Source organism: Amaranthus tricolor, chromosome 7, assembly GCF_026212465.1.
Source record: "Amaranthus tricolor cultivar Red isolate AtriRed21 chromosome 7, ASM2621246v1, whole genome shotgun sequence".
NCBI classification, from domain to species: domain Eukaryota; kingdom Viridiplantae; phylum Streptophyta; class Magnoliopsida; order Caryophyllales; family Amaranthaceae; genus Amaranthus; species Amaranthus tricolor.
Genome location: NC_080053.1, coordinates 24,434,921 through 24,568,441, shown reverse-complemented (window position 1 = coordinate 24,568,441; position 133,521 = coordinate 24,434,921). Strand labels below are relative to the sequence as shown.

The 133,521-nt window shown below is 32.5% G+C and overlaps 6 protein-coding genes and 5 non-coding genes across 19 annotated transcripts; 4 read left to right on the top strand and 7 right to left on the bottom strand.

Annotated features, from left to right (window-relative positions):
• The first annotated feature begins 15,713 nt into the window (after positions 1-15,713).
• Positions 15,714-19,173, top strand: LOC130818065 (60S ribosomal protein L19-1-like). The gene is made up of 5 exons (XM_057684095.1): positions 15,714-15,984; positions 17,100-17,222; positions 17,613-17,926; positions 18,696-18,760; positions 18,850-19,173. The coding sequence occupies exons 1-5, from the start codon at positions 15,873-15,875 to the stop codon at positions 18,872-18,874; spliced, it is 639 nt and encodes a 212-aa protein (XP_057540078.1). The 5' UTR covers positions 15,714-15,872; the 3' UTR covers positions 18,875-19,173.
• A 2,268-nt stretch (positions 19,174-21,441) lies between these two features.
• Positions 21,442-24,551, top strand: LOC130818157 (60S ribosomal protein L19-1-like). The gene is made up of 5 exons (XM_057684216.1): positions 21,442-21,698; positions 22,791-22,913; positions 23,312-23,625; positions 24,184-24,233; positions 24,323-24,551. The coding sequence occupies exons 1-5, from the start codon at positions 21,587-21,589 to the stop codon at positions 24,354-24,356; spliced, it is 633 nt and encodes a 210-aa protein (XP_057540199.1). The 5' UTR covers positions 21,442-21,586; the 3' UTR covers positions 24,357-24,551.
• Positions 24,552-36,872: 12,321 nt separating this feature from the next.
• Positions 36,873-39,498, top strand: LOC130818111 (uncharacterized). Its single transcript, XM_057684151.1, has 8 exons — positions 36,873-37,225; positions 37,315-37,381; positions 37,858-37,897; positions 38,009-38,141; positions 38,273-38,344; positions 38,831-38,911; positions 39,008-39,069; positions 39,164-39,498. The coding sequence occupies exons 1-8, from the start codon at positions 36,947-36,949 to the stop codon at positions 39,234-39,236; spliced, it is 807 nt and encodes a 268-aa protein (XP_057540134.1). The 5' UTR covers positions 36,873-36,946; the 3' UTR covers positions 39,237-39,498.
• A 6-nt stretch (positions 39,499-39,504) lies between these two features.
• LOC130819583 (U4 spliceosomal RNA) lies at positions 39,505-39,659 on the bottom strand. The gene has a single exon (XR_009044622.1). It is a non-coding gene; the product is annotated as a U4 spliceosomal RNA (small nuclear RNA).
• Positions 39,660-42,101: 2,442 nt separating this feature from the next.
• Positions 42,102-42,253, bottom strand: LOC130819585 (U4 spliceosomal RNA). Its single transcript, XR_009044624.1, has one exon. It is a non-coding gene; the product is annotated as a U4 spliceosomal RNA (small nuclear RNA).
• A 3,769-nt stretch (positions 42,254-46,022) lies between these two features.
• LOC130818633 (uncharacterized) lies at positions 46,023-47,018 on the bottom strand. Its single transcript, XM_057684795.1, has one exon. The coding sequence runs from the start codon at positions 47,016-47,018 to the stop codon at positions 46,023-46,025; it is 996 nt and encodes a 331-aa protein (XP_057540778.1).
• A 5,471-nt stretch (positions 47,019-52,489) lies between these two features.
• Positions 52,490-62,846, bottom strand: LOC130817644 (cell division control protein 48 homolog C-like). Of its 2 annotated transcripts, none has more exons than XM_057683472.1 (11): positions 62,518-62,846; positions 59,723-60,478; positions 57,290-57,882; positions 56,791-56,943; positions 54,385-54,501; positions 54,171-54,275; positions 53,818-53,883; positions 53,672-53,736; positions 53,380-53,581; positions 53,101-53,259; positions 52,490-53,007 (listed from the first exon to the last, which is right to left on the bottom strand). In XM_057683472.1, exons 2-11 carry the CDS (start codon positions 60,438-60,440, stop codon positions 52,945-52,947), a joined length of 2,241 nt encoding a protein of 746 aa, XP_057539455.1. In that variant the 5' UTR covers positions 60,441-60,478; positions 62,518-62,846; the 3' UTR covers positions 52,490-52,944. The 2 variants fall into 2 exon arrangements, with proteins under 2 accessions (XP_057539455.1, XP_057539456.1); XM_057683473.1 differs by having other exon boundaries at positions 59,723-60,447; positions 62,518-62,829.
• Positions 62,847-71,926: 9,080 nt separating this feature from the next.
• On the bottom strand, positions 71,927-72,072 carry LOC130819584 (U4 spliceosomal RNA). Its single transcript, XR_009044623.1, has one exon. It is a non-coding gene; the product is annotated as a U4 spliceosomal RNA (small nuclear RNA).
• Positions 72,073-78,632: 6,560 nt separating this feature from the next.
• On the bottom strand, positions 78,633-78,787 carry LOC130819582 (U4 spliceosomal RNA). The gene has a single exon (XR_009044620.1). It is a non-coding gene; the product is annotated as a U4 spliceosomal RNA (small nuclear RNA).
• A 6,885-nt stretch (positions 78,788-85,672) lies between these two features.
• Positions 85,673-108,854, top strand: LOC130817351 (phospholipase D zeta 1-like). 8 transcript variants are annotated; one of them, XM_057683000.1, is made up of 21 exons: positions 86,004-86,143; positions 86,383-86,454; positions 94,121-94,268; positions 99,079-99,180; positions 99,415-99,527; positions 99,621-99,762; positions 100,324-100,488; positions 100,572-100,736; positions 101,142-101,381; positions 101,460-101,576; positions 101,956-102,095; positions 102,245-102,394; positions 102,781-102,937; positions 103,026-103,523; positions 104,204-104,314; positions 104,857-105,003; positions 105,087-105,284; positions 106,035-106,136; positions 106,651-106,782; positions 106,893-106,958; positions 108,108-108,854. In XM_057683000.1, the coding sequence occupies exons 2-21, from the start codon at positions 86,432-86,434 to the stop codon at positions 108,525-108,527; spliced, it is 3,336 nt and encodes a 1,111-aa protein (XP_057538983.1). In that variant the 5' UTR covers positions 86,004-86,143; positions 86,383-86,431; the 3' UTR covers positions 108,528-108,854. The 8 variants fall into 8 exon arrangements, with proteins under 8 accessions (XP_057538987.1, XP_057538982.1, XP_057538984.1 ...); XM_057683005.1 differs by lacking the exon at positions 86,004-86,143 and adding an exon at positions 97,507-97,660 and having other exon boundaries at positions 86,384-86,454; positions 94,108-96,954; positions 108,108-108,852; XM_057683004.1 differs by lacking the exons at positions 86,383-86,454; positions 94,121-94,268 and having other exon boundaries at positions 85,673-86,143; positions 108,108-108,169; positions 108,278-108,842.
• On the bottom strand, positions 105,471-105,625 carry LOC130819581 (U4 spliceosomal RNA). Its single transcript, XR_009044619.1, has one exon. It is a non-coding gene; the product is annotated as a U4 spliceosomal RNA (small nuclear RNA).
• Positions 108,855-133,521: the final 24,667 nt, after the last annotated feature.

Genomic DNA, 133,521 nt, shown 5'->3' with positions numbered 1-133,521 from the left:
TTTCAACTTCACTAATACTTTTAATTCAATGCAAGAGCTTTTCTTTTGATAGGTGAGCATCATAGATGGTCAACAATCAACTAGAATCGTCTTGAAAAATTTAGGGGCTCTGTGTAAAATTTTTATTCTGCATCTTATTTATAGTAAATATATTTATTTTATTAATAAACTTAACATATTTCTTTTTTTTATTAACTTTTTCATACACCGGAAAAAAAGTGCTCTATACGATCGATCACTTTTCGCAATTCACACTTTCAAACACCCCTCTACAATCAACGTATAAGAAAAATAGGTATACTTCTCAAAAGTAGATATTATAAGAACATTAAGATTCAAGATCAAACTTAAATTGTTAGGTATACTTCTCAAAAGTAGATATTATAATGATAGAATTAACTTATTTTCTATACTTAAGAGATGTTATTTAGTTTCTCATAAATGAGAAATGAACAATAGGTAGTCTCACACAGCTTATACTTTTTGACCGATCACGTAACCAGGAGGATTCGGAACACTGTTGTATCCGCTGCGCCCGTTTTGCTGGCTATAAGTATCAGTTCCAGATGGTGGAGCAGGCGGTGTTTTACGTGGAGGACACCGCCGGCATATGATCGGAGGTCCATTTTCTTCAACCTCTCCCTCCTTTTCTGCTAGGAATGTCAAATTCAACATTTTGTTAATCCATATTTGTTAATGCCATGTTTGAAAATGATGATTTCATTGGCAAATTAAAAATTTTTAAATTTGAATTCGAATCAATTCCATCATTGTTTTTAAAGTACAAAATTGAAAATTTGAAAATGACTTCACAAACCTTGTTATTTTTAAATTTTTCATTTGTGATTTCATAATTAAAATTCATAATTTGAAATGAAATACTAAATTTCAAACACAATATTAATTAATTTTCAAATTCACCATTGTTTAGGACTAATTTCATCATTATGTTTATTATATGTCGCTCATAGAAGTATGATTAAGATCTGTAAATGAATGAAAGACGGTAAATTATATCTATAAAAGAAGATGCGACAAAGTCCAAAATGAAACATATTAGAAAAAAACAAAATAAATTTGTATTTCGACGAGAAATTATAAATTAATTTTTCATGACTTTGTAACTTTAGAAACTCATATATTACTACAAATTCTAACTTCAAAATGGATTAGGGAATATAGTGTATTTTAATATTAAACTTTGATCACGGTCAACTGAAAAGATAATTAAAAATCTTAAGTTAATAAAAAATTAATTTCCCCTTTTTGGTAAGATTTATCAAGCCTACTTTTAAATAAAAAAAATGTTAAAAGATGGATCACATTACCAGTGTGGTCAGTAGATTTGGGAAGATCTCGAGCTGATGATATAACTATGAGAAATAAAAGGCAAAAACAGAGAACAACCCTTGTGTAAGCCATTTCCAAGAAGGTACTAAGGTTTGAAGTTTATTGCTGATGGATTTAAGATATTGAACTCAGCTGAGCTTCCTTCTATTTATAGAACTGCAAAGCATAATTAAGAGCTGTCTTAGAAAATGTTAGGACCTTGTGCAAAATTTTTATTTTGCGTCTTATTTATAGAAAATGTATTTATTTTATTGATAAACTTAAAATATTTTTTTATTAACTTTTTTATATACGGGAAAGAGGGGGTCCTATACGATCGATCACCTCGCACACCCTTAAAGACCCCTGATGCATATGTAGATAAAGGAGAGGATAAATTAATCATTTTTGTATGTGGTACTAATAAAATTATTAATACAAAGATAAAAGAAAAAACTCATAATCAATATAGAGTGATGACTTTTGGTGATAATTATAACAGTCGGAAAAATACCGACTCTTAGTTTAGTCGGTAATCAATTGGAAGTTCCTATCAAGTACTTGTTAGTAGGAATTTAGTCGAAAATTCTAACTGTTCGAGTATAGTCAATAAATTAGTCGGAAAATTCCGACTGTTTGAGGATAGTCGGGATACATAGTTGGTAAGTTGCGTTTCTTTTAGTGTAAGTGAAGCCAATCACGAAGAAAATAGTCGAATCACTTGCAAGAGAGGTTGAAACTTCCTTTTCAAAATAATAGTGTGTGTAGCGAAAAAAAAAATCCATCCTTTTCCCTTATTTTAAGCTTTTGGCTTACTGGTTAATCATATAGCATATTTATAATTATAGTCATTAATTCAGTATACTTCTCGAAAATAGAAAAAATAACGGACAATTTATACTTGTACTATCTTCAAAAAAAGGGTCAGAAGAACGTGATTAATTTTACCTCAAACAGTGAGATTTCTGAATAGAGAGAAAAATAAGTGACATTATTGCCTATGTCTGTGCTTGTGCTATATGCCTGTGGGGAGAATAAGGAGAGAGATTGAGGAGATAGAAGAGGGTCCGGCTATATGCCTGTGCAAGTTCTGCAACCACAGGGCCCTGGCCAATAAATAGGGCCGCAAACACGTCAATACATGTATAGTTGTACTATACTTCCTCCGTTCCATAATACTTGCTATATATTTTATTTTTGGCAATTTCATATTACTTGTTATATTTTCGTTTTTAGTAATAAAACAATCATTTAAAGTTCTATCTACCCCTATTTTTATCCTACTCTATACTCTATACTCTATAATAAAATATATACTATACTCTATAAAGTAACCTAACAACCTATTTTTCCTTTTCCTTTTTCAATTAACAATAATAAAATACGATACTCTATAAAGTAAACAATCAGCTACAGTGTAGGTTAATCACTTTTCTTAATTCCCGTGCCCATGTAAATGTAGCAACAATTATGGAACGGAGGAAGTATAATAGAAGTATTATGCAATTTATCAACAATTTGGTAGTGGCGCAGGGGTAAGCTCTTTCGTCAATCATTAAAATGGTATGCCAGGTGTAAGGATTGATTTTTGTAAGATGTTGAAAAACTTTGTTTTTCTTTTTTTTTTTTTTGTGTCACACAATAAAACTATAATTCTTATGCTTTATTAAATACTTTCACTTATAATTATAGTTCTTATTTATTAATTATTAAATAATTTCTATTTAATTATAACTCATAAATATCACTAATTGAAGTAATTAGAATGTTAAAAAAACTATAACTCTTAGTCATTATTAAATACTTTTAACTTATATAATTATATATCGCTCATAGATAGCACTAAATGAATTAATTTAATTGTCCTATGTTGTAGTTTGCTTTGTTTTATTTTTTAGACAAATTATATTTTCTCATATTCAGCTTATATGATCTAGTTATTTGGACATTATTTACTCACTACTTTTTAATTTGTCTCCAAGTAAATTATATTAATATTAGCTATTTATAATTTTTAATTATGCATAATTAAAGATACTAAGGATTTAAAAAGTGCAACAACATGGGCGAAAAGCTATATAGGAGGTCATAATTCTTAATCATCATTAAATAACTTGTAATTAATTATCGCTCATAGATAACACTAATTGAAGTAGTTGGATTGTATATAAAAATTGTAACTGGCTCAAAATTCTTAATCTTAATCTTCCGATTAATTATTCCGAATTTTCACTTCGAATCCCTAATCCTTTGGTTATCTAATTCAAATCGCCTTTATTCCTAAACCTTTTTTCCAATTTTGTAATTTCTTCCAAATATTAAACTAAAAAAAATTATTTTCTTAAAGTTTCTTTATAAGCACTAAAATATTATTTTATACTACGAAAAGTAAAATTTTAATATTATCTTTACGGTTTTGTTAAAACGTTACTATGTTTTAATTTCGTTTTCTTAAAATAACTTTACTGTATATCATTTTAACCTTACAACTTTGATTTAATTATTTTATACCAAAAACAATCAACCATATTTTTTTATTATTAACTTTAAGAATAGTTTTAACCAAAATTTTCTAAGTAAACTATCATATTTTTATAATCAAACTTACCCATTATTCTAAAACATATTCACTTGTATAAATTAGAACAAAATTTGACGAATCAAAATCCTTTCTACATTAACCCATGATGTTCATCACTTACATAAGTTATTACTATTTCTTACACAAGTTAACCTTCTTCTAGAAACTCTTACACATTCACTTAAACACTCCAAACTCTTACATATTCACTTACTCATTCCAACTCTTACACATTTACTTACTCACTCCAACTCTTATACATTTACTTACACACTCTAAATCACTTACACAAGTTAATCTTCTTCTATACTCCTAACACTCTTTTTCATACAATCTAATGAACTACAAAGTTGTTCAAACCCATTATAAATACCCCCTTATCCATGAGATCACTTGCACCCCATCATTAAATCTTTCTACCATTCTCTTTTATATCTTTATTTCATTAACATCTTACTAACTTTATACCCTTTTTATTAGTTCAAAAATCAAATGAAGATGGAGTTTGATCCTATTACTTCTTTAGCCAAGAATTATCAATTTTTAAAAAAACAAGTATTATCATTTTGAAGCTTGGATATCATTTTTTTTTTGAGTAATTGAAGATCTACTTCTTTGAAACTTTGAGACTTGAAGACTATATCTTTTGGATTTTATTTCTTTGAGTTCTTATTTTTCTATTATTATTCTCTTGCTTGGTTTAGTACCACATTTGAAGGAAAATGGTACATATATTCTTAACTCTCTCGTTATGTGATATTTATTTATAGTTACTTGATAATGTAAAAAGCACGATCAATATGATTTTATTTTTTTTCATTTAAGCTCTACATGATTATATTAAGCAATACCAAGTTTAGTGATATTTTCGTAAAAACAATTAATACTTTTGGGGTACTCTAAAATAGTTACAAATATGAAAATTTTTTATTAATATGATAATGTAGATATATATGAATTTTTTTATGTGAAATATTATTTTAAGTTTCATGTATGTTAGCTTTATGAACTTTAGCATTGAGAAAATGCTTCAAAATGATGTTTAGTGATGTTTTTGTAATAAAATCTCGGTAAATAAAATTGGTGTGAACTAAGGATTTTAAAAAGAATATTTTATAAGTACTTTATAGTAGCTAAAAGTTATGATATCATTTTAGATATGTTCCTTGAATTTTACTTCATTAAAATAACGTTTAAATTGAATTTTCGGTAAAAAAAAAAATTTGTTATAAAAGGAAGAGGTGTTAAATACCTTCTTAGTTATTAAAAGTAGCTTAGAAAATATATTACTTAAGTTTAAAATAAGTTAAACGTTATTAATAAATTTGTAAATAAAAAAAATGTTAAAAGTAAATAGGAAACAAATATTAAATGGACTCCTCTTGTAACAACCCGACTTACCGTTATCAGAGTAAACAAGGTCATCACGGGGAATACTTCCCATGAAAACTCAAATCTCAATTCCAAACTTGTGCAAATGAGTCTTTAGTTCTAAAACATAGCTAAATCAGCTAATTCTCAATCCAAGCATTTATCTAAGTCATAAGGAAATCATACAATTTACTTTAAGTCCAATATAACCAACACAACGAAGTGTAATATACATTTAACATAATCCTAATACAAAACTAAAAATTCCCACGTGTTCAGCTCAATATGACATCCTTGAAACTCTAATCAACTCTGCTAACTCATCGTTCCCGACTGGATCCAATCTGTACACAAACTAATAGATGGAAGCAATAGGAGATCAGATTAAACTGTATGAGAATTAAGACTCTGATAGTAAGGTAACGTCGAACCATAAACCGACATGTAAAATCCCGGCATCCGTGTTAGCCGGCATGTAAAATGCAGTGTCAGACAGGGGGTCCGAGAAAAACCCATCCTATGAAGTCTCGAGCATAACAGTATTGAGAGGAGTGACGACTCCCACTACAGTTAGGGTTTAGGACAACGGTCCTCACCTAACTAGACCCTTACATATATCAGTTGTCATTATTGTTGTGATCTTGTGAGGCTTAATCGAACTTGATTAAATAAGCATAAGGTTACCAAGTGTTTAGTAGCAGTAATGAACTTCTGCATGTATTTGAGAATGTAATTTAATGGCGTAATAAAGGTCAATAATGAGTAATAACCTTCTATATTGTGCTTGATGATTATTTTGTAAGCATGATTTAACTATCGCATCATAAGCTTGTTGAGGAAATTGTACTCGGCTTTATTGTTAACCGATTCAATCGGTTGTCATCCATATTATAGATGGTAGTATTTTGCACGAAAATTTAGCTCAGATTTCGATCTAGGTCGTAACTTTAAATATTTTATCGAGGACTTAGTTGTAACTTGTAATGATTTTACTTGATGACTATATTGTACTTTTTTTTTATCATGTTTAAGCAAACCTTATGTTATATTTTCTCAGTTGTAATAATTTTAACTTATGTTTTAAACAATTTTAGTTTTTAATGGTTTTTAGCAGTTCGACGTTTTACACTTCCGCATTATTAAACAATTATCGAGAGCGTCGTGCCTGCTACAAAAATAGTTTCCATCATTGAAAATTATTCTATTTTTATAATAATTTGTACTCTCAAAAGTCAAAACACAAATCTGAATTCTATATTTTCGTTTTTGTGAAATGAGATTTTTTTATAAATTAAATTTGGCGAAGTATATTGTTCATTTATCATAAGTATAAATTGATGCTCTCTAATATTTATCAACTTTGATGCTATCCTTTTATGAAATTTTGATGTGCTAATATTTTTTTTACTACAGTTTACCGATGTTGTTATCTTATAAATTATTTTTACAAAAATTAATTTAATAATTAATGAGAATTTTTTCTAAAGAACGGTATGACTTTAATAAAGTTAATAGTTTAAGATATTCAACAAATAAAAGGTGAAAAGCCCATTTTGTTATTCGTACAGGCTTTTAATTTTTTATTTATAATAACCGTAAATTATAATCATTAATCTTTATTATTATAATTTATAAATTAGAGTTGTTTTTAATAAATAATTCTTATATTCTTAAAATAGTGTGAAAGAAAAAAATAAAAAAAAGACACAAAGTTTGAAGCAACAGGGACCAGGGACTAGACTCAATAGTCAATAGTCAACACAATGCAAGCTTTTTGAGCAAACCTTGGCATACGTCCTTCCATCGTCTTTGATTGCACTTACTAACCCTCTCTCTCACTAATTTTGCCCCAACTATAATTAGTTAGAAATTAAGAAGAATAAATTAAATGATATTTTTATTGTGGTGAAAGTTATTCAGATACAACTGTAAAACAATTTAAAAAATAATTTGGATTTTTTATAAATTGGTTTAGTTTTAGGTCGAAAATTTCAAAACCAAAATATTTTGATTTGGATTAGGTTTAAGCATACTAAACACCGAAAACCGAAATTTTAAACCAAATTAAAATAGAAGCTCATTTTTTACATTAAGATAAACTACTTGTTGAGTAAATCTTGTGTAATTTGATGTGCAAATAATAAATTTTAATTGGCGATACTAAAAAATGATGTAAGTGTTCTTATAACAATAATAAACCTTAGTTCAATAATTTAAAATCTCTACAATTTTGGTAATTTATTCGACTTACAATTTAGATTTGTTTATAGTTGGAAATTTGATTTGGATTGGACTAAAAAAGTATAAACCGAATTAATAATTTGGTTTGGTTCGGTTTAGATTGCGGACCAATTTGGTTTGGATTGGAGTTAAAAAAATTAAAAATCGAAATAAATTTTGTTTGATTTGCTTTTATGAAAAAATTAAATTGCAAATTGAACTTCATCCTATTTATAAGAAAGTAAGAGAAATATATAAACAATATGTGTATGAAAATTAAAAAAAAATAAAAATTAGACGAATTTGATGGACCGACTAAAAGATAAGAAAGAAAGGGTGCATATGAAGTTGCAAAATTTAAGATGAATTGCTTTGTTAGTCAACAATGAAAAAGTAAAGTTGATGCAAATTTTCAAAAGTTGGCTTATTTTCTTAGGTGTCAAAGTTGAATAATTATGGTGATTTTTATGCAATTAATTGGCGCGATTAAGATGGTTATATTATTGGTGCTTGGATAGGTCGTTAGTAATTAGTAGAAGTATAACAATTTATTTTTCAACTTATTTACCAATTTTTTGAAAAACTTTTTATATAAATTTTTTCAAATATGAACTGTTCAACATAAAACCCAAACTACCAAATTTGAAATTATAATTATCGATCTGGCTTTTAAAGTTTGCATATTATAATCAATTTTCAAATTGATAATTGGGTCTTTTTTCTGTTAGACTTTTGGAACAAGCATTTTTTTTCCTATTTAAGATTCGTTGATCAATTAGTTCATCATATATATCCTAAACTAACTTATTGACGAAACGTCTTAACTTTTAACTTTTAACTATAATCTACTTATTTTTGTTAGACATACAAGCAAAAATATTACAAGTTTGCACATCTTTTTAAAATCACGTATATATAAAATCTCAACTAAATTAAAATCCTTTTATTTATCTTTGTACAAGAACTAAAAAACTAAAATAACAAAAATACTACAAAAATCTCTCTTATCATTTCAATTACGACTAGAATTTTACAAAATAATATTGTACAAGCATAAGATAAATAGCTAATACATCTTTTTGACTTTATCCCGTAATTTTGCTACATAATAAAAATAAAAGTGAAAACTTTTACATTGCGTTTGGAAACAAACATTTTATTTCAAATTATAGATATCAATTACAAAATAATTAATGAAAAATTTGAGAATAATAAGATTTGAGAAGTCATTCTCAAATCTTCATCTTTAACCATTTTTTAAAACAATGGTGGAGTTGACTCAAATCTAAATTTGAATTCTTGTTATTTGCTATACACTAAATTTGAGTCAAATCTATATTTGCCAACGTAATCATCATTTTCAAACATAGCATTAACATATTATCTATCTATAACTATTACTAAAACAAAACACTGTTGATATCATCACTTTTAAAAATTAGTTATGTGTCACTCTCTAATCTTAATAAAAATTTTCCCTCTGAAACTCATGATGATGTTGTTATGATAACTAATGTTTATATTTTTTGACTTTACTACTTTTTAAATATGACTATAATATTATTCATATTGATTGATTTTTTACTTTTTAAGTCACATCATTTAATGTGTTAGAAAATCATAGAAGTATATTTTATTTACTTTTTTCAATATTTTATAAAATCTTTTTAATGTTATATATTAAATAAATATAAGATATTTTGAGACGGTTAAAATATAAAAGCGTAAATTTTTAAATTTTTTATTTATACAAATATATCAGAAATTTTAATAAATCCGCACATCGCACATGCATTATCCAGTTATGTAACAAAATCAAAGGCACATATCAGGGACTAAGTAATAATAACTATAATTAAAATTAGGCCCCTTAAATTACATAATTACAATAATAATGTTTATGCAACCTTAAGAACCTGTTGGTTATTAGGATCAACAGTGATCAACTGCCCAAACATAGTTTGGCCGCCCTTGTATAGACAAGCAACCACCGTAACAGCACTAGGATGGCCGCCGGCCTCGCCTTGTTGAGGCCGCGGCCTCCACAACACCCTCCTTCCTAAGTTTGCCTCTAATGGCATTCCACACAAATATAACAAAAAAAAAAAAGCTAACTCTTTGTGATTTTGTTCCTTAAACTGATTATCAAAGTGCAAGCTTTTTTACTGCTTTTATAGGAGAAGATCCATGGGCATGGGATAGCTTGATATTTACTAAAGGAACATATAAATAAGATATTCTACTATTATAAGATTCTTAATAATCTTGTTATTTAATGTCGGGTTTAGAGATAATATTAAGTGGGTTTAAAAAGTCCTAGTCAAAATTAATAATGAAGTCAATATTGTGTAATTGAAAAATTTGGAAATTTATTGTATGTTCACCATTTAATTTGTTAAATTATGTTGAACTTAGTAACATCAAATAGTTATTGTTCGACTAATAAATTTATATTTTAGAAAAGTAATAATATGAATTTGGTTAGAGATCATAAGTTAGCCGATACAAAAAAAGTTATAGCATTTATATATTTATACTAATTCAAATTTATTGATAAATGTCGCTATAAAAGTATATTACTTTTGAAAGATATTTTTTCCAATTTATATGTCAAATAAAATCAATACAATAACCTTAATTTAATTGTTTCTTTATTAAACGTAGTACAAATTGACATAAATTTTCAAGAATCTAAAGAATTAAGTAGATTAAATGATACTATAATACATATTTTCGGTTTTGGTCCATTGCGCGTAAGGTATGGAATTTGTCCCACATTTATGTATGCAAAAAAATTCGTGTAGGGTTTATAGACAAATGGGTTCTCTCACCTACCACACTAGTCTTTTGAGTGAGCTCTCTTATTTGTTCTGTAACATTTTTCTTCGCTAGTTAAGAGGCGTTAGTTTATGGAGTAGCATAACGTTCCTTTTTAAGAGTACTTCTAATATAGAGAAGCAAAGCTTATATATGTTCATATCACTGTGGGAAAAGTCTATAGATATAGAGTTTATATTTTAATTAAAAAATATTTTAAATTTAACGTAGATGTTTTAATAAAATTAATTTGACTATTTAACTCAATTTAAAAATGTATCCATAAATCCCAAAAATTTGGATATACATGGAACATAAAATCTTGGGTTCTTTAATTCGTGTAAAAGATTTGTGGCAGCTCATTAAAAACTTATTCTTGCTTCATTTCATTACCGAATCTCTTACCAAGAGTTACACAATTCCACTCTAAGGCCAAATCTATTTAAATTGATTACTCCTTTCTTTTGAATGAAGTGTCAAATCATGATTCACACTTTATTTTCGAATCGGGAATCCCTTGGAATAAAGATAACATAAATTATTGTCGATTGACAAGAATATATTATTCCCATCATGTCATGAGTGATTTGGAAATTGGTACTACTCTTAATTACCATCATTTTTTTAAAATTTTTTAATTTTTATACATTTTATAACTTACATTTTAGAATAAAAATGGTTAAAATTTAAATTTTGAATTACTATATAAAGTAATTAAAAGGTGTATAAAAAATGTCAGAAACAAGATAAAAGACTTTAAACAAGGCAATAAAGTGCACAAAGAAGCACATAGAGTGTGCCTTGAACGAGGTACTGGGTGCAGGGGAAGTACCTTGAACAAGGTTGCCATTACAAGAAGTCAGTGATTGCAATCAACACGTGCTTGTTCGAGCACATAGAGTGGGTTAGGATTACTGGTGACTTATGTCCACCAAATAATCAAAATAATGATTAAGAAAATTAATCTAGGTGGTTAGTGAAAGTAAGAAGAGGACACAAGTACTACATTGTGATTAAATGATGGAGAATCAAGTAAGTTCACTAGTACATTGTACTAAGTGTTAGTGGGTGCTTGGTTGAAACAAATTTTGGGCACCAAGGCTCCCATTTTGAGCTACGACAATAGTACATTGAGCATTGATGAGTATGGGGACTAAGAGACATGTGCGAAACAAGAAACAAGAGCCTACCACAGGCCGCTCGATCGAGTTGCTCGCCCAAGCAGAGGTCGAGCAGGCTGCAATTTTGGCCTCTGTTCTTTTCTGTAGCTGATTTCAGTCGTGGTTGTTTGTTGTCCCATTTTGATAGCCCATGTTCTACTATGTATCCTATATATTTTAGGTTATTTTCCATGCTTAAGTCTCAGTTATATAGCTCTTTTTTTGCTTTAGTTTTTTCCTATTCTAGTTGCTCTCTTCATATACATAACTTCCATTTAGTGGTGAAACTTGAACATAATTTTAGGGGGACGAAGTTATAAAAAAAATTGAATTTTACTTAAATGTAGTTAATCAATACAATCAAAATCATAACTTAAATTTTGAATCAATGTAAAGCTCGACGCTCTTTTAGCACTTAAAAATTGTTTATAATCTCATTGACACTATATGTTGTTGATATTTGTCTCTAATGTAAATTACTAAACTATCAACAAAATAACCGTTGCCCATTTCCTTACGATATCTTGTCTTCACTATCTTAATAATTAATTGTTTTATTGTATGAGTTTTTAGTGATTCAAGTATTTACTTATTCAAACTAATTATTAAATAAAGATAAGAAAATTCAATTAAAAATATAAAATAAACCTTTATTCTTCAATTGTGTGTGGTAGGCTTATTTTTTGATTTTGACGATTTCTCCCAATCACTTTCTTCTTTTTTCGTTTTTTTTTCAGTTGTTAAATGATAATTTCATTCCTAAATTTGATATTCTATTATTAATTATAAGATTTTTTAATTTTGTTTCAGTTATTGTCTTCCTTTAATTATGTTGTTTTTATTTGTTGGGCTGAAATTATGAAAAAATAAAATGTCGATTATATACTAAAAAAAATTTGCCGAAAATCTCGGAGAGGCGAAGCACCTACCTACCCCTAACTAAGTTCCGCATAATTCCTTTCAAGTTTTTGTATTCTCCTTTAAACACATTAATATTAATCCTATGTTAGATGTTGGATGGAGCCCATTGATTGGTGAATCACTTTAGAGTTTAGATCTTTGTCTTGATTATTTCTTTATTATTGTCATTCATTATATTAACTTGTATATTTAATTCCTACATTATGACACATCATAAACATCTATCTAAATTTCATTTTGTGATCCTTGAGCATCTCTTCTTTTAGAGTGCATGTTCAAGAACCTTGATGCAGGGTCATTTTGACTTTTTTTAATTTAGTTAATTCGTGGAGGCAAGTTTAGTAATTTTGTTTTAAGATTGTTAAATTTGATTTTGGTCTCTATATAAAAGCCTAAATCATCATTGGAAATAGTGTCTATAAAGTTAATACATATAGAACTAAGATTAGAGGGTGAAAAGATTTTTTTATATTTGTTTAAAATTGTGTTATTAATAGTTGTAACACTATGTAAAATAATGTAACTTATACAAAATAAATAAAATTGTATATCATACGAGTACTATCTTGTTATTAACACGGATAAAAGTAAATTCATTTATAATTATAATTTAAGGATACTTAATAATAAATAAAATATGAAAATATATATTATAACATCATCATAGAATTTTGGGGAGAAAATTTTTTATAAGAGGGTGACACATAAACAATTTGGTAAAAATAATGTCGGTATTTTATTTTAATGATAGTTATTATAGATTATAGATATTCATTAGTTTTTGGTAAAGTTGTAGAAATTTTATATTTTCTAGCTCCTCTACTACCCTCTAATCAAAAACAATTTATATAAATCATTTAAAAAGTTGAAAAAACAAAAAAAAAAAAAAAAATTGTAAGCTGAGAATCAAATTACATATTAACTGGAAAGCAAATGTCATTTTTGCAAACTAATTAAGATCCAACGTTCAATTTTCACTTAATACTCTTTCCATTTGCTTACTATGTAATAAAAAAAGTTATAAGCTACTCCTTAAATTAAGGTGATTTAACAATAATCAGCCAACATCCAGGCTTTACACAACCACTCAAACGAGATGGTCTTACGATAATACCATCTCTATTTGATTAGTACATTATACACTTGTAGTCTTTAAGTGAACGTTTATAATCTTAAAGTAATCACTTAGAATTTTCAAGTGATTAATTATAACCTTAAAACTACCATCTTTTCATAATCTTAAATGATCACTTATAACCTTTAAATGATCTTTTATGGTCTTAAAGTAATTAATTAGAGAATTGGGCTGATTATATGTATCCGTTCCAAGGTGAAATAGTTTCATATGTATCACCATCTTTAGTGAGACTGTCGCACTTGTGAGACACATCTTATTTGGCTGACCTTTATATCTAGGGGTGGAGTAAACATTTATTAATTTTTTAAAGGTCTTGTGCAGTTTCAAAATTTATGATATTTTTCTAACAACTTTGTATTTTTAACACTTAACACATATAACGTAATTTAATATTGAGGCTGCCATTTTTTCGGGGTCTTGTGCAGTCGAACGTGTTGAACATGCTCAGAACTTTCCCTATTTATATCAATTAAAAAACTTAAATGGTCAATTTCGAGACTTAAAAGACCAATTTTAAAGTTTTGGAAGATGACATTTTAACTCATAAAATTTGGCTATTTCAAGATTTTAAAAGCCAATTCCAAGATTTAATAGACCTATTTCAAGACTTAAATTTTTTATTTCAACTTTAAGATATGATAACTCAAACATTAAAATCGATGTAAAAAACTTTTAAATCAACATTTTGTGAGACACATCTTTTTTGGCTGACCTTTATATCCAGCGGTGGAGTAAACATTTATTAATTTTTAAAGGTCCTGTGCAGTTTCAAAATTTATGATATTTTCTAACAACTTTGTATTTTTTAACACTTAACATATACAATGTAATTTAATATTGAGGCTGCCATTTTTTCGGGGCCCTGTGCAGTCGAACATGTTGAACATGCTCAGAACCTCCCCTGTTATGAATTAATAAACTTAAATGGTCAATTTCGAGACTTAAAAGACCAATTTAAAAGTTTTGAAAGATGACATTTTAACTCATAAAATTTGGCAATTTCAAGATTTAAAAAGCCAATTTCAAGATTTAATAGACCTATTTTAAGACTTAAAATTTTCATTCCAACTTTAAGATAGGATGACTCAAACATTAAAATCGATATAAAAAACTTTAAAATCGATATTTTGTGAGACACATCTTATTTGGCTGACCTTTATATCCAGGGGTGGAGTAAACATTTACTAATTTTTTAAAGGACTTGTGGAGTTTCAAAATTTATGATATTTTTCTAACAATTATGTATTTTTAACATTTAACATATAAAACGTAATTTAATATTGAGACTGCCATTTCTTGGGGCCCTGTGCAGTCGAACACGTTGAACATGCTCAGAACCTCTCCTGTTTATATCAATTACAAAACTTAAATGGTCAATTTCGAGACTTAAAAGACCAATTTTAAAGTTTTGCAAGATGACATTTTAACTCGTAAAATTTTGCAATTTCAAGATTTAAAAAGCCAATTCCAAGATTTAATAGACCTATTTCAAGACTTAAAATTTTCATTCCAACTTTAAGATAGGATGACTCAAACATTAAAATCAATATCAAAAACTTTAAAATTGACATTTTAAATCTTAAAATTGGTATTTTGAAGTCCTAAAATTATTATGCCAGACAAAAATTATTGAATTTAGGCCAATCGCACGACGTAAGCCGTCTTACAAGAGACTCATTGTTCACATGGGCGGAGTAAAAATTGACATTCTTTGAAGGCCCTGTGCAATTTCGTAAATTATAATAATTTTTATATGATGTAATTTAATATTAAGACACCTAATATGTTGGGGCCCTGTGCAGTCGAATTTGTTGACTATGGTCAAAACTTCCCCTGATTGTTCATGTTCAATCATGTATAGAACTTGCAGCTCGTCTTGTATGAGACCGTTTCACCATGAGACCGGCCCACATAATTAGCCCATTACTTTAATTAATTACTTTAAGATCGTAAGTGATCGTTTTAAGGTTATAAGTAATCATTCTAAAACTATAAAAGTAATTATTTTAAAATTATAATTAATTATTTTAACGTTATAAGTAAGCACTTTAAGACAAAAATATATAGTGGCCAGTCAAATAGAAATGATCTCACTGTAAGATCGTCTCATTTAAGAATTAGAGGAGAACTTAATGCATAATGGAGTATATTGAAACGATTAAACCGAAACCCGAAAGCCCACAATTCATTCCAAAAAGAGGGCCCAATTTACTAATCTATTGTTATTGTTACTTGTTAGGGTTTAGCATTCCCCACTAAAACTACCCACTTATCGGACTATAACCTGGCCGTTTCATTTCTCAGCAGTGAAGAAAGCAGGGTTTGATTTGCAAAAATGGTTTCGTTGAAGCTTCAGAAGCGGCTCGCCGCTAGTGTTCTTGGTTGTGGAAAGAAGAAGACCTGGCTTGATCCTAATGAAACTTCTGAGATCTCCTTGGCTAATTCTCGTAACATTTTCTTTCCTCCTTTTCTATTTAAATTTGTTAAATTGCATTGGTTGATATTGGATTAATCCGCATCTTAAATCAAAAGGAGTTGAGAATTTTTGTTATTTTACTCTATCAAATGCAGAATCCAGTTTTAAAATATGCTTATACATATTTGAAATTAGGGTTTGGATTTTCGCATACGTTTTTTCAATTAGGATTTGGATTTTCGCGTATGTTGTTTTTAAAGTAGGGTTTGATTTTAGCACATTTTGTTTTTAAACTAGGGCTTGATTTTCGCATATGATGTTTTTTCTAAATTAGGGTTTGGATTTTCGCACATAGTAGTTCTTGGAAATCGTTGTCATTTCGAGGATTTTATCTGTGCGTAAATTAAATTTGTCTGTTTTGTTTCAAGGGCGTTCTTCCCATATTGTAGTTGTGATGGAGATGTGCTCTTGCTTGCAATGGATAAGACATTATGTGCATAATTTTTTTTATTATTCATGCATGTTTGTGTTTGGTTAGCTCCTTTAGATGTGTACTATTATATTATCAGCACTCAACTATTGTTGGAAATCAATGATGAGGTTGGTTTCTGATGTGTTGTTAGTGCAAATAAGAATCTATCCTCTCTGCTTGAGCAATCTCTTGGTCAATGGAGATGTGCTCCAATGTTATTGGATTACATTTTTTGTTTGTGGAATTGTAAGTAACATGTTCATACTCAATCCGATTTGAGTTTCCTTACTTTTGAGGATGAAACTTGTTTGAATATACCTTCTTATTTGTTGAGCATTAGGGATAAATTCCATTTTATTTTATAGCATCAATATGTACATTTTAAGAATTTGATTGATATGTCTACATAAATTGTACTGTTTTTATATATTTTTAGTTTGTTCAAGTGGGATTCCATTTGTGAAGTGGTAGTTTAATAATGATAGTGTCTCCATCTAATGGAGGTTATAGGTACATGGAATATGTGTAAGGATGGTTGATAGCTTCGATATAATGTATCATGTAAAATTCTTTCTCTTGCTAATTATTGTTTATCTATTTTAAAGAGTAGTCACTTTTATCATGGACGAGTGCATACATAAGTTGTAAATAACATCATAATTGTAACTTTTCAGGACAAAACATAAGAAAATTAATCAAAGATGGATTTATCATCAGGAAGCCAGCAACTATCCATTCTCGTTCCCGTGCTCGCCGAATGAAAGAGGCAAAGAGGAAAGGGCGTCACTCTGGATATGGTAGGTTTAGTGATGACTTTTATTTCTGATATTGGTCTAATGTCCAGGATCATGCTGAATTGTTCACAAATGTTCTATTGACAACTTTATTTGCTGAACATTTTGTAAGTTCTTGTTTAATAAGGATTTTATGTCTTGTGATTGTAGGAGTTTTGTGATGTCTTAAGTCTGTTATTTCTATTATTTTCATTATTTTTTTTTCTGATGATCGTAAAGTTGAATCCTTTGAAACATCTCTGCTATTTCTTTGAACGTGATTTTAATAATTGTTCTTTTGCTGCTTTGTTTGGATGAAAAATAGCTATGATGTGTAATCCACTTGGGAGTTCATAATTGTTCTTGTGAAGAACCTTTTTGACAATCCTGCTGATTTTGTACATTGAATCATAGGTAAACGTAGGGGTACTAGAGAAGCCAGATTGCCAACAAAAGTCCTCTGGATGAGGAGGATGCGTGTGCTGAGGCGCCTTCTTCGTAAATACAGAGAATCCAAGAAAATTGACAAGCACATGTATCATGACATGTACATGAAGGTCAAAGGTAATGTCTTCAAGAACAAGCGTGTGCTGATGGAGAACATCCACAAATCAAAGGCTGAGAAGGCAAGAGAAAAGACACTCTTTGATCAATTTGAGGCTAGGCGTGCCAAGAACAAGGCCAGCAGGGAAAGAAAGATTGCTAGAAGAGATGAACGTCTGGCTCAGGTGAGATCCTAATTGTTATGGAACAAACGTCACTGCCCTCCCTCCAAGTTCCAACCCCACCCAAATATAAGGATCTCCAACCAATTTTGTTCTTTTGTTGAATACAATCTTCTTAGAGTGCAAGTGTTCTTTTAGAAGCAAGGGACTTGGTTAATAAAATCAATTTAACTGCATCTACTTCTGGGCTTGGATTATATAGAATAGTGATTTATTATATACAATACCTTAGGGAACGGCTTACTAGATTTGTTCCATTTGTGTCTCTTCTGGTAGGAGAATGGCAATTAAAGTTCAATGCTAAGATATTGTATAAATGAGATGTGACAATTGAATAGTGTAATTTATGTCAAATGTTAAAATAGAACTGATTTGCTTTGCTAGTGTCTTAGGTCCCCAGAATGATTACAAAACTTAATTAAGGTGATTTGGGTTGCATGAGAGGAGTTAGTTTATGATTTGAAAATGTGGGTCAAAAGTGAAATCAGAACTGGTTTGCTTTACTGTTTCATGACCCCATTATTGTTAACAGAAGTTGAATGAGTTATTTGGTTTGCATGAGAGGATTTACTTCAATATTGTTCTTGAGACTTAAATTTTAAGGTGTAATTAAACACTTTTCCTTTGCCTACTTGTGAGGGATCATCTTTTGGTTGTGATCACCTTCTGTGTATGATAATTGTAGTGGCAAACAATGCAAAATTAATTTTTGTGCTAGTAAGTTTAATTGGAATTCAATTGCAGTACTCTTGACTTTTTGTTCTTTATGCAGGGGCCGCAGGGCCCTATCGAGAAAGCTCCAGCTCCAGCTGCAGCCCCAGCCCCAAAGCCTGCCGTGTACGTAAACCTAATATTATTATAGTTGCTTTCTCAAATTTCAAATAATTTTTTGTTTTCTAATATATTTCTTTTGTTATACCTTACAGGCCTACCAAGAAATCCAAGAAGTAAAGCAATTGATATTGAATTAAACTTTGAGGAGGGTTCTGTACTTCTGTTTTTGTTTTAGCAACTGTGGAAAGACCTGGTGAAATACCATATTACAAATTTTTGCTGTTGAAGTTAGTTTTTAGATGACTTTATTTCTTTTCTAGACAGACATTTTTATTTGCCATGTTTGATGTAGCTGCCAAGGACCTGAACTACTGCACAGTCTCATTAATTTTGATGTCTGATTTGAAATTGTTTCAGAAAATTTATATGCATGCTGTGAATTTGATGTATGTTTTTTGCTGGTGCTTCCTTCCCAATCGCTATTAACGATTATTATGGTGCTGAAGGGTGGGGTATGTTTTTTTCTAGTTGCGTGCGAGAATTGATATTAATAGACGACCTAATGCATGCTCGTGTTAGAATCTTAATTTAGGGGCAAATAACACATCTTGAAGATTGAGTATTCTCCTTATTTTTCTCGTATACCTGTCTTGACATTTTGAAACTAAACTCAAACAAGGAGAAGCAGTTTGTCTAGGGCTTATATGTTTACAAGTTGGCGAGTGATCAATGTGTATCATTGTCGTTAATGTCATTTCTAGTCACCTAATCCAAAATAAATGGATTTGAGTTGAAATTTTTGACTAATTAATTAAATTGACCTATTCAATTTAATCTGTTTTTAAAATGGGTTAGGTTAAGGTTAATTTTTTAAATCTAAGATAAACATGTAATAGGCCTGTTTAAAAATTTGATGTGTTGAATCATTTATTTGCATCTTAAATGGTGGGTCATAAAAAGTAAAAAGTATAAATTACCGGTTGGGTCATGAGCCACAATATAATTTTAATCGGGTACTCGTTGACTAGTTTATTGCAGAGGAAAATTTTTTTAAAGGGTTTTTTTGCTTGTGTTGATGTAAAAATTGCAAGACATCAATTCTTAGTTGACAATGGTGAAATGAAAATGTGAAGATGATGATGGTGAAACGAAAGTTTGAAGATGCAATTGTTTCTTATGTGCATTTTTGCAGAATGATAATTGATGAAGGTTTCTTATTTTCTGATAAAATATTAGTCAAGTATTCCAGACTTCAGCAACAATGATTCAGATTTCAGACCTTGCTTGGCCTTCAGTGGAAGATTTTTGTTGATTGGATGAAAGCAAAGCACAGCTTTTAATACCCATCAGCAAATAAGAACATGCAAAAAATAAACGTAGGAGTATTTATGGAAGCCTTCGGGTACCCGTGTCCCGACTGATTTATCCGGGTCCTCAAATATCGGGTATCCGAATAAATCGGAATGGAACACTGACCGTTAAAATAGTTACCCGACTAATCGGGTTTTCAGTTATGAACACCCTTAACATGTATAACCCTTTTAATTAAATGAGTTAATTTTTATTTTAAACAATTAAATTAACCTGAATTTAATTTATTTTATATTTTCACATTTTTCATAATAAATACAAAACAAAAATCTTATAAAATAAAATTATAAAATTGAAACCAATAAATAATATAGAGTCCATTTAAAAACCATAAAACAAAACAAAAAACATTAGATATGTTAAGTGCATCCAAATTAAGTTGATTTGATTTTCAATTCAATTAACTAAAATAATTTAGATTCATATGAAGAGATTTTTGATTTATTTAGATAAGATCTGAACCTCAACTTCACTTGACTTAGATTTTTAACATGCTTACTAATGAGTGTTTCTTACAATTAGCAATTTCTCTAGATTTCATTAGATCATGGGTGGCATTATTGTTAGTGGCGAACCAAGGATTGATACTAAATTTTAAATATTAAGATTCCTTAAACTTGAATAAAACAATTAGATAATAAAAATAAAATTGGTAGGGTTATGATATTTTTATTTAATATATTTAATAATTTTTTAAAGAAATTCAATAAAATTTATAATTTATTATAGACCCTTGGCATAGTCAAGAGTCAGGGTAAGGATGTGCATAAATTAGATGTGCATGAATTAGGTCTGAATCAGGTCCAATCTAATCCAAATGTAAATTGATTAATTTTTGTGGACTCATACTTGGAGCCAGACCATTAAGGTTTGAAAAGTTAGAATCAAAAACCCAATTCGTTGGTTTTGATCTGTTTAGAGTTCTAAACGAATCTTAAATAGGTTTTAATTTAATTATTCATACTTAAACTTTTTTACATTTTAAAGGTTTCACTAGTATTAAAATGGGTTTATAAATTATAGTATATAAGCCTAAATTGAATCCAAATAAATATAGAAATAGATTAGAACAAACTTAAATATTTATTTTGACTTGTATAATATGTCGGGTCTAGAGCGAGTAAATCATAAATGGATCCAAAAAGACTAGACCTAGACCCAAGCACATTTATTTGTTTGAATCCAAATTGAATGGATTTCAAAAAATTTAACCCATACTCTAAACACAAATTTTCGTATAAAATTGTCTTATTAATCAGATGAATCTAACGAAAGAGCGAAAAGCATGTGATCACATTTTAACAAGTATGTTACCAATCGTTATAAATATACGACCAATTTTAAGAAGTACGTGATTACTTTTAACATGTGATCACTATTTAACCAAATTGATTACTATAAAGTATGTATGTGATTACTTAACCGTCTATCATTGGATTTTAGCTGCATTTGCCATCAAAGCTTCCCAAATACTGTCAACCTCGCCACTCATATCTCTGCACTCAGAAAGCTTCAGATATGGTGTCGCTAAAGCTTCAGAAGCGGCTCGCCGCTAGTGTCCTTGGTTGTGGAAAGAAGAAGACTTGGCTTGATCCTAATGAAACTTCTGAGATATCCATGGCTAATTCCCGTAACTTTCTATTTCATCTTTTTCGATTTGAATTTATTGAACTTCATTGATTGATTTTGGAGCATCTTGCATCTTATACGAGAGTAGATAAGAATTTTTTGTATGAAATCGTCAAAAGCAGAATTCAGTTTAATTAGTGCCTTTGCACATTTTTGAAATCAGAGTTTCGATATTCGTATATGATGTTCTTAAATTAGGGTTTGAATGCTCTCACATAGTTCTTCATGGAAATCGTTTTGATTTTCTAGTGGGTAAATTTAATTCGTCTGTTTTGTTTTGAGCGTTCTTCTCGTTTTGTAATTGTGATGGGGATGTGCTATTGCTTGTAAGAGAAAATTTTTTTGTGTTATCATGGCTGTTTGGTTTCTAGAGGTCAAAATTTGTTATCTTTTCTTTTTAGTTAGCTCCATTAGAGGTATGTTATTGTATTATGCGCACTCAACTACTCTACAAAATGCATGAGAAGTTGTGCTTTCTAAGATGTCATCGGTGGGAATAAGAATACATCCTTTCTGCTTGAGCAGTGGAAATGTATTCCAATGTTATTGGATTACATTCTTTGCATGGACCTTATTTTCATGAGAAATTATGGTTTCTAAGACCTTGCTCATAAGAATGAATTCTGTTTGCATGGACCTTATTTTCTCATCTTTAAGGACAGATTCCATTTTGTTCCAGGGCATTGTTTTGTGGATTGTTTAGGAGTTGTTTCGTCTACACTGATTAGTTTTCTAGTATGGAAATCACTTGTTAAAGTGGTTGTTTAGTATGAATGTTGTGTCTCCTTGTGATGCAAATTATAGTCTATAGGTTACATGGAATACATTAAGGATGAAAATTTGCTCGGAAACAATGTCTCGTGTAGCTGCCTGTTATGTTAGATTTCAAGAGCTTTGATTCTTCATCCTTTAACTATTTTTTGCTTGATATTGTGTCTCTTGCTAATCAATCACTTAGTCCAACTTGTGGGAGTTTTTTGAGTCATTTCTTGCAAACTCTAAGGGGTGATTGGAGTATTAGTTTATCAGTTGTAAAGCTTGCTCTCTTTTAACACCAATTCTTGTGAATAACCTTTCAAATATTTTTTTTCAGGACAAAACATAAGAAAATTGATTAAAGATGGATTTATCATCAGGAAACCAGCTAATATCCATTCTCGTTCCCGTGCTCGCCGAATGAAAGAAGCAAAGAGGAAGGGGCGCCACTCTGGATATGGTAGGTTAGATTAGTGATTCTTGTTAGCATTATTGGTTCCAATGTCTCGGCTCTTGTGAATGTTTTTGTGACAAGTAGTTCTCTGATTTTGTACTGCTATAACATAATCTGTTAATAAGGATATGTTTGCCATGTGGTTGTTGGTATTTTATGTTGTCTTGAGGTTATCATTTCTAATATGTTTGTTACCATTTAATTTCTATTGGTCAAAATGTCGAATTCTTCACACTCGCCCGCTGTTTCTTTAAACTCAAATGTACTATATGTTCCTTTGCTGTTTTGTTTTCCACTTTTCTTAACCAATACACTGGACTGTTCTGAAAAAAGTGGTAATATTTTACCCACTAAGATATGAAGAACCTTTTTGACTATCCTACTATTTTTGTGTAACATCATAGGTAAACGTAGGGGTACTAGAGAAGCAAGGTTGCCGACGAAAGTTCTTTGGATGAGGAGAATGCGTGTGCTGAGACGCCTGCTCCGCAAGTACCGGGAATCCAAGAAAATTGACAAGCACATGTATCATGACATGTACATGAAGGTCAAAGGTAATGTCTTCAAAAACAAGCGTGTGCTGATGGAGAACATCCACAAGTCAAAGGCTGAGAAGGCTAGAGAAAAGACCCTCTCTGACCAGGTTGAGGCAAGGCGTGCCAAGAACAAGGCTAGCAGGGAAAGAAAGATTGCTAGAAGGGATGAACGTCTAGCTCAGGTGAGATCCTTATTATTCTGGAATCAACTCCCCTGTATTCTAAGAGCGTAGTTGTCGTATCATTTAGTTGAATACCTTCTGATAATGTAACTGTTGTGTTAGTTTCAAACAATTAAATCTCTAGCTAATCTAGTCTTGGTCTATATGGAACATTGATTTATTTAATGCTAGACATAAGGGAAGTTCCTACTAGATTCATTCTGTTAGTGTCTCCCAGGAGAATGGCAATTGGAGCTGAATATTGTGTTGTGTGTTGTGTGTTGCGTGTTGCGTGAGATGTGTCAATCGAGTACTAAAAATTAAGTTGAATAAGGTGTGTGTTGCTTTGCATGAGATGATTTGTGGCCATTTGAGTTCTGAGACTTTAAGTCTTAAGGAATAGAGTTGCTTTGCCTTCTTTTGAGGGATCCTCATTTAGTTTTTATCACCATTGCTGTGTGACAATCACCTGTAAATGTTATTGTCCAATGTAATGGAGATATGGAATAATGACGATTATATTGCTAATAGGTTTGATTGGAATTCCGTTGTCAGAATATGACTTCATTCTCTATGCAGGGCCCTGTCGAGAAAGCTCCAGCACCAGCAGCAGCCCCTAAGCCAGCAGTGTACGTATAAACTTTATATTAATACAGTTGCTTTCTGTAATCGGATTACATTTTCGGTTTTCTAATATCGCTTGTTGGTCACCTTGCAGGCCAACCAAGAAATCCAAGAAGCAAAGCAGTTGATTTCAAAGTAAATTTCGAGAAGGGTTCTATTTTTTGTTGGAGCAACTGTGCAAGACCGCTAGATTAGTGAAACAAACTTGTACTTTCTTGTGCTTGAAATCCAATTTTTGACCCAAGATTCCAAAAGTGATGGTCATTCTTTTTTGTGTTTGACTTTTTTTAAAAATATTCTCAAATTAGATAATTTTATGACGAGTGCATTTTTTTTGGCCGCTCTAATATACGTTTATTGTTTTAAAGTGATTTTTTATAAGTTATAACCCTAATGTGATTACTCATAATTTTAATGTAATTATTTTTAATTGTTTAAAAAATGAGTTAAGACGTTAAAATGATTATTTATAATCTTAAAATGATTAATTAGAGAAATTAATTTATTATATGGATTCATTTACACTATGTTTGGATAATAGTTTTGGAGAGAGAAAAAAAAGAGAAAGGAAAGGAAGGGAAGAAAAATAGAAGGGAAATAGTTTTTGTTTGTATAGGAAGGAATGAAAGGGAAAGAAAGGAATAGAGAGATTAGAGTCTTAACAAAAAGTATTTATTAAATCCTTCCAATTCTTTCTCTTAAATCCCAACCCTCTCATTTTGCTATCCAAGCAAGGAATTTTTCCTCCCTTTAAAACTCTCCCCTTTCTTTCTCTCCATTTCCTTCCATCAAACACACCCTTAATAATGAGACGGTCTCATACTAGATAAATTGTTTTTTCACAAATTCTTGTGAGAGACGGTCTTTTTGATAGAGCATCTTTAATTTGGTCGGCCCATTATATATTTATTTTTAGATATTATAAGTAGGCATTAAAAATGGTGTAAGTAGATAGTTAAGATATTGAAAGTAGGCATTAAGAATACAGTAAGAAAGCATTAAGGATAATGTAAATAGACATTAAAAATATGGTAAGTAGGCATTAATCTTTAATGGACTGGACTTGAGATACGTCTCTCAAAATGACGATCTCTCAAGAGTTTAGCTTTTGGTTTTTTACCTCTTTTCAATTCATAAGGTATTATAAATTAATGCTACACACAATAAAAGTCTTATCAATGTAATTGTTTTCTTGTTTAAAATTAGTTTAAATGGCAATAAATGGCTACGAGTGGCTACAAACATATTCGTTGAAGTTTTCCATCAGTAACTTCTTGGTTAAAGCTTTTTTGAGTCATTACTCATATACAGGGTGTTTGGTATGGGAATATAAGATGTAATAGAAAGAGAAATGATAAAGAGAGGTAAAGATAAGAATATGGGTTGTATTTATATATTGTTTGGTATAAAAATATAACGAAAAAACTTATTTGTTTATAGAAAGGGAATTTGTTACTAGACATAAATGAGTGGTAACAAAATAAGGGTATCCACCATTATCCTCAAGAAAGGGATTAGGTTAATCTAATATCATACCAAACAAAAAATATTAAGTGATAGTAATTGGATCCTTTACTTAGTATTAAAAAGTTCATACCAAACACCCCAAACTCAAGTTGCTTTTACCATTATTTTGCAAATTCAACATATTGATCAACATTAATGGTTAACATATTGTTCAAGGGATGTGTCACTAAACATTGTCTCACTTGATCTATAGATGTATTGTTCCTTCGAAGTTTCCTCTTCGTTTTAGGGACTTGGAGCACGAATGCAATTTTCAGAATCGTAAGAAGAAACAATATTTTCTTTTGCCATCTATAAAATTTTCAGAATGAAAGAAAAAACAATATATTCTTTGGCCATATATTAAGAGAACTACACCCTCAAACTTCTTCAATTTGACAAATTTCATCAACATTTGCTTTGACTTGTCATATTTATGTAAATTAATTGAGTAGTGTTTGTTGAGACTTAAGACCATCGAAATAAAATCAGATTTAATACAAATTAAATCGAACAAAAAAATAGTCAAACTGAATTTTTTATTTGGTGTTTGGATTTTCACCAATTTACTTACTGAGCCAAGTCAACTAGGCTCAGATGAAGGAAGCTACGAAGACTCAAGGGAACCAGCAAACAGCAACAGCAAAGGGAAAAACCATATTGATGTTTCTGATGAAGTTTATGAAGATTCTGATAGTTCTGCACTTGGTCTTGTACTAAGGCCATCAACACTGAATCTTGATGACTCTATTCGGACCAAGATAGCCCAAGAGAAGGTGAACTAATTATGGAAGGCCAAACACGAAAGAACAAACAAGAGAAGCCAACAGCAAGAGCAGAACATGAGAGATCAGACATGCAGCATAGTCTGATCAAACCTAATGACCAGGCTACCTTGACAGATCAGACTAGGTGTGACCGAAGTTCAGGGGAGGACGTGGAGGGTAGAATTAGAATCTCTCTACATGGGCCTTGCTGTCATGGGCTAAGAATCCTCCTCACAGTCACCGGAAGTGCGCAGAAAACAAAGGCGAAGGTCGTGCAGTCAACAGGCAAACACTGACAGAAGGCTATCCTTGTATTCTGTTTTCTGTTTTAATTTTTAATATGCACATGTATTTCACGTGGGCAATATGACCGTTATGGGTAGTTGCTTGACGTGTATTCTCTCTTGTTTTGATCATGTAATCTAGTTCTACATATATGTGGCTCCATCATTGTAAAAGGCAAGTTTGATCAATAAAATTCAGAAAATTCACTAAGTGTTTTGTTCTTTTCAATTGTTGTGCAATTGGGTTACTAAGGGTCAGTTTTACCCTTCATTGATGTACGTGTTCTTGAGTGTTCTTTAAGACTCTACATCACCCTATCCATAGACACTGATAACTCTATCGTAGATCAACGGAGGAAGCCTTGAATCGTGTTGCATTGAAGCTTGGCAGTCCAGTTCAATCAAGACAATCCTTGGTGCCAGTTCTTGGAATATTCCCTTGTGTTTGTGACTCAAATCCAATTTTGTGCGTTGAATTCTTCATTCCCCACCAATAATTGGATCAATTGGTATCAGAGCAAGAACGTGTAGGGCCTGAACATTATCCTTATTCATCTGTGAAGACGAATTCTCAACATCATGTCTGAATGATCAGAGAAATCAAAATTCAGAGAATTAGGGCGATTTCTTTTCGTGTGCAATTGCAGTGGCGAAGCCTCTGAAAATCCGGTTGTTTTTCTTCCTTTTGTTAAATTTCTTTGTGAATTAATGTTCCTGGATATAATTTTGTGCATTTCAATTGAATTTGATTGATAAACGTGCATGCATTGATCTGATTTACACAGAAAGTAATCTGAAACCCCCAAGACCCTAGTTTTTGAAGGATTTTCTGAGCACTGCGATTAAATTCTTTGCTTCTGTGCATAATTCATTCGATTAAATAATCAATCATCATGAATATGGAAGAGAAATTTGATGCACTAGTTAATATGGTCACTCAATTGAACCTAACTGTCACTGAGTTAAAGAATGATGCACCACAACATCAACAACTTAACCCTAACACTGAGAATGCGAGGGAGGAAAAATCCATGAGAGTTGACGTGCGAGAGTTTGATGGCACCTCACATGACCCAGAGACATACATTGAGTGGGAGAAAGGGGTGGAACAATATTTCGAATACAAGGACACCCACCCAGATCACCAATACGAGATTGCAAAAGTAAAACTAACTAAACTAGCTGCAACCTGGCTCGAAGGGGTTCAGAGGCAAAGAGTGCTGAGGACAGACCTAAGATCAACTCATGGGAGAAACTTAGGAAGCATCTTAGGAGGAAATATGTCCCAACCAACTACAAAAAGCAGCTGTACACAAATTGGAGCAACCTAAGACAAGGAACCAAATCAGTATCAGATTATAATCAAGAAAGAGAGAGGTTGACCGTTCTGTGTGAAATAGATGAACCTGAAGAGCTGAAGATTGGAAGGTTCTTAGGTGGGTTGAGGGAAGACCTGAGGGAGAAAGTAGAAGTGATCCAAAACTGACCTATAAGTGGGCTTGTAACAGTGCTTTGATCTTTGAGAAGTCAGCAAAGAGGAAGGCTGCACAGCCTGCACACACATTCAGTAGAGGTAGAGAAACCAGCAGCTATAGGCAACCTGCACAGCACCTTTCTGACAGTAGGGGAACAGCAGCACAGACCTCCTGTTAGCCACCAATGGGTACTGGACCCAACCCGGATCCGTGGATCCGTATCCGTTTTCACGGATCTGGGTCCTAAAAATATAGACCCGTCGGATCCGGGTCCTTTTAAATTTCACGGGTCCGGATCCGGATCTGAGAAAAATACTCGGACCCGGACCCGCGGATCTGAAGGACCCGTTTTTTTTTTTATTTTTTTTTTTATATTTGCCTAACTGTAACCCTAGCTATTAGCTGCCCTCTCGACCTCTCCCATTCCCATTTCCCAGTTGCCATCCATCAACGCTGAAAAGTGAAAAGACTAAAAACCCAATTCCCAAACTCCCATCTCCCGAGTCCCATCTCCCGACTCCCGAGTTGCTCGCAGTCTCCCGACGGCCGACTCCCTCGCTCCCAGTCCCCTTCTGGCCTTCTCCCTCCGACCCTCCCTCGCTCCCAGTCCCCTTCTCCCTCCGACCCTTCCTCGCTCCCAATCCCCTTCTCCCTCCGACCCTTCCTCACTCCCAGACTCCCTCCCTCTGCCTCGAGACCTCGACAGTCGACTTCTCCCAGTAACCCAGTAGCGCCATTCATCACCTTCAACAGTCGACTCGTCCACTAGAGGTAATGAACCCTAATTTTTTTATTTTTTTATTTTTTTTTCTACAATACTTTTGATTTGTGTTGAATTGTTGAGTAGTTTTTAACATTAGTCTATAAATATTCGCTTTATTGCAATCTAAACACATTTTTTTAAAAAATAAAAAATAAAATAAAACTGGACCCGTTTTGGACCCGGATCCGGTACTGGATCCGCAGTATCCGCGGATCCGGATCTGGGTCTTACAAAACTGGACCCGCGGATCCGGGTCCGGATCTGGATCCTGTTCTTGAAAACGGATTTAGATCCGGGTCCACCTGGACCCGTTCCAGATCCGACCTGTTGTCATCCCTAGCCACCATAATGCACCTCTTGTTACTCACACTAAAGGCAGCCTGCTGCCAAGGAGAGGGAAGTGAACCTTAAGGACATCATGTGCTTCAAATGCCATGGACATGGCCATTACAAGAGAAATTGTTCCAATGCACAAGCCTACACACAAAGGGAATGGGCTGAAATCCATAGTAGGAACGAGCTATGTTAGTGCACACAGGAGGAAGAGAAGCGGTCAAACTACCACCCACACCTAAGGATGAATATAAGGGATCCTTTAGAGTAAATAGCTTTGGTTTCATGGAGAAAATGGAGGGAAGTGCTACTGAGGAGAGTGAGGAGGAGGGAGACATAGAGCATGTTTACCCTAAGGAGGAGCTTCACAATCTGTTGATCAGGAGAAACCTTCACACAGTCCCACATGTCAAGAATTCAGACCAAAGAGAGAACATTTTTCAAACAAAATGTAAGATCGAGAATAAACTATGTGATTTGATCATTGATGGAGGCAGTGAATCCAATTGTGTGAGCAAAGAACTAGTCAAGACCTTGGGATTAACCACTAAACCTCACCCTCGACCTTACAAACTAAGGTGGTTGGATGATAGCACAGGGAATGCAGTTAGTAAGCAATGTTTGGTAAAATTTAGCATAGGCACATACCATGACCAAGTGCTTTGTGATTTTTTAGCCATGGATGCTTGTCATGTGTTGCTTGGGAGACCATAGCAACATGATAGAAAAACTATGCACAATGGTTACACCAATGTGTATTCCCTAAGGCATGAGGGTAAGACTAAGGAGTTGATGCCACTACCCCCTCACAAAGCCATACCTCCTACTAAGACCAAACCATCACCTACACACTTAATAGGTAGAAAAGAGTGTGACAGAGAGCTGAGATCAGGGAACCTAGTGTTTATGTTGTTTACTAAGGAGCTACCTTCGACACACACACCTATTCACCCATCTGTTTAGAAACTGATGGAGGAGCACCAAGATGTTTTTTCGGATGACCTACCCCAAGGTTTACCGCCCATAAGGGGAATTGAGCATCAAATCGATTTAATACTAGGGGCACCTATACCTAATAGACCAGCTTACAGGACAAACCCTACTGAGGCTAAGGAATTACAAAGACAGGTGGAAGAGTTGTTAGCAAGAGGATATGTAAGGGAGAATCTAAGTCCATGTGCTGTACCTACACTCTTAGTTCCTAAGAAAGATGGATCATGGAGAATGTGTGTAGATAGCAGGAGTGTAAATAACATTACTATTAAGTACAAATTTTCTATGCCTAGACTAGATGACATGCTAGATGAATTAGCAGGGGCATGCTGGTTTAGCAAAATTGATCTTAGGAGTGGCTATCACCAGATTAGGATGAGAGAAGGTGATGAGTAGAAAACAACATTCAAAACCAAATATGGATAGTATGAGTGGTTGGTGATGCCTTTTGGGCTAACTGGGGCTCCAAGCACATTTATGAGACTAATGAATGAGGTGTTGAGACCCTTTCTTGGGAAATTTGTGATAGTCTACCTAGATGACATACTGATCTATAGTATAACTATGAGTGAGCACCTTGAACACCTTAGGAAATTATTTGAAGTATTGAGGAAGCAGCAACTATATGGGAAGATAGAGAAATGTGCTTTTATGTTGTCTGAAGTGAATTTCCTGGGATTCATTATTGGGAAGGAAGGAATTAAGGTAGATCATGTCAAAATAGAAGCAATTAGCACCTGGCCTACACCTATTACCATCACTCAGGTGAGATCCTTTCATGGGTTAGCATCATTCTACAGGAGATTCATTAAAAATTTTAGTTCCATCATGTCACCCTTAACAGAATGCACAAAGAAGGGAGCTTTTGAGTGGACTACTGAGGCACAAGCAGCCTTTGAGCAGATTAAGGGGTTGATGTGTAAGGCACCTATTCTTAGACTACCTAACTTCACTAAACCCTTTGAGATTGAGTGTGATGCTAGTGGGAAGGGGATTGGAGCTGTATTGATTCAGGAGGGAAGACCTATTGCCTACTTTAGTGAGAAACTAAATGAGAGTAGACTTAACTATTCTACCTATGACAGAGAGTTCTATGCTATAGTGAGGGCATTACAAACATGGTCACACTACCTGAAAGTTCAACCCTTCATCTTACACTCAGATCATGAATCACTTAAGCACATCAATAGACAGAGTAAGTTGAACTCTAGGCATGACAAGTGGCTAGAATTCCTTCAATTCACATTTTCAGCTAAGTATAAGGCAGAGAAGGCTAATATTGTAGCTGATGCTCTAAGTAGAAGATATCATTTCTTAGCTATATTAGAAGCCAAAATATTAGGCTTTGAGATGATTAAGCCTTTATACTTGAGGACCCTGACTTAGGGGACATATACACTGAGTGCACACAGGGGCCAAGGGGACCTTTCTATATACAGGATGGATTTCTATTTAAAGGTAATAGGTTGTGCATATCTAGATCACCATTAAGAAATACCTTAGTCAAAGAAGTACATGAGGGAACACTAGCAGGACACTTTGGTATTCAGAAAACATTAGATATGCTAGCACAACATTTTTTTTGGCCTAAAATGCTAGGCACAGTGGGTAAGCACATTCTAAGATGTGAAGTTTGCATGAGGGCCAAACTAACCTTTCACAAAGGTGAATATAGACCTTTACCTGTTGCTAGCCACCCATGGAAATATGTGAGTGTGGATTTCACAGTAGCCCTACCTAGGACAGCAAGAGGGAAGGATGCCATAATGGTAGTAGTGGACAGATTTTCAAAGATGGCTCATTTCATACCTTGTAATAAGACTAGTGATGCTAGACACATAGCAAAGCTATATTTTGATGAGAACATTAGGTTGCATGGTATACCTCAAAGCATTGTTAGTGATAGGGACTCTAAGTTTTTAAGCGCCTTTTGAACTAGCTTATGGACTATGTTGGGTACTAAGTTGTTGTTTAGCACTGCATATCATCCTCAAACGGATGGACAGACAAAGGTAACAAATAGGACCTTGGGAAATATATTGAGGACATTAGTTAAGAAAAACACCAAGGATTGGGATGAAAAATTAACCCATGCTGAATTTGCATATAATAGATGCCCTAGTCTGACTACTAAATATTCTCTATTTGAATGTGTGTATGGTTTTAATCCTATGACTCCTACTACTTTAGTTTGCTTACCATTGCAGGAACGAGGAACATGGAGTGCAGAAAAACAAATTGTTGAAGCACAAAGAATTCATGTCCAAGTTCAAAATAACATTATGCAAGCCAATGCCAAGTACAAGCACAAGGCAGACAGAGGATTCAAGGATGCAAAAGCTTCAAAGTGGGAGATTATGTGTGGGTGCACCTGAGAAAAGACAGATTTCCCAAGCATAGGAGCAACAAGCTCAAGCCAAGAGCAGATGGTCCTTTTCAAATCATTGCACAAGCAGGGGACAATGCATACACAGTAGATTTGCCTACCAGCTATGGTGTATCCCCTACATTCAACATTGGGGACTTAGCACCCTACTACACAGATTTGGAATTGAGGTCAATTCCTTTTTAAGAAGGGGGGATTGAGCCAAGTCAACTAGGCTCAGATGAAGGAAGCTACGAAGACTCAAGGGAACTAGCAAACAGCAACAGCAAAGGGAACAACATCAACAAAAGCAACAGAAACCATATTGATGTTTCTGATGAAGTTTATGAAGATTCTGATAGTTCTGCACTTGGTCCTGTACTGAGGCCATCAACACTGAATCTTGATGACTCTATTCGGACCAAGATAGCCCAAGAGAAGGTGAACTAATTATGGAAGGCCAAACACGAAAGAACAAACAAGAGAAGCCAACAGCAAGAGCAGAACATGAGAGATCAGACATGCAGCATAGTCTGATCAAACCTAATGACTAGGCTACCTTGACAGATCAGACCAGGTGTGACCGAAGTTCAGGGGAGGACGTGGAGGGTAGAATTGGAATCTCTCTACATGGGCCTTGCTGGCATGGGCCAAGAATCCTCCTCACAGTCACCGGAAGTGCGCAGAAAACAAAGGCGAAGGTCGTGCAGTCAACAGGCAAACACTGACAGAAGGCTATCCTTGTATTCTGTTTTCTGTTTTAATTTTTAATATGCACATGTATATCACGTGGGCAATATGACCGTTATGGGTAGTTTCTTGACGTGTATTCTCTCTTGTTTTGATCATATAATCTAGCTCTATATATATGTGGCTCCATCATTGTAAAAGGCAATTTTGATCAATAAAATTCAGAAAATTCACTAAGTGTTTTGTTCTTTTCAATTGTTGTGCAATTGGGTTACTAAGGGTCAGTTTTACCCTTCATTGATGTATGTGTTCTTGAGTGTTCTTTAAGACTCTACATCACCCTATCCATAGACACTGATAACTCCATCGTAGATCAACGGAGGAAGCCTTGAATCGTGTTGCATTGAAGCCTAGCAGTTCAGTTCAATCAAGACAATCCTTGGTGCCAGTTCTTGGAATATTCCCTTGTGTTTGTGATTCAAATCCAATTTTATGCGTTGAATTCTTCATTTCCCACCCATAATTGGATCACTTACATCCCTAATAAGTAGGTTCGTCATTTTTTTGCAGTTTATATATTGTACATTTTCAGGTAATGATCACCACTAGGGATGTGCATGGGTTAGATCAAGATTAGGTTCAACTAGACTCAAATTCATGCCTTATTTTTTTGTAGGACTCAAAACCTAGTTCTTTGGGACGGGAAAATATTTTGTATTTAGGGTCTAGGTCTAGGTCAAAATTTATTTTTTATTTTTTAAAAAAAAGGTATAAAAAATATTTTATGCAATTTTCATCCATTTGTATAAAATTATTTATACACTTTTAATTAAAAAGGATTTTCTAATACATTCTACTAATTAGGAGATCAAATATATGAATTTTTCCACCATTCAAGTTCTTAAAACGAATAACGAGTCTTTCGACTTTCAAAGTACAAATACAAGAAGTCAACAACCACATTTCAAATTACAAAAAAGATAAAATTTCATATCAAACAAATAAATACACATAATAGTTTTTATATAATTTTTTAAAAATAAATACAAAAGTAGTTTCATATCAAACAAATAAATACACATAATAGTTTTTATATAATTTTTTTAAAATAAATACAAAAGTGTCAATGAGTCGAATTTGGGTTTCAAAAGTGTGGACTCGAACCCTGATAAGTTTAAATTTAAAATTTAATGCTATTACAGTCGCTTTATCAAATTTTAGATAAAGAAACAATTTATTTGTCATTTAATTCCATAATTATCATTTGACGTACTTCAATCACATTCTTACCTCATTTAGAATACGCCTAACCCATTTACTTCTTCTTCTCATAAAAATTGACATATTTAACCGCTTAATGTGAGAGCTTTAATGACTTCTGTTCTTCATAAGACCTGTTCAATGGGTTGGATAATTGTACTGGGTCGGACTGTAAAACCAGGTCATATTCCTCAGCGCAGTTAATTTTAATATTACATAAACCAAGAGTTCAAAAGGGTACCAACTAAAGAAAGCATTTTAACTAGATAAAAACCATTAGCAGCAGCATGATTAGAGTCTACAAATTGCATGAGTTTTATAAATGCTTACATTTAGCACCAAAAAACAAAGAAATTAATGAAAACAAAATGAACTAATGAAGGACCAAAAGCTATCAAGTAGCATGATTCTTGACGATCAAAGGATCTTAAGTTGTTGATGATCGAAGTGTAAATTTGTTGAGACATTTAGCAAAATTAATTAAAAAGAGAAGAGGCATGGACATAGAAATAGATAGGCAATACTACAGTTTAGGATACAATTTTGAATTGCCTAAAGTGACCAGAAAAATTAATTCCATATAGTAATTTCGATTTTAGGTTTTTTACTTGGTTAATAAACATTTTTTAAATTTGTATTGACTCTAAACTTCTAACTTTTTCATTTGGTAGACCAAAAGAATAACGTCTTTTTTAAATTAACATTATTATTATTATCTATCATTATCACATTTTTCATAGAAACTAACACCCCGATTAAACTAAAAGGACACTATCTAAAATCTATGTGAAATGAGTACCATAAAGAACTTAACATTGAAAATATTTATCTAGTACTTGAAAAATCAAAAAACTCCCGAAATTTGACTATTGAATCCAAAAAAATGGTGGTTCAATAGATACCGAGCCATCTGAGTTGTAGTAGTGGATCTAGGAAGCACCGGCCTCTTATCCGACCACTGACAGGAGTAGGAAGTTTTCATTGCTCTGTGAAGCCAGCCTCATGCGGTTCCCCCCACTTTAGGACCCAGGAGCCCCAAGCATTCGCTCAAGGCCCATGGGTCAACTCCCAACTTGGACTGGACAGGCCAGCAAGTTACAAGCCAAGATCCAACCCAGAGACGTGGAATACGTCCCACCATCTTATTGCTCCCACTTAGGTTACAAGCCCTCGTTACAGAGCTCAGCAATTGCTATTGCTCTTCTTGTGTAATATTAAGAAAGTAGTATGTTTTTAATCTGTCGATGTGGGACAATGATACCACATTCCAGGTCTCAAATTGCACATTCTGGCTCTATATTCTGCACTTATTTCATCTCTATTAAACTACTGTCGAACAATAAAATCAATAGATTTTCAAGTTAATTAATTGTAACTAGATGCCTTATTCTTTAATTCTCTAGATATATTGAAGAAAAATGGAGGCTTTTTCTTAAAATCATTTCACATACAAGTTAAGTCATAGTTGTTAAATTAGTTGTGTTCCAAGTATGCCTTCTCGGATCGAGTAACTTTATAATATTGTTTAGAATCATAGCACTTTGAATGGAAGATTGTTTAAACTTAAGAATAAGTATTCAAGATAATTGAACCGAACTACTCAAAAGAATGTTAATCACTTGGCGTAAATTAAAGCTCTAAAAATGTTCACCTATTGTATCCTTGCAGTGTTTAGATTGTACAGGTCTCTAATCAAAATTCTTATTAGATTTTGAGTGGTAGAGTAACTCTGGAGTATACATTCAAGAAACCATGAGCAACTCTTGTTCTTTATTTATTAGCTCTCTCAATTTACAAATTGTGAAAATGGATCAAGATCTGTTATAGTATTGTGAAAGATGTCTCTTAGTGAGGCGACCTCAAAAAAAAACTCATATGGTAATAATTGTTTTATTTGGGCTATTTAGCTCACATATGAGACGTGTCTTACAATGAGACCGTTTTATATAACAATTTGTTAGTTTGTGATACTTTATAGTTCATTAAGAAGTGTTAAAAATAGACCCGATGACTCGAAATTTACCCGACTTTGTAACCGAACCTAACTTCAAAAATTATTTACAATTTTATAAAAAACAATATTGACATAAAATTCGATTTAAAACCAATACTAAACACCTGATCCAAAATCAACTCGATGACTCAAATTAACCTACTCTTAACATGGGCCCAAAACCAAGACCCCGCTAGTAAAGTGCTCTTTTAGTAAGTAACCTTATCCTTCATCCTCATTCGCTCGCTTTCCTTCTCTCTCAAACTAAAAAAAAAATATCAGCACCAAAATGGGTATTATAAGTAACCCTTTAAATCCAACAATCAAAACTCATTCAATAATCTCCAACACAACATCATCATCAAACAATTCTCGATTACCATTTCCTGTCACACTAACTTTTAGAACACCCACTAATTACTCCCAACAACAACTTTATCTCTCAAGAAGGATTTTCCTTCCTTCAGTTTCAGTTTCAGGAATCTGGGATGCATTAACTGGTGGTTCTAACAATAATGCCCGAGAAGCTGTTCTTGCTATTCGCCGTGGTATGCTCCTGTTCAGACAGGTACTTCAGTTATCCCACATCGGTATTTCATCAAATTAGATAGTCATTGATTTAAAAACTTAATTTTAATTTTTTTTATTTATGTGAAGGGTGATGTATTGGGGTCTCTTGCTGAATTTGACAAAGCCATTGAACTTGATCCTCGTCAAAAGGCATGTACGTTTCATCATCATACTACCCGAAATATCCCGCTCATAGAAAACTAAAGTCTGGGTCTGGGGAGGGAAAGACTGCGGCAACCCATACCCATAAAGAAGAACGCGGCCAAAAAAGTCTTCCGGCTTGAGAAAGATAAAAAAATAATTTTCTAAATATTACTGTTTATCAATTTAAATTTGGAAATTTTGACATTGATAATTCAATATTTTATTCATCAAATAATTGTTGGATTTTTTCTAGTGATCTAACATTTGTCGTATTTTGCCTACAACATATCATATCATGTTGCTTATAATAGTATATACTGTCAGCAAACTAAGACAAATGTTGAATTATTAGAAAATAATTTAAGAGTGTACTTATTCACGGCAGACCAACGAAAAAGTTGGATTATTAATAATAATATAATTTTTAAATTCTTGTTAATGAGAAGTTCATAACTATAATTTTTCCTATTGGTCCACGTGGCATAGATCTTTGGCAAAGAGGGCTCTCTCTTTACTATCTAGACAGGTATAATTTTTATTATTACTTGGAGTAATTAATTATTCTTATTGAATTAGCCCTATAGAAATGATAATTATCTTGAAGAAAATTTGTGTGAAATGAAATGGGTTTTGGTAGATTTGAGGAAGGGGCAGAGCAATTCAGGATAGATGTTGCACAGAATCCAAATGACACAGAAGAGTCGATTTGGTGTTTTCTTTGTGAAGCTCAGCTCTATGGAGTTAACGAAGCTCGAAATCAATTTCTCGAGGCTAGTTCTATAAATTACATGATTCTGCTTTATCATTATGGTTTTTGGTTGTTTATAATGTAGCAAAGTATTGTTTAGTAGTGGCTAGTGCTAATGAATTTTGAATGAATTGGTATGAACAAATATGTCAGGTAGGTAGAGATTCAAGACCAGTGATGCGTGACGCCTACAATATGTTCAAAAATGGTGGTGATCCTCGTAAGGTCTGAGTCACGCACAAACAATACAATTTAACACTATTTGTCTTTTTGAGTTTGCACTATTTTATATAACAAATATGCGAGTTTTTTTAATATTATAGTGCAAACTCAAAGAGACAAATAAGTTTAAATTACGCTTCATGTGCAAACACCTACTAACACTTATCTCTCAAGTCTCGACCCATAAAACTAAATGTTTTTGTACAAGCCCTAAAAAGATTATCAAACTTTTCAAGTAGTGTCTTTGAAGTAAAAAGTATCAACCAAAATCATCAAGCAAACATTTGAGCTTTATACTTTAAAGACATAGATTCTTCTTACCTGATGTGGGATAAGGCATCATTCGAAGCTTTCAATGAGACCCAGTACTTAAATTCTACATTAAACATAATTCTAGTATTTCATTTAAATAATAACTAGGGGAGAAACTGAACAGTTTGATTTTCTTTGTGTAAAACTTATTCAGTAATCAATTTTCTGTCTTAGTAGCTTGTTGATACGTTCTCAAGCAGTCGAGATGGTCAGTACTTCTATGCATCTTTATATGCTGGTCTCTATCACGAAGCACTGGTACGTCTTAAATTTGAAATCCTTCCATTATAACACCATTGATTCCACAAAATTCTTCAAAACTTTAGAACTCAGCTGAGTTTGTTGATTGTTTAGGGAGAAGAGGAAGCAGCTAAGGAATATATAGTTGCTGCTTGCCAATCCCCTTATGGCCAAAGGTTTTTTTTTATATCATTGCTCACAAGTTTATACTTCAAACGGGTTTTGTTGTTCCTATGTTGCTAAATTGTTTTGTTATCATGTCGATTTCAGAGCTGATGATTACATGGCTTCCCTCGCCAAGGTCCATTGTGACTGCAGAAACTGGAAAATAGCTGAAACATGAGATGGTCCTTAGATTTGGGCTCAAGACATATCATGGAATTTATTTTTCTTTCATGATGATTGATGGCTTTTCCTGTTTGGTGTGGGAGAACATAGTATTGAATTTGTTCTATAGTTCTTAATCAATGAAATATATTTTACATTAAATTCGAAACTCTTTTTGAGTACTTTTAATTCAGTTCATAACAAAATTAATTAACTGTAGAAAATTGAAATTATTATCAGCTATTGCGTATATAAATAAAAAAAATTTATACTAAGAATGGTAGAGCTTTACCCTAATAAAAGGGAGCCCTTTCAGAAATTCTCGACGGCCAAGGGCTAGCCTCGGCCGAGGAGGGGGTTTGGAAATAGTTTTCAACCAGCAATTGACGCGCCTCGGTTATTACCTCACTAGCTGCGTCATTGCCCCAAGCGCAAAGATGCTTACAAACAATGTCTGAGTTTGATTTTATTCTCATGCTTACTTGCAACCAATACTCATTTACCAATGTGGGACAATTTCTTTTGCAAACTTTTTCGGTGCTATGCCTTCTTTTCTTCATTGCTTGTATACGGAGTATCTAATATTTATGTCTTTATATTTGGTATTTTTGTAAACTTTTTCTCCTAAGTCCCAACATTTAGGATACTTCTGTAGTGTTATATTCTATGGACATTGTTGGTTGGCTTTTGAGTTCAGTTTATTATTTGCAAAGACAAGTATTTTCTACTGACTATAAATTGATGTATTCAAGTTCGAAATTGTAGATGCTTCTAATCTTGATGATAATTTATACTCTTTTGTCAATTTATTTTGTATCTCCTACATTTTAATTTGATCAATTCATTTTGCATTATTTTCTTTTTTGGAAATGGTCTCATTTTCATTTTTTTAATCTCAACAGCAACTTATATTCTCTATTCGTCTTAACCACTTATTTTTAATTTTTACTTGTTTTGTCAAATTACCTTCTCAGTTTTTCATTCTAATAAATTTCCCCATTTTGCATAAGGTACAAAATGACAGGACATATAAAGTAATATTTTGCTGCAAATTAGAATTAGATTTGCTTGCTTATAGTGCTTAAAAGTACTGGTTTTTGCTTGCGAAAAGAAAGTTAATACTTAGATCAATGTTCCTTTAATTCTTATAGTTATGCATCTCATATGGTTTGCTTTAAATATCTAAAGTAAATGCCTGAGAACTATAGAAAGTTTCAGCATAACCCAGTCGATAAACTTAAGTGGAATCTTTAGAGTTGGAGCAAAATATCAAAGTGCATGAAGATTCTAAGTATAAATTTATCAATGTATGAGACGGTCTCATCATAAAACATTCTTGATATATGATTGATTAGCAAAACTAATGTAATTATTAACATATGAGCTCTTTAATTGTAAAATCGTCTCACCAAGAGATAGTCTCTTACAAGAATAGCTCTAAATTTATTGTGATTCATATAAGTACGTTGGAACAAAAGAAGATACTTGGTTTATGGAAAAGATCCTTTGAAAAAGTGATTCCTCAACGAAAATGGAGCAAAGAACATAAGGGCCCTATATATTTTCAATCATTTTGAAAACTTGAAGCACTTCAACATCTATATAAAAATATTAACAATTTCATATGTCTCTCTAAATTTGCACTGTATGTCCGTATAACATCAATATGTTAGAGCTTTTTCAACATTATGGTACTAAATCAAATGGACAGGAAGTATGTATTACGCTTTATGTACTAACACTTATCTCTCAACCAAAAACACTAAGTAAGGGTGTTTTTGGTATGCATGTTTTTGAATCAAGTAAGGGAAAAGATAAGCAAATCAGTTACTTTGCGTTTGTTAAGATAATTAGGTAACCATTTCCGTTTCCTTTTGGTAATGAATTCCTCCAAATTGTTTCCACCCTCAAAGCTCCGATAACACTATTTGTAAAAATGTCTTTCCGTTACATAATTATACCAAACAATTAACAATAATAACCTTTATCATTTTCATTACCCCTCCAGCCCTCCTTAAGAGTTCCATTTCCATAAGTGGTTTTGTACAAACCCCAAAAAAATGGTCAAACTTTTCAAGCAGTGATTTTGAAGTAAAAGTATCAACCAAAATCATCTAGCAAGAATTCTATTGCATTTACTACTTTATATATTTAAAGACAAAGAGTCTTCTCGCCTGATGTGGGATAAGTCATCATTCGAAGCTTTCAATGAGACCCAGTACATTCTAGTACTAAAATTCTCCATTTAACGTAGTTCTAGTAATTTATTCAAATAACTAGGGGAGAAACTGAACATTTTGATTTTCTTTGTGTAAAACTTATTCAGTAATCTATTTTTCTGTCTTAGTAGCTTGTTATACATTCCCATACTCCCTCTTATTCTTCTTATTAGTCCTATTTACTTTTGTGTTATTATTCACTTATCACCCTAAATATGTATTTTATTATTAATCTCTAAGTTAAAACATAGTCAAGTGGAATCTTGTTTGATTTGTCTCAATGCAATGATTATTCATATCAAATTTTTATAATTGTTAATTAAGTATAATTAGAGATATTAAGAGTTAAAATATTATCTCGACAAATATAAAAAAAATAAATAGAACTAATAGGCTGAATAGAATGGAGTATTTATCAAGTAGTCGAGATGGCCCTTAGATTTGGCCTCAAGACATGTCATGGGTTTACTCTTTGATGTAGCCTTTTCCGGTTTGGTGTGGGAGCAGAATTGAATTTGTTCAATATCAATGAAGTATATATTTACAATTAATGAATGCAGAAAATTAAACACTGATGGAAATATAATTTATCGTTAAAAAAATTTCTTATCAGCAAAATGAACACATAATAAAAATTAACAAGTTTATACTAAGAATTATAGGACTTTCCCCTAATAAAAGGGAGCCCTTCCAGAAATTCTTGACGGCCAAGGGCAAACCTTGGTCGAGGAGGGGGTTTCGAAATAGCTTTCAACAGCAATTGTCGCCTCGGTTATTACCTCACTAGCTACGTCATTGCCCCAAGCGCAAAGATGACTGACAATTAAGTCTGAGTTTGGTTTTATTTTTATACTTGGTTGCAACCTGATTTCCGGTTAAACACCGAGAATTTTGTTTATTAAAGTTTCTGTATTTGTTTTCTGATTGTTATTTTTATTCAATAATGATGATAATAATATATACAAAAGGTTTCAGGTAACTGCTCCTAATTGTCCTAGTAACTGCTCCACTAATCTCCACTAATAAAATAATTGTCCTCTATGAAAACTGTTACACAATCTAACACTCCCCCTCAAGTTGGGTCGTAGGGTCACAAACACCCAACTTGCATAAAACCTCTTCAAAGAACTGAGTTCCAACGGCCTTTGTAAGAATGTCTGCTAGCTGATCCTTGGACTTAACATGCGGAAGCTTGATTACTTGGGCTTCTAATTTCTCCTTTATAAAATGTCTGTCTACTTCTACATGTTTGGTGCGATCATGTTGAACTGGATTTTCTAAAATATTGATAGCCGCTTGATTATCGCAGTACAGCTCGCAACTCCTTTTAGGAGGGAATCCTAGTTCAGTTAGTAACTTTCTCAGCCACAGGACTTCTGTGATTCCCTTTGCTACACCCCTGAACTCAGCTTCTGCACTAGACATGGCAACTACATTTTGCTTCTTGCTCCTCCACGTGACTAGATTTCCTCCCACTAAAGTAAAGTAGCCTGATGTTGACTTCCTATCATCTCTATCTCCTGCCCAATCTGCATCTATATATGCCACAAGATCAAGGTGACCATTTTTCTGATAAAGTACTCCCTTACCAGGGCACCCTTTGAGGTATTTGAGAATCCTATAAACTGCATCCATACGCTGAACCTGAGGCTTGTGCATGAACCGGCTGACTACTCCTACTGCATATGCGATATCTGGCCTTGTGTGAGCTAAGTAGATTAACTTCCCTACCATGCGTTGATACTGCATGCGATCAGCTAACTTTCCTCCTTCAATCATCTGTAGTCCATGGTTCATCATCATTGGTGTCTCGATGGGCTTGCAGTCCAGCATCCCTGTTTCAGTTAACAGGTCTAAAACATACTTCCTTTGGGATATGAAAATTCCTTTGTTTGATCTAAGAACTTCAATCCCTAGAAAGTACTTCAGCCTACCCAGATCTTTCATCTCAAATTCTTGAAACAGTTTTTCCTTCAGATTTGAAATTTCGTCTCTATCATCCCCGGTGATGATCATGTCATCAACATAAATTATCAGGCATGTTGTTCTGCCTCCCCTTCGTTTAAGGAACAAGGTGTGATCTGAATTGCTTTGCCTGTAGCCAAATTTCTTCATTGTAGAGGTAAATCTTCCAAACCACGCTCTGGGGGATTGTTTCAGCCCATACAGAGCCTTCCTCAATGCACCCCTCATTCTCCGAGAATCCTGATGTAAACCCTGGTGGAGCTTCCATGTACACTTCCTCCTAGTGGAGCATTTTTAACATCAAATTGATGAAGGGGCCAGTCTAAGTTTGCTACAATGCTGAATAGAACTCGAATTGTATCAAGCTTAGCAACTGGAGAGAAGGTTTCTGAGTAATCAACTCCATACGTCTGCGTGTACCCTATCGCCACTAGTCGAGCTTTGTACCTTTCAATCATGCCATCTGACTTGTACTTGATCGTGAATACCCATCTACATCCGACGACTTTCTTTTTATTCGGTAAGATGCACTTCTCCCATGTGCCATTCTTATTAAGAGCGTTAATTTCTTCCTCCATCGTCTTTCTCCAATGTGCAAACATTAGGGCTTCTTCGACTGTGACTGGGCTCTTGGTTGTATCTAAAGTTGCCTTAAATGCTAAGGCACTCTGTGACAAATTGCCTGATCCGGACGACTTTTCAATGGGATATGTCGATCGTTGTGCTTCATATTCAGGATCATATCTTCTTGGTGGAACCCCTCGAGTGGAACGAGGAGGTAACATATATGAAACATCATGACCCCTTGTTTCAATTATATCTGTGGCAGCTTCCTCAGTCAAAGTATCAACTAACCCATTATCACTGTTGCCTGTGTCAATTTCCTCGGTCGAAGTATCAATATCAACCATCACATTATCACTGTTAGTGCTTGCTGAAACAACTTGATCAAGAGCTGTATGACTTACCTGATGGTCAGACAGGATTGGTGGTGGTAGAAGAGTAGTGGAGAGACCATCTTGGTGAGGTGACTCTGTAGCATTGTCAACTTGATCTTTTGGGTGAAGGTTGGGCAACCATGGACTAACTAACCAACTGAGATCATCGTCATCATGATACTTCTCCCCCTGACGGTGAAGATGGTGATAGTAGTATTCCCTCTCGATGAACTCGCAATCCATCGTGGTATAGACTTTTCTAGTTGAGGGATCATAGCACCGATAACCTTTTTGATTGCGACCATATCCAATAAGAACACATTTCACTGCTTGTGGTTCAAATTTGTTTCGTACCCTTGCTGGACAATGAACGAAAACCGTGCACCCAAATATACGAGGAGGTAGAATATGTATAGAGGGAATATGGAAATGGGTTTGGAGGGTGGCTAGGGGTGTGTGGTATTGAAGACTCTTGGTGGGAAGTCTATTGCTAAGGTAATTGGCAGTAGCGATGGCTTCCGGCCAAAGATGAGTGGAAACACGAGAGTCAAGCATAATAGCACGGGTCATCTCAAGCAGTGTGCGATTTTTCCGTTCTGCCACGCCGTTTTGTTGGGGTGTGTTAGGACAAGATGTTTGATGTATAAGGCCTTTTTGTTTAAAGAATAAGTCCATGCTCGAATTGATATATTCTCTACCATTATCAGTGCGGAGCATGCGGGGCTGGGTTCGAAATTGGGTACAAATCATATTATAGAACTCAACAAACACATGAAAAACTTTAGATTTCTGTCTAAGGAAATAAATCCAACTCATGCGGGTACAATCATCAATAAATGTAACAAAGTACGAAAAACCATGTAGTCCTACGACTGGGGCAGGGCCCCACACATCGGAATGAACAAGCATAAAGGGCACATCAACTTTATTCAAGCTATTAGAATACGAATGTTTGTGACTTTTTGCAAGAATACATGTTTCACACTTAAACTCAGGTTTTAACCCTACAAAATTAGGAAAAAGTTTTTCTAAATACCCCACAGAAGGATGTCCTAGACGTCGATGCCATAGTTGTCATTCCTCTAGCCCGCGAACAAGTGCCACTTTGCCTTTTGGAGTCTCCTCTTCCAAGTAATACAGTCCATTGCTCTCAATACCACGCCCAATGATTTCTCCTGTCTGAGCATCCTGCACAATACAACAACCGGGTTTCATGAGAACCGTACAATCAAGATCTCGTAAGTTGACTCACCGATAACAATTTATGTGACAGGTCAGGTACAAAAAGGCAATTTTTTAAAGTGAGGTTTTTTGTGAAAGAAATAGTTCCGGCTCCGCTCACTTTAATCCCTTCCCCATTCGCGGTTTTAATGACGTCTTTCCTAGGTTGGTCATGAGTCAAAAAATCATTAGGGTCAAATGACATTGCATCGGTAGCACCGCAGTCAAAAATCCAACCCTCTTTAAAATAAGGCGAAGTATTGAGACAGGACGAAATGTTTAAAGGTGGGGGCAAGGGATTAGAGGCACGTGACCTCCTTCCCCTATTTAAAGGCTCTTTGAGCCGTTCTTCTTCACCCTTTGATTTAAACCCTACTGCGCCGTTCCTTTCTTTGTTTCTTCTGGTACCTTCCTCTGTTGGTTTCTTCCCTTCATCTTTATTCATGGATTCATCTTCATTCATGGAGCATGCCTCTCTGTACTCCATCCCATTGCTACTTTTTCGGTGCGGTGCTGATCGGAGAAGTGGGTTTGTCTTTTTTCCCCTTTTTTCTTCGGATCCGGCCACCATTCAGGGTAGCCAACGAGTTTGAAGCACTCATTTCGCGTGTGCCTTGTACCTCCACAGTAGGTGCATTTGAGGTGAGACTTGTCATCTTCCCGCCGGTAAGTCTTCCCTTTGGCCGTAAAGACTCCACCGGAGCCCGATGTTTCTAAATCTGATGAGGGCTCCGTTTTCATGATTCCCCGCCTTAATATCTCCCTTCTGATACTTGCATATGCTTCCTCCACTGTGCGGAGTGGATCCAACAGTAATAGATCTCGCCTATCTTTATCAAAAGTTTGATGGATTCCGGCTAAAAATTGGTATAATCTGTTTTTTTGAATTAGTTGATTATAAATAACGATATCACCTGGGTCTTTCATTGGGTTTGGTTGTCTTCTGTCGATTTCCTTCCATACCATGAGAAGCTTGCTGTAATATGTCTCGATTGTGTCTGTTCCTTGCTGGATTTTATTTGCCTTGACTGTTAAATCGAAAATTTGCAGGCCATCTCTCCCACTACTGAAGAGAGTTTCAATCCCTTGCCACAAAGCTTTGGCTGTTGGGAAATCAAGATATTGATTCACTAAGTCAGAATCTATATTCTCTAGGATCCATGAGATAACAATCGAGTCACGTTTGATCCACTGGCTGTACACTGGGTCGTTTGTGGAAGGCGGGTCGTCTATGATGTGATTGAGACGATCTCGTCCACTAATGGCGAAGTGCATCAACCTGGACCATTTTGTGTAATTTTGATTTGTTAATTTCTCTGAGATGGAGAGGGTATGGGTGTTGGTCACAGTTTCAGTGGACGGTTGATTGGAGTTTAACTGTTTGAACAGTTGCAACAATTGCCCCATTGTGACCGGTTGATCTGGTGCTATGACAGTTCTTGATTCGTCTGCCATGTTTGGGTTTTAGGTAAGTTAATGGTAAATGATGAAGCTGCAAAAACGATTCAGAATCGTTGCTGCTCTGATACCATGATTTCCGGTTAAACACCGAGAATTTTGTTTATTAAAGTTTCTGTATTTGTTTTCTAATTGTTATTTTCATTCAATAATGATGATAATAATATATACAAAAGGTTTCAGGTAACTGCTCCTAATTGTCCTAGTAACTGCTCCACTAATCTCCACTAATAAAATAACTGTCCTCTATGAATAACTATTACACAATCTAACACAACCAATGCTCATTTACTAATGTGGGACTATTTCTTATGCAAACTTTTTCTATGGTATGATATGATATGAAATATTTATTTCGCCTTCTTGGTTCAGTCTATTGTTTACAAAGCCAAGAATTTTGTACTGACTATAAATTGATGTATTCTTTGTATGAAATGGTAGATGCTTCTAATCTTTATGGTAATTTTAAATATTTTGATGTAAATTAGATCTACTTAACTACAGTTCGTTCTTATAAGTACTGGATTTTGCTGGTGCAAATCACAATACCTGTTGATATTTAGCAATGGTCTTATAGCTTGAAAATTTTGTTAACAACACTCCAAACAAAGTACTCCTTATGTCACTCTGAAATAACACTATTTGACTAGAATATTTGAGAACATTTTGAGTTAAAAAGTTTTTATTTCAGAGGAACACGTGAAGTAAATGTTTAGTGGCCTAACAAATACTCCCTTAGTTTCGTTTCAGATTTCATATTTGCTTTTGAGTTACCCATCAATCATTTTTAATTTGTATTTTATTTTTACTACGCGTTAAAACATAAACGAATGAGATATTGTTGATCGTCTCAACTAAGGTTTATTAATATCTATTGTTTATAATTTTTAATTAAATATATTGCTTTAAGTATTGAATTAGTAAGTTGACAAACGTGTTAAAAATAAATAAGACATTTAAAATGAAAAGCGAGTAAAATGATCATCTAACTAAAAGAAAGAAAGTCGATACTTAGATCATTGTTCCTTTAATTTTTTTTTTTTTTTTGAGAATGTTCCTTCAATTCTTAGGGGAAAATATTTATGCATATGGTTTGCTTTACCCTATTCCATGTAATCAAGATAGAAACTCAAAGTAAATGACAGAGGACTATTGAGAGTTTCAGCATTACCCCATTCCATGTAATCAACATGGAAACCTGTAAGTGGAAATGTGGAATTTTGGGAGTTAGAGCACAATATCAAAGTGCATGAAGATTCTAAGAATAAATTAATCACAAATTCTTAAGTGAGATAGTTAGACTGTGAGACATTTTTAATATATGAGTTAAATAGCGTAACTAATACAACTATTATCAAAATACCTGTATCTTTGATATAATTTTATATTGTCAAAATCATTTTTAATTAAGAAAAGTATATGTTATTAAATTTTAGGAAAGAGTATCTTATCTTTTGAGTTTTTGACTAATCATTCATTCAACTTCAACTATACATCATAGAGAAAACACTTCTTTAAAATAAGATTTTATTTAAAAGTTATTAAAAACATTTTATCGATTTAATCAGAAGCATTTAAGGCGTTTGACAAATAATTAAATTAAAAAATAGTGGTTCATGATTGAAAGGATTATAGAACTTTTAACAGGAGATTTTTTCATAAAAATTTAAATTAAGAAAAAATTTCACTCAATCTAAATTCGATCCGTTTTCATCCCTAATTTTGACAATATATATTAAACAATAGCCAATTCTATAATACTCCCTCCATCTCAAATAGTTTGCATTTTACACCATTTGCCTAATTTTTGTTAGGGTTTTTATAGTACAATAGTCCAAACATTTTTAGATGAAGGGAGTATATTTTTTGATCAATAAAATGTTATGCTTGTAAATTACACACATATATAGGGAAGAGATCCAATGAGAAGGGTATTGAAAATGAGATGGGTAAGAAGGACTCTACACCCTTGATTTCACTAAAATAAAAAAATCTATGGTCACGATTGAGCCAAAATACATGATTGTAAAATTAACTATGTTAAACAGAAAAGTACTATGACATAAATTTTTTGAATGTTTTTACTTTATAACATAGTATCCTTTTTTGTGTATATAATAACAAAACAAAATCAAACAAAAATCCTTCTCATTTTAAAATCCTTCTTATTTGATCATATATATATATATATATATATATATATATATATATATATATATATATATATATATATATATATATATATATATATATATATATATATATTAAAAATTATTAACACTATCACTGAGTATCGTGCATATATACGATATATACTTCTATATTTGATAAGTGTATTGAGTATTAACTAAGCAGACCTAGTAACTCAATATTAGTGCATATAAGTGTAGTAACTAAATTAACAAGGACACTAATTATATACTTCACTATTTCAATAAATAATTATATTTAATTGTAATATAGAAAGTTAGAAACTATTTCAAATATTTACATTGTTATAGAAATTACTAAAACGTCTTAAAAATTTAAGCTCAAATACTAATTATAAATTTAACTAAGTCTATTCTACAATATTGTCTTTTTACAATAAGATTCAAACCCGCAATCACCCCCCTACAACATTTCATGGACAACTTTGCTAGCATACAATCAATAAACTAATACCTTGCGTTTAGTTTTTAACTAAATCAATTTGCAACTTTGGCCCATAATTTTTCGCAGAGTCTAATTTTTTTATTAAAAATTTTTTAAATAAGGTAAACCGTCATCTTAGATGGCGGTTTACTCTTAGATTTTTTTTCCCTCAAAATTATAGTTTGGATATACTGGCATCTCATATAGTAGTTTGCTAAAAAAATATCAAAACGTTATTTTAGATAGTGGTTTGATCTAGAGAAAATACTCCTACTTAAGCGATACCATGAAATATATGTTTCTCATGAACTTAGGGTGGGAATTAAGTTCCCAAAGACTTTATTGAGGGCAAAAATTCTTTAATTCATATAGTTTCCCTTCCAATACAAATGTGACTTGTAATTTTACAACTTTTCTAAAAACATTCATGATAGTTCATTAGGCAAACCTCAATTTTAGGGTACCTTTAGGGTTTGGTTTTTTTTTTTTTTTTTTTTTTTTTCATTTCTATTAGTTTTATTGGTTGTATTGTTCTCTTATAGTTTTATAATTTTTACGTATTTTTTTTATCTATTGCGCTTTTTATCTCCCACAACGTAGGGGCTTCTCTTAATCTTTCTCGAGTCGAGGGACTCCCTTTGGTCGCGCTCTCCTTTATGAGTATGAGTTGCCGCCGTCCTTCCCTCCCCAGACCCTGTTCATAGTTTTTTATGAGCGGAATATACTGGGTAGGATGATGATGGATTGTAGTAGTGTGACTAGAGTGTTCATAGTCTTGGTCATAGTGTTATAACTAATATGATATTTACTATGTAGAAGAAATTCGGGTATATACTTTGATTGATAGTTAGATTTGATCAAGGGATGCGTTTTGATATACTTTACTGCGCATGGAAAACATGCTACAATTGTTGAGAATCACGAGAGCAAGGTAAGTGACTAAAGAAACGCGTAATTAAAAAGTACAAACAAATTAGAATTGAGTATGCAATACACTGCTCAAACGAGCACATAAAGTGCTCTAACGAGCAGTCCTATTAAAGCATTTTTTGACGGCCTTTGAGTATTGTCGCGTTCATTTGTTAATACCCTAACTTTGGCTATCAATATGAGTGCATTCCCTCTGCTATATGTAGAGCCAAGCTATTAACTAAAGCGTTTCATATCCGTCTCCTTGCCACATGTAATTTTCTACTCCATTATTAATTTCTCCCTAACACTCGAAATGCTATATTAATGTAATTCCTTTATGTTGTACTGAGCTTCAAGCTCTTCTATCCTACATTAGCATAAGATGGTGAATACAACTTTATGAATGGTGAACCACCTTAAATCTAGGTGTTATTATTTACATTAATTTTCCATGCCTAAAATCATCTTATTGCATACAAATAGTCTTATTTCATTAATACACTTTAAAGTCATGATGTCCAATCTTTCCTAGCGTATTTAGGCTTCGCTTCCCTCCGTTACGCCTTTCTAACATGGGTATGCCATTGAGCCTACATTATAAAATCTCTACAATTATTTATACAGCTGGTCTTGGACGAGACGACCTGATAATGAGACCGTCAATTTGGGTCGGCCCAATTCGTGCGTGCAACAACCCGGGTATTTTTTTTTTAAATTTTCTGGGCATTTTTCAATTTTGATCTTAAAGATATCAATTTTGACCTTAAAGGTATCAATTTTCAAAATTGATACCTTTAAAGTCAAAATTGATAAATACTCAAAAAATTAAAATGTTATTACGCGTGCGAATTGGGCCGGCCCAAATTGATGGTCTCATTATAAGACCGTCTCGTTATGAGCTGCCGTCTATCTTTCCTCCCCAGACCCTGACCATTGTTTGTCTATAAGCGGGATACACTGGGTACGATGATGATGATGATAATGAGACCGTCTCGTCCAAGTTTTTGTTTTATTTAATTCTGATTTTTGACTTATATTTTTTTATATTATTTACCCTAATTTTGTTGAGATGAAGACTTTCCATAAATTTCGTTTCATAAATTTGACTCGCCTTGTGTTCTTTAGGGTCCAAACCCTGTTGGTTGTTAATTCATAGACCTAAATTTAGTTATGTTTTTGCCGTCTGCAGAAACTTCTCTTATCGGTTTTCACTCTCCTAGGGTGAAAATGGTCAAAAGATTTGGCCGAAAACGTCCATATAAAACACCAATGTTGTCATCGGCGGTAATTGAAGAGCGTATAGAGAAGTGTAAATTAGTTCTAGGACTTTATTATTGCACCAAACTCTCATCTAAGAGCACTCTCTCTTGCTTACGTAAAATACTCCCTAAGTAGCTCCTCTCTTCCCTTACACTTATCTCCATTGTAATTCCTTTAAATTTGCATTATCTCCTTTAAACACATTAATATAAATCCTAAGCTAGAAGGAAGATATAGCCCAAGATTGATGAACCACCTTAAATCTTTGTGTTGATTATTTTCTTATTATTGTCATTCATCATTATATTGCATTCTTGATTCCTACACTAAGACACAACACAAACACACACTTAAACTTCATACTTGTGATCCTTGAGTGAGGTTTAAATACCTCTCCTTTTACAACATAATTCAAATAAAAAAAAACAATAGTACAATAAAAAATTATATTATCAAATAAACTGAACAAAAATTACCCGCTGCCTGCTGCCACCACCATAAATTGTATCGTTACCACCACTACAAAAATTTATCTTGCTCGGACCCCGATTTAAAATTTGCGGTACCATTGTTGATTCTATAACTCTCACAAAAGAGGATTTCATCAACAACTTTTTGTTCTCATTTTCTTATTACATATATATTGAAGAGAGAGAAACGAATTGTGAATTGGTCATTTTGGGTTAATGCATTGATAATTTGATAGTATTTATTTGTTCTCATTTTCTTTCAAAAACAATTTTTTGAAAGAGGAATAAGAAATGTTAATTTCAGTAGAAAAAAGAATGGTAACAGTGAAAGAAACAAAAAGGTAGAAGGGTTTCAAAAGAACATAAAAAGTAATAAACTAATGATTCTCTTCTAATTTTATGTTGGAAGAAAGAATTAGTAACAAGTTCCCAACAATAACAAAATCCTAAGCGATCGGTGCACCTTGAACCGGCCAGAACCACCACCCCTAAATTCAATAACAAATTTCCAACAATGCAATCCATCCACTGTACCTAATAAATCCCGCTTAATTGCCAGGGCTCGGGAAGGTAGGTGATTGGCAAGACGACCCATATCCGATATCTATCAAGGTCTTGTGTTGTCCAACTATCCAATGAGCCCGGGCTTACCTTGGAAAATTTGAAGTTGCTCTAAACTTCTTTGACAACATATCATAGTACTGTCTTTGCTGCTCCAGAATAAAATGGAATAACAAAAAAGTGTCTCGATCAAAAATGACTAATGTAGGGCATAACAATTTTTAATGAAGAATGAAATATACCTCTTCAGACACAGAAGGGAAAACTCTACGTCGTGCAAGTTCAAAATGAGCTTGCTTAATAGTGAAATCAGGAGATGCTAAAACACCCTTCCCTGATGTCGGCTCATCTTTGAAAGCAGTTAGCATCTCATCCCGCAAAGCCATTGCAGCTTCATTCATCTGTCAAGCATTAGCACAGACCAATTAAGCTAAACCTACTGCGAACAGATTCAGGAATACATTTACGAAAGTTATAAAACAATGCAGTACACTTGGTACATCAAAACAGAAGAAACAAACCAGTTCAACAAGGTCAGCACCACTAAAATTTTCACAAATTGAACTTCTGCCCAGATCAAACAGGTTCAAGCTCGCATCTACCGGTTTCTTCCTAGCCAGAGCGTTTAAAATCAAACCACGTTCATCAGGTTTAGGTAGTGGCACGTACAAGAGATTTCCGAATCTCCCGTTCCTCCGGAGTGCCCGATCCACCACCTCAGGTCTAGCAAAACCACATAATTTGACCCTCAATTACCAAAAACCACATGTCAAATCATTGAATCATCAAGGCTCATCAGATAGTAACTCATACCGATTTGTAGCCCCAATTACATAAACACCACGACGATCTTCTCCGCCATCTAACTCGATCAAAAGCTGCAGTAAAATGCAAACCTTGTCAGAAAATATACATACAAACTTCAATCAAAGTAAAAATGTTCGATACTTTATCAGAACCTGGGTTACAAGTCGATCTACAACGCCGCTCCCTTCTTTCCCACGCTGTGCAGTCAAAGCATCCACCTGGCAGAAAGGTAAGATTTAGCTCAATTAACATTATTATAAGTCATCATCTACTCATTATCACTTTCGGACAGTTTCATTTCTATGTCAAATGGAAGTTACTTGAAGACAAGTTTTGTTGAAAACTTGAATCACAAAAGTAGAAGAAAATCAAACACAGATAAAAGTAGATTCTAATGCAAAATAAAGCTGTTCTGTACTTCTGGTGTGAGTACTCCAGATAAGACTCTTGCATTTGAAACATACTAGAACATGTAAGTCATAGCAAAACAGCAAAAGATAAGTACCTCATCAAAGAAAAGTATGCATGGAGAACAGGTCCTAGCGCGATGAAATAACATCCTTATATGTGATTCACTTTCACCAACATACTTGTTTAAAAGTTCAGGGCCCTTCCGTGTACAAAGAACAAAAACAACAGATTCAATAACTTAAAAGTGTAGATAAAAGAGAAGGCTACACAACCAATGAGATGCCAAAATTAAAAAGGCAAGGGAAAACCTTGATATGGATAAAACTTGCTCCAGACTCATGAGCTACAGCCTTGGCAATCAGAGTCTTTCCACAACCAGGGGGCCCAAAAAGCAAGAAATCTGTCGCAGATTCCACTCCAGCTATCTGCCAAAGTCAGAAGCAGGATAATTGCAGACTGAGATTATTCATCACATAAAATACTTTGATAATAAAGTTTTTTCCTATGTTAATCAGATCTAGGTATTGGAATCAGGTATTGCTACATGTCCGGGTATCTAACGCGTCAATTTATTTGGAATATACGTTCAATTTACGCCTGAAATAACCAATGTTTGGGACTTTGAGCATCGAGGATCGGACACGGCTATGCGAATCAAAATCAAGAGTCCGAGTAACATAGGTATTTGCAGTAGAGTGAATCAAGAAGCAAGGAGAAATGTTCAAGGATAACAAAGGTAAGAGTATTTTTCTTTCATGGCTATACGCTTGTGGATAACTAACAAGTAACGACTCATAAACCTCGAACAGTAAGAATAGAAACTTTTATCGACACTACTTTCTAGCTTATATAGGGCATAGTGAAACTAACTTGCAAAAACAATAAGCAGTAGACTAGAGGAGTGAGTCAAGAAGCAAAAGAGGAACAATCAATAACAAGAAAGATATTGTTCTTTCATGTTTATAGGCTTATAGAAGGATAACTAACGGCTGAGAAATGTTAAAAAGTAAGAAAAAAATGTACCCACTCTACTTTCCAGCCTTTAAAGGCATATTAAATAAACTTAAAGAAACCCACAACAATAATGAACGGATAATGATTCAAGAAGCAGGAAAAAGAATCAAGAAAAAAAAAATGTTCTTTCATGGTTATAGGCTTCTCTAGAAATATATTAACAATTCATAAATCTTGAAAAGTAAGAGAAACTTTTATCCACTCTACTTTCTAGCTTCTAGAAGTGTTATGAATTAACTTCACAGCAACACCAAGAATGTCAATCATTGTTCTGCCTAAGTTAGCAAGCAGAAATAAATTAATAACCACAAAGTAACAACATATCCTTTTTCATCCATAGCTGACCCCTGCAAAATATATAGACAATGCATCGTTTCAAATAACCAATGTGCACTTCTGTGCTCCATTATTTCCGATATGAAAGATGGAAAAAAGAAATGAAATTCCTTCAATCATAGTACTAAACAAGAAAACATAGTACCGATGAAGGAATCCAAAACGCTAGTAAGTTGAATGAATCTATCTTTAAGGCACAACTGGATGATGCTGAGAGATTATAAATCTTGTATAGTAAGCTAATTATTGATAACAAGACAAAGTGCTTTTATAGAGGAATTAAAACTAAGAATCCTAGAGATAGTGACTAAAGAAAATTTTGTCCAATCTTATATATTTTTCATTCCTCCTTACTTCTGACATTAAAAAAACACATAAGGGTGACATCTTTCAAACATACTACACTATGGCCTCCATAACAACCAACTCAGAAAAACACCTAGTAGCACTAGCAGCAAAAGGGGCTCAAGGCAACCTCCTAGCTTCAAACAATCTTCCAAACCATAAATCTATACTTGAAAACTCTACAATATTAGATAAAAGAACTGCAACACATGCAAATCTCCAAATGTACTTTAGCCAGGGTAACATGATTCGCAATTTGCTTTGATTCGTTAAATAAATTCAGGTTTTCTATTTTAAGGTCAAACACACGTAAATTTGCAATTAAAAAGGTCAGACTCATGTTAAAGTAATAGCGGCATGTCTACTGCCAAAATCAAGGGGCAACAAATCAGAAAATGATAAATTAGTGTCACAAAGATGATTTAGAAAGTTTTCATACACTAAGAATGTTTTAAATAGAAGGGACTGAAGAAAGGAAGTATAGAATGGCTTTTTGATATCATGATAAAAAAGCGAGCAACAGAGAAGGATTCAAGTGAATTCAAAGGAAATATATATATATATATATATATATATATATCATGATTTGTGCATCTGACTCAATCCTTTTAGGATTACGGCTTTAATCTTACGGGGGATTCGGGTACAGCCAATTTTGTCTCCAGTTTAAATTGGTTGTTTTGTGGTTATACAAGCCTTAGTCAGTTTAGTAATGCGCCATATTTGACTTCTTAGATCTACTTAAGTACATATAAGACAAATGATTCTTAAAAGCCATTTAGGACACCATGTATATATCAATTAAATCAACAAATTTCAAATTCAATAACTACACAAGAAAAACATCAAGAATTGCTAACTCCGTAGAAAAAACACCGAAGTACTAAAAGTCAATCAAAAACAGTAAAATTTAGCTTTGGTCAAGAAAAATTAAATTTTAGTTGGTAGAAATAAGTTCAGTTCTGCAAAATCAAGGCAAAACAAACATTGTTTACGTGATATAGCAATCTCATTATTACCTCATCAAGCTGACGGTATTTTATGCGCCCAACAATATGGCGTTCAAACTCTCTTCTTAATTCTTTCAGTCCTCCAACATCTTCCCATGTCACCTTTGGAATGGCAGAGAAGCCTTCCCTTCGTAATGAGGGTTGCACCAATTTAGCTGCCTCCTGTATAGAGCTCAGAATGCAGGTCATTAGTCTCAACTACATTATTAAGGTCAAAGCTATGTTCCAAGAATAAAACCAAAAATTGCACAAAAAAAAATGCTTATAAACAAACTTGAAAGTTTAAAACTCTAAATGATCAGATTTAATTGCTTACAAGTTCAAAGAGTTCATCTATACTAATAAATAGAGAAGTTAAATTGAGATCTAATAAATTCAAAGATATAAAGGTGAAAACAGCAAATGTAACTCTCTAAAATAAGTCACCCCTCAAACAATTACAGTGCACAAAACACAGAGATCTTTGCTTATATATTCGTATATATTGTAAGCCAATATGTCAGTTTACCTCGAAATCAACCATCAAAATCTTGAGCTTTTCCAACTCTTCAGGAGATTCATCCAGTTGATCCTCCGCTAGTTGAACGCCTGGATCCAACCTCTGATGAATGATGAACCTTTTCATGGCAAGAATTCCAGCTTTGTTAACCAGGTGTACTAAATCAGCACCAACAAAGCCTGGAGTTGCCCTGGCTATTTTTGCCATATCAAGGTCACCATCAACTCTTTTGTTTAATGTCAATAAGGAGAGTATCTCAGCCCTTGCCTTTTCATCAGGAATTGGTAATAGGATCTCTTTGTCAAATCTCCCACACCTCTTCAATGCAGGGTCTATAGCATCAGGCCTGTTGGTAGCTCCAATAACAAGAACATAACCTAATCGTTCATCAGGTTCACAATTTGCAATCTCACCATTCCGCTTCACAGGCTTATGAGACTCATCCATGCATGTCAATAATTGATTAACAATACGACAGTCTGCCACTTTTTGCATATTGTCTCTCTTTGAAGCAATTGCATCGAACTCATCAATAAATACAATTGAAGGAGAAGTTTTATATGCTTTTGAGAATAATTCACGAATCTTCTCCTCCGATGCACCTAAGTATTAATATCATCAATCCCAAAAGGTGAGATTCAAATCAATAGTACATCATGCAAAAGCAGCATAGCGTCTCTAACTCTGTGTTAGCTAAACTTCAGGTGAAAAATTTTAATAGGGCCAGTAAAAAATTGTCATGCAGAATACTTGTTGAGATATTTTAGTCACAAAAATAGTACAGGCATGGAAAACAACAAGAAACTAGCACTAAAGTAATACTCCCTCTGAAAGTGCAAAAACCATTTTTATATTTCACACTATCCAATATACTAATTTAATCCTTAGCATTTATAATTATGCATAATTAAAAATTAAACTAAAAATTTAATATTAATAAAATTTACATTGGAAATAATCAAATAAGATCCTGTTGACTATGCTTCAACTTAAGATTAAGAATAAAATAGTACAAATTAAGAGTGACTATGGAATAGTACCCACTACAACAAATGGAGCTTGCAATAAGGAGCAAGAGAGTATTAGCTTTTTTAGCTACTCAGCATGTCCACAAATTAATTCAAAACAACCAGAACTGTTAAACTAGTGTCTTTACCAAGGGCAGGTCTAAAGGTTGATCATTCCAGGGGAAGTTTAAACATCAATTTTGGAGCACTAGAAAAAGCAGCTCAAATTTTGAGCCAAAAACAGCCCAAACGAGACGTTAAAATGCAACAGTTCAAATTACCAAAACCTTCACTAAAAACAAGAGGTTCAATGAATAAAACCAAGCTATTCAAACTTCAGTTCAGCCATTCCAAAGCATTGAAGATCCAATAGGAACTAAAAATAAAGAAATATGTACAGACCGACAAATAGACAAGCATTGACACCCAAAATGTTGTTCTAATAAAGCAAACTTCATACCAGTTATGACCTACTGCTGTGTTATATCAAAATTTATGAACATAAGAGCAATTATCAAAACCCAAAACCTAAATTTAGCAACGATAAAGAAATCAAAGCAGAAGTTGGATCATTTGAGTAATGGACAACAGGATATGCAAACGCCATCATTAAAGCTCAAACCCTTGATTTTGAGATAATATTTTTGGCAATCTGATTATTTGAAGCATCAGCGCGTAATAGCATACACATACATATGATACCCAGACCTTTTTAGGCCAACTTTAAGCTTATCATAAGACAGAAATACCAGTTATAACTAGTCTTTAAGCTCACCAATTTGGGAAATCTTGTGCATCTGATTCTCTAAATGAATTGATATGTCACATCCAAAGCTTCAATAGTCCTTATGGATGACAAATAGTTTTGTGAGCATATAAGACTGCAAATTGTTAATTTGCAACAATAAATACCGACTTTACTTTCAGATTGGCAAAATTGTTAAAATATTTAGAGCTTAGAAAAACAAATTTGTTAAGTTAATCTGACTGTCGTGCACAATTTTGTTTGGAATTGTGTTTGGTATGAACTTTCAAGTTAAGTAAAGGATTCACTTTAGCTGACTCCATTACTTAGTGTTTGTTAACTTTCATGAGGGTAATGGATACCTCCAAATTATTACTACTCATTTTTCAATATATTCTATCTCTTCTTTTCATTTCCCTTACATCTTGTTATACCAAACAAACACTTAATATTACCCTTATCTCTCTTTATGTAGTCCCTTCACATTTTCCACTTGCCGCACCAAACACTCCCTAATGACATCAACCATAATAGCCTACTCAGACTTAAGTTTAACTAACATGTCAAACAGGACAAATCATGTTTTGGATCAATCAACCTTATATATCCATAAATGCTTGAAACATTATCGAATTTCCGATTTCCATAACGCAAAAGAAAAAAAACAACACAAAGAGAGATAATAAGTACCGGAGACACCAGAGACGAGTTCAGGGGCGGATATCTGATAGAAAGGAAGACTTGTCTCGTGAGCAATGGCTTGAGCTAACCGTGTCTTACCACAACCAGGAGGACCATAAAGCAAAATCCCAGAAATCGGCTTTACATCCATAAGCCGCATTAACTTTGGGTGTCGTAAAGGCTGAATTACATCCCATTCTAAATCTTCCAGCAGCTTCTTAATCCCTCCGAAATCTCTAAAACTTGGCCCAACACCTCTTTGTAGGTCTTTCTCGTCATCACCTCTTTCTTCTTCGATTATTTTGCTACATAGTTCACCCGAATCCTTCGAATTAGCACAGTCCCTCGAATTTTCAGTAAATTTCAAATTATCTTTATATCCTTCCCTAAGCATGAATTTCAACATATCCTCACTGTCACTGTCATCATGAGATGACATCGAAAACGAATTAGTGGAAACAGAGGACCGCAACACAGAATACTTTTCATCATTTATAGCACAATCCCTCTTTCTTTTCCGCAATTGTTGTTGAAGAATTTTCCTAATTTTTGAGCGAAAAGGAATGAGCTTGTAGTGGTTGTAGTCGGGAAAAGCGGAGTACAGATGGTCGGCGATTTCGTCAGGACAAAGATGAGTTAATTTACACTTATCTATACGCTCTTCAATTACCGCCGATGACAACACTGGTGTTTTATATGAACGCTTCCGGCCAAATCTTTTGACCATTTTCACCCTAGGAGAGTGAAAACCGATAAGAGAAGTTTCTGCAGACGGCAAAAACATAACTAAATTTAGGTCTATGAATTAACAACCAACAGGGTTTGGACCCTAAAGAACACAAGGCGAGTCAAATTTATGAAACGAAATTTATGGAAAGTCTTCATCTCAACAAAATTAGGGTAAATAATATAAAAAAATATAAGTCAAAAATCAGAAATCATAAAAAATGAGTTTATTTTCAACAATTATATCAAAAATGTAAGTTTATTGAAAAATAAATATTAGTTGAGTTTATTTTGAGCGGATCGAGCAAATGTTTATTTACTTTTTACAATTTTCCCAAAAAAATTATTCAATTTCATTCTAATCAAATCTCCTATTTAATCTTGCACACTTATTGGTGCATTATTTCAATTTTTAATATCTCTAATTGCGCTTGATGAAAAACTATATAAAGTTAATATCAATAAAGTTTATATCGAAATGAATTAAACAAGATTCTACTTGAATATATTTTAATTGCAAGAATAAAATACTAACTAAAAGTGATTGGTGAACAATATCAACAAACAAACGGAACAATTGATCTGAATACGAGTGAGAAATATTTAGTGAAATTCATATTTGGATTATTTTCAAATAATCAAAACTTTGTCATATATTTGCACACAACATACCATATTACGATTATACCATATTACTATTAATAGATATAAATAAGGTATGCTACTAGCAAACTAAAATAAAGATTGGATTATTCACAGTGAACTAAGGGAAAATGTTGGATTATTGGAAAATAATCTAAAGGTGAGATTATTCACAGCTGATGAGCAAAAGGTTGGATTATTAATGTCAATTGTTCCTTAATAAAATATAATATAATTTCAGAGAATATCCTAGTACTTACTCAGTCCATAGTTATATGTAATATTCGACCATATGATCATACAATCTAATAAAAGACTGAAAAATTCTATGGGTCATTATCATGGAGCTCCACTAGATAGAAGGAATTTATTGGTTGTTATTAGCTTCAGTGACAAATAAATCATACAATCTAATAAAAAAACCGGAAAATTCCATGTCATTCTCATTGAGCTACACCAGATGGAAGGATTTTGTTGGTTGTTATTAGCTTAAGTGACAAATTAAATAAACTAACTGTTTAGCTCTTCCAAAAATTTATTAAATCAAGTAATTTACCATTTTTAAAAACAGAAAAATTCAATGATTCTGGCTTAGATTGATGTCAATAACTTAAATAAAAAATTCACATTCAGCATTATTTGATCAATACGCAATCGTTCAGTAGAGTTTTTATATTTTGAAAACAGCACATAATGTGACCATTTAAGCATTATTTTAAATATATGAATACAATGTTAATGTTTTTAACACTATTTAATCTTTGTGTATTTTCGATTATAGCAATTTCATGAGGATTGATAATAGAGTAAGAATTTAGCACTTTCGACGTAAGGATAGGATATAATTTTAAGACAAAGAGGGAACAAGTATTTCCTCAATTCAGCATACTTCAATAAAATATACTATTATGAGACCCAATACCAAATGGAAAATTCCTACAACCTGACAAAACCTTAGAAAATTACCAAATGCAATATCAAACTAATCAAATGAGAAATAATTCAACATTTATTAAGACCCAATTCTAATAAATTCAAAAAATCAACTAACCTAATTGCTAGATTCATCAAAATTTTAAAACCTAAAAAACAACACAATAAATTTAACATCCTCCCAATCTTGAAAGTGTATAGCCAAAAACCCTAATCAATCACATAAACTCTTATTTCAAGAAATTCAAACAAAGTACCTATATCAATAGTAGAATTAAATTAATAATCAATTGAAACGCTAATAAATTCCAACAAATTAAATATAAGTCCTAAATTGATTAACAAATATGATTTGAGGTATTGAATAATCATCAATCATGAATGAACAAAGTTAAAAAAATTGTTTAACAACTAACATTCAAATAAATGGAAAATCTATGACAAATTAACAATTGAAATTCAAACTTTTAGGGGAAGAAAGAAAAACAGTAAAGAGTATATACTCTGGTGGTGGTGGGCGACTAAGCGGTGGCCGCAGGCTTCCGGCTGCCCTCTGGAGGAGTAGGCTGGGCGGGCTGCTGCGGTGCTGGCGGAGGAGGCTGGATTCTGGAAGGAAGAACACAGAACAGAAATAGGGATAACTAATATAGGAAGCACCGAAGCAATGAAGACGTAATCGCGTGTTGCAAAATTTTTAGAATTGATTTTTGGAAAAAAATCAGTGTTCTTAACAACGCTTGAAAAAAGTAGTAATTAGTAAACCTATAAACCCAAAATTAGGATCATATGGAATTCTAATGCAAAGTAGTGTTTAGTTTACCTTAACCTTACGTAAATAATGAGGTTATATATATATATATATATATATATATATATATATATATATGCACTTATGAGATTCTACACAACACACAAGGGCCGGCTCAGGGCAACATGGGCTTGTGCCTTAGGCCCATCCAAAAAATTAGAAAAACAAGACTAATATTTAATAGTTAGGGTTATATAGTATATATAATAGTAAAAACAATTCTCAAATAAGAGTGAGACTATCTCAATTGGACTGACTCAATATATACTATTTGTCTTAAAGTGATCACTTATAACGTTAAAATGATCAGTTACAATCTTAAAATATTCATTTTTATAGTCTTAGAGTGATTACTTATAACCTTAAAACGATCACTAACGATCTTAAAGTAATTAATTAAAGAAATGGACTAATTATATGGGCCCGTCTCATGGTGAGACGGGCTCATAAAAAGACGAGTTGTAGGAAAAATTACCTAGAATAATCCAATATTTTCATGATTTTCCTACAATAATCTCAACTATTGATTAACCATAAATAATTCTAACTTTAAGGGGTATTTGCCTAGAGTAAACTTGGGTAACTCGATGACCTGCTATAGTAATAGTAGGTAATTCACCAAAAAAAAGTAAATTGAAAATTAATTTAAAATTAGAGAAAAATTTTGAAAATTTACATAAACAATTCTAAATAATAAAAAAAATCATTTTTTTTGAATACTTTTTGTAATATTTTTTTCAACATTTTATTTTAATTTATCTTTTTTTAAAAAAATAAAACTTGCAATAGCAAGTCATCCGATTTACTCTAAGAAAATACCCCTCAAAGTTGGGATTATTTATGGTTAATCGATGAGTCTTTTCGCTTAATATGGAAAAATAAATATTTAATTCCCAATTTGCATGAAATGGGAAACTAATTCCCACAATATCGTCCATGTAATATTGTTGGGAAAAATTTTTTTTTTTTCCTTTTTTTCTAATATAACCGCCATCTCAAGTGGCGGTTTTGTTTCAGTTTAATTTTTTAAAAAAAAATAAAATAAATGAGGTAAACCGCCATCTCAAGTTGCGGTTTTGTGCGTATACAAAACTCTTCCAGTAGCTGTAATTTCATTTCATTCCATTTCCACACAACACACAAGGGCCAGCTTCAGGGCAACATGGGCCTGTGCCCTAGGCCCATCTAAAAATTAGAAAAATAAGACTATAATATTTAATAGTTAGGGTTATATAGTATAGCCAGTCTCTTGAGAAACCGTCTCTTTTAGAGATGTTTCCCAGGTCCAACTCAAAGAAGTTTAATGCCTACTTTTACTCTACATTTTCCTTTATGGGCCGGCGTAATTAGATATGGTCTTTCAAAAAACCGTCTCTCACAAGAATTTGTGTATCATACAATGATACAATATAATAAAAGACTTCGAAAATTTCAAGTGTTAGGTTATTAGAGCTTTGATAAATAGAATAATATTATTAGTTTCTTTTGATTACATGACAATTTAATTTAGGAAATAATATTGATTCAAATAATTAAAATTTTATAATGGGCATAATCTATAGGCATATTTTAAATTTAATAATAGGCATAATTTATAGGAATGTTTTAAATTTTTATTAGAAGGCCATAATAAAAAAGAAACCTTGTTTAATGAATAAAAAGAAACTTTAATTAATAGTCGTGAGGTTGTTATAAAATTTTAATAGTGATTATTACATTTTATGTAATTGCATATTTCTTCTAAAATTTATTTATATTATATATATATATATATATATATATATATATATATATATATATATATATATATTATGTATTTTCATATTTAAAAGTTCGTGCATTGTACGAGTTTTTATACTAGTATTGTATATTTAATAGGAAAAACACTAATTCTTAAAATGATCACTTATAACGTTATAATAATCACTTACCATCTTAAAATGTTCACTTTTATAGTTTTAGAGTGATTACTTATAACCTTAAAACGATCACTTACGATCTTAAAGTTATCAATTAAAGAAATGGACTAATTATATGGGCCCGTCTCATGGTGTGACGGTCTCATAAAAGACGAGCTGTAGGAAAAATTACCTCAGGATAATCCAACATTTTCATGATTTTCCTACAATAATCACACCTATTGATTAACCATGAATAATCCCAAATTTAAGGGGTATTTGCCTAGAGTAACTTGGGTAACTCGATAACCTGCTATAGTAATAGTAGGTAATTCACCAAAAAAGTAAACTGAAAATTAATTTAAAATTAGAGAAAAATTTTGAAAATTTACATAAACAATAAATAATAAAAAAATCATAAATGTTTTGAATATTTTTTGTAACATTTTTTTCGACATTTTATTATAATTTATCTTTTTTTTGAAAAAAATAAAACTTGCAATAGCAAGTTATCTGGTTACCAGGTTTACTCTAAGAAAATAACCCTCAAAATTGGGATTATTCATGGTTAATCAATAGGTGGGATTATTATAGGAAAATCACAAATAAGTTGGATTATCTATGTAATTTTTCCTAATTAATAAAAAAAAGACTCTTATGTAATTTGCCCTGGGGCTTCTCAAATCTCAGAAACGACCCTAATCATACCGACCACAAAGTATACTGAATCTATTTTGGTCGGTCCAATTGACCAAATACTTTGGTAGCTATTTGATACGAGGTTGGTTCTGTTATAGTTAATAGTGACTTGAGTGCACTGATTAAGATGTGCATTGATATGTGTATCAAGATGGGTGAGATAAGTGTGGTGTTAAAATGCGTTTAAGTGTATATGTGTAAATGCATGAAGTTACGATTTACGAGTGCATTAAAATAATTCTTAAGCATATGATGTAATGTTGATAATTAAGCGTATGATTAATGTACTTAATAAGGGAGTTTGGAAGTGCAAAAGTCTGACTCTTTCCGAACAAAGCATCAAAAGGAAGATTGTTTCCTTGAACATGACATGAGATCAGAATGTTCCAGAAACCAAATAGCACAAATGCTCGGACGAGCAAAATACTGCTCAAATGAGCACATGGTCTACTTTAGTCCAGAAGGTTAATAAGAAGTTGCTCGAACGAGCACTCTTCGAACGAGCAGCCTAATCATTATCGAGCATTGGATCCTGTTTCGACTATTGGTGTTCTAAGAGTTGATTATTATGTCATTAACTTATGGCCTTAACTACGTAACTCATTAATGTACTTAGCTCCAATAAACAGGAGGATCATATGCTCATTGTAATCATCCACTAAATGACCCCTAAGACTAAACACATAGCCTTAATCTTTCTTATTGTCAATTGTAATACTTCATTATAAGAGTTCTTGGTACTCCATTGTTTTAGTATAAACAAGATACTACACATCTCCGAGGACATAGCCTAAATTCAATGAATTAACCTCGTTAATCTTTGTGTTTGTTGTTTGCATTTTAATTCCTTCAAACATTATAAATTTCATTGAAAGTATAATTTGTTCATTAAGGTACTTCATACCTTCGATCTTGGTGATATTAGAGTTTGTGTTTTATACATTGATTTAAAAGTCATTTTTTTGTGGAACATGTCTACAATGAAACTAGGCATAGAGAAGTTTGATAGAAGTGTTGACTTTGGCTTATGGCAAGTCAAGATGAAAGTCATTTTTGATCTAAAATGGTGTGCAAAAAGGTAATAGACAATGTAGAGCAAATACCCGAGGGCATGAGAGAAGCGAGATGGGAATAGTTTGATACAAAGGCACTTCTGGCAATTCAACTATGCCATCCAAATAGTATATACAGCTTAACTTTAAAAAATTCAAATTAAATAGAGTAGATCATGTGCTGACTTGACTAAATTAACAATAAGAAGTATTTTCTCTGTTCCACTATATTTGCTACATTTGACTTTTTACGCAATTTAATGTGTTATTTTAATCATTTTTATATTGAACTATGCACACTTAAAAATTATAAAAAGTTCAAATAATAAAAGTATGCGATTAGACAATTCAAATAAGATCGCATTTGACTAAAATTTTTTTCTTGCATAGAAGCCGCAATATGTAAAATAAACTTGAACGATGAATAGTTTCAATAACCATAAATGTAGCGAGTATTTCAGAAGAATGAAATAAGTAAAAAAAATGATAATATTTCAAATTGGTGTAATTTCTTTTAATACAACTAAAATCAATACGAGGACTATCTAAAAATTGCTTAATGATTATCTCAAAAAAATTTGCCTATTGAATGTCTAGAGTGAAACCCTTTTTGAATTTTGGGAAATTCTACATGGAAAGCACCAAGTATAAGGAAAGGCGAGTGGTAGCCAATCTTAATTTTTTTTTTTACAAAATATCACCTAACTGTTTCAAAACTAACTATAGTAACTATATTCCCCAAAAAACGTTTAATAGCCGTTAATTTTTGAAATTACAATATTGCCCTTGTTTAATTCTAATAAAAGGAAGCTTCTTCTTCCTTTCCTCTTCATTTCATCGTTTTGTCATGAGCAGCCATTAAATTATCTTCTTTCAACATCATAAACAATGTCCTCATCATCTATACATTCAAGAATATCTTCAAGACTTCCAATAATGGTGACAAACATGGATGTCAAAGAGATTCATGCTGTTAGATGCAGATGTAGCAATGGTCAACAAGGACGGATTTTGGAAATTAGGGTTTCGGATTCCAGTGCTAACCCATTGAGATTGTATTACAAATGTAAAGCCTGTTTCTTTTTTAGCTGGGTGAAGGAAGAAGATTTGACCAGATATGGAAGACAAAGGTTGATGTGTGAAGCATATGGAGGAGAAATGTCTACCCAAATCGAAACAGAATTGATGGTCCAAAGGAAGCAAATTAGGCAATTACAGAAGATGATGAAGATTATGATTACTGTTGGTCTTTTGATTCTTGTCATTATCATTAAGAATTAAGTTATGAATGGTGAACTTTGAATTTATGGTTTATTGGGTTTTTTTTGTTGTTGTTAAGGTTTTATTTTAATGCCGCAAGCGTACGGGTGTTGTAGCACAATTACGAGTCAATTTACAGGGAGGCAAGATCAATAACTAGCGTCGTCTACTCAAGAGACAATGTATTTTAAGTGTTTCTAACTCTAATATGCAAGAAAGCTTAGACAAATAATGATATCAAAATAATAAAAGGTCTAGGACAAAGGAATTCCCCACTAATAGCATATGATTATTTCGATAAAACTCAATCACTCCTTTTCGGGATGGTAACCAAATTAAATCGAATTAAATAGGTTCTCTCAATCTCAACTTTCGTATTTCGATCGATTAACGTCACAAGATAACGTACCACTAAATCTCAACTTTCGTGATTTTGATTAAGGAGAAACATTAACTTGCATTTTCATTCAAGACTAATAATATTCTCATCCCTCAACTTTCGTGATTTTGGTTTTTCGAGAAATTAAAAGACTTTAACTTGAATGACCAATTTTAACAATTTAATTCAAACCAATTCAACATTACAATAAACAATTCTCATCCAATAATCACATACATATTAGGGTTCATATCCAGTGCCCTAGCATACAAGACTACTCAATAATCATATTCATGAAAACCTTTAAATTAATTAAACGAACATAAACAACAATATTTAACATAATTAAAAGAGATTTAAAAGAGTAAAAATACCTTAATAATAGAAGACCATGAAGAATAAAACCATAAACTTGATGAATAACAAGACCATATACTCCAGATTACACGAATATACTAATAAAATTGAGAGAATTAAAGCATAGAAAAAATAAGTAACTTCAAAGCATGAAAATATATATATCTCTAAATGAAAGATACTAAGAAATTTTCTTCCGCCTAACTTTTACTAAAAATGCTAATGATCTCCCTGTACTAAAACTAATGATCTTTATATATATATATATATATATATATATATATATATATATATATATATATATATATATATATATATATATATATATATATATATATATATATATATATGCCTAACTTTTAATTTATTGAATAACTACCCACTAAAATCATGCTTAATTGATTCATAACCGCCTAACTGTTGGTAACTCCCACTAAAAGAAACTGAAATGCTATCACGTTGAGATTCGAAGAGCAGCCCGCATGAAATTGTTAGCGCAGGTATAACCGTATAAGTGTAGTCTTGACCAAATTTGCATGAAGCTTCGACCGAAATTTGACGGTGTAGTTCTGACCGAATTTAAGAGAGTCTCGACCGAAGCTTGGTATAAACCTCTTCGCATTCATAAAATATCTTCGTGAGCCACAAAATGATGTCGATACATATGATAATATATTCATGAAACTGGATAGACATGGTTAAAGACCGAGATGGCTCGAAACTTACTTGAATCAATTCTAATATCAAAAATAAAGCACAAAAAGGCAAATAATAGCAAATGAACTCAAAATAGCGAATCTCCATCACATTAAACCTCAAAAAGCTAACTAAAGCTCTTGATAAACCACAAATAAGACGCAATAAGTGCAAAATACTACACTTATTAGTTGTTTAGTTGTATAATGGATGTGTATTATTTGCTGAAATGGAAGTAACTTCCTCTTGTAATCTATTTTGTTCAAATGGAAGCAATATTATGATATTCAAACTATTTTCCAAAAGCATAAGTTCATAAGCATTCATTACTGTTATCCCAAAAGCATAGTACATTTATCATACAACATACTGATTAAAACATAGTACATAAGAACTACATCCCAAAAGCATAAGTTAACATACTGTTTTCAATAGCATACCATATATACAACATCCAAAATATTTCATACTATCATTTCTGGCCTTGTTCACATGACCTTGATCACAGGACCTTGCATTTCTAGCAGGTCTTCCAATAGTTCTCTTCAATGGTGGGGGCTTGATCACAGGACCTTGCATTTCTGGCCAGTGCTCTGTGTCTGGTATGGTCCTAATGGTGTGTGAGTAAGCCTCTTTGTACCTCTTACAACTGTACCACTCACTACAAAACTTGATTGGATCTTGGCTTTATCATACACAGTTAAATCTTGTTAAATATCCTTCCATTGAAACCTAAGTACCACTGGTTCAACCATTCTATAAGAAAAACCAAATGTCACTGAATTTAACCAAACCCTAATTCTGAAATCAAATACACTTAATTGAACCCCAAAAAATGCAAACAACGTAAACTGAAGAAGATTAATTTACTGAATTTACCAAATCCCTAATTATGCAAAAAAAAAAAAAAGAAAAAAAAACCCAAATGATCACTCGAAACAGAGGCAAGAAAAGAGGAAAGAAGTCATACCTGAGAATGGCAAGAAAACAGAAGCAAGAACAAGATGAACACTCAAAATGAGGAAGCTTTTCGTTGATGGAGACGAGCTATTCGAAGATGAAAGATGATGAAAGATGATGTGATGAAAGTGACAGGAAATTGAGAAGAGGTAATCCTTTTTATCCATATGTGATGTGAGCAACAATTGAACATTAGCCAATAAAATACTAGACTAGCTGATAAACTAATTTACAAAAAAAGAAAACTTAAAAAATATGTCACATGGCTCAAACCTTTCTTGAGGAGTGCATGATCTATCGCTATAATAGTTTATCTATGAACGCATTAAAAATAGATTTTTTAATTAGTAAATTTGTCAACTTAATTTATAAGAATGAAAGGAAAATTACTATTACTAATCCTATAAAAGAATACATGGTGGTGCGATCTTTCTCGAGCAAAAATATCAATAATAGCATTCACTCGAATATATATACCTTTTTTTAATGAAAAAATTATCTAAAATAATTCAACATTTTTATGATTTTTCTATAATAATTTTACCTATTGATTAACTATGAACAATTCCAACTTTAAGAGTTATTTGTCTAGAGTAAACTTGGGTAACCTGATGACTTGCTATAGTAGGTAATTTCCCAAAAAAATAAATTAAATATTAATTTAAAATTAGAAAAAAATTTAAAAATTTACATAAAAAATTCTAAATAATAAAAAAAAATCATAAATTTTTTATGAATATTTTTTTTTACATTTTTTTCAACATTTTATTTTAATTTATCTTTTTTTTAAAATAAAACTTGCTATAGCAAGTCATCCGGTCACCGGGTTTACTCTAGGAAAATACCCCTCAAAGTTGGGATTATTCATGGTTAATCAATAAGTGGAATTATTGTAAGAAAATCATGAATAGGTTGGATTATTCCATGTAATTTTTCTTTTTTAAAACAAGCATGTACTACATTTTGAGGGGCGTGTTTTAAAAAAAATATAAATTAGACTATATATTGTGGTTCCATGAAAATCCGCAGCATATAGTCAAAATTAATTTTTTTAAAAAAAATTAAAAATTAGACTATATGCTGCAGTTTTCAGGGAACCGCAACATATAGTCTAATTTTTATTTTTAAAAAATATAAATTAGACTATATGTTGCGGTTTCCTGAAAACCGCAACTTATAGTCTAATATTCTTTTCCCTCGTTTTTTCATTTTATTTTATACTGCGGCTGATAAGAACCACAACATATTCACGCAACAGATGAAATTTTTTCACTAGTGATGAAAAAAACAAACAAAAAAAAGAAAGTGGACTATATGTTGTGATCCCCCTAGAATCGCAACATATAGTACTCCTTTTTCATTAAAAAAAAAATAAAAAAAAAAAAAAAAAAAACAAGACTATATGTTGCGGTTTTAGGAGAACCACAACATATATTGCCTTTTATACTTCGATTTTAAATTAGAGCGACAAATCCTTCGTCCTTTTAAATTTCTCCTCTTTCATTTTTCAATTTCTCTTTATTCAAAGATTGTGTACAAAGCTCACTAAATTGCTCACTAAATTATTTCACAAGGACAAAGCCTGAAATGAGGAAGGAAAGTGTGTGTTCACGAACTAAATTTATTGACATCCACAAATGTCTACATACACATCTATCATTTACTACAAAAGTATATCATTATGGTTCCCAACTCACATCACTAATACATTAATTTAGTAGGTATGGTGTATGGCTAAGAATCTAGGATTACTAGTCTAGATTTGAAAGAGAGATAGGAAGGAAAAGATAGTGTGATGGTATCAACATAATTTCTTTACCAATTTATGTATTATAGTAACTCATGAGCTACTTATATTAAATACAAAGTTTGGAAATAGTTTTCAACCAGCAATTGACGCGCCTCGGTTATTACCTCACTAGCTGCGTCATTGCCCCAAGCGCAAAGATGCTTAATAATATTGTCTGAGTTTGGTTTTATTCTCATGCTTGCTTGCAACCAATACTCATTTACCAATGTGGGAAAATATCTTTTACAAACTTTTTCTCGGGCACGCCTTCTTTGCTTCATTGCTTGTATACTATCTAATATCTAAGTCTTTGTATTTAGTGCTTTTGCAAATTTTTTCTCTTAAGTCCCAGCATTTAGGATACCTCTGTAGTGTTATATTCTGTGGACATAACTTGATGTATTCAAGTTCGAAATTGTAGATGCTTCTAATATTGATGATAATTTATACTCTTTTGTCAATTTTATTTTGCATCACTTTTCATTTTAATTTGATTAATTGTTTTTGCATCATTTTCTTTTTTGGCAACGGTCTCATTTTCATTTTTTTTAATCAACAACAAACTTATATTCTCTCTTCATCTTAACCACTTATTCACTTGTTTTTGTCAAATTATCTTCCCAATTTCTCATTCTACTAAATTTTACCCATTTTGCATAAGGTACAAAATGACGAGACATATAAATTCATATTTTGCTGCAAATTAGAATTAGATTTGCATGCTTATAGTGCTTAAAAGTACTGGTTTTTGCTTGTGAAAAGAAAGTTAATACTTAGATCAATGTTCCTTAAATTCTCAGGGGCAAATAGTTATGCATATCATATGGTTTGCTTTAAATATCTTAAGTAAATGACACAGAACTATGAAGAGTTTCAGCATACCCCATTCCATGTAAACAAGATAGAAACTTAAGTGGAATCTTTGGAGTTGGAGCAAAATGTCAAAGTGCATGAAGATTCTAAGTATAAATTTATCAATTTGTGAGACGGTCTCATCATAAAACATTCTTGATATATGATTGATTAGCAAAACTAATGTAATTATTAACATATGAGCTCTTTAGCATCAAGTAAAATTCTTATAGTAATTTTTAGGAAAGAAAGAAAAGATGCCCTCCTTTTAGCGCCAAATTGTTCTTGTCTGATTATAGTAGAGCTGATCATAAGTGGCCCGGCCCGACCCAAAAAATTGAGGGTTTGGGTCACAAAATATGGCTCGATGGGCGGGTTTGGGATTTGCTATTGGCCCACGGGCTGGCCCGGCCCGGCCCGAAATGAGGTAAATGCCCTAGTTTTTCAGAAATCAGAAATAACTGATATATGGGCTTAGCATGTAATATGGCCCAGAAAAATTCACGCCTCATTCATATTCCATCTCACTGCTCTTATTCATCTCTTAAAAATCAAAATCAGTAAACCCTACTCACTCTCAAACTCAACATCTCACTGCTCTCAACTCTCAAAGACTCAAACTCAACATCTCACTGCTCTCAAGTCTCAACTCTCAAACACTCAAACTCAATCAAATATCTTCATCAAGGTAATTCACTAATTCTATTTAGTATTTTCAGTTTTCTCAGTCTTTCCTCTTTCTTCTCTGAAAATGGCGAAATGTAAAGAATCAAAAAATGTATTTTCAGTTTTCTGTATTTTCAGTTTTTAATGGGGAAGAAGATGGCGAAGACTCTCTCAGAAAAGTCCTTATTCCAATGCTATTAGAAATGTATTGAATATTGATGGTGATTCACTGATTTGGTGTATGTAGTTGTTGAGCTTTTAAAACTTGATTATATATAATTAGTTGTATTCCGATTAGGATTGAATTCGAAATAATGGGGAAGAAGATGGCGAAGACTCTCTCAGAAAAATCCTTATTCCAATGCTATTAGAAATGTATTGAATATTGATGGTGATTCACTGATTTGGTGTATTGAATAATTGAGTTTTTAATACTTAATTAATATAATTAGTTAATGCTATTGTTTTGAAGCATCAAGGTCAGTCTACCATTTTTAATGCTGAAGAGGAGGAAGAAGAGGTAGATCGTGAAGATGACGATTGTCAATTCATTAATTAGTTAAATATTTTGATTATTTTGTATTTGTTTATTTCAATGACTTTTAATTTGTGTTTTAAATTATGTATAACATGTAACAATTGTATTTGTGTATTTCAATTATTTGTAATTTGTGTTTTTAATTATCTATAAATAATTTAAAATATAAGCCCGCAAAAAGCCCGCAAGCCCGCATAGTACGGGTTTGGGCAGGGACTTTTCGGCCCGCGATTTGGCCCGGCCCGCAACAACGGGCTGATTTTTGCATTAGGCCCGGCCCGAACCCGACCCGACCCATTGTTTGATCAGGTCTAGATTATAGGGACAATTAATTTAGTTAAATAATCAATGATTTGTGATTTAATCAGAATGATTATGCCGGTGGGAGCTTCTTAATTTAATTCTTTGCCGGCTATGCAGCAAGATCTTTATAAGTGAAGAAGTATCTAAAAATTTGCAAAACACACCAAGGGGTGAGAATGATCCGGAGTTCTCCGGATTCCAGCTCTGACACCTAAGTTAGTATCAAGTAAAATGATGAGTTTTCCTAACAAGTCCTTCAAGATGCACAGTGGCAATTAGGTGGATTGTTGCTCTAAAAATATTCTTATTTTATCTCTTTAAATTCTTTGTATTTTTCTTTCTATTTAAAAATTAATTACCTCATTTATGGCATTGGAGTGTGTATTTATAACTAATGATTGTGAGACAAACATTCCTTTTTCCTAATCCCTAGGAACATTCTTTGCATATTGATGTGCTCGACTTAGAGCAGATTTATATCCCCATTATGGTGTCGAATCTCGTCGTTTCTCATTGGTTTTACATGTTTTACACTCGATTTTACCTTGTTCTTGTCTCCGAGGTGTTTTAAGGTCATTTCAGGTATTTTCGGAGGTTTCGAGGTAGATGATGAATTAAGTTGTCCTAAATCAAAACTTACAATCTGTCAATTAATTCATATAAAAGGGATATATTAAGTATGATAATGATGAATCTATTAGTTAACAAAATAAGTGAAACACTGCTAGACCTAAAAATAATATATATATATATATATATATATATATATATATATATATATATATATATATATATATATATATATATATATATATATATCTTTGACATAATTTATTTATCATAAAATGTTTTTTAATTAAGAAAAATATTATTAGTTAAATTTTATGGAAGTCTATCTGTATCTTATGACTTACCATTTATTCAACTATATAAGCCAAAGAGAAAAAACTTCTTCAAACTAGAATTTATTTAAAAGTTAATAAAAAAAATTTATTGATTTGATGGGAAGCATTTTAGTCGTTTGACAAACAATTTAATTAAAAACTAGTGGTTCATAATTGAAAAGATTATGCAAACTTTTAAAGAAATATTTTTTTTCATAAATTTTAAATTAAAAATAGATTTCTCCTGGTTTAGATTCAACTCGTTATCATCCCTATTTTTTACAATAGATATTGAACAATAGCCAATCCTATAGCACTCTCTCTATGCAAAGTTGTTTGCACCATTTGCCTATTTTTTGTTAGGTGTTTTTTAGTAAAATAGTGCAAACATTTTTAGACGAAGAGAGTATATTTTTTGGTCAACTAAATGTTATTACAGTTGTAAATTTTAACATATATATATATATATATATATATATATATATATAATACCTTCATTAAGTATCATGCATATATACGATAGATACTTTTATATTTGATAGTGTATTGAACATCGACTAAGCAGACCGACTAACTCCAATATTACTTGTAGTGCGTATAAGTGTAAACTAAGTGAACAAGGACTACTTATATATTATATTATTATTTAAAATAAATAATTATATTTTAATTGTAATATAGAAAGTTAGAAAGTATTTCAAATTTTTATATTGTTATAGAAAGTACTAAAATGTTTTAAAAATTTAAGCACAAAGACAATAATTATAATTATAATAATTTAATTTTGAGTTTATCCCACAATATTGTCTTTTTACAAAATAATTCTCATTTTACATAATAGAAAAACATATTTCGCTTTATACCATCCACGTTGGATATATATTTTTTGAATTTTTTTCAATAGCAACCTGCTAACTCAGATAACGATTTGTATAAAAGATAAAATTGTTATTTTTGGTTTGCTTGTAAATTTATAAAATACATATAACAAAAATTTAGGCTACCTAGCTCCACCAATAAGACTCAAACTCGCAATCACCCCCACTTGCAGCATTTCATGGACAACTTTGCTACCAACTTCATTAGCAAACATTCAATGAACTAATACCTTGCCTTTAGTTTTTAAATAAATCAATATTGCAATTTTGGCCCACAAACTCTCACGGTGTCCAAAAAGTTTTTTTTAAATTCTTTTAAAATAAGATAAACCATCATTCAAGATGACGGTTTACTATTAGATATTCATTAGCAAACATTTAATGAACTAATACCAAATCGTCATTTTATAAGATAGCAATTTAATCTAAAGAATAAATAAAAAAATATTATATGTACAATCCTACGTAGATGGTACCATGGAAAATAAGTTTCTCGTAAGCGTAAGATGAAAAATAAGTTCCCAAAAAACATTATTGAGGACAATAAACCTTTAATTTATATAGTTTTCTTTTCAATACAAATGTGAGTTGTAATTTTATAACTTTTTTAAGAACATATATAATAGTTTTTGTGTATACGGCAATTTTAAGATGGGGGTGTAGTAGTGTGACTTGAGTGTTAGTAGTCTTGGTCATAGTGTTACAACTTACATGACATTTACTATGTAGAATGAATTTGTATCCTAAAACATGGTGTATAACATTTTGGACATATACTTTGATTGGTAGTTAGATTTGATCAAGGAATGGGTTTTGAATTTTGATACTTAGTGTGCAAGGAAATTAATACGTAGAGGAACCATTAGAGCAAGGTAGGTTACTAAAGAAATGCATGAAAAGAAGTGCTCCAACGAAGTAGTCCCATCAAAGCATTTTTTTGGTAGCTTTTGGGTGTTATCGCCTGTGAGTGTTATCGCGTTCATTTGTTAATACCCTAAGTTTGCTTATAAACATGAGTGCATTTTCTTTGCTATATGTAGTAGAACCAAGTTATTAACTTAAAGCGTTGTATTAAGCTTTAAGCTCTTCTATCCTACACTGATGTTAAGCTTTAAGCTCTTCTATCTTACACTATAATAAGAGGTTGAATACAACCTTGTGAATAGTGAACCATCTTAATTGTAGGTGTTATTCTTGTGAGAGACGATCTCTTTAAGAGACTCTCTAATTTGGCCAGCTCATAAAGAAAAATGTAGAATAGTACTACAAACTTACTTAATGGGCATTGTAAACATTTAAGATATTGTAAATATTACACACTTATTCGGTGGGCATTAAGGATATTGTAAGTATACAATTAAGATATTGTAAGTAAGCATTAACGATACAGTAAATAGGCATTTAACAAGATGTAAGTAGGCATTTAAGGATAATATAAGTAGGCATTAAGGATACAGTAAATAGGTGTTAAGAAGATGTAAATAGACATTAAGGATGATGTAATTGGCATTAAAGATACTTTAAGTAGGTATCTAAAGATACCTTAAGTAGACATAAAAAATTTTGAAAGTAGACATAAAGATAAGGTAAGTAAACATTAAAAATGATGTAAATAGACATTAAGAATACAAAAAGTAGGAATTGAGCTTTAATGGGCTGGTCTTGAGAGACCTTTCTTAAAGAGACCGACGGTAGGAAAAATAAAAGCATTTGGAGGTATATATTTACTCTAGTGGCATGGATATTTCCCTCTACTTGCCTTTATTTGTATAATTTAACTTTTATTTCCTCTTAAATATTTACCCTCAATACAAGTATGCCGATAACAATAATTCAATTAGGGGCGGCGTAGAGAACATCATTATTATTGTCATTGTACCCAGTGTATCCCACCATCGAGAACCATGATCAGGATCTGAGAAGGAAAAAAAAGACAACAATTCATAGCCATAAAGGAGGATGTGGTCAAAGAGTCACTTGACTCGAGAAACATCCTCAGAATAAGAGATTCCTCAACGAAAAGGAGCAGAGAATATAAGGGCTTTTATATATTTTCAATTATTTCGAAAACTTAAGGCCCTTCAATATTATACAAAACTATTAACAATTTAATACTCCATCTGTCTCTCTAAATTTGCACCGCATAACATCAATATGTGAGAGATTTTTCAATATTATGGTACAAAATCAAATGGACAGGGAGTATGTATTATATGTACTAACACTTATCTCTCAACCAAAAACACTATAAATGTTTTTGTACAAGCCCCAAAAAGATGATAAAACTTTCCATGCAGTTGCAGTGTTTTGAAGTAAAAGTATCAACCAAAAACATCAGAATTGTGTAAAATTTATTCAGTAATCTAGATGGTCCTTAGATTTGGCCTCAAGACATGTCAAGGGATATACTCTTTGATGTAGCCTTTTCCGGTTTGGTGTGGGAATTGAATTTGTTCAATATTAATGAAATATATATTTACAATTAATGAATGCAGAAAATTGAGAACACTTATTGAAATACAACTAATAGTTAAATATTTTTCCTATCAGCGAAATGAGCACATATTAAAAATTAACAAATTTATACCAAGAATTATAGAGCTTTACCCTAATAAAAGGGAGCCCTTCCAGAAATTCTCGACGGCCAAGGGCAAACCTAGGCCGAAGAGGGGGTTTGGAAATAGTTTTCAACCAGCAATTGACGCGCCTCGGTTATTACCTCACTAGCTGCGTCATTGCCCCAAGCGCAAAGATGCTTGACAATATTGTCTGAGATTGCTTTTATTTTCATGCCTGTTTACAACCAATGCTCATTTACCGATGTGGGACTATTTGGTATGATATGAAATATTTATTTCACCTTCTTTGTTCAGTCTATTGTTTACAAAGACAAGCATTTTGTACTGACTATAAATTGATGTATTCGAGTACGGAATTGTAGATGCTTCTAATCTTGATGATAATTTTAAATATTTTGCTGCAAATTAGATCTGCTTGATATAAGTTCATTCTTAAAAGTATTGGATTTTGCTGGTGCAAATCACATTAGTTGTTGGTAGCAATAGTCTTATAGCTTGAAATTTTTTTTAACACGTGATCCGCTCCAAACAAATTACTCCTTATATCACTCTGAAATAATACTATTTGACTTGAATATTTGAGAACATTTTGAGTTAAAGAGTTTTTATTTCAGAGGAATATATGAAGTAAATGTTTAGTGGCCTAACAGATACTCTCTCAGTTTCTTTTCAAAATTCACATTTGCTTTTGAGTTACTCATTAATCACTTTTGATTTGTATTTTATTCTTACTACGCGTTAAAACATAATCAAATGAAATATTGTTGATCGTCTCAAGGTTTATTAATATCTATCTTTTATAATTTTTAATTAGATACAATTATTGCTTTAAGTATTGAATTAATAAATTGACAAACGTGTCAAAAACAAATAAGACATTTAAAATGAAAAGAGAGTAAAAAGATCATCTAACTAAAAGAAAGAAAGTTGATACTTATATCAATGTTCCTTTAATTTAGGCATGCATGGATAGAAAGTAAATATTTAAAGGGGAATAAAGTCAAACTAATGGAATGAAAGCAACAAGAGATGCATTTGAAGTAGTTGAGATAGTTGTGAAGAAGGTAAACTAAGCATGAAATAAAAATAATGAAGAAAAGAGTAGATGATTTTTTCCTATTATGGAGGTAATACTTTCCCGCACCCTCCCCTAGGATAAATATTTACCCCAAAATTTGAGAGCTCTTTTTATTTTTCATTACTTTGCAACTATTCTTCTACCTCTACAATAATCAAATTTCACTAATTTTTCATTTATCAACTTTGTTTTCTTACTTTGAATTTTTTACCCTTTAAATATTTACATCCAATTGAAGTATGTTGTTAGGGGAAAATATTTATGCATATGGTTTGCTTTACCCTATTCCATGTAATCAAGATAGAAAGTTAAAGTAAATGACAGGGCTACTGAGAGTTTCAGCATTACCCCATTCCATGTAATCAACATAGAAACTTGTAAGTGGAAATGTGGAATTTTGGGAGTTAAAGCACAATATCAAAGTGCATGAAGATTATAAGTATAAATTAATCACAAATTATTGAGTGTGATAGTTTTACTGTAAGACTTTTTGATATATGAGTCAAATAGCTTAACTAATATAACTATTAGCATATAAGTTTCTTATTTTAAAGTCGTCTCATCAAAAGAATGTATGTCACAAGATATTTATTGGGATTCATATAAGTGTGTTGGAACAAAAGAAAATACTTGGTTTAGGAAGAGGAATTAAGTAATCGAGAACTTAAGTAAATTTGTACTAAATCAAAACTTAGAATATGTGAGTAATTGATATGGACAAAATTGATCGAGAATGATGATGATAATGCGTTCAAAAAAATATCTGCATTTTTGATATAATTTTATGTTATCAAAATGATTTTCAATTAAGAAAAGTATATGTTAAATTTTAGGAAAGAGTATCTTATTTTATTTTTGACTAATCATTTATCCAACAATATTTTAGAGAGAAAAAACTTCTTAAAATTAAAATTTATTTATAAGTTATTACAAAAAATATTTTATCGCTTTTATGGGAAGCTTTACTCTTTTGATTTGAGAAACAATTAAATTAAAAAGTAGTGATTTATAATTGAACCATAGCCAATCCTATAATACTCCGTCCCTCCACCCTAAATTGTCTGCACCATTTGCCTATTTTTTGTTAGGGGTTCTTTTTTCGTAAAATAGTCAAAATATTTTTAGATAAGGGGGTATGTTTTTTGGTCAATTAAATATTATGCTTGTAAACTACATTTTCGTACATATATACCATATATACTTCTATATTTGATAAGTGTATTGAGTACTATCAACTAAGTAGACCTAGTATCTCAATATTACTTGTGGTGCATACAAGTGTAGTACTAAGACTAGGTGAACAAGAACGCCACGTTTAGGTATTACTCGTCAATATGCTTGACATCATGTTATTAAAAACTTAATTAATGTATATGTTAGAGAAGGATTCGATATTTTCAACTTAATGGTAGACTTTTTAGTAAAATTAAATATTTTCGAACTTAATTATCTTAGCTCCCTTTTATAAAATGTACATTGTAAACACGAAAAAAATAGCATTAAAAAACATGTGCAACTTTGTTACCTATTTTTAGCACCAAAGAAATACACTTATTTACTTTGTTTTCTAAATCTCAAGTACATTGCATTTTTATTAAAATTTTTATTGTATTTATATAAATTGAGAAATTTAAATTTTAAAAAATAAATTTCACATTATAATTAATAGTTAAATTTCATTTTACTTTGAGCAGTTATATATTTTACATTCATGGTATTATATTTTGCATTGTGCATGTAAGTGATTGTGAAATTTTAGTTTATGACAAATAAATCATAATAAAAGACAAACATTTTAATTATATATTTAATATAATTATATTAATACTTCTATTTTTTATTTTTAATAAAAAGTAGATGGTTTGTACCAGGAGTATACAATACAAAATTATGAGTTTTTTTAATGAAAGTAACATACCAATTTTTGCTAACAAAAATAAATATTACATTAATCTATATAAATTGTTACAACTATTAATAACACACTATAAATTCAAATATAAAAACATAAAAATATGTAAAATTATTTTATAAAAGTTTAAATGAAAAAGATTTTTTTTTTCTCATATAAAATATAAATGACTTATATAAAGACAGTCACAACCTAAATTATATTAGAATTAAACATTATATTTAAGTAACCAATAGTATAAATAACAAAAACAAATCCAATAAAACTATATTCTCAAAATATACAATACACAAAATAATACTCATTTGATAAATATAATTGAAAGATATTATAAATAATTGAAGAAATGAAATAAAATATATGGTTTTCTATCACATAAGCGGTCTGTTTGGTAATCTGTACTAATTAGTGGTAATGGTAATGAAAAATTTGTGTAATATTTATAGGAATATCTCTTGACAAATTTAATGACAATGCTTATTCTCCTCTATTAATCTCATTTTATTCACAAAATTCATTCCAACATATTACCTTTTGAATATGTGGCATTAGGTGGTAATGAAAAATTATGAAAACAAAACATTTATATGATTAAATTTTTATTACCATGGGAATAACATGATACATATCATGAAAATTTACAATACAAATCATTCTTATTTTCCTTAATTAGTATTGTTAACCAAAGGAACCATACATAATGTAATCTAAACAGTAAAATAATCAATATGAATAATATTATACTCAATAAAAGAGTTAATCCTTTTTAGTCATATGTGAGCAACAATTGAACATTAGCCAATAAAATTCTAGATCCTAGCTGATAAATTAATTTACAAAAAAAGAAAACTTAAAAAATATGCTCACATGGCTCGACCTTTCTTGAGGAGTGCATGATCTATCGCTATAATAGTTTATCTATGAACGCATAAAAATAAATTTATTTAATTAGTAAAATTGTCAAACTTAATTTATAAGTATAAAAGAAAAATTACTAATCCTATAAAAAAAATACATGGTGGGTGCGATCTTTCTCGAGCAAAAATATCAACACTAACATTCACCCGAATATATATACCTTTTTTTTAAAATAAGTATGTATTATTTTTTGAGAGGCGCATTTTAATAAAAATTATAAATTAGATTACATGCTGTAGTTCTATGAAAAATCACAACATATAGACTAAATTGTATTTTTAAAAAAAAATAAAAATTAGACTATAGACTGCAGTTTTCAAGGAGCCCATCATATAGTCCAATTTTTTTTAAAAATATATAAATTAGACTATATGTTGCGGTTTTCTAAAAACCGCAGCTTATAATCTAATATTTTTTTCCCTTATTTTTCATTCTATTTTATACTGCATCTGATAAGAACCGCAACATATTTCACGCAGCAAATAAAAAAATTTTCCACTAGTGATTGAAAAAAACAAAAAAAGTAAAAGTGGACTACATGTTGTGGTTCCCCTAGAACCGCAACATATAGTCTGTTTATTTTTTTTTTTTAAAAAAAAGGGGACTATATGCTGCAGTTTTAAGAGAACCATAACATATATTGCCTTTTATACTTTGGTTTTAAATTGGAGCAGCAAATCTTTTATCCTTCTAAATTTTTCCTTTCTTTTAAAAAAAAATTTCTCTCTATTTAAACACAGTGTAAAAATTTAATAACCATTTCACAAGGACAAAGCGTGTATGTTCACGAACTAAATTTATTGACATCCACAAATGTCTACATACACACTTAACATTTACTACAAAAGTATATCATTATGGTTCCCAACTCACATCACTAATACATTAATTTAGTAGGTATGGTGTATGGCTAGGAATCTAGGATTACTATTCTAGATTTGAAAGAGAGATAGGAAGGAAAAGATAGTGTGATGGTATCAACATAATTTCTTTACCAATTTATGTATTATAGTAACTCATGAGCTACTTATATTAAATACAAAGTTATTGTTATTGTTTGTTAGAATTAATGGGTGACTTTATTTTATCAAAGTGAAGGGCTCATAGGTAGACTTGGGATTGATCATGGTAAAGAATCTTCATGACTTGAGTAGTACACAATTAATGATTGAAAGTTGTACATCTTAAAGAGCAAACAATGAATCATACTAAGACTAGTATAGAAAAGATTTAGATTAAAGGAGAGTAAAGACTCTTATGAAAGGCAAGAAATGAACTTAAATGGAGTTGGGATGTAAGCAGTGTACATTAGTGCCTGTCTATTAGTTTTTTTGGTGCTTTGACTCTTAATTTGTGTTATATATATACATAATGTTCTAGGTTATGTTTAAAGGTTTCATCATATGTCTAATCCTTGTGTTTTAGTTATTTATGCTCTATTATTGCACTAATCATCCTCTCCCACATGTATGTACGTCTCGTTCGTCGATTGCACTATAAATTACAAATTTTAAACTGCACATCAATGTTGCGCCAAATGTTTTAGGTTGTGTTTGAAAACAATAAACAAATAATTTGAAATTATAGATTTCAATTATGAAATCATAAAGGAAGAATTTGAAGATGATAAAATTTGATAATTATACTCAAATTCTTAATTTTACTTACTTTTAAAACAGTGATGAAATTAATTTATCAAACATTAAATTTGAGTCAATTATAAATTTTCAAATATATAGTATTAGATTTTTCAACCTGTCTTGTATGAGACGGTCTCACGGTGAGACAACCTCAAAACAAGAAGACCGTAAGTTAAAAGTTTCTATTATTAGGCTATTTAACCCAATTATAAGATATATCTCACTGTGAGATCGTCTTATATAAAAATTTGGGTAGATTTTAATATCACTATATCTAAATCTAATTACTAATAATAGGATTCAAAATTTAAAAAAAGTGAAGTATTAGGATAAGTGAATTGCGGACTTGCGGCCACATCAATTATTGAACACGTAGGACTTTTAGCATATTCGTGGTTGAACAAGCATATCATTAAATGGATATTCTCAAACGATTATACCACACTTTCTTTTAATATACTCCGGTAACAACACTAGTTTTGGGCTAGTTTGGGAAGACTTTCTTAGTGGCCCTTTCTGGTCAATTGATATTGGTAAATTAAAAAAAATTAAAATTAAGATATTAATTAGGTAATTAAGAAAATAATTGTGTAATTAAATAGTAAGCATTAATGAGAATAAGTATATCTTAAAAAAATTAATGAAAATAAGTAGAGAGAATTAGAAAGAGTACAAGGAGATGATGTGGATGTGAATGTCAAATGCATCACATATATATAGCAAACGACTAATTTGGGTAGTTCAAGAGAACATACAGGTTTCGGTTCAGTTCCACTGAATCATTCGGTTTGATTTCATAAAGTCGGCTCTGGTTCGATTTTTGTAAGCGGTTGTGCGATCCTATCAGCTAAGATTTTGGAACTTTCATGAAATCACAGTCAAACTATCTCAAAACTTGTTCCAAGTGGTTTCAATTCGGGACGGTTCGAGACTAGTTTGATTTCGAATAGCCCACCCATCAATTTAAATAAAGTATTTTTTTAATAAAATTTAACATCTATGTAATAATTTTATACCTATTTTAAACCCTTTTCCTATAAAAATAATAATTTTGGAATGTCATTATATGCTGTATTTATCATTTTATATATCTCATAAATTTTAAAGTTTTAGGTGGATTTGACGATTTTAGATTCATCATTATAATTATTTATGATTTTATTATAAAAAAAGTAAATTAGTCAAATCGTGGTCGCAATTTCTTGGATAATTTTGTTTATAAATATTTGGTGTTTTGTGTATCTTAAATGTTTAAGAATTTCTCCAATGCAGTATATAAATTAATATGTGTTAATTTACTGAAAATATTTTAATACTTTATATTTTTTTTAAGTATCTCATCTTAATGCAAATAATGAAGTCAATAAACTAATTTTAATATTATTTATTAATATAATTATTATTGTAATATAAGGCTTTATAATATCTTAACACTCTCAATTAATAGATAAATTAAACGAGAAAAAATTGAGAGAAAAAAACTTAGAAAAAGAATATTCCAAATAAGTAATTCCAAATTCCAACAAATCCATCCTAAAATTCCAAAAAATAATTCAAATAATACAACAAAAATGATAATTGTGGTCCCCACCTTCAAATCCTTTCTAACTTCTTCACATTTGGCGCACAACAAACTCCTCTCGTCTTCCTCTTCTTCATCAGCATAACTCTGCAACAACATTTCATCTTCTTTTTCGACACTACTCACAAAACGTCAAAACTCAAAACCGACGCTTTATTTCTTCGAAGTATTTGCAATAATCGCTGATGTCTGTGACGGAGCATTTTCTCGGTGACAACGACCGGCGTTACTACAGAACAATGCCGTCGACGTCATTCAGACAAAGCTCAGATGATATGGCGATTAACCCTCCGATATTTGAGGAACTTCCAACGGCTACCATATTGTCTGTTTCTAGACCTGATGTTAGCGATTTTACCCCTCTACTTCTTTCTTACACCATAGAAGTTCACTACAAGCAGGTTCTTTTCTCTCTCTCTCTCTCTCTCTCTCTCTTCGATTTTATATTTTTGTTAATGTAATGTTTATTTTTGTTTTGAAAAATTGTTGATTATTGAAGTAATTTGATTGTTTTGGTATGTGATTTTTAATGTTTGTTAATTTTGTTGGAATGTGATTTTTAATAATTTTGTCTTAAATTGATTATATTAGTTGTAATTGGAATTTTAATTATACTTTATTTATTGCTGATTTTTTTTAGGAAAAAAGGCTTCATTCCACTGGCTAGAAGTCATGGTAGAATTTGGATAATGTGTTATTCAAGCTTAGCTTGGTAGGATTTAAATGCATTCACATATACCATTACATTTCTTTTCTTTTCATTTTTTTTATTACATGATTTTGTGTTATTCCAATAATGAGACAAAACCTTCTGTTAAAAATAATTAGCTAACCAAAACTAAATAAGGTAAAGAAAATATGCACAATATATACATACCTTAATATACTCCTAAATATATGAAAGGAACATTAAAAAAGAAACATTTCATTGAATCAGAAAGATGAAGATATTACATAGCACTGACTCTATATATAGCAATCACTGATCAAAGAGACTAGTACAAAAGTAGTTACTAGGACAAATAACAAACTATCAAGAGTTAGTTATAACAAACTTTTAACTAACTAAAAATACTCCTTTCTTAATAAGCCAAGAAGCAAAGCACACGAACTGCAGCACACAAACTGTTGACTTAGTACTTCAACTCCTGAGAATCAGTAAATACAAGAGCTGATGTCCTTTAATACAAGTTGATAGAATTGTAGAAATATAGAAAACAGTATAGCTATCTTAGGAAGTTAGCACCTTTTTGCTTGTATTGGTCTTATTACCTCATTTAGCTTACTTAACTTTGTATATATAGATCATGTATAACCATTTGACATTTCAATACAAACTAGTATTCCAAAACCCTAAACCCTAGCTTTAATCCTTCTTTCACGGTATTAGAGCCGCAAGGTTCAAATGATCACAAACTACCTTGCTGGTCTCATCATCTACTAGTAATGGCCGAACCTTTTGGTGTAATCACAAACACTCAAATGATCTCCATGGACCAAGTGGAGCAAATGTTTCAGCTATTCCAAAAACTAAACAAACAATCACTTTCACAGAAAACCCCACATCAATGGTCAGAATAACTGAAAAACTGACTTATAACAATTACACAAAGTGGTGCATGCTAATGCAAATTGCCATTGGTGGTAGGGGACGGCTTAGTCACATCACCGCCGCCCCTGTCGCCAATACCGGACCTGGGCCCAACAAGACTCAACAGTATTCTCTTGGATTATAGAGAATATAGATGCAGATCTAGTGAACCAGTTCTTAGATTATACCATTGCTAGGGACCTTTGGAAAGGGATTGAAACCCTCCTTAGTAGTGGCAGAGATGAACTTCAGATCTTCGATCTAAGTACAAAAGCCGCCACCCTCGTACAAGTAAAAGACTCCATCGAAGTCTTTTTTGGGAAGCTGAATATACTTTGGAAAGAGATAGATTGAAGGATGCCTAACCCTATGAAGTGTGCAGAGGATATCACCATTTTTAACACTTTTATTCAAAGGCAAGATTATATCAATTTCTGTTTAACCAGCAAGGTTTTTGTGTTTCTTGTATTATTTCTTATATTCCATTCAATCAACTGATGATGGTTATTTATACAGGTGTTAAAATAACTGCTCCTAAGAATAACTAGTAACTGCAACACTACACACCACTAATACAAGTAACTGCTACACACCACTAATACAAGTAACTGCTCCTAAGAATAACCGTAATGCATAATCTAACACTCCCCCTCAAGTTGGGTCGTAGGGTCACCAACACCCAACTTGCACAGAACCTCTTCAAAAAAATGAGTTCCAACTGCCTTTGTAAGAATGTCTGCTAGCTGATCTTTGGACTTTACATGCGGAAGCTTGATTACTTGGGCTTCTAATTTCTCCTTTATAAAATGCCTGTCCACTTCTACATGTTTGGTGCGATCATGTTGAACCGGATTTTCTGAAATATTGATAGCTGCTTGATTATCGCAGTACAGCTCGCAACTCCTTTTAGGAGGGAATCCTAGTTCAGTAAGTAACTTTCTCAGCCACAGGACTTCTGTGATTCCCTTTGCTACACCTCTGAATTCGGCTTCTGCACTCGACATGGCCACCACCTTTTGTTTCTTGCTCCTCCACGTGACTAGATTTCCTCCCAAAAAAGTAAAGTAGCCTGAAGTTGACTTTCTATCATCCCTATCACCTGCCCAATCTGCATCTGTATATGCCACAAGATCAAGATGACCATTTTTCTGATAAAATACTCCCTTACCAGGACATCCCTTAAGGTACCTTAGAATCCTATAAACGGCGTCCATATGTTGAACCTGAGGCTTGTGCATGAACCTGCTGACTATTCCTACTGCATATGCAATATCTGGTCTTGTATGAGCTAAGTAGATCAACTTCCCTACCATGCGTTGATACTGCATGCGATCAGCTAACTTTCCTCCTTCGATCATCTGTAGTCCATGGTTCATCATCATTGGTGTCTCGATAGGCTTGCAATCTAGCATCCCTGTTTCAGTTAACAGGTCTAAAACATATTTCCTTTGGGATATGAAAATTCCTCTGTTTGATCTAAGAACTTCAATCCCTAGGAAGTACTTCAGCCTACCTAGATCTTTCATCTCAAATTCTTGAAATAACTTTCCCTTCAGAATTGCAATTTCATCTCTATCATCCCCGGTAATGATCATGTCATCGACATAAATTATCAAGCACGTTGTTTTGCCTTCTCTTCGTTTAAGGAACAAGGTGTGATCTAAATTGCTTTGCCTGTAGCCAAATTTCTTCATTGCAAAGGTAAACCTTCCAAACCACGCTCTGGGAGATTGTTTCAGCCCATACAAAGCCTTTCTCAATTTGCATCCCTCATTCTCCGAGAACCCTGATGTAAACCCTGGTGGAGCTTCCATGTACACCTCTTCTTGTAGATCTCCATGTAGAAATGCGTTTTTAACATCAAATTGGTGTAGGGGCCAGTCTAAGTTTGCTGCAATGCTGAACAGAACTCGAACTGAATCAATCTTAGCAACAGGAGAGAAGGTTTCTGAGTAATCAACCCCATATGTCTGAGTGTATCCTTTCGCCACCAATCGAGCTTTGTACCTTTCAATCGTGCCATCTGATTTGTACTTGATCGTGAATACCCATCTGCACCCGACAACTTTCTTTTCCTTCGGTAGGATGCATTTCTCCCATGTGCCATTCCTGTTAAGAGCATTAATCTCTTCTTCCATCGCCTTCCTCCAATGTGCAGATACAAGGGCTTCTTCTACTGTTCTTGGGCTCTTGGTTGTATCTAAATTGACCTTAAACGCTAAGGCACTTTGTGACAAATTACCTGATTTGGAAGACTTCTCTATAGGATATCTTGAACGTTGTGCCTCATATTCAGGATCATACCTTCTTGGAGGGACCCCTCGAGTGGAGCGAGGAGGTAACATATATGATTCACCTTCAATACCTTGGCTATCATGATTCCCTGTTTCAACTGTATCTGTAACAACTTCTTCATTCACATGATCATCACTTATATTATCAGTATTAGTGTTGTCTGGAGCAATAGTACTATCGAGAACTGTATGACTTACCTGATGATCAGACAGGATTGGTAATGGTAGAGGAGTGGAGAAAACGTCTTGGTGGGGTGACTCTGTAGCATTGCCCACTTGGTCTTTTGGGTCTAAGTTGGACAGCCGTGGACTGATTAACCATCTGAGATCGTCACTGTGATTCTCCCCCTGACATCGAAGAGGGTGGTAGTAGTATTCATTCTCAATGAACTCGCAATCCATGGTGGTATAGATCTTTCTAGTCAGGGGATCATAACACCGATAACCTTTCTGATTCCTCCCATACCCAATAAGGACACATTTGACTGCTCTCGGTTCGAATTTGTTTCTTACTCTCGCTGGACAGTGAACAATAACTATACACCCAAAAACACGAGGATGTAGAGTATGTGAGGAAGGTAAGGAGAAATAGGTTTGAAGGGTGGCTAGAGGTGTGTGGTATTGGAGGCTCTTTGACGGAAGTCTATTGGTAAGGTAATTAGCAGTGGCGATGGCTTCAGGCCAAAGATAAGTTGGAGCATGAGAATCAAGAATAAGCGCACGAGTCATTTCAAGAAGTGTGCGATTTTTCCGTTCGGCTACTCCATTTTGTTGAGGTGTATTGGGACAAGTGGTCTGGTGTATAAGCCCTTTTTGTTTAAAGAACTGTTGCATGTTTGAATTAACATATTCTCCACCATTATCTGTTCTAAACATGCGGGGTTGAGTTTGAAATTGAGTACATATCATATTATAAAATTCAACAAACACATGAAATACTTCCGATTTGTGCTTGAGGAAGTAAATCCAACTCATCCGGGTGCAATCATCAATAAATGTGACAAAATATGAAAAACTATGTAACCCTATGACGGGTGCGGGACCCCACACATCAGAATGAATCAGTATAAAAGGTAAATCAGCTCTATTCAAACTAGTAGAGTATGAGTGTTTATGACTTTTTGCACGAATACAAGTTTCACACTTGAAATCAGTTTTTAGTCTTAGAAATTGAGGAAAAAGTTTTCCTAAATACCCTATTGATGGATGCCCCAAACGTCGATGCCATGTCCACAGTTGTCTTTCCTCTGACCCGCGAGCAAGAACAGCTTTGCCTTTTTGAGTCTCCCCTTCCAAGTAGTATAATCCACCTTTTTCAATACCACGCCCAATGACTTTCCCTGTCCGAGCATCCTGCACAGTACAACATCCGGGCTCAATGAGAACAGAACAACCAAGATCTTTAGTAAGTTGGCTTACTGACAATAATTTATGAGACAAGTCGGGGACAAATAAACAATTTTTTAAAGTAAGATTTTCTGTAAGAGAGATTGTTCCAGCTCCGCTCACTTTAATCCTTTCCCCATTGGCTGTTTTAATAAGGGTTTTTATAGGGGTGTCACGAGTCAAAAAATCGTTCGGGTCATACGACATTGTATCGGTGGCACCACAATCAATTATCCAACCCTTATCAAAATAAGACGAAGTATTAAATGAGGACGAAAAAACAGAAAAAATGTGGGATGAGGAAGATGATGAGCCACGTGACTCTTGGACTTCACAAAACGAGCCACGTGACCCCCCCTCCTTTACGGTTTCTGATCCATCTCCTTTAAAAGGAGGTGGGGGGTCTTCCCTTCCCTCACTCCTTTCTCTTCTTCTCACGGCGCCTCCTTTAGGGTTTCTGATACCTTCTTCCTTGCCTGTAACGTTCATGGCTTCACCTGGTTTTTCTCCTTCTTCCATGGTTGTGGATCTCTCTTGGCGCCATCCTACTGCTGCCTTTCCCATACGAGTTTGATCTGAAAAACGCGCCGCCGGTTTTCTTTCTCCCCTCTTCTTTGAATCCGGCCACCACTCTGGGTACCCCACGAGTTTGAAACATTCGTTCCTTGTATGCCTAGTACCACCACAATAGGTACACTTCAGGTGAGATCTTTCATCTTCCCTCCGGTAAGATTTCCCCTTGACTGAAAAAATCCCTCCGGTGTCTGGTGACTCAAAATCAGATGAGGGGTTTGTCTTCATGATTCCTCGTCTCAGAATCTCCCTTCTGATACTGGCATAGGCCTCCTCCACTGTGGGAAGAGGGTCTAAGAGGAGGAGATCTCTTCTATCCTTGTCGTATGTTTCATTGATGCCTCCTAAAAACTGGTATAATCTGTTTTGTTGAGTTATTTGATTATAAATGATGATGTCGCATGGATCCTTCATCGGATTTGGTTGTCTTCTGTCGATTTCTTTCCATAACACAATCAATTTGCTGTAGTATGTTTCAATGGTGTCTGGCCCTTGTTGGATCTTGTTGGTTTTGACTGTTAAGTCGAAAATTTGCAGGCCATCCCTCCCACTGCTATACAGTGTTTCAATCCCTTGCCACAGTGTTTTGGCTGTCGGGAAATCGAGATATTGATTGACTAGATCAGACTCTATATTCTCCAGAATCCATGAGATAACTATTGAATCACTTCTGATCCATTGGTTGTACGCTGGGTCATTTGTGGGTGGAGGATCGTCGATGATGTGATTGAGACGATCCCGTCCACTAATGGCTAAGTGCATCAGCCTGGACCATTTTGTGTAATTTTGATTAGTTAATTTCTCTGAGATTAGGAGGGTATGTGTACTGGTTTCAGTGGGTGGTTTGTTGGGGTTTAACTGCTTAAAGAGTTGCAACAACTGCCCCATTGTGACCGGTTGGTCTGGTGCTATGACAGTTCTTGATTCATCTTCCATTGTTGGATTTTAAGGTAGGTTAATTGGTATGTGATGAAGCTGCGAAGAACGATTCAGAATCGTTCTAGCTCTGATACCATGTTTTTCTGTTTAACCAGCAAGGTTTTTGTGTTTCTTGTATTATTTCTTATATTCCATTCAATCAACTGATGATGGTTATTTATACAGGTGTTAAAATAACTGCTCCTAAGAATAACTAGTAACTGCAACACTACACACCACTAATACAAGTAACTGCTACACACCACTAATACAAGTAACTGCTCCTAAGAATAACCGTAATGCATAATCTAACAGCCTAACCCTATGAAGTGTGCAGAGGATATCACCATTTTTAACACTTTTATTCAAAGGCAAGATTATATCAATTTTTGGCAGGTATTAATGATTCCCTAGATAAAGAAAAACGGGATATCCTTAATCAAGAACCATTACCCACCATCGATGCAGCCTATGCTACAATTCGACGGGAAATAACTCACCGAGGAACTATGGTAGGCGATTCATCATCGGGACATGGTCCCTCAGGAATTGGTAGCGGTCTGGCAGTACACCGGTCGAAAAATTCTTCATCCCGGCGTGAGGATCGAAACCATCTTAAGTGTAGTCATTGTGGAGGCTTACGACACACTAAAGATGGGTGTTTTAAATTAATCGGGTACCCGGAGTGGTGGGAGGAAGCCAAGCAAAGGAAAGCCGCCATCAAGGCCACGGCTTCCCGGGAAAGGCAAACCTCATGACCCCCTCAACAGACGTTCAATCCACACAAGTGAACCACAAAGATGATGGTAAGAGACCACTACCATGCATGGGAAGCAAGGTTACGGGCAAAAATGGTGAAAGGGACGGCCTCACAGCAGTTGAAAAAGGGGAGAAGGAAAGGCAATCAGGAAAAGGTGAAAGAACCCACTCAGAAGACAGAGAAACAAACAAATCAGAAAATAGGAAAGGAGGAGTTGAAATTTCCCCAAATAAGGCTATTTATAGCCGTTACTCTAACCTAAGCCTACTCCTCTACCCAACCGACAACCTAGCCCTACAAAACAAAAAATTACCCACAAACTCCCTTCCCATTCACCGTGTGGGCCTCTCAATTCCCGCGGCCCAAATCCAACACCCCTTCCTAATAATTCTTTTCCTACCGACAAAATACCTTCCCCTTCTCCGTGTGGGCCTTCCACTTCCCACGGCCCAAATCAAAACCCCCTTCTAAATAATTCTATTTTCCCTTCTCTTGGGCTTTTTATCTCTTACTGACCAACTCACAACCCACAAACAAAAACTTCCTTTTCACACATACGACCCACTTGAACCATACCCTCCACATCTTGGATTTTCGATTGCGGAGCCACTGATAGTATGACATATGACCCCTCCGACCTTCTCCAAACTGTTGCCTCTTCCTGCACACAAATTCAAACCGCTAATGGGGAACGGGTTGATGTGACTCAAGCTTGGACTGTTGAAATCTCTCCGAAAATTAATTTGAAAAATTGTCTCTTATTCCTAGTTTAACTCATAAACTCTTGTCTGTTAGTCAATTGACTAAAAAGCTTAATTGTACTGTTCTAATGAAATCTGATAGTTGTATTGTGCAGGATGCTCAGACCGGGACCATCATTGGACGTGGTACTGAACGAGGAGGTTTATACTATGTGGATGAGATGGTGCAACAAAGTCAAGCTATGCTTGCTCGCGGATCATCCGATCATCACCTTTGGCTTTGGCTTTGGCATTGATGTTTGGGTCATCCCTCTTTATCTTATTTGAAACATTTATTCCCTTCCTTCAGAAACACTGTTATGTCTTTAGATTGTGCATCTTGTGTTTTGGCAAAAAGCCAGAAACATTCTTATTTGCCTAGTAGCTCTCGTGCTACTCATCCTTTTGCTCTAATACATTCAGATGTTTGGGGTCCTGCCCCTGTTTTTGCCACTCATAACTACTCATTATGTTTTGTTTGTGGATGATGGTACTCGTATGAGTTGGGTGTATTTTTTGAAACATAAATCTGAAGTTTTCTCTGTGTTTGTCACCTTTTATAATATGTTGTGCACTCAATTTCATGCTAAACCACAAATATTGCACTCTAACAATGGGGGGGGGGGGGGGAGTATATCAATTTAGCCATGAAACAATTCCTCTCTGACCATGGGATGCTTCATCAAACTTCATGCCCTGGCACCCCACAACAAAATGGGATAGCAAAACGCAAGAACCGTACTTTACTAGAGATCACTCGAGCCCTTCTCATCGAGTCTCATTCCCCACCTTCCTATTGGCCTGAGGCCATTGCTATTGCTACGTACCTTACCAACCGCCTCCCATCCCGCCCTCTCAACTACAAGACTCCACTTGCCACCTTGGGTTCCTTTGTCTCCCTTCCACCTGCTCACTCCTTACCCCCTCGCATCTTTGGCTGTGTTGTCTTTGTACATCTTTCCAAACACACTAGGACCAAACTTGAAGCACGAGCAATTAAGTTTATCTTTCTTGGTTATAGGGTGAATCAGAAAGGGTATCGGTGTTTTGATCCTATACATAACAGGATGTACACTACTATGGATTGTGATTTCTTTGAGCATTCCTACTACTACACCCAGCCTGGTCCTCAGGGGGAGATGACTATGACTAGTGATGACCTAAGCTGGGTTGTTTATCCTGTTATGCCTGATCAAGTTGTGAGTGACTCTACGGATCCAAAAGAGCAGGTAGGTGAGGCTACCGACACTGTTTCTGATATCATAGTATCTCCTCTTTAACCCACTCCTGTCCTATCTGATGAGCATCCTGATCCAGAGGAGGTAAATTCTGAAGTTCCCCAAACTGTCTCTAATAACCATGATAGTGTTGTCAATGTCAATGTCAATGTCCCAGACAGATATGAGTTACCTCCTAGGAGCATAAGAGGAATCCCTCCAAGGAGATATGATCCAGAATATGAAACGCAAAGGTCGAGATACCCAGTGAATAAAGAAAGTAATGAGAATCTCTCACAGACAGTTGTTGCCTTCAATACTTCTCTCCATTCCAATGATGTGCCTCGTACGGTTGAAGAAGCTCTTCGGGATCCAAACTGGAAAAAGGCAATGGAAGAAGAAATCTCAGCTCTTGACAAAAATGAAACATGGGAGAGATGTGAGATACCAAAGGGAAAGAAGATAGTTGGATGCAAATAGGTATATACCATCAAATATCTGGCGGATGGCACTATTCATCGGTACAAAGCCAGATTAGTAGCACAAGGGTACATTCAGATTTATGGGGTGGATTACTCTGAGACTTTCTCCGCGGTGGAAAAAATTGATACAATCCGAGTTCTGTTCTTTATTGCGGCAAACAAAGACTGGCCTCTACACCAGTTTGATGTGAAGAATGCCATTCTACACGGGAAAATTGAAGAAGAAGTGTACATAAAGGCTCCTCCGAGTTTCTCACCTGACTATAATATAGGAGAAGACTGCAAGTTGAATAAAGCTCTTCATGGCCTAAAACAGTCTCCTAGAGCCTGGTTTGGGAGATTTACCGCAGCAATGACAAAGTTTGGCTACAAATAAAGCAACTCTGATCACACTTTATTCCTCAAGAGACAAAATGATCGTATTACTTGTCTGATCATCTACGTGGATGATATGATTATTACAGGGGGTGATAAGGAAGAGATCTGTACTCTAAAGGAACAACTGTCTCGCGAATTCAAAATGAAAGACTTGGGACGACTTAAGTATTTCCTTGGAATTGAAGCACTGAGGTCGAAAGGAGGTTTTTTCATCGGTCGACTGTAAACCTGCAGAGACACCCATTGTTGCGAACCATGGTCTCCAGATGATTGAAGGAGAAAAATTAGTTGACAGGGGACAATATCAGAGAATGGTTGGCAGGCTCATATACCTCTCTCACACACGCCCTGATATTGTATATGCAGTTGGAGTAGTGAGTAGGTTTATGCATCAACCACAAATACATCATATGATAGCTGTGATGAGGATTCTGAGGTATCTGAAAGATACAAGCAGCAACGGGATTCTATTTAAGAAAAATAATCACTAGATCTCCTCGCCTACACAGATGCAGACTGGGCAGGAGATAGAGATGACAGGAGATCCACTTCAGGTTACTTTACCCTAGTTGGGGGAAATTTAGTTACATGGAAAAGTAAGAAGCAGAAAATGGTGGCCTTATCAAGTGCACAAGCAGAATTTAGGGGTATTGCCAAAGGAATCACATAAATTATATGGTTAAGGAAGCTCCTGAGTGAACTACACTTTCCACAGACAAAGACATGCAACTTGTTCAGTGATAATAAAGCCGTAATCAGCATATCAGAGAATTCGATTCAACATGATCGAACCAAGCATGTAGAGATCGATAGGCATTTCATAAAGGAGAAACTCGAGAAGCAAATGATCAACTAGCAGACATCCTTACAAAGGTAGTTACTTCAGAAGCATTCGAGCAGACTTTATGCAAGTTAGGTATTGGTGACCCGAAAACCTAACTTGAGGGGGAGTGTAGAAATATAGAAAATAGTATGGCTATCTTAGGAATGTTTGTTAGCACCTTTTTACTTATAGTGGTCTTATTACCTCATTTAGCTTACTTAACTTTGTATATATAGATCATGTATAACCATTTGACATTTTAATACAAACTAGTATTCCAAAACCCTAAACCCTAGCTTTAATCCTTCTTTCAAAATAAACGAACCGATTTTTCCCGCGTTGTAAAGGTGTAAAAAAAACCGCGTTTTGAGCCGCATCAAGGGGTATCTTATGATTTCAACCGATATAGGTGAAATGATCACCGCATCACTCTCGTTACCGCAATCGCTACCGTTACTGCATTTTTACACTATTAAAATAAAACTAATGCTGAGCCCTTTGTGTACTGTTTTAAGATCTTCTGTAAGAAGCTGACCCTTCTGTTCTCTTTGTATACGTGATGGATTTCCTTCACTCCCTGATGCAAACCAATACCTTATCAGTAAATGGTAGCTGTTGAAGTGTAGATGATCAAGTTGGGGGCAGAGGAATTTTCAAAGCATGTATTTCTGATTCTAGATGATCTATGTCAACTACTTCTCTTGACTGTGTGAACTGTGGATGTATGAAAATGTATACTATATTACTATACAAACGGTAAGTTAAGTGGAAATCGGAGTCAGTTACTTGTGATTTTTTCAAAATGATATGATGATTAGAGTCAGTTGGTTGCATGTATGTCCTTAAGATTAGAGTGTCCCATTTCGAATCTATACATTTGTTTATAGGTTTTCAATGACAAAAAGTAGTGTCCGACTATGCTTAATAGATATGTGGATGCTAGCCTGCTTAGTTGGAGTCTTTGTGTTGGTGCCGGGGAAGGGGGGCTACTGCAGAAAGTACCAGCAGCAAGAGAAAATCTTGAACCAGAAAATATAGGTGCAATGATTGTAGATTGAATCAATCCCAGAAACCAAAAAAAAAAAGAAAAGAAAAAGAACAGGGCACAGGTGTTCAAAGCAAGATTCCTCTGACACCTTGATATAAATTGGCCAAGAGATCATTGAATGAGTAGTTTCTATTAATTTGATTTAACTGTGCAAGTTACAATGAGGGACTGCAGCCTCTATTATTTATAAGCTACTAATCTCAACTAAAACAATGAATGCAATGATTCAGTTACAATAAGACATTTTGTTATAACAACTCCTATCCTTTGCTGCCTAACCACTTCTACTCTTTGCTGCTACTGTCACATTGCACCATGAGCTGGTTGTTGCTGCTTTGTCTTGTGTGTGGGTGCTGGAGATTGTTGCTTTGACTTAGAGCTATTCTATATCAAAATAGATCTACTCTCATCTTAATTACATTTGTAGTTTTGTTGCTTTCCGTACACAATTAAGAAAAGGGGAAAAGATCTTGGAGTATCTAGTATCCAGGCTCATAAAGAGTACATATATACCTCAAAGTTTCATGTTGGGTGAACACAGACAGTTGGTAATGAGAATAAGGATTTGACATTTTGCTCAGAAGAGGCACTGAGGACCTGTAGAATGTAACATATAGGAAATTCCCTCCTTTTTTTCTTTCTAATGTTGTTCATTAACAAGTCATGTTGCATCCTGAATTTCTGGCACTCTGTGTAGTGGTGCGTTTGACTGTTTTCTGTTTACTGGTCATGATACCTTCTGGACTCTTTATGAGTTTTTTTTTTGTTCTTTGTGTTTTTGTTGCTTTTTTTTCATGCCAGTAGAGTGTCCTTGTCCAGGTCATTCTCAAGCCGAGAGTCTCTTTGACCGCAACCTCCTTATCTCCTTATAAGGGTATGGTTTGTTGTCTTTCATCCCTCCCTACATGAACAGGATACGTCAGGTATGATGATGATGACCTTTTGGACTTTGATTGTTCATAAAATTTATGAATTCTTAGTTATCCTCATATTTCTGGTCAAGCTATTTGCAATATATGTGATCACTTTTGACAGATCTATAAGTGTGCATAGGTGCATTTTTTCATTTTAACTTATTCTACTTCATAATAGAAAAATAATGCTTTCTAGTTACTTTTTCCACCAGTTCAAGTGGGTGTTGCAAAAGAAAGCTACACAAGTTCTCTACTTGCATATTGCCTTGAAGAAACAAATAATTGTTGACGATTTCCATGAAAAGCAAGAGCAGGTATATCTTTTAATGTGAAAATAAACGAGATTTTGACTAGTGAGTTTCTTCTATCATTGTATTTTCTCCTATTAAATATGGGCCTTTTTTAATCTGCAGAAACATTCTTGTTTGTTGTTATTGAGTTACGATGTGTCTGGAACTGATAAGCTTTTTTTTTAACTGATAAAGTTAATGACCCCTTCATTTTTTTATGAGGCTCTGACATATTTAATTTTACTGCTATTTTTAAAGGTGAAAGAATGGCTACAGAACCTCGGAATATTAGATCATGCAGCAGTTATGCATGATGACGATGATTTTGAAGATGACGTTCGCTTTCATCGAGATGGAAGTTCACGACATCAGTGAGTGACTCTTAGTTCCTTGTTCTTTGAATATTTAGATGTCAGGAACACTTGTCATTCTTAACTTTGTTTTATACATGCTCTCTCATGCAGCAACATTCCTTCTAGAGCTGCCTTTTCCATCATTACTCCATCAATTGGAAGGCAGCAGTCAATGGCAGACAATGCAAAAATCGCAATGCAAGGATATTTGAATCATTTTTTAGGCAGTTTAGATATTGTAAATTCTCGTCAGGTTAGTAGAAGCTGCAGAATGCAACTTTTAAAAACTTGAGATGATAAACATTCTTCTCCAAAATACAAACATTTTAATTCTTTTGTAATCGACAGTTGGCATACATTTCAACACGTTGATAGATTTCTCCTTAGGCAATTGCATGTTTTGAATCAGTAGCAAATATGTTTTGGAAGATTTTTTTGGTGGGCTACCAACTTTCTTCAATGCAAGCTATCTCATTATTTTGGCCATTTCAAAGTTTTGTCAGCTCCTTGTGTGAACATGGCATCTGTCTCGAAATTTTTTCACTATTATATGTGTTGTCTTGTTAAGTTGAAGCAAAAACATGTGGTTTTAGCTCTTATTTCAACCTATATCTATATGTTTTGTCACGGTAACTAAATAATTTGTTTGAAAGCTAAAGATATTGCCATTTCATGTTGTTGTACATCCCTTAGGTTCAGCTGCTTTTTTCCATTTGTTCCTCTTTCTCATGGATATCTTGTTTGTCTTTAATAAAATTTCATGCTATGCTTCTCACTTTTCATATGAATTATGATGAGTATTTTTGAATTTCAGGTGTGCAAATTTTTGGAGGTCTCCAAGCTATCATTTTTACAAGAGTATGGCCCAAAGCTAAAAGAGGATTACGTGTTGGTGAAACATCTAGTGAGAACACCGAGAAAAGATGCTGCTAGAAAGTGCTGGCCTTGTCGGCTGTTTGGTTGCTGCAGATGGCAAAAGGTGCCAAGTGCTTCACATACTAATTTATTGTTTTTTATGTTCTTTTTGAGAGCTAACATGAGCCCCACTTTACCTTCATGCAGGTCTGGGCTGTACTTAAACCAGGATTTTTGGCCTTCCTAGAAGATCCTCTTGATGTGAAACTAATGGACATAATCATTTTTGATTTTTTACCATCCTCAAATAGTGAAAAAGTATATCTGGCTCATGAGACTAAGAGCCACAAACCGCTGCAGTATGCATTTAAGGTATGTTTCCAGAGGTCAACTTGGTGCTAATAATTCCACTTGAAAGGAGGGGTGGATGAGATTCAAACTCGTGACATGGGCTTTTGATATCATATAAAGGAACTAATTCAACCAAAAGTTTAAGTTGACAATTGAGGTCCCTATATATCTTATATACTCTATCAAATTGTCACTTAGATTAATGTCTAAGTGAAGATAATGAGCATTATAGATTATACCCTTGGATTTGAAACAAGATGTTCAGAAAAAAGCAAAGTTGCTTGTCCAAACTGCTGTGCATGACTACGGTCTGCATGTTAGCTTAGATCTATGTGCTTTAGACAGTACATTTTCGATTCTTTCAATAGCACTGATGTGCTGTTATGTGTAGATATGTTATGATGATTTTTTGAAACATGTTATTAGATCTCTTGTGGCAACTGGAACCTAACCATGAGAACTTCCAGCAGTAGCAAAGTGAAAGACTGGATAGCAGCAATTAATGATGCTGTTCAAAAGCCATCCGAGGGTTGGTGCCATCCTCATCGTTTTGGTTCTTTTGCACCCCCAAGGAAATGGGTGGATGGAAGTGAGGCTCAATGGTTCATAGATGGAGAATCAGCATTTGATGCTATTGCTGCAGCCATAGAGAATGCTAACACAGAGGTTTGTTCCTTACACCAGGTAGAACTTAAGCTGATGGTCTTATATAAGTATATAACAAACGTATGGAATTCTGTGCAGATATTTATTACTGGCTGGTGGCTTTGTCCGGAGCTATATCTTAGGCGTCCATTTACAAATCATAAGACCTCCCGACTCGATATCTTACTTGAATCAAAGGCTAAGGAGGGAGTTCATGTGCGTAATAAAACTTTTCTTCTCTTAGTAAAAGAAATCAGTGGGAAGGGGAGGGATTGAAATAAAGAAAAAGCAACATTAGCCAACTGGTTAGGATAGTTCAAAATACCATGTTAAATACTTAATTTATGTTGTAACTGCATTGGGATCTGTTTACTGAGAGCGAGCACGACAAATGTTTTCAGTGTCCTATGTTACCTTTCGAAATTCTGTGCTCTTTCAACATCTTTTTAGTACTTAAGTTTATGATCTTAAAAGTTTTCAGAGGTCATTGTTATGTATAGATGTATGGAGTTTATATACCTCTTTGCAAACTTTAACCTGAATAGCTAATGCATTATGTTTGGTAACCACCTAACGTTTTAAAATTAATACGCAGATCTATATTCTTCTTTACAAGGAAGTTTCTATAGCTTTAAAAATTAACAGTATTTATAGTAAAAGAAGACTGCTTGACATTCATGAGAATGTGAGAGTGTTGCGTTACCCTGATCATATGTCAACTGGAATTTATTACTGGTATGTGCCCAAAAACACACTTGTCAGTTTTTAGAATTTCATAGAATGTACTATTGCAATTATATTTGTATTGTCTGATGTTTCTCTTGCCTTTCCAATTTTATGCACTCTCTTAATTTTTTTTCTTTTTTAATCTTGACTCGTGTCAGGTCACACCACGAAAAGATCGTTGTTGTTGATAACCAAATATGCTTTATTGGAGGCCTCGATTTATGTTTTGGCCGTTATGACACAGTTGATCACAAAGTGGGTGATCTTCCTCCCCTAAACTGGCCGGGAAAAGACTATTACAACCCCAGGTTGACTTATGTCCTTTTTCCACTTGCAACATTTGTGAGAAAAAATTTGTTTGAATATTGATTTATCTGTTGATTTATAACTGACTTTTTTAAATATATATTTTATTCTGTGTATCATCTTGTGATCAGTCATGAATTCTTTAACTAGTTTCAGTCTATGGCTTAACTAGTTTCAGTCTATTGCTTAATAATTGTGTTAATACTTGGTAGTGATTTGAAGCAAGGGACTATCATATTGCTCTAAATATAAAGTTGCTTTGAGCATTACATCAAAATCTTCAATTCCCATTTTAGCTAAGCTTCTTAGAAGCTATAAACATTAGGCGTCTGGAATCTTGTCAATCTATCAATTTGTTTGATTAAATTTTGAAATTACATTTTTAAAGGGAATCAGAACCGAATTCTTGGGAAGACATGATGAAAGATGAACTTGACCGGCAGAGATATCCTCGTATGCCGTGGCATGATGTGCAATGTGCTCTTTGGGGACCACCTTGTCGTGACATTGCCAGGCATTTTGTTCAGAGGTGGAACTATGCTAAGGTTGATTCTGTAATTATATCTCACTTTCCTGCTGCAGATATATATTTTTTTAGAGCTCCCTCAGTCTGATTCCTCATTATCATGTCAGAAAAGTAAAGCTCCACATCAGCGAACAATACCTCTACTCATTCCTCGTCATCACATGGTCCTTCCTCACTATGTAAGAAGTACAGAGATAAATGTCCCAAATAATGAGGAGAAACAACGGGGAAATGTAAAAAATGGGGATCTATATACACCTGAATCGCCAGAGCTGGATGTTCCACTGCTTTTGCCTCAAGATTCTGAAGCATTAGACACATCTAAATGTAATGATACTCTTCAAAGTAATCGGAGTAGTCTTGACAGGACAAGCAGAGACTATGAGAGTTCATCAAATTTCCAGAATGTTAAAGCTGAATCTCTAGCCCAGCATACACAGATTCATGAGATAGTAGATCAAGTTCAATATGACAACATATTTGATCACATTTTTCCCTCTTCTAATCAGAATTCAGTTGACTGGTGGGAAGCACAGGAGCAGGATGAGGTTAAATACACAAGTGAACCTTTACAAATTGGTCCTCGCACCTTCTGTCATTGCCAGGTATCTTCTGATTGCAGTATGTTGACACTGTCGTCTATAGAGAAATGCATGATGTTGTTGGGAGTTTTTTTTTTTGTGATGCCTATATGAAACATTTTAGTGTCACCACAAAATTTCTTTCTTCTACTAATTACTAACCATCTAGATTTCTATGCTCAAAAGGTAGAGTTGTTCATTTAAGCTCCGATTTACCATATCTCAAGTATGACCCAAACCTAACAAATGACTTATTCACAAAAATCAGACTCAATTGACATGCTTATTAGGCACACATAAAGACCCAAGACTGATAAACACCACTACTTAAGGGAGTTCTCACAATGGAGTGAGCTGCTTAATCAAAATGTGACTTTAGATTTCCAGATAAAGTAGGCCACCTTTCCCTTAAATCTCCTGGATCAAAACTTGATAAAGTGTATATTCTAATTTAAATTTCGTTAAAAAAATCCTTGCTATCCAATTAAACAAATCCCATTTTCCCATGTCATTACATCAATATGTAAGTCAATTATCTGTGGTAGATTTTTGTTTAACTGTTCAGTTTACCGTTCATCTTTGAATATATGGCTCGGCACTTTTGCTTTTCTTTCTGGATTTGTCGTTACTTTGGTGTTCTGGATTTGGACACATATCCAATGCTCAAACAGAAATCATTTTCTAATTGTAATTACAATGCCCAGATTATCAGAAGTGTCAGTCAGTGGTCTGCTGGAACAAGCCAAGATGAAGATAGTATTCACAGAGCTTACTGTGCCCTCATTGAGCAAGCAGAACACTTTATCTATATTGAGGTAGCTGATTGAGCTTTAAACTGAATTTTTTGTGGTAAATATGCTGAGCTTTTAACTAGAGTAAACATTGGTTTAAGATCTCAATGGTTTATAGTAAAACAGCTAATTAGATCATATGCACTTATTCATGTGAATTGTGGAGTTGCATATGTATTCTATCAAGGGCCAATGTGAAACAACCTCTTTGTTATCACAATTCTCAGGGGTAGGGTTGCTTACTTCCTTCCCCCAAACCTTGTCTAAATGGGAGCCTAGATGGAGCCACATAATGGCATTGGGAAATGAATGTTATCGTTTAAGGATCCAAATATAAGGTGCAACTGCTCTGATTGCGGGCTAGAATGCTGAGTACGTTGTATTTTATATGTCAAGCAGAACTAGTCCTATTCCTTCTAATGAATGTTTTATACTGATTCTTTTTATGTAGGTTAGTGGAAACAAATTTCAGTTGGGGAGAACAAACAAGCATGTGAACTTCCCATGCATGCTCCATTCTTTGATACTCCCTTGCTTAATATTTTTTTTACCTCGTGATGCTGCAGAACCAATTTTTCATATCAGGTCTTGAAGAAGATGCCATAATTCGGAATCGAGTCATGGAGGCTCTACGTAGGCGTATACTTCTAGCACACAAACAAAAAAAATGTTTGAGAGTTATAATAGTCATACCTCTGCTACCCGGCTTTCAGGTATTAGCAATGAATGTCATCCTGGATTGGAAGGAAATTCTAGATGTTCTTCTTACCTTTGGTTTTGATTCTCTCCAAAACAGGGCAGAATGGACGATGCTGGTGCAGCAACTGTGAGAGCCCTAATGCATTGGCAATATCGAACCATTTGCAGAGGGGATGACTCAATACTCTGCAAACTCAAGGAAGAACTTGGTTCACAGACTGATGATTACATTTCATTTTACGGCCTTAGGACTTATGGCAGGCTTTATGACGGTGGACCTTTGGTCACCAGCCAGGTGAAATAATTTTCATGTCTTATGCCTCAGATTTTACTCATACCATCACATCAGGGCTTTTAAAATTTTATTTGGGAGGTTCTTTATACAAATTGAAATATAAAGCATTGATCCCACGTCAGTTTTAAAATGAATTGTTATCATATTTGTACTTGATTTTAAAATAAATTTAACTAAGAATCGTAGGGCTTTACCCTAGTAAAAGGGAGCCCTTCCAGAAATTCTCAACGGCCGAGGACAAGCCTAGGCCGAAGAGGGGGTTTGGAAATAGTTTTCAACCAGCAATTGACGCGCCTCGGTTATTACCTCACTAGCTGCGTCATTGCCCCAAGCGCAAAGATGCCTTCAAATGTTTTCAGAGTTTGTTTTTATTCTAATGCTTGCTTGCAACCAATGTTCACCTGCTGATGTGGGATATTCTTTTCAAAACCTACCATGAGGTCCATCTCCTTCTTTCTTGTACAGAAAGTAGTTTCTCAATAGTATGGACTACGGGCTACGGAGTAGTTTTTTCTGGCTTATGGGATCAAAAGAACACAATAGCAAGTTGGTGATGTTGGGTCCATATACTACAGTGTTTATCAATTTAGTGAGAAAATTTATGTTTATTAACAAAGGTATCCTACAGACAAACTAGATGAACTATGAGAAAAAAGCATTGCTATGCTAACTATCTGCTAACTATCCTGCATAATTAGGAAGGATAATTTGATGTTTTGTTTCTGACAAGCTGATTTATGATGATTGCAGGTATATGTCCACAGTAAGGTGATGATAATTGATGATCGCATTGCTTTGGTTGGATCATCCAACATTAATGATAGGAGCTTGCTTGGATCAAGAGACTCTGAGGTACTCCATCTGATACCTCTTATTCTGCCGTACCTTGCCTCCATAACCAACTTGCAGTATTCTTTTTCAAAATGATGTGCCAAATTTATGAGAGGATATAGGACACTATGAATTTAATTCAATTCTTTTGACGCACAAACAATACAGTTTTGTCAATAACAACATCCATTACTCCATGGCTATTTTTTACAAGAAAATCAGTTTTTATAGTGGAGGAAGTTGTTTAGTTAACTCTTTGATGTTATTGAAGTTTGCTTGAGAATTAATTAATGATCTAAGAAAGAAATGCTACTTCATGACCATTATTGATCAGTAGCATTGAGTTTTATGCCCTTGATCCTCGAACCTGTAAAATTTTAAGAGCAATTGATTCGGAATGATGAATCTTCTTGAGGAAACACTGATTTGGGATATTTCTTTTGAAGTTAATTTATTCTGGGGGTATTTGTTCAGCTTCAGATTTGGTTAGTTTTGGCGTTGGCCATTAGTATCTAACTTCAACTCCTTTGTATAGATTGGAGTTGTTATTGAGGATAAAGAGTTCCTGGAGTCATCTATGAATGGACAGTTATGGATGGCTGGGAAATTTAGCTCAAGTCTCCGGCTTTCCCTATGGGCTGAGCATCTTGGTCTCTCTGCCGGAGAGGTAAGATTACCTCCCTTACTCTACTCCATTGTTCCAGTTTGTCATACTTATTTTCAACTATGAGGTGTAGATGGAATTCTTATTTTTGCATGTGGATTTTACTCATGTAGATAAATCAGATCAGAGATCCTGTGGCTGACAGTACATACAAAAGTTTATGGATGGAAACTGCCAAGGTACGTGTCAACGATATGGTTCTTTTTACAACTGTATCATTGCAAGTATAGTTCCAAAACAATAGTAATGTAATCAGGATGCATGTTGCGGTTGAATTTTCTGGAACAGAAGGGAGTGAAAAGTGCAACCCATTTGGATACTGCTATTACATAGTACATCGGCTCTGTGAATCTTGTATCTCACTCTCAATTCACTATTTAGAACATAGACATAAGGTGTGGACCTGAGAACACATGTCCTGTCTTTAAAAATCTTCGCAGTTCTTGAGATATGTTACTACTTTTTTCTAGATGGCTTATCAGTAACTAAACAAACCATAACTGAATGCAGCAACTGCAACTGTTATAGTCTTATAGATACTATTATTCTTGTTGAACTGACGAGGAAATATATTGAGGATAAGAAGTCAAGGATAAAGGAAGATGTAATTAGCAATGACCGATTCAAATTAGATGCTGAAATACACAGCTTAGTAGGCACATAAAACACATGAGGGGGCAGAAAGGAAGCCAGAAGCCTAGACTTAATTATAGTTTTCCATTATGGATTAGCTCCTTGATTAGTTTATGAGCTCACCTCCCATCAATACTTATTGTTTGCTCCTTCATATATATTGATACAATACCGATTCCTACTTTTTATTGAAGCACTGATGTAGTCAGTTGAGGTAAATGGAGATGCAGTTGTACCCCCATTTTTTGAAACAGTAGTCGATATCATAGAATACATAAATTTATATCGTTTTACTGTTTTTTCATTTTGTATTCCTATTATAATTATACATATGATTTGACCCAACATTAAAACGCTGCTCAAACTCATTGTTGAACATGCAGTTGGTTTCTACCTTATATTGGTAATTATTGTATCTAGCCATAGTGTAATAACAAGGCCGCATCCCATCACGTCGGCCACATTGTAAAGATTTTCAAAAACAACGAACCGATATTTAATTCCCTCGTTGTAATGGTGTAAAAAAATCAGGTTTTGGGCCGTATCAAAGGATACCTTATGATTTGGACTGATACATAGGCGTTACAATAACCGCATCACTCTCGTTACCGCACCAGTGTTTCGTACCACATTTTTACTCTATAGTACTAACTACTAAGTACTCTAATCATATCCTGTCTGTTCATTTTTTTCAGGCAAATACCATAGTCTATGAGACCGTCTTTGGATGTACACCTAATGATCAAATACACTCAAAGTACGCTCTCTTTTTTCTCTCCTCCCCGCCCCTCAAAAAATTATGGACTTGCAATCTTAAGTATAGCTTTCTAAATGCCCCTATTTGGTGTCATAATCCTCTGTATAGGAATGCATTTAGACAGAAAATGTCACAATTGACAGAGAATTTGGAGTACACAACCATAGATTTTGGCGTAGCGCCTCAAGTGGTGAAGTTCTATGAAGATGGCCTGCTTAGGACATCAGACCCTTCTGAGATGTTAAAATCTGTCAAGGGACACATAGTTTGCTTTCCCTTGGACTTCATGAAGGACGAAGATTTAAGACCGATGTTCCATGAAGGAGAGTTTTATACATCTCCTGAAGTATTTCATTAGATTGTTCCCATGCATTTTCATATGAAGTGTTCAACAATTCTGTGATCGTGTATGAAATATTAGGGATGCATAATTATGCATGGTAGAAAAATGATTTTTAGCGCATCAATAATCTTTGAAAAATGCGTTTTGTAAATATTTAATTACCATTTATTGTACTTTTTAGTCTTCTAGATTATTAGCTTACCAGCAAATGTAGCATATAGAAGTATGTAATATAATGTACATAACAAATCATATTAATGATTGTTAATTGTCTTGAAATGTAATTATAATAAACACATTATTTTTTATCTCTTATTTTAATTTCTATGTGAGTTTGCAGTTCATAAAGTTATTAAATTTTTGCATTTTTAGTGAAGTATTACGAAAGAAAAAAAGGAAAAGGTTTCCCTCTCTGATTCATCTGCCTAGTGCCTTTCACCGTAGTTGACAAACGAAACTTGAGTCGATGTAAAGCTATTCTTGTGAGAGATCGTATTTTGGTAGAAAGACCTCAAAATAAGAAGTCAATATGTTAATAATTGAATTAATTACGCTATTCAATCTATGTGTGAAGAGTGTCTCACAAAACAATTTGTGAAAACTCAATTATGTTTTTAAATTTTAGTCATAGATGATTTTTAATGAATTTATTAGGAGATGTGATATTATTTGGATTAAGCCATTTATTATTTACTTGACATATGCTTTTGGTTAGGACTTTGAACATGACTTATTTTATTTGGTGAATGTAGTATTGTGTTTGACAAGAAAAAAGGAGTGCCCAACTTTAGAAATGTAGTCAAGACATGAGAAGGACAAAGATGGTTTAACTATTTGTCTTGGATCATTTGGACTTTGGAAGTTGGAACATTAACTTTTGGAGTGCATAACACTCACATGAAGAAGTTGTTGCTTGGCAAGTGCTTGAACAATTTTTATGGTCGTCCAATAACAGCATGTCTTTGTTGTATATCTATGTACTTTTAAAAATTGGACATTGAATATTTTGGATATATCAAATAATAGTAAAAATGTTAATTTTGGAATATCAGATAATCGTTTCGAATTCTCCGGTTTTTAAAAATCAGATAACTATTCGATTTTTGAAATTAAATATTAAATATTTTTGATCAAATAATTCAAATCAAATATTTTGTATATTCCAACTTTAAGTACTTAAACATCTCTATGGTCACTTTGACATCAATTTGTTAATTTTTGGGTCAAGATAAGAATTAAATAAAGAATAAATTTTTTCCTTTAAGAATTTTTTAGTCTTTTACTATTCTAGATTTTGAAATCCCTTTTTTACTCCTTTTTCTAAATTATTCGAATCAAAATGAAAAGTATCTAAGGTTTGTAAAAATCAACTAAACTTTTCTATTGCCTCAAAAAAAATATGTTATGAATTTCTCATTTTATTTAAATTTGATAATCAATGATGATGTATTTAATACTCCCTTTTATTCGTTTTACTTGTTCTATGTTGTTTTCTTTTTCAACACTATTCCTCGATCACTCTTATTATCTGATTTGTTCTTAATCTATAAGTTACAACATAGTCATGTGGTATCTTGTTTAATTTGTCTTATCATAAATTTTATTAATATCAACTTTTTATAATTTTACTCAAGTACAATTAGAGATATTTAAGATTAAAAACGTGCATTGGCAAATTTGCCAAAACCAAATGGACAAGTAAAAATAATAGGAGGGAATATATCATATGAGATAGTTCTACCATGAGACAAATCATCATCATAATCGATGTATTCTGTCTATAGAAAAACTATGAGCAAAGTTTGGAAAAGAAAGAAATGCGGTAACTCATATCTATAAAGAAAAGGCGACCAAAGAGTCCCTCAACTTAAGAAAAATCAAGAGAAGTTCTTGCAATGAATAGGGCTGAGTTCATATAACCAGTCAATTTCTCTAATCGATCATTTTAAGATTTTAAAGTGGTTGTAAATTATCACTTTAAGACTCTACTTTAAGATTATAATTGATCATAAAAAAATTATAAGTGATTACTTTATGGTATAAAGTGTTCACTTTGAGATTGTAAATGTATACTAAGTCAACCTAATAGCGATGGTCACACTCTTACCATTAGATCGTGTCATTTAAGATTTTAATTCATCTCGTGCTTACAGGTACCGATCCAAATAAGAATAGTACATTTCAAAATGGGCCTAACCATGTGATGTGGGCCAGTCCCAACGGCTCACTTTTACCAGGACACTGTACCAACATTTCACTTTTCTGTACCAAATCACTGTTGATTTTTTAGACAAAACATCGATAACCTATCAATAATTTATAAAGATTGATAATGAAGAAATGAGATTGACACATGTCAAACTCTCATTCAATTATGCTGTCGTAGTGGCTGATTTTTTATTGAAAATTATTTTCTAAAATATTAGCATTTATTTAAAGTGCAGAATAAGATTTGGTCAACTTTATTATTTCTAATATGATTCCTATTTTATTTCTAAACTGAAATGTGACTAAAATGTAAATCAATATCATGTTTAAATATGATTAATTGATTTCCAAAATCAAAGAAAATAATATTTTGATATAGCAAAATTATTTTCAACTTTATTTAACAGCTATAAAATAATATTATTCCTAAATTTATAAACCAGTGTAATTTTTTGAATTTATTTACCAGCCATAAAATAATTACAATAACATCATCTTTGTGGGAAAACATATAATATAAACTTGTTGTAGCATTGTATATGGAAACATATATTTAGAATATTATACAAGTATAAAATTAACTCAAAAACATTTTTTAGATTTTCGTGCATGGCATGGGTATCTATCTAGTTCACTTAATATACTAATAGTAGGTCTCTAGAGAGACTGTCTTTTTTAAAGACAGCTCTCAAAGCCTAACCCAATTCATTAAAACACTTACTAAGCGCACGCATTTCACTAAATACATACTACAATTTTTAGTATGTATTTTGTATATTAAACTAGACATATAAACACGTGCAACACATAACATAAACTCTTAAACAAAATAACCTAAACACCTATAGCTCATAACATAAAATCCTACATCACATAACATAAATACATAAAAAAAAAAAATAACATAAACACCTACAATTGATAACAAAAATAACTAGAACACATAACAAAAACACCCTACAGCAAATAACCTAAACACCTACATCACATAACCTAAATCCGTACAATAAATAACCCGAACACCTACAACACATAACACCTACTTGACAACTTTAGCATGGTTAAAACACCTACTTGACATACTGGTGAACCCCAACTTGACATATCCTAAATGCCGACTTGAGGTATTCTAAAACCTTAGCGAGTATGCGTGTAGTTACACTACATTTTTTGTTTTTGTATTTTTAAAAAATCTAATAGCCGGCCCAATTGAGTCCGTCTCTCGGTCTTTCACAACAATTTATAATAGACTAAATATAAATGGATTAGCCCAACAATAATAGTCTCAGAAAAAAAACTTCATTTAAATATTTGCTTTTTCGACTTGATTATTTGATATACAATTTCCATGAATTTCACTATATTTTTTTAATTAATCCTATGAGTTTTGCTACAATTTCTTTTGGTAATGATTCACCCCCTTTGCGTTGTATATTGATTATAGCATTAAATAATCCAACCGTGTGAGCCAAAATGCCTATGCCTCACATCCGTAAAAGGAAGAAAATATAGCACTTTATTATTATTTTTTATATAACTAAAAAAGTAACTTTTAATACTGCCAATTCGATTTAGCTATGAAACTGCTTTCCTTTGAAATTGCATTAAGATTTCATCTTTTCTTCCTTTCTTAGGTTAAGCAGACTCATTTCTTAAAATTATATCATCATACATTATAATACTATATGAAAATATAACTTATTTTTTTCATAAACAATATATAAACAATAAAATACTCAAAATAATGTCTTAAACATATTATATTTTCCAATATTGTATACTTAAAATTCAATAATAATTAAATTCTTTCAATTTAAGCTAAGTAGCTAACAATCAAACAAATGAGTAACACAAGTTCATATATTATTAGGCCGAGTAAAAATGCACAATATATCCAGATTTACGTTTGTACAATCGAACATTTTATATATGTCTAGAGTCACATTTGACACACAACTAGAGGTGTTTTATGAGTTAGATCCCCATTTTGAGCCCTTATCCGGCCCGTTTTTAGAAGGGCTTTGTAAGGGACAGGCCGAAAACGGGCTCTACTATATTAAATGAAGCGGGCTATAAAAGGACCCGATAAGGGTCGAAAACAGGCCTTTGTAAATACTAAATAACATAATTAATGCATAATTTAAATATTATAATTGACAATGTCAAAGAGATTATTAATATTTTTTCAATATAATTATTATAAATGATAATCTAATTGTTATAAATTGATAAATGGGGATTAAAATTATTTTTAGTTATAAAAATGGGTTGGGCCGGGCTTTCAAAGTCCGGCCCATTTAAAGCCCATATTATGTTTAAAGGATCCTTATCCAACTCGACCCATATTTCCTTAAGCCCGACCTAGCCCTTATCCGACTTATTGAACACCCCTGCACACAATTAAGCCCATAATCACATTTTCTTAGTTAGAGAGGGATTAAATATCACTTTTCAAAAAAAAAAAAAATTCTATAATCAATTTTCATTAGGGGTGTCAAACAGATCGTGTTGGGTCATTTTCAGGTTCGGGTCATATGTAAATGGATCAATAGACCCTTAACCTGAACCTAACCTATTTAATTAAATGGGTCAGAAATTGAAACCCCGACCTGATCAGCAGGTTGACCATACGCATTTAACCTGCTTCTTTTTTGTTTGATTTTATTCAGTTTTTTCAGGTCATTGAACCTATATATTTCAAGTCATTTGACCCATATACTTCAGGTCAGGTGACCCATTTTTTCAAAATTTAAAATTTAAACACATAAACATTCACATTTCATAATAAACATGCTTCAAAGTTCAACTATCATTATTCATCATATTCATAACAAGATGGTAGTAAGAAGTTAAGAACTAAGAAGTAAGAAGAGAGAAGAAGGCATCGTTGTTTAGTTTTTAGGGTTTATTAAAATGGAATGAGTAAAGTGTAAACATATATATATATATTAAATGAATCCGGTTAGGGTTTTTTAATTTGGGGCTTAGGCCTTTACGTGTTGGCAATTGGCGGCCTATTTAGCTTTTTTTTTTTATATATATTTTTTATGTCAAAGTTATATGAAGTTTTAGGTTAAATATTAATGGGTTAATATCAGATAATATGGGTCGATCTGACCTGACTGACTCATTTAATAAATGGTTTAAACAAGTTTTTTTCGGGTTTAAATATTCAACTTGAACCTAATCCATTTAATAAACAGATCAGATCGCGTTGACCCATTTAATTAATTGGGTCAAAAATCTAAACCCACATCCACTAATTTCAAATTGGTTTTAGATCAGGTTAGCAGGTCGGGTCAACTTTTACGAGCCTTAGTATTCATCTAGTATTTTCATTTCCACGATCTACTCTGCGACAAAAATAATGTTATGAATTATTACACTCCACACAAGATCTTTTTACACAGCTAAGCTGAATCAATGCATTTCTATTTATAGCCAAACTGACAATTAACATAAAGTATATTTTAAAACATGTAGAATTAGTTGGATATGGACTCCTGGAAGCAAGGGAGGTGCCCCTAATTCAAAACAAGTTCTATCGTCTTGGAACTTCCAGGATGCCATTCAATTTAATAACTTAAATATAGGAATATTTGTACATTGTTCTGATCTCTATGCCAGAGAAGCAGATTCCAGATTTGGGATATGCATCTCAATATCTCATATACTTTCTCCAATTTTTCCCATTATTTTTCTTTTTAGATTGTTGTTTTTATTTTATTTTGTATCATTTTTTATTTTAGACAATAATTTACCATTTCCTTTTAATTTCATGTATATATTTTATTGTCTTTTGATTTGATTTATCCTCACTAATCACTACTACTCCCTTCAATTCACACCAACTATCTCATTTAGTTTTTGCACTTTATCCTATACACTAATTTAAATCTAAATATTTCTAATTATTTATAATTAAATATCATAAAAATTTAATATTTAATAAAATTTACATTAATATATGCTATTCGGTGCGGTCATTTTGTGGAGTCTTGTTGTTTTAGGCTTTTTGCTTGCAGGTCGATGACCTTGCGCTTTGTACAAATAAAGAGTCATCTTCTAAGATTTATGGAAATTAGTACAAGAAGGTTATGAGCAACCACCCAAAGATGACACTAAAGAGTAGGGATGATCATGGGGCGGGTCTGGCCAGATCCGGACCCAGACCCGGACCTTTTTATTTTTTATAGATCCAGACCTTAAGGGTCCAAAATTTTCAGACCCTACGGATCTGACGGGTCTAGGGTCCTTGTTGGGTCTTAAACAAAGTCTCTTTGATTGTCAAAATTGAACTTTTTTCGAGTCTTTTTGTATTTTTGTAAGCAACTTATTATCGTATTACAAACACTTGTTTAGGTCCATGAAACTCAAATACAAAATAATTACCAAAAATTTAAAAAAAAATATTTAATTGTATAGGGTCTGAGGGGCGGTACTAGGGTCTGGGTCTGGGTCCGGGTCTGCACCTTGAGACCCGGACTCGGACCCGGACTCGTCAAATATTTTCTGGATCCAGATCCAACCCGGATCCGATGAGTCTCAAAAAATAAGACCCAGACCCTTAAAAAAGGGGCGGGTCTAACAGGTTCCTGGACCTATGATCATCCCTACTAAATAGTCATCTTGGGATGAAACAAAAATAAAACAATATAAACAAAATAGGATAAGGGATAACTATGCCTTATCCTTATTATATCGTGGAGTCGACGAGGCAATACTTACAACGATCATGGCTACAAGATTACCATTGTGACCAAGCAATGATGGTTCTCTTCTCTAGTGAGCCACAAACATTTCAAGAAGCAGCACAAGAAGAAATATGGATTGAGGCTATGAACGAAGAAATCAAAATGATCGAGAAGAATCACACATGGGAACTTGTAGACAAACCACAAGACAAGGAAGTCATCAGACTCAAGTGGGTCTACAAGGTGAAACATAACGATGATGGCTCCATCAACAAGTACAAAGCAAGGCTTGTAGCAAAAGGATATGCGCAACAACCAGGAATCGACTTAAACGAAACATATGCACCAGTTGTCCGCATGGAGACAATTAAAACAGTCATGGCATTAGCATCACAACATCAGCTACCAGTCATTTAGCTCGATGTCAAATCAACATTTCTAAATGGAGAACTCGAAGAAGAAGTGTACGTCGAGCAACCGCAGGGATACGTCATCAAAGGCCAAGAAAACAAAGTATACCGCGTTCGAAAAGCTCTGTACGGACTCAAACAAGCACCCCCAACGTGGAACAGCAACATCGAAAATTATCTTCTCCAGCATGGTTTCATCAAGAGTCTGAGTGAACCTTCACTATACATCGAGACACAAGGTAACAACTTATCTCATTTTATGCCTGTACGTGGATGATCTAATCTATACAGGCACACATCCAACGATGATCGAAGAATTTAAAAAGAGATGACAGACCTTTGTACAATGAAATACTTCCTTGGCATACAAAGCAAACAAAGCCTAGGAAGAATATTTTTATCACAAGAGAAATATGCAGAAGACCTTCTCAAGAAATTCAATATGGGTGAATGTAAAATGCTGGCTACACCAATGGCAATCAATGAGAAGTTATCAAAGTACGATGGCGAACCAAAAGTCGATGGAGCAATGTATCGAAGCTTGGTCGGCTCTCTCATTTATCTCACACATACAAGACCACATATAGTCAACGCTGTCAGCATCGTATCCAGATTCATGAGTGAACCGAGTAAGGATCATCTAACAGCAGCAAAGAGGATTCTCAGATACATTAAAGGAACGAAAAGCTATGGGATCATGTACGTAAATGAAAAAGATTTCAAGCTCACAGGATACACCGATAGCGACTGGGCTGTAAGCGTGGATGATAGAAAAAGTACAAGCGGGTACGTAGTTCATCTTGGAAATAAAGTAGTCTCATGGTCATAAAAAAAACAGACGACAATAGCTTTATCATCAGTAGAGGCAGAGTACATTGCAGCAACAAGTGCAGCATGTGAAGCAGTCTGGCTCAGAAGGATATTAATCGATCTACAACATAAGCAAGAGACACCAACTACAATGTTCTGCGACAACATGTCAACAATAGCTGTAACACCCCGTGTTTTATTGGGTTTAAAAAAAAATTAATCAAATAAATAAACTAAATAAAAAAATATTATTAAATTAAATTATTTACATAGATAATCATAAGAAATAAAGTAAGTTAAATTTTAAAGGTAACGTGTTTTATCGGGTGCCGTTTCTTTTCTGTTTTAACTAAAAAATAAAAAATAAAAAAAATAGACAATTACATAATTAATTAATTAATTTAAAAAAATAAATAAAATAAAGTAGTGGGAGGTGAAGGGGGTGGCCGATTGTGTGCTACCATGGGAGGAGTCTTGTAACTCCTCTCATAATTGTGCATTATGGCACATTAAGTGATTTCCCTTCTTAATGGTCTTTTAATCCCATAATTCTTCACATTTCTAACTTTCAAGAGAGCAAAAAAAAAAAAAATTCAGAAAAAAAAAATCTTGGCCTTCCTCTCTTGTTTTCGGTTCCTCAAAGAAAAAAAAATAAATTTCTTAAGGTTCTTTTGTTGTTTGAGTGTGTGATCAATCTAATCTTTTAATCAAAGGGTAAGTTAGTTTAAAGCAAAAAATAAATAAATAAATAAAATAAAATTTATTTATAAAGTTGAGTTATTAATTTATAAATTTTATTTATAAAATTATCTATGATGGAAATTAAGATTATAATTTATATTTCTCTAACAAAATTTCAATTTGTTAAGAGGAATTAAAATTTATGGGTTAAAATTATGTAATCATCCATGAAATTAAAATCCTTTAAGAAAATTTAATTTGCATGAAGGATTGTGCTTATATATTTTGATTCAAGAAGTAATTTTGTTTTATAATTATCTACAAAATTTTAATTTCTTAAGAGAATTAAGTATTTAACTTAATTATCACAACTTATGAATTTCAAGTTTTTCTTGAAGAATCAAGTTTATGGGAATGTTTTAATTTGATGAATTCTATGTCTTTATTATGGAGTGAGTTAATGATGATGTTTTATTAGTAGATGTGTATATATATATCAAGTTGTTTATGTGTTAGAAGTTTGGTTGGATCACTGTTGGAGATCTAATTAGTAGTAGTGAATATGGTTGTTATTCGTTTTATGATTAGTCATGAGATTAAAAGGATTTAATAATTTGAATAATATATATATATATATATGTGTGTGTGTGTGTGTGTGTGTGTGTGTTGTGTGTGTGTGTGTATATATATATATGTGTGTGTGTGTGTGTGTATATATATATATAGATATAGATATACATACATACATACATACATACATACATACATACATACATATATATATATATATATATATATATATATATATATATATATATATATATATATATTTGGGCAGCAGCTGCTGTCTCGGCAGTGGCACCCCGATCCGAGATGTCGGGTGTGTTTTCGTTGTTGTTTCACTTATCCGTTGTGTTCAAAACTCGTTAAACGCCAAAATTAAATAAAAATAGTACAGGGATGTTAGAAATTATGAAATTTGGTACCCAAGGTATTTGATGCGTTCCGGACGCAGTGACGAATTCAGATTTTCCATTTGAATTTTCTAAATTGTCCAAATTGGCCATTTAAGTTTCTGGTTAAATTTGAAAGTTTGGAACTATTGAAATTTGGGTAAAACCATTTAAAATTATCAAGTCTTAGTGGTGTCTTAATAGTATAGAGTGGATTAAATGTGTAAACATGTTCTAATACGTGATTTTTGTGTGGATGTGTAGGACCTCGATTCATAAAAGGGTGAAATTCCTGTCGTGATTGAACTTCGTTTTGTTTGCAACGCTTCAAGGTACACGCTTAGACCATACTGTTTTATGTGATTGTACAAGTGATGTTGTTTCATTCTTAATTATGGCATTTGAATCGCTTAAGATTTAGACACCTCAAATAATTTGAAAGAAGTTAATTTGAAAATTAAGGATTTATGTAACAACATTACCATGGGGGTATGTAACAACATAATCGAGACTATGTTTCCCTTTTTATAAAAGATTATGAGTAGAAATAACTCCGAATTATGTAGCAAGATACTGTGTTGGTTCCTTTTCGATTTCGCCTATTTTCTTTAAGTTTTAACCAGAGGCCATTAGGCTCTCGAGTTGTACGTAAGAACTTCCGCTGACTTGTTTCTATCGCTTTGGTACTGTTTTCTGTTTTATTTATATTTCTTTATCGATGGAACGTTGACGATTATAGAGGAGACTCTTCTCTAGTGTCCGATGGGTGAACCGGAGTTCATATTTTCATATGATTTTCCAGGTCACTTAAACCGGGTCATTACAACTGGTATACGGGTGAACGGAAGTTCATATTTTCATATGATTTTTCCAGGTCACTTAAACCGGGTCATTACAATAGCAATGACGAAGAATCTAGTGTTTCATAGCAGATCAAAACACATCGAGATACAACATCACTACGTTCGTGAGTTAGTAGACAAGAAAGAGATCGAACTACAATTCTGCAAGACAGGGAAGCAGCTCGCAGACATTTTCACAAAACCAATACCAACAGATAGATTTATCGAGTTCAGAAGACAACTTAGAGTTCAAGATTTTTCAGATTAGGGGGAATGTAAAAATAATCTAGAAAAATCTAGAATTTTAATTAAACATAAAAAATATCTAAACTAAAGAATTAAAAAAAATATCTAAGATAATATAATAGAAGTTCCTAGAAAAAGTAATTAAAAAAGAAAAATATCTAAGATAGTTTAGTAAACTTGTAACTAAAATCATCACTATAAATACCAATTGATGTAATTAATTTTTTGGCAATGAATAAGAATATCTATTCTACATATTCACTCATCTTCCTCTCCAAATAAATCAATTAACTATTTTACCATCTAAATTTTCCTACACTTTGTACTCTTTCTTTTGGAGAAATAAATCTCTTTTCTTTTCAAAATTACATCAAGACGAATCAAATAAAATCACACTTGACCATATTTTAACATGTAGATTATTATTTAATTAAATAATAGCTCCTCTTATATGAGACTGTCTCACCATAGACGAACCCATATAAATAGTCTATTTCTTTAATTGATTACTTTAAGATCGTAAGTGATTATTTTAAGGTTATAACTAATCACCCTAAGACTATAAAAAAAAATTATTTTTAAATTATAAGTAATCACTTTAAAACAAAAATTATATATTGGGCCAGCCTAATAAAAATGTTTTCACTATTTAAGAATCAGTGATTAAATAAAGGATGCACATAACCACTAATGAATAATGAATTCTTTGCTCGGATGTTTTTACAAACAACTGTTCTCCTAAGAGACAATATTTTTGAGAGACGTCTCTCAAGTCCAACCCATTAAAACTTATTGACTATTTACTGTATCCTTAATGCCTACTTATCGTATTTTTAATGCTTTCTTACAATATCCTTAATACCTACTTATAATATACTTAGATGTAGATGTCTATTTATAATATTGTTAATGTTTTTTTTAAAAAAATTTTACATTAGTGCCTCTAACACCCAGTAGCAAATCATTAAATGTGAATATGTCCTTAATAAAACAACCTTTTGAATAGTACTAATAGCTGCACAATATTACTACGTAAATTAAACAACACCAAAATATATGGAAATACTCAAATCAGTATTTTATACGATTTTTCATACAAGAGAAATATTTAAAATTTGCTTTTAGCTTCACTAAAGTACTAAACACACTATTGGAAGAGGAAAATGAAAAATATTTTCCCGTATTTTCATCAACTATGACTCTTATGGACGGCGAGGAGAGATGATCTTATAAAAGGAAAATAATGTTGCAAACTAAATTAATTGCAAAACATTAATCTAAAAAAATTCATTCTCAAAATTGTTACAAAAAAAATGGTGTGTTCACTCTTATGAACACCGAACAAGCATTACTCTCTTTTTTTCTTTTTTAAAATTATGACTTTGTCTTCCTTTTGATCATCATCACTAACAAAGAATAAAGGCGTGGTAAATATTTTTTCTCTTGTTCGCTATTAGTGACAGTGAATAATCCCTTTTCTTAGGCTCGGATACGAAAACACTTATTTTTGAAACTCAAATTTCCCCAAGCTTATTTTGTTTTTTTTTTTTTAAAAAAATTCATTTTGTTCAATTTTCCTCATTTGCATCATATTTTTAATTGGGTATAAACTCCATCACAGCATCACCTTTTTAAAAATTTTAATTACATATTTAAACTATTTTTAATATCATCAACAAAAATATTTTTTCTTCTTTATTTAATATCACATTTACTACACGAACACAATATTTAAATAACAATATCGAAAAGAAAAATAAAGAAATTCTCTCTTGAAATCTTTTCAACTTTAAAGGGATTGAGAGCATTATATTAAAAAATTAATATCAAATCCCTTCAAATCTCTCTCATTAAAATTTCTTTCCTTTTATTTTTATCCAAATAAATAATTCATATACCTCCAAATTTTCTTTTTTTTCCCATTTTATTCCATCCAAACACAACATAAATATCAAAACTTCTTATAATTCCTTTAAAATCCATTCTCTATCTTTTTGATCCAATCTCATTTAAATAAAGAGATTATATTCCAAACATGAAAATGAAATAATTAATTGAGATATTATAAAATTATAAGAGCAATTATTTTTGAAAAATAAAATCCACAAAAAGGAGTTTTGCGCATAGTGAAGTCCAAAACAAGAGTCAAACAGTTGGTGACAGAGCAGTGACCAGCCAAGTCGCTCACATTGTTTGCTATTAACAGATGTGCCAATGGCCAATTAGCAATAACAAGATTCATATTAATTCATGCCCACATTTTCCACATTCATTGCACCACTCGGCTTTTATAGTTTTCCCTCGTTAAATATTTTCTTCTTCCCTTTTATTTTGAATCTAATGCAAAATAAGTAAAATTTAGTAGAAAAAAATCTTACATATTAATAAAAATGTTGAAAAATAAAAATGTTATTCTTAGATAATCTTGATAAATGGATTTATTTTAGTGAATGATTATTGATTACATTAGAATTTAATTTTTTTAAATTGGAGTTAAATTAGGAAAAGTATTTATACAATTTATTATTAATATGATTCTGTATATCTAACATAGAATTTGATATATTTAATTGAATGAAAAAGTGATGTGTTCGATAAATAATTTTTTAAAAATCAGAATTTAATTTTTGGTTTAAAAATATCATGTATTCGATAAATTTAATTATGATAATATATACTTTCATTATTCTTTGGAGTTATATTTTATATAATTCATACTCATAAATTCGTGCATTACACGAGTTTTTATACTAGTTGGGTCTAAAATAAGTGGATGATAGAAATGAGTGTTTAAGATAAAGAGATTATAAATTTTTGGATGAGATTAGAAGGAACATGAAGTAATTGCTTAAAAATGAAAGGGCAAAAAATCAATGACGCAAATTATAATGGAAAATTATGCAAAATGAAAAAGGATAGAAGGAGTAATAATGTTCCATTTTTTCATTGTAAGTTTGTCCATGTGCTAATTCAATAGTAAAATAATATGGAAGATACAGGAATGAGTTTTGCCTCCCTGACTCTTTTTCCGAGTATAATAAATATGTATACTGAAACCGTTAAGTATTATAAAATAACAATCAAGTTAATGTTTTTATAATTAAGAGGTTACGAGCTCAAATCTTTGTCTCCTCTTATTATTCAATCCGATTTTAAAGTCTTTAAATGTAATCTTTGCCTCTTAATTTTTGACCCGAGTTAGATACTGTGCTAATTTAATTTTTAATATCTTTAATATATGGTGCATGATTAAAAATCGTATATTATTTTAATATCTTTAATATAAGTAATAACCGACCAATTAGATGATGGGAACATTATGGGCATAAGCTCTCTATAAGAAAAATTATTTCCAAAAAACAATTTCCGTGAAACTAAAGATAACCTTGATTTTTTGCTACTCTAAAATGCCCATGAGAGATCTTAAATTTGTCATAAATGAATGACATAAAACATAGTAACATAATAGATACTCCGATCCATCAATAATTAGCCATATATTAATTTAATTGTTAATTATTTCCACCAAAATTGGAATATTTTTAAGAAAATATTGTCTCCATCAATAATTAGTTAAAAATTATTGCTCCTCCAAATTGCAATCTCTAATTGTCCATCAATAATTGATTAGAATGTGATTCTGTGAAGATTATAGTCGAGAGGTGAAATTTTATTGATTTATAGAATAGATCGAGAGAAAGAGAGTTTTAACACTCCTAATTTGTTTAGCATCTTTAATTTATTATTGCTGAAGTAATTCTAATTATACAAGGTAATTTTTAGATTTATGGTCAAACTCCTTGTCGAGAACTTACTTTTCACCTCTATGAGAGAAGTTCAATTCTCAACACCTACAAACAAATATTAATTTTCTCTTCTCCTATCTATGAGAATTTTCTAACCTACCTAAAATCAAAAAAAAAAAAGAGGTATTTTGATAAATAATACCCCTTTGTCCCACCCATTTTGCATCAACTGTTATTTAGTCCGTCTCATTTATTTTGCATCATTTCTATTTTTGGACAAGAATCTGATGTTTTCTTTTAATCTCATCTATACATATTAGCTCTCCTTTAATTTCATCCACACAATTATTTTTTATTTATTTATTATCTTCTTAAAAATCTTTGTTTTTCTTTTTGATACAATTTAATCAGAACATATAAGTAATTTGTTTGACCGAAAACCCAAAACAAATACTACTATATCATTTCAATTTGTAAATACCAAAAAATTGCCTTTTGGAATTAGTGGTTAAATTGGAGGTGACCGTCCACCTAAAATATCCTCTAGGGTTGATATATTGCGAAGTGCGAATGAATTTCATGCTCTTCTAGCATCCCCCACCAAAAATATATATGAAAAAATTTATATGGATTGTGTATTAATTAATAGATATTAAAATAATATTTTTTTTCACTTAATAATTACAATTAAATATAATTATTGAAAAACATTTTAACTATTATATTGATGCATACTAAAATAGTGTGGACCAAGTCAATACAAAAAATCGAAATTTTTACAAAATATAAACTGATAGAAACTTAAGCCTTTCATGTGATGGTGATACAAAGGGAATTGGTTTTACATCATTACATTCATTTTATTTAGTTGCAACAAATAGTAGCATATTTTTTTAAAAAAATATCATTTTTAATTACACATATATTATGAAACACAATAATTAATGATATGAGTTGTATTAGATATTAATTAATAAATAATAGACGAATATGTACTTTTTTACTCCTTATATTCTAAAGATATGTTTTTTATTGTTTGTTTGTTGGGGAGTATATGTTACTATGTGAGGCAACATTTGAGGTGACATAATACTAGCAATTAGTAAAACCCGTTAACGGATAGTTATATAGGAATTAGGATAAAAATATACTTGTCATAATTTTGGCGATTATACGAGAAAACTAAGTTAATATAAGAGATAAAATTTAATTAAAGCAAGTATGATAAACTATTGTCATATTTTGTAGGAAAAATTATAAAAAATTACCTAATTTATAGGCTTATTTGCAAAAAACTACCTAATGTGATATATTTCTCTGCAAATGACTACCACTTAACGGAAAATGTTGATTGACCGTTAAGTTTGAGAGTTTGAGCAATTCGAGAGGTTAAGTTATTTATGTGGCAATATCTTATTGGTCCTCGTATTTTTAAATAATTAAAAATTAAAACATAAATTAACAAAATAAAAATAAAAGATATTTGACGTTATTTTTACCCATCATAACGATTTTTTTTTTTAAAAAAAAAATGGATGTCTCGATTGTCCTTATGGGATAACTATTTCGAAAATTTGGTCGAAATAAGTAATTATTCGCCTATTTTTCGATACGTAAATCGAAAAAGATATTTAACGTCATTTTTACCCATCATAATGATATTTTTTCAAAAAATAGACGTTGCGATTATTTTTATGGGATAACTCTTTAGAAAATCCCATAAGGGTGTTCCGACCGAATTTTCGAAAGAGTTATCCCATAAGGGTAATCACGACATCCGTTTTTTGAAAAAAAACTCATTATGATGGGTAAAAATGACGTCAAATATTTTTTTCGGTTTGTGTATCGAAAAATAGGCGAATAAGTACTTATTTTGACCGGAATTTCGAAAGAGTTATCCGTTAAAGGTAATCGCGACATCCGTTTTTTGAAAAAAATCGTTATGATGGGTAAAAATGACGTCAAATATCCTTTTCAGTTTACGTTGTAACACCGCACCTAATATCTACTTGATTAGGCTAAGGTGCTACTAAATGTACTCCAAATTTACACTTTAATAAATCTCTAAAATGCACTATAAATGTAAAACTCAACTTTAAAAGATAAATTAATGTGAACTTAAAATCCAATAGAAATAAACTCAAAGGTACCTACAACCCCATAAAAGTATAAATCTCTAATGCTAAACTTTATTCCTAGTCTTAAAACCCAATAATCGGTCAACTATTAGTAAAATTCAATACTAAACTAAAACTACTACGAATTCATAAAATAAATATTATGATATATTACGTCACTCTGCGATATCCCCACTTATCAATCGTCAGCTCCCACAATTTACCTGCAATCTAAATCAAAACAAAAAGGTGTCAACCACGAAAGGTTGAGCGAGTAGACACACCTCACGTAAAACATTTTATATTTTTCATTAAAACATGCTTTCACAAACAGGGAGAAGAGAATAACACGTAATATTAAAACAAAAATCCTAGACCTTCGTGCGCACTAAGTATCTAGTTGAGAGGATACTCCATAGCTCTAGGGCTATGTCTCTCCGGTGAAGCTAGCCAATTTCTCAATGGCAACTCGACTCAAAATATAGCAGAGACCCAAACGTCTCATGCTCACAATATCATATCAAGGAGGATAGACCCATGGTCTTTTAAGTATCTGTAACAGACTCAAAATTCTTAATCTTAATCTTCCGATTAATTATTCCGAATTTTCAATTCAAAATCCTAATCCTTTGCTTATCTATGTCAAACCATTTTTAATTCCTAGACCTTTTTCCGATTTTGTAATTTCTTTCAAATATTAAACTTTAAAATATTATTTTGTTTAAAAATTTTTATAAGCACTAAAATATTATTTTATTATTTTATAATACGAAAAGTAAAATTTTATTATTATATTTATAATTTTGTAAACCGTTACGTTTTAAGTTTTCTTTCTTAAACTAACATTACTACTTATTATTTTAACCTTATAACTTTTATTTAATTATTTTATACCTAAAAATTAGCCATGTTTTATTATTAACTTTAATTATAGTTTTAAGCAAAATTTTCTAAGTAAACTATCATATTTTCAATATCAAACCTTAATCAAATTTACACATTATTTCTAAAGCATATCCAATTGTATAGAATAGAACAAAAATTTGATGAACGAAAATCCATTTTATTTTACCCTGTGATGTTCATCACTTATACAAGCTACTACCATTTTCTTACACAAGTTAATCTTCTTCAACTCTCCAATCTCTTATATATTCACTTACACACTGCAACTCTTATAAATTTACTTTCACATTCCAAGTCTTACAAGTTTACTTCCACACTCTAAATCTTACAATTTTACTTCTATACTCCAACTCTTATACATATTCTTTCTTATATCTTCTATTCACTAAAATTTTACTAACTTAATACCTTTATTATTAGTTGAACAAATTCAAGAAGGTGGAGCTTAGAACACTCTTCATTTAGCTAAATCATCATCATTTTGGAGCATTATTGGGTTATTACTTTGGTATTTAATTTATTAATATTTTTTAGAGTTTAGATTTAATTATTTTGAGTGCTTAGAAGATCATTATTATTTTAAGAGTTTGGATTAATTATCTTTGGAGCATTATTATCTATCTTGGAGAGTCTTATTTCTTATTATTTTCCTAATTAGTACTTAGTACTAATCCTTAGTGTTAGTATGGTATAGCTTCTTACCCTACTTTTTTTGTGGAATTTTACATTATATTTACTTTATAATATGCAAAGCATGAAATATGCTAATATGTTTTAGTAGGAAGTTAGTTTAATGAAATTATGATCAAGATTATATTAAGTATGTGTATGCTAAAAGTATTTTTTAGTATGTTAATTTAATAATCTTTGAACACGTTTAGGAAGTTGGGTGCAAAATTATATTTTAGTGATATTAAGTATGGTTCATGTTATAAACTAGTGTTAGTATGTTTATGAGTTATGTGTTACATTAGGAATGTTATTATGTTTTAAGAATTTTTATGTTAAAAATTTATTAGTATGTTTATGTTAGCCTTCAAATTAGTTTATAAGGTAGCAAGTTATTTTATGAACTTGTTTTTTTTTATTAAGTATAGTTATATTAAGAATATTGTTATTATACTTTATTTTGAGATTTAAGTTTATCCTTAAAGTTATAGTAAATTTCTAAGTTATTGCGTAAAATTTTTATTTTTGTAAGTGGCTATGTTAATTATTTAAATCTAGGATTTAGTAGGATAAATTAAATTAAGTCGTTCTTTTTATGTGGAAAGGACCCAAAACACTCATAGGTCATTCGACCACTATCATAAAAAAAAAAATTTGATTTACTATTTTAAATTATTAGAACTATTTTTGTGAATAATAAAATAACAATTTAAAAAGATATTTTTGAGAAATTTTTATAAGTTATTAAATATTGAAGTGTTTTTCTTGAATATATGAGATTTCATAATAAAAGTAACTTTTAATCACTATTTAGTACAAAATATTTTATTTGCTAAGTATTTGACCAAAATTTATGTAAAATGATGTAAAAGTATTTTTAGTATACTTGGCGCTCAAACTAAGTGTGAAATATTGATTTTGTGAGATTACAAGTTTTACTTGTTTTATAATTAGAAATATTGACTTTTGTGAAAATTATAAGTTTGACTTGTTTTAAAACTAGAAATATTGATTTTTGTGAAATTATAAGTTTTATTTGTTTTATAACTAGAATGTTGATTTTTGCAAACCTAATTAGTTTACTTATTTTTTTTAAACTTGAAATATTAATTTTTGGTGAACTTGTAGAATTTTGAAAACTTATCTAAATGATGCAATTTTAATTTGAATTTTAATTAGAATATTTGATTTTTTTTTGAAGAGAATAAAGTTTTATTTATTGTAAAGTTGAAAATGTTGATTTTAGAAACTTATTTAAAGAGAAATAGATTTCAGTAGCTACTTGTGGAAAATATTAATTTGGAGATCATTAATAGAATATTAAGTTATTAGTGTGAATTTAGCGAACTATTAAAAATAAAGTTATAAATAAAATTTAATGAGTAAAAATTTAATAATGAATGTATACAGACATAAAGGTTAATTTTACGTTATGATTAAGAATTTTAGTAAATAAAACAGGTTATCACCTTAGTTAATCAAAATCAAAGTCAAAGTCAAAGTCAAATTGTAGTAATAAAAATGTGATGTATTTGTGTGAATGAATATTGATTGAATGACCTTCATAGTAAGGTAATGTCGAACCATGGACCGGCATGTAAAATCCCGGCGCCCGTGTTGGCCGGCACGTAAAATGCGGTGTAAGACAGGGAGTTAGCTACCTATCCTGTAGAGCTCGTGCATCAATTGTATTTGAGGGGTGACGACTCCCACCACAGTTAGAGTTTAGGACTACAGTCCTCACCTAATTAGACTCTTACATATATTAGGTGTCATATTGATGTGATTGTTGATCAGTGATAAACTTGATTAGTGTTGATGCTATGATGCATGGTACGGTTATGAGTATAAACCAAATGAACTTACTTAAGTGTTAAGATTACCGAATTGTATAAGTGGCAGTAATGTACTTCTGTCAGGATTGAGAATTGTATCTTAATGACTTATAAGTATGGAATAGAAAAAGAATATGGTAAAAGTATACGGTGATGTCAATTAATTTATGTTCGTACTTAAATTATTATTTTGTAAATGTAGCATATAATTTCCGTAATTTCCGTATATTGAGCTGGATAGGAAGTTATGCTCGACATTAAGCGTTGACCGATTCAATAGGCTGTCATGCATATCATGGATGGCAGCATTTTGCAGGATTCAGTTCACGTTCTGATCTAGGCCGCAACAATTACTATTTATTGAGAACTTAGCTGCTTTTTGTATTTTTATTGATGATTTGATGATGATGTATTTTTTTCATTTTGAGCGAACAATATTTCTTATCAGATGTAATATTTTACTTTTGTTTTAAACAGTTTCAGTTTTTATGATATAAAGTTTTTAACAGTTCGACATTTTGAGACTTCCGCAATATTTTTGTATTAAACATTATTTTTATATGTTAATTATGTATCGAGATTGCCGCTCCGGTTACAGTATCATTCCACACAACAAATCAATAATATCAAATATGGAATTTTCATGTCAAAAATTCAAGTATTAATATATTGCACATAATAGAAAATCAGAGTGGTCAGTCTCTTTTTGAAAGAGAGGCGCTATCAACTCACCTGTGACTCAGCTGTTGGGTGTCGGTCACCAACAACTACTAAATTAACAAAAGGGTTCCTCTACGAAGTCGTCTCCTGAACCAGAAAATAATATCAATTACTAACAAGTCGATATACGTTGCGTAATATAATATTTCGACTCTATTAAATTCTATCCTATTGCATCTCCCCCTAATAATAAGCTCAAATTTGCCTAATAATTTTTATTGACTCCTAATACAATAGGAGTTACGCTAAACCATAAGTTATATACCCAAAGTTTCAATTTCATCGGACATAGTATTAGTTATATATTTTCTTGGCTTCTTTAATTATATACCTATATTTGGAGTCCTTGCTAACAATTTAATAATTGTATGAACCGTAAAATCCTACTAGCAAGATGAAACAAGGAATAGTGAATGTAGTAATAAGGCAAAAGATAAAATTAAAGAAAATTTTGAAAAAGAAAAAGGAAAAGAAATAAAAGTAAATTACATCCACTTACCTCAGTGTACTAACCGAGATTTCCTGTGATCTCAATTCAAGAAAGTTTTATCAAATCTATGTCAGAAAAGGGACGAAAGCAGATAAAAGGAATGAATCTGTTATTGTATTCAACGAATTCTTTCGAACCAGGCGAAATTTGCTTTCTTTTTACTGTGTATTTTGCTTAGAGAGAAATTGATATAAGGGAAAAATAAGAGTATAACGGTTGTCGGTTTTGTAGGAGAAAAAAAAAACTGATATTATTATAAGGTTATAATTAAACGGCTAAAAAAACTTTGATTATGTATTTATAGTAAGATATTAGGGTTTACCTCTAAATAGGGTAATTATAATGTGGCCCATGGACCAATAAATTTTGAATTGTTACATATGTATCGAAAAATAGGCAAATAAGTACTTGTTTCGAGCGGATTTTCGAAAGAGTTATCCCATAAGGCTAATCGCGACGTCCGTTTTTTGAAAAAAAATCATTATGATGGGTAAAAATGACGTTAAATATATTTTATTTTTATTTTGTTAATTTATGTGTTTTATTTTTTAGTTATTTAAAAATATGAGGACCAATGAGATACTGCCACACAGACAACTTAGCCTCTCAAATTGGTCAAACCCTCAAACTTAGCGGTCAATTAACGTTTTTCGTTAAGTGTTAGTCATTTGCACAAAAATATATCATATTAGGTAGTTTTTTGCAAAAAAAAAAGAATACATAAGATAGTCTTTTTCAAATAGATCTATTAGGTAGTTTCTTATAATTTTCTTATTTTGTATGTATAATTTCCCTCTAATTTGCAGTGTCGTTCCTGATAATTTTTGAGCCCTAGGTGAAAAATAAAAAAGGCCCTTATATAAGTAAAGTTTCGGTTATTTTTTCTCCAACTATGTTGTTCAATAGTCATGCGTTTAACTGAGAAACCTAATGCTGCAAGTTAGATCCATGCTAGAAGCTAATTATACAAATACTAATTATTAATTATAAGAATTAACTTAATTTGAACTTCTTTATAAGCTGGGCCCTAAGCAATTACAACTCGAAACAATATTATAATTTAATTGAGTTTCTCATGGATATTATGTTATTGGTATGGTTTTGAGTGTTTTAAACTTTTGTTGGTATTTCAAGCGCATGCCATTCCAAATTTAAGCTTTCAAGGCTCAAAATTGGAATCAACGAACTTGTGCAATTTGAGCCATATAGCATCCTCTTCATATTTACTAATTCTCAAATTAGCTCAAGTTCGACTCAATTTAAAATTTATAGATTTGGATCATAGTTGGTCTATTATATAATAGAAACTTAAAAATAATTGTATAAAACTATAAAAGGAATACTATTATTAAATTGAAATAAATAAATTAATTTTTAGTATAAGCTTTAATAAATTAAAATAAAAGTAACTATTTTAATTTTATTTTATATTATAATTATAATAGCATAGTTCAGGTGATTGTAAGTTGGCTTGATACTATTACAAGATTCGATCAAGTCGATATAAATTGTTATATATATTTTGCTAAATTATATATATTATCTCTATTTTAAAATACTTACTAATAATAAATAATACTGATTTATTCAGCAGAAAAATATAACCATCAATAGCTAATAAATATAAATAACTTTTTAAACAAAACCGGTACTGGCCGGTTGAATTATTCAAGTCTTTGAGTCCTACATATTTTGGGAATCTAGCTATTGTATATAACATATTCCTAATCAATTTATATTTTTTGACTTCTACATCAAGTTACTATTTTTATTTTGTTAAAAACAAGTCAAATAATTTCTTATTTTCTTGTGGTGACTATTTCAAAGTCCACATATAATCTTTGTCAACATTTCATCGTGCCATTATTTCGAGTCAAGAATAAAAATTTACAAATTATTTTAAAGGCTCTTTACAATTTAAAATTTTTTGAGATTTTTCTAACAATTTTTTATCTTTAAACACTTAAATATACTACGTAAATTAATATTGAACTTGAGACTTTATGTGATTAAATTATGCAGTTAACCACCAAGTCAAAGTGTTATTAATAACAACTATTACCTTATTTACTAATTATTGAATTATAAATGCATGGTTATCAAATAAAAAGCGAATAATATCAAGCTCTATTATTAGCGTGTAACATTGTAGCAGGAGCGACACTCTCGATACATAATTAACATTAATAATTATACTTAAGATAAATAATGCGGAAGTGTAAAACGCGAACTGTTAAAAACCATTTAAATTAAAACCGTTTAAATTAAAATATAAGTTAAAAATCTTACAACTGAGCAAATATAACATAAGATTTGCTTAAAAACGATGAAAAAAACATAAGTACAATATAGTCATCAAAGTCATCAAGTAAAATCAATGCAACTAAGTCCTCGATAAAATAATTAAAGTTGCGGCCTAGATCGAAATCTGAGCTAAATTTTCCTACAAAATACTGTCATCTATAATACGGATGACAGCCAATTGAATCGGTCAGCGATAAAGTCGAGTACAATATCCCCAACAAGCTTACGATGCGATAGTTACATCATGCTTACAAAATAATCATCAAGCACAAAATAGAAGGTTATTACTCATTATTGACCTTTTGTTAAGCCATTATGTTACATTCTCAATACTTGCAGAAGTTCATTACTACTACTAAATACTTGGTAACCTTAATGCTTATTCAGTCAAGTTTGATTAAGCCTCATAACTTTACCATCATAGTACATCACAAGATCACAACAATAATGACAACTGATATGGTTAGGGTCTGGTTAGGTAGGATCGTAGTCCTAAACCCTAACTATGGTGGGAGTCGTCGCTCCTCTCAATACTGTTATGCTCGAGACTCCACACAGGATGGGTTTTTCTCGGACCCCTGTCTGACACTGCATTTTACGTGCCGGTTAACACGGATGTCAGGATTTTACATGCCGATCCATGGTTCCACGTTACCTTACTATCAGAGTCATACAATCAATATCATGCAATATCAAACAAGACTCTAAACCGAAATAGTTTACATTCTTATAAGTCAAACTTCCACTAGTAAAATTTTGACAATTCTACCCTTTTAATAGAAACAAAGTATTAGTATCTAATAAATTAATATTAATTAAATAATAAATTTTAGTAGTTATACTAAGATTCCTGAGGGTAAACTAAGTCATTATTAGGTCATAAATATCAAGGGTAATATTTCTAAGTACTTAATAATGTATTTTATCAAATAACCAAGTAAAATAGTAAAATGAATCTATCATAACTATGAAAAATAATTTGACAAGTTATTAAGGGTCCAAAATCTAAATGAAATGAGTTTTTTTGACTAAAATGTTCAAGAAAAACAACGCTAAGCATTTCAACAAATTAGTTTGACTATTTTATCGATAAACCGATTAATAAATCTTTATAATTACTTGAGTCCAAAATAAAAATTTTATCAAAACACCAAGATGATATGGAATCATTTTAAAGAGATAAGTTTATTTAACCAATAAAATTCACGATTATTATTTTAAATAATTAATATAATCATTTTAGCCATAAATCGATATATAAAAAAATAATTAAAGTCGATAGGGTCTATGATAATTTGTCCAAGGGTCATCATGTGATTCAACATGTTATAGGAGTATGCCAAAAAGTTACAAGTTAAGAAGAGCCCATTTAATATTT

What these genes read in the sequence shown, in the direction of transcription:
- LOC130818065 (XM_057684095.1), top strand. Translation starts at nt 15,873, where the DNA reads ATGGTTTCGTTGAAGCTTCAGAAGCGGCTCGCCGCTAGTGTTCTTGGT. An exon ending in AGGGCGTCACTCTGGATATG is followed by an intron (nt 17,223 to 17,612) that starts GTAGGTTTAGTG and finishes ATTGAATCATAG; the next exon opens with GTAAACGTAGGGGTACTAGA. An exon ending in CCAGCCCCAAAGCCTGCCGT is followed by an intron (nt 18,761 to 18,849) that starts GTACGTAAACCT and finishes TATACCTTACAG; the next exon opens with GCCTACCAAGAAATCCAAGA.
- LOC130818157 (XM_057684216.1), top strand. Translation starts at nt 21,587, where the DNA reads ATGGTGTCGCTAAAGCTTCAGAAGCGGCTCGCCGCTAGTGTCCTTGGT. An exon ending in GATATCCATGGCTAATTCCC is followed by an intron (nt 21,699 to 22,790) that starts GTAACTTTCTAT and finishes ATTTTTTTTCAG; the next exon opens with GACAAAACATAAGAAAATTG. An exon ending in GGGATGAACGTCTAGCTCAG is followed by an intron (nt 23,626 to 24,183) that starts GTGAGATCCTTA and finishes TTCTCTATGCAG; the next exon opens with GGCCCTGTCGAGAAAGCTCC.
- LOC130818111 (XM_057684151.1), top strand. Translation starts at nt 36,947, where the DNA reads ATGGGTATTATAAGTAACCCTTTAAATCCAACAATCAAAACTCATTCA. An exon ending in GTATGCTCCTGTTCAGACAG is followed by an intron (nt 37,226 to 37,314) that starts GTACTTCAGTTA and finishes ATTTATGTGAAG; the next exon opens with GGTGATGTATTGGGGTCTCT. An exon ending in GTCTCTATCACGAAGCACTG is followed by an intron (nt 38,912 to 39,007) that starts GTACGTCTTAAA and finishes TTGATTGTTTAG; the next exon opens with GGAGAAGAGGAAGCAGCTAA.
- LOC130818633 (XM_057684795.1), bottom strand. Translation starts at nt 47,018, where the DNA reads ATGGCAGACGAATCAAGAACTGTCATAGCACCAGATCAACCGGTCACA.
- LOC130817644 (XM_057683472.1), bottom strand. Translation starts at nt 60,440, where the DNA reads ATGGTCAAAAGATTTGGCCGGAAGCGTTCATATAAAACACCAGTGTTG. An exon ending in GCATACTTTTCTTTGATGAG is followed by an intron (nt 53,884 to 54,170) that starts GTACTTATCTTT and finishes CCTTTCTGCCAG; the next exon opens with GTGGATGCTTTGACTGCACA. An exon ending in GTAATTGGGGCTACAAATCG is followed by an intron (nt 53,582 to 53,671) that starts GTATGAGTTACT and finishes TGGTTTTGCTAG; the next exon opens with ACCTGAGGTGGTGGATCGGG.
- LOC130817351 (XM_057682999.1), top strand. Translation starts at nt 85,928, where the DNA reads ATGTCTGTGACGGAGCATTTTCTCGGTGACAACGACCGGCGTTACTAC. An exon ending in GCACCTTCTGTCATTGCCAG is followed by an intron (nt 103,524 to 104,203) that starts GTATCTTCTGAT and finishes TACAATGCCCAG; the next exon opens with ATTATCAGAAGTGTCAGTCA. An exon ending in CTCTGCTACCCGGCTTTCAG is followed by an intron (nt 105,004 to 105,086) that starts GTATTAGCAATG and finishes TCTCCAAAACAG; the next exon opens with GGCAGAATGGACGATGCTGG.